Raw genomic sequence first — 144,179 nt, 5'->3', positions numbered from 1 at the left:
CAGAATCCCAAGTTACCTGTTTTGCCTATGCCCTCCTCCAACTTTGGGATCATCATGACCGGGAGCTGACTCTGCCCCTCAGCCCTTTGAAAAAGGTATTTTTCCTGCCGATTTTTTAAAAACGTCTAGCCCGCGACCCGTACGATGCAGAAAGTTGAGAGTGGTCTCAAAATGACCCCCATCCACGACTCTCTGTGCACAAGAATTTCCAGAACGATAGCTTAAACCCCCCCCCAGTTATCCCCGATTCTTTCCCTCAATGCAATCCTATGGGCGAAAAGCCGAAAACGCAGTTTGAGCCGCGCGGTTGACCCGATTTTCACAAAAATATAGCCCGCGACCCGTACGATGCAGAAAGTTGAGAGTGGTCTCAAAATGACCCCCATCCACGACTCTCTGTGCACAAGAATTTCCAGAACGATAGCTTAAACCCCCCCCCCAGTTATCCCCGATTCTTTCCCTCAATGCAATCCTATGGGCGAAAAGCCGAAAACGCAGTTTGAGCCGCGCGGTTGACCCGATTTTCACAAAAATATAGCCCGCGACCCAGACAACGCAGAAAGTTGAGAGTGGTCTCAAAATGACCCCCATCCACGACTCTCTGTGCACAAGAATTTCCAGAATGATAGCTTCAAAAACAACGTAGTTATGCGCGATTATTTGCCGCAATGCAATCCTATGGCGAAATGTTTTCAAGATGGCGACCGGAGCGCTCCGCCTGAACTCGGAGCTCCGAAAAATGGTCGCTTCTCTTCGCCTTGCTTCTAGGGGGTCCGCGGTCCGCTCCTACTCCGCCTCTGGGTAAGGCGGAGCAGGCCAATCCGCTACTGCTTCTACGCTCCTAATCGGAGTGGAGCACATCCCTATTTTTATCCCTTGCCTCAGGCGTATCAAGCGGTGGTGCTTGGCTTGAGCAGGGAGTAGCCTCGGCCGGGTCTGGTGTTCAGAGCCTGTGTTGCCCCATAAGAAGTGGTGGCAGCGTCGGGATCCGAAGTAGACTCTGTTCATTTATAGTGACAGAAGTCAAAAAGGATTTTATTTGTGAACAGGACAGAGGGTGGTTACTGTAAGCACCTCTGAGGTCCTTAGCTGTGAAAGTTACATATTACCTAAGTCAGAGGTTGCGCTGATACAATTCTCTGACAGGATATTTTTGTCTGTGGTGTGATACATATTATAAAATATGAAGTTTACCACTCCTGACCTCAATTGAAAACTCCCAGTACCATTTTATTTATTAAGGTTAAGTCTCTGTTTGATAGCCGTAGATATCTTAGCGTTGAAGAAAGCTGCCCTGTCAGACAGATGTAAACGTTTAAATTTGCCAACTGAAGGAAAGTCAGTTGATGAAATGAAATGGGCTCTTATAGAATATTACAGAGTTATTATTATTATTATTATTATTATTATTTATTTATTTATTTATATAGCACCATCAATGTACATGGTGCTGTACAGAGTAAAACAGTAAATAGCAAGACCCTGCAGCATAGGCTTACATTCTAATAAAATCATAGTAAAGCAGTAAGGAGGGGAAGAGAATGCAAACAGGCACTGGGTAGAGTAAACAGGCACAGGGTAGGGTAAACTAACAGTATAGAGTCCAAACAACATCAGGTATTAAAAGCTTTAGGAAAAAGAAAAGTTTTTAGCTGAGCTTTAAAAGCTGCGATTGAACTTGTGGATCTCAGATGTTCTGGAAGAGCGTTCCAGGCGTAAGGGGCAGCAGAAGAAAATGGACGAAGCCGAGCAAGGGAAGGAGAGACCCTTGAGCAGGTGAGAAACAGGGCATCCGAGGAGCGAAGAGCACGAGTGGGGCAATAGTGTGAGATGAGAGAGGAAAGACAGGAAGGAGCTAGACCGTGAAAAGCTTTGAAGGTCAACAGAAGAAGTTTATATTGGATTCTGAAGTGAATTGGAAGCCAATGAAGAGATTTGAGAAGTGGAGTAACATGATCAGAGCGGCGAGCCAAGAGTTCATGCTGCAGTTGAAACTGAGGTAAATCCTCTGAGGCAAGTGCCTGTAGAAATGTCTCCTCAATACTTGCAGCTAGAAAGGGAGAAATTAAAACAACAAAGAGAACTTGAATTAGAAAGAATAAAGTTGAAGAGAGCTGAGTTGGAACAACAAGAAAGATTAAGAGAAAAAGATCGTGAGGCAGAAATAAGATTAAGAGAAAAAGATCGTGAGCTAGAACTAGAACGAATTGCTTTAGAAAAGAGAAAATTTGAGCGGGAAGATCAGAGGAGAATTGAGGAAGGGGCTAGACCTCCCAAATTACCTCCTAAAGACTTTACCCCTTATGTTGAGGGGCAAGATCCCCAAATTTTCTTCAATACCTTTGAAAAGGCAGCCATGATGTGGGAAGTAAAGCCACAAGATTATATGAAGTTTATCCCTAACTTGATCAAGGGAGACCTGGCTGAAATTTATAACAGTTTTCCTGTAGGGGAAGCTTTAGATTTTGCCTCATTTAAAACAGCAGTTTATAAAAGATTTCGCTATGGGCCTGAATATTTCCAGAAAAAATTTAGAAGCCTTAATGCTGTGTCATCCAAATCTTTTGTGGAGTTGGGACACAAATTAGCAGATCATTTTGAGAAATGGATCACCTGCACTGAGGTGAAAACCAAACAAGATTTAGTTGATCTGATGATTAAAGATCAATTAATTTTTCAAATCCCTCAAGATATAAGATTGCTGGTGAGAGATAGAGACCCAAAAACTTATCAAGATGCAGCTTCCCTGACTGATCAATTTTCCTTAAACCAGGGCTATCTTACGACCAGCAAGTCTACTAAAGAAAATAATATTAAACCAGGGTATAAACCTAATGGGGGTAAAAAGGAAGCCGAGGTAAATAAAAATCAGTTGCCAACAGAAAAGGCAGGAAACACCACCAAACCTATGTTTGGAAAAACAGACCTCACATGCCGTCATTGTAGGTTGGTGGGGCATATTAGACCACAATGTCCCAGGCTGAGGGAAGAGAAAGAGAAAAGTACCTCAGTAAGGAGAGTGGATATAAATAAAGATGCTGAACATCCCCAAAGTTCCCAGTGTTACACATTAGTGTGGGGAGAAATGAAAGAATCAGATCAATCTTTGTGGGAAGATGTTTTAATAAATGGAAGAAAGCATAAAGCTATTCTAGATACTGGAGCTCGTTTATCTCTGATTAGAGCAGATCTTGTGATGAGTGAGGAGATTATTCCTCACAGAAAAATTAACATCAAACCTGTGACAGGGCCCATAATTAAAATTCCTGTAGCCGAGATGGAAGTTACATGGAGGGGAGTCACAGGGAAATGTATTTTAGGTGTTAATTCCTGTCAGGAAGAACCTCTAATCCTAGGTACTGATATCATGGGGTTAGAAGGTAGAAAAATGTTTATTATTTATTACACGCTCACAAGCAGCAGTGGAAGGCTTGTCAGAGAATTGTAGCGAATCTGGAGATGCTGAAGGCATGCCTCTGCTGTTGCCTAGCAACCCAGCTGAAGGAACTGCTGAGCCAAGAAACATCGTTGCAAAAACTGATACCACGTTTGCTTTACACATAGGAAATGATCCCAGCCTGGAGGTTTTAAGATCCAAAGCTGAGGCACAAGAAACCTCTTTTAGTGACACTCAGAAAGAACAGGTTTTCTGGGATTGGGGACTCCTATACCAAAACTGGTTGCCCAAGAAGAAACAAGGAAGTTGGGGGGCTGAAAAGCAGCTTGTGGTACCAAAACCATATAGGGACCAGCTGCTGAAATTAGCTCACGGCTCCTTTTTGGCAGGCTACATGGGGATAGGTAAAAACCAGAAAAGGTTGATGGCTAATTATTACTGGCCAAATATTTCTAGGGAAGTCACAGAGTTTTACAAGTCCTGTGAGAGTTACCAGAGGGTGGGGAAAAGTAGAGACAAGGTCAAGGCTCCCCTAAATCCCCTACCACTTACCAACCAACCCTTTTTAAAAATAAGACTGGACCTGGTAGGACCCTTCCCTAGACCTACACAGATAGGAAAAATGTTTCAAGTGACCATAATAGACTTTGCCACAAGGTTCCCGAATGCTGAAGCCCTTCAAAATGTTGATGCCTTGTCAGTAGCAAAAGCCCTATTAAAAATCTTTTGTTGCTGGCATTTCCTCCATAAAATTTTGAGGGATCAAGGCTCAGCTTTTCTCTGGGATATAATGAGATGTTTGTGGAGGTGTTGCGGTGTCAAACATATAACATCCACTGCTTTCCACCCCCAAACAAATGGGCAGATGATTAAGACCTATGTGGCAGACCATCCCTTTGACTGGGACCAAGAATTGCCCTACTTTCTCTTCGCTTTTAGGGAAATTCCCCAAGACTCCACTGGATTCTACCCCTTTGAACTAATGCTGGGGAGGAATGTATGTAGTCCCCTTAGTATTATGAAGGGAAGCTGGGAGGGAGAATTGGATAGAAGAGTACCAGAGGCAGTAAAAGAAAAGTTTGTTCTGACCTCAGACGCTTCGGAGGTCAGAATTGGAGCAAGGCTGATACAGACAGTGAACGATGTGAAACATCCTGTGGCCTACTCCAGCAGAAAGTTGACAGAGAGAGAAGCTGTTCTGCTGTCCAAGAGAAGTGTCTGGCCATCGTTTGGGCTGTGGACAGGGTCGAGCCGTGCATGTGGAGATGGTGGTTCATCTGGCAAGCGGGTCATCAGGTGCTGTTGTGGCTGTAACCCATGGAAAACCCCAACCAACTTTTGCAGCAGTGGTCGTGGCGGATCCGGAGCTTCAACGCGGAGATCCAGCATGTAGCAGGTCAAGAAAACATCAGCGCGGACGGACTGTCTCGCCAAGAATCGTCCAATTCACCAATAACGTGAGACATTGTGGACATTGTGATGCTCCAGGACTTTAAAATTGGAGCCAAACAGTGGACTAATAAAAATGTGGTTCTTTTAGTGTTTGATTTTCCAAAAGGTTTGTATGTGTAGATATATTGTTATTGCTATTAATTGTATACATAAATGTTTAGCCATTTTATTTCCCCAAACCCTATGTACAGGTCCTGGTATTAAACCAGCCCCATATTCTGGTGTTTTTTTTTTAAAAAAAGGGGGGAATATGTGGTGTTACACCCCACAAGTCAATTCCAAATGTATGTCTGCAGTTTGTAAGTCTGTGGTTTTTAGATTGCTGGCCTGAGTGGGCAGAGTTAGAATGTCTTGGGAGGGGGGAGGAGTGATATATAAGGGAAGGACGGAGGGGATTGTGAGTTCTTGTTCTTGTTCTTTTCAGGAAAGCTTTTCAGGGAGACTTGTTAGGTACTCTTAGAGTCTGTAGTGCTCTCTGTATTTATGGTACTTAAATAGTGGTAAATTTGAGGGTCAGTGTAGTGAGTGGTGTCTTTAGAGTGTGGTGTGCACGTAGTGGATGTATATTAATCAAAACTGAGAATAAAGAAAGTTCAAGAGTGATTGTGTGAGAAAAAGGAAAGCGCGTATGTGAATGAGTGACAGGATTGTATGAAAGGTTTCAAAAAGGTTTTTAAATGTTGTTATTTGAAACAAAGCTTGTGAACTTTTAAAAATAAATTTTGATTGTTTTGTTTTTAAACTACCACAAAAATCCCACGCGTCTGTTTGGCATTTATCATCTTAAGTTTACACATTTAACACCCACTCTGACAATCATTCACCTAAGCAGATCTAACTCACAGCGCATTATTATATATATTAAAATCCTTCTCCATTTTAACCCCTTTCTCCACATAGTTTGGAGGAAGGTGGTTTTTATCCCTTGCCTCAGGCGTATCAAGCGGTGGTGCTTGGCTGGAGCAGGGAGTAGCCTCGGCCGGGTCTGGTGTTCAGAGCCTGTGTCGTGGCAGTTCCCACTCCTCCAAACACTGCAATTGGAGGAGAGCACAGTCACGGACAGTGCTGTGGCAATTCCTAATTGGTTAGCCACACATGTCAGTAAGAAAGTGCTGCTGGGCTGGCTGGCTGCCATCATGAGTGAGGAAGACCCACTTTGCACACTCCTGCAGAGTATGTATGACTTAGCCTGGATCCAGCTCTTTGTAAACAACCCTGAGTACGCTGGGAGATGCTTGGGAGCCCTCTCCCGCCCCACGGCAGCCCCATTCTGCGCCACACGAGGCTCAAAAGTAAATCCCATTGATTTCCACTGCTAACATGACCTGCTGCCCCTTGGTCTGTCCTTGGAGGGGAGAGAAACAGAGAGAAGGCGGGGCTGGAAAATTTCCCCTCTTTCTGCACCCTTTTCCTAAGCACAGACCAAGGGGCAGCATGTGTTGTTAGCAGTGGAAATCAATGGGATTTACTTTTGAGTAAAGTAAAGCTCCTTACCCTGCCCTCCCTCTGTGGCTCCTCTTTAGGAAAAGGGGAAATCTTCCCAGCTCCCCTGCCTCCGTTGCTCTTTCCTGCCCCTTTTATCTCAGATCTAGGGGGGTGTCAGGCCCAACTCCCAGCCAAGGAGAGGGGAGGACGAGCAGCCACGAAGCAAGTGGGGTTAAACCGATCATGGCTCTTTCTTTTGGAGAAGTGGGAAAGAAAGCGAGCCGGTGAAGTGGTGGTGGTGTGCGTGTGTGCTTGCTTGCATCTTTAAGTTCATGAACCACAGATGTGCCGGTTCCCTTACTCAAAAGTAAATCCCACTGATTTCAACTGCTAACATCACATGCTGGCTTACCTTTGAGGAAACCCCATTGAACAAAGAGAGTCTTTCTTCTGAGTAAACACATATAGAACAATGCCCATACACATGCAGATCCTGAAAGGGGGGAGGGAGGTTTTCGGACAGCATGAATGGAGGGGGAATTGTCCAACTTACAACAACCAATAAGCTGTAGGGGGAGGGACAAAGGAGATCAATGGGCGAGGCCACAGTGAAAACAACAAGGTGTGAGTGACCCTCAGTGGGGTAAGGGCAATGCGCTACAGGAGAGGTGTAAGTTTGCAAGTTTTCATATGGTATATAAGCACTATATAAACGAAATAGAATAATTTGAGGGAGAACCACAATGAAAGGGTATGTGGGATGAAGGCTTGGGAGAGGCCTCCTCCTCCTCCTCCTTCTCCTCCTTGTACATGAATGGCCCTGCGCCAGCTCCACCTGGCCATCGGCTCAGGGGCAGAAGCCTCACTTGGCCTGCGGCAGTTCAACCCTGGGCAGCATCTCCAGGCGGGGCTGGGAAGGAAGGATTCCTGCCCTATACCCTGGGGAGCCACGTTGTTTTTGACCGCTCTCATTCACTTTGATGGCCGAGAAATTGCTTTGAGAAAGAGAGCCTCTCAAACGACTGACACAGTCAAAGAGTCCGAAGTGTGCAGGTGACTCACCTGTCTGTCTGTCTGTCTGTCTGTCTCGGATTCGCTGTCCTGATTCGCGTGGTGGAACTTTCAGATCTTGTGTGCAGGACAGGACAGGCTCTGGGGCATTTATACGTACACCCTGGGGAGTGGCGTGCACGTGTGCTGCGGTCATTGGATGTAACGACCTGGTGTTTCAGCATCAGCTGTTCTACAAGTGAGCCGTGAAGTACGAAGGGACGGTGAGTGGTGCAGAGAAAACATTGTGTAATGAACTCGAGGCCTGTGATGAACCCTTACGGACTTCCTGCTTTTCTAGGCCAAAAGCCCAGCATTCTAACCTTCCCATTGGCCATGCTAGCTGGGGTGAACGGAATGGCATCTGGAGGCCACCAGCTCGGGATGGCTACTCTGGGGAAACTCTCTTGTCCTGTGTGGTGTTGCGGGATCAGGAAACGGCTCGCTCATCTGCCCTGAATGGAGTGGTATGCCCCTTGGAGTGAGGGGTATTGTTTACATCCCCCTTCTTGCACCGTATGGGAAGGTTTGGTTGTGCAGTTGGGCATCTCATAATGTGCATCTCCTGACCCTACTTAGAATCATAGAATCATAGAATAGCAGAGTTGGAAGGGGCCTACAAGGCCATCGAGTCCAGCCCCCTGCTCAATGCAGGAATCCACCCTAAAGCATCCTTGACAGATGGTTGTCCAGCTGCCTCTTGAAGGCCTCTAGTGTGGGAGAGCCCACAACCTCCCTAGGGAACTGATTCCATTGTCGTACTGCTCTGTCAGGAAGTTTTTCCTGATGTCCAGCTGGAATCTGGCTTCCTTTAACTTGAGCCCGTTATTCCGTGTCCTGCACTCTGGGATGATCGAGAAGAGATACTGGCCCTCCTCTGTGTGACAACCTTTTGTTTTAAGTATTTGAAGAGTGCTCTCATGTCTCCCCTCAATCTTCTCTTCTCCAGGCTAAACATGCCCAGTTCTTTCAGCCTCTCTTCATAGGGCTTTGTTTCCAGACCTCTGATCATCCTGGTTGCCCTCCTCTGAACACGCTCCTGCTTTTCTGCGTCCTTCTTGAATGGTGGAGCCCAGAACTGGACGCAATACTCTAGATGAGGCCTAACCATGGCCGAATAGAGAGGAACCAGTACCTCACGTGATTTGGAAGCTATACTTCTATTAATGCAGCCCAAAATAGCATTTGCCTTTCTTGCAGCCATATCGCACTATTGGCTCATATTCAGCTTGCGATCTACAACAATTCCAAGATCCTTCTCGTTTGTAGTATTGCTGAGCCAAGTATCCCTCATCTTGTAACTGTGCATTTGGTTTCTATTTCCTAGATGTAGAACTTGGCATTTATCCCTATTAAATTTCATTCTGTTGTTTTCAGCCCAGCACTCCAGCCTATCAAGATCACTTTGAAGTTTGTTTCTGTCTTCCAGGGTATTAGCTATCCCACCCAATTTTGTGACATCTGCAAATTTGATCAGCGTTCCCTGCACCTCCTCGTCCAAATTATTACTAAAAATGTTGAAGAGCACTGGGCCCAGGACTGAGCCCTGAGGTACCCCACTCGTTGCCTCTCCCCAGTTTGAGAAGGTTCCATTGATATGTACTCTTTGAGTCTGATTCTGTAGCCAACTGTGAATCCACCTAATAGCTGTTCCATCTAGCCCACTTTTAGCTAGTTTGTTAATCAGAATATTAACATTGCAGGATACTTTATGCTCTTGGGGCTCTTCACCACTTCTTCATCACTCTTCACACATATCCTTGGCAGGATGACTATGACAGCATTGAGTTTCCTTGTTTTCATCTTCTCTCTCCATGCCTATTTATTTATTTACAATATTTATTTACCATTCCACATTCAAAATTTCGGAGCAGTGAACAAATAAAATAAGAATAAAAACACATTAAAAAGTACATTTTAAAAAGGAACAAGGTGCAAATAAAACCACAACTAGTCATTAGTGGATAAGGTGGCAGTTATGGGAATTCTGGGGGAAAGTGATCACGTCATACTTGAATTCCTGATTTTAAAGGAAGCAAAAGTTGACTGAAGCCGTACATATACTCTGGATTTTAGGAAAGCTGATTTTAATAAACTCAGAACTATGATAAGTAAGGTCCCATGGCAAGTGACCAATGAGAAAGGAGTCCAAGATGGGTGGGAGTATTTTAAGAAGGAAATTTTAAAGGCACAATTACAAACAATTCCAACAAGGAGAAAAGATAGAAGACAACAGAAGAAACCAATGTGGCTCCACAAAAAGCTTAGAGATGACCTGAAAACAAAAACAAAAAAGGATACATATAGGAAGTGGAAGGAAGGCCAGGCTACAAAAGAAGAGTACAGACAAGTGGCACAGAAGTGCCGAAATGGTGTCAGGAAGGCTAAAGCTGAGAATGAGCTGAGATTAGAAGCAATGCTAAAAGCAATAAAAAGGCTTTCTTCAGATACGTGAGTAGTAAAAGACAGAGGAAAGACATGGTGGTTCAACTGCTTAATGAGGATGGCAAATTGATAACAGATGACAAAGAAAAGGCTGACGTGCTCAATTCCTACTTTGGCTCAGTCTTCTCCCAAAAGCGGGTCTATGACCACCACCACCCTGAAAAAGTGAAGTACAAGTTGTGGGGGCAGGATTGCAGTTTGAGATTGATAAACAAATGGTCAAGGAACACCTAATTTCTTTGAATGAGTTCAAATCTCCAGGGCCCGATGAACTGCATCCAAGAGTAATGAAGGAGCTAGCAGAAGAACTCTCAGAACCGCTGTCTATTATCTTTGCAAAATCATGGAAGACGGGTGAGGTGCCGGACAACTGGAGGAGGGCTAATATTGTCCCTATCTTCAAAAAGGGCAAAAAGGAGGAACCTGGGAACTACAGACCAGTCAGTCTGACATCCATCCTTGGGAAATTTTTGGAGCAGATTATAAAGAAGTCAATCTGTAAGCACCTTGAAAACAATGCAGTGATTACTTGAAGCCAACATGGCTTTGTCAAGAACAAGTCCTTTCAGACAAATTTGATCTCATTTTTTGATCGGGTAACTTCCCTTGTGGACTGTGGGAATGCTGTGGACGTAATATACCTTGACTTCAGCAAAGCTTTTGACGAAGTGCCCCATGATATTCTGATTAACAAACTAGCTAAAAGTGGGCTATTTATTATTTATTATTATTTGGGAATAATAACAATAGCTCCAGCTATTGGGCGGTATAGAAATGCAATAAATAAATAAATAGCTTCCAAATGGCGCGAGGTACTGGTTCCTGTCTATTCGGCCCTGGTTAGGCCTCATCTAGAGTATTGCGTCCAGTTCTGGGCTCCACAATTCAAGAAGGACGCTGTCTGCATTCTTTACACCCAATGCTGAATCTCCTACAGTGCTTCTTTTTATAGGCATTTCTTAGAAGCTGCTTATGCTGGGCTGTTGCTGATTGGGTCCTGAGCCCAGGAGTCACATTAAAGTATTAGTTCTACACCAAAAAACCTCCCCCGTGAACATTAGTGGCATTTTGAGATGGTCCTCAGATAAATATTGTGTAACTGTGAATGATGCATTTCTCTGGGTTTAGGGGTTTGTTTCACTCATGACCCAGCGCAGATGTCGTTGCTTCCTGTCTGTTGCATGGGGCATTGCTCATTGTCTTGTTTTTGAGGATTCCTCATTTAGGCACATGTTGGTTGGCTCCATGTAACTCCACGTGTCAAGTGTGTCGCTGCTCCTCTTCTATCCTGAGGTGTCTGGACTCATTCCCCTCTTCCTTGGGCATCCTGTGCCAACCTGACTAGGGTGCCCTGGGCCTATGTGTCCATCAGTTTAGTCAAGTGTGGCTATCAAGAGCAATTACCTCTGACACAAGAGGATAGAAAGAGGCACTGTGCCCGTCCAGGCCCCAATCCATCCATTTCGACCAACTTACATTCACTCAAAATTGACCAGGATTCATAGTGTAGCGTTTGTTTTCCTGTTTTCTTGTGCGTCCTCACAACTTCCTCTCTCCTTCTCATCTCCAGCCCAGAAGGACGCAAGATGGCACTGCGCCCATCCTGGCCACGGTCCACCCACCTCAACCAGCCGAAGCTCACTGAAAATACATTTTCAGTAGACCAGGATTTATGGTGCAGGGTTTGCTTTCCTCTTTTAGTGTTGCATCCTCACAACTTCCTTTCCCCTACTGTATTTTTACCTTGATTTTAATAAACTCCTTTCATTGCAATATGGGGCTGGAGCACATTCCTATCTGCACTTAAGGGATGGTTGTCTCTTCCCACCCGCCCCTGCAACACCACTGCCTCCCCAGGCTGCTTATACCATTTGGGCTGTGTTGACCGAATGCGAAGTAGGGCCATAGGTGTGCGCAAAGGGTGTGCCAGGTGTGCCCAGGCACACCCTAACGTCTCAGGCAATAAACTCCAAGGTGAAGGGGCCATTGAGTAGGGGCCCAGAGGGGGATCCAGACACAGGGGGAACTGCCCTCCAGCTGCTTTCCACCTGCTCTACTGCCACCCCCAGCCCCCAACAGCATGCCATTGCTCTGGGCAGCAGGAGTGAAAAGGAATCGCTCTTCCAGAAGCCTCTCTGCTGGGAGCCACACTTCAAAGAGGCCAGGAGGGGTGTGTGTGTGGAGGCTAATGGCGCTTTGTCTGCCCAGTATCAATACAAAGCCCCACCAGGGCTGGAGCATGAGGAGCATCTCCTCATTCCCCCCCTCACCTTTTAAAAAAATGACTTGAGAGCAGACCCTACTGAAATGTGCTACAAGTAAGGCTCTGAGGAGGCAGAAGGAGCACAAGTTCCAGGCTGGTCAGCAGAGACTGGGCTTGGCTGGCTGCCCCCCCCCCACTGCCCCCCACCCCTGTGCCTGCTAGGGAGCCCCCCCTGTGCACAGCGCCTTTTCCAGGGGAGAGGAGGCGGTGAGCGGAGGGCATGGCAGTCTCCTACCCGGGATGCCCATATGGCACTGCCCCTCCCAAGTCCCTGCCCTCTACCTTGGGGGGTTGTGGAGGTGTTGAGGAGAGAAGTTCCCTGGTGAGGAATACTGAGGCGCAAACCAATCCGGTTCTCTCATGTGTGAATCATTTCCCCTTTAATTTCATGCGCCACCGAGTGGCTCAGATGAGCAAGGCCAGCGGCGCCACCGTGTGGCCGTCAAGGGAACGCCATCCCTGGTCTGGGTGAACGAATTTCACCCCGGTGAACTCCAACCCCAGGTCTGGGACAGCAGCAATGGGATTCCCTTGCTTCCTGAATTGGGAAGGGTGCCGCGTGTTGAAGTCAGGGCGGGCACGCGGATTGTGCTCCGAGGCTGGTTTTGCCCTAATCACAGGGCTCTTGCTATAAGCTTGGAAGATGGGGCATGGGGGATGGAGAGCAGCAGGCCCACACGATGGGAAACAGTATAATTTATACCCATAGATGCACAATTAGAAGTAATTACTAGGATTTATTTAAATTTCACAAGAAGCAAACCAACCAATTAATCTCTCACCCAAATACAATAAATTATTCCATTCATCTGCTGCACCCTGTCCCAAATCACCGCAGATCAGTAGATCCTCTTCAGTTGCAAGGAATTTCTGAGGATGTAAAAGCAGGCAAAACAGGAGGAGCGGGCTGGTAGTTTTTCACTGGGTCTCCCTTGCTCCCTTTCTCTCTATCGCACACCCAAAGAAGGCGCCGGTTGCATCAAAAAGGAGTTTCAAGACCGAATCCCAAAACCAGCCAAGGGAGAATCAATTTCCGCCCTCCAGAACTTAAGCGATTCCCCATCAGTTGATTATCCCATCATTATCTCCGTAAACTAAATTCAAAATGAAATAAAGAGGTGCACAATTCGAGGTCTTTCCCAAAATGCAGGTGGGTGGTCGCCATAGGTGGGCTGGAGGGTTGTGTGGCGAGGAGGAGGAGAGGGGAGAAGGAGAAAGACGAGGAAGGAGAACCCGAGGCTGGATGAAGGGAAGGCAGGAAGGCAGGGAGGAAGGACAGAGGAGAAAGCGAGAAGGGTGGAGCAAGGACTGGCCAGTGTGGAGGGGGTGGGGTCTGGGAAGAGGAAGAGGAGGTGGGGGAGGCGGGGAGGGGGGGGACGGAAGGAGGGATCGGTCCCTCCCTCCCTCTCTCTCCCCCTCCCCCTTCCCAAGCCCCAACACACCCACAGAGGGAGACGACAGAAGGCGCTATACATCAGCTCTCCAGGTGCCAGGATCCAGGGCAAGGAGGCACACAGAGAGACCCAAACCCACACCGGCAACCAGCATCTAGCACACACTTGGAGGACTTGGAGAAGGACTTCCTGCCCAGCTTGCTTATCCTTGGGGGGTCGGGCTGTGTGTGGCACATTTAAGTACATTTCTGTCTTGGGTCTGCCTGATCCCAGAGGGGGAAATAAGTGATGGCGGATTATTCCTGCTCTCTTGCACAGGTGCTGGGGTGGGGGTTGCATAATTGCCTTTAGCAGCATGGCTCCTCATTCCATGTGAACATGGCCAGGGTGGTGCTGCAACAGCCCATGGGTTATGCCACAGAGCCACCCTGGGTGGGTTTACATGATGCAACAAGGCGCGGTGCTCAGGGCCATTTTTCAAATCCCACCCACCCCTGCAGATGACCAGCACATGAGAGGGAGGGGAATGAACCCTTAGCTTATTTCCCTTCCACCATCATGGGTGTGTCTGTGTGTGTGCGTGTTGGAGAACCGTAGCGCACATGAGGCCAGGGTTCCCCCCCCCCTCTCTGAGATCCTCCTGGATTGACCATTAAGCTTAGAGAAAAGCTGCCATTGTAACCTGAGGTGTTTTTTTCTTGCATAGCATGTGGCGCCCTCTGGGTGAGACCTGACCTGACCAGAACATCGAAAACCAAGGAGACCCTGGGCCGGAGCCTTTGCACCTCCTCCTAGCACTGCTGCATAGTATTCGCAGCATTAGCAATAATTTGTAGGATGTTTTGGAGTCGGTGCAGAGTCACTGCTGTTGAGGTGTATGGAGTGGCCGCCAGCAGGTTCTTCTGGGGCGGCAACAAATCGGTCACGGAGTGTCCAGCAGCAGGGCACTGCAGCTGAGTGCGCAACAGATTCAAAAGGCTCCAGAGGTTCTCCAAATCATAGGGTATTTGATTAAGGGGCTCGTGCAGAGGCAGATTGGAGAGGATCACGTCAAAGGTGTCCAGAGTTTTGCCTATGGCCCCCAGGTACAACGTAGTCAGGCTGTCAGGGATGAAGTCTAACCCAGCAATCCTCGTGTTCACTGCAGGGAACTGCATTGGGAAGAGAGAAGGTGTGAGGCGGTTAAGGCATGACCAGAAGGCAGGTACATCATAGAATCACAGAATAGTAGAGTTGGAAGGGGCCTAGAAGGCCGTCGAGTCCAACCCCCTGCTTGCCATGAGAGAGAGACAGAAGAAGGGACAGATGGACGAAGCGTGGCTAAGGTGTGAAGCTCAGAATAAAAGGGTGATGGGCTATTTCTTGCCATTCGCAGTCTTGTGTCCTGCCCCCGCCCCCACCCCAGTGACCAGGTGTGGTGCTCGACTCAGTGGCACATGCCTTGGAAACAGGTATCATAGAGTGTCAGCCTCAGTCCCAGACTGGATCTGTACTAGTGGCTTCTATTGGCATTGAAGTGCACTGATAACAGTTGAGGCACATTACACATCCCATCTATAGATTTCTGGTGCAATTCCCTGCTTTCCCCCCTTTTATTTATGAACATTTCTTGGCCACATTTCAGAGCAGAAGCTATTACAAGGCAGCTTGGTTACGGGGCATGGCTTCGTGTGCAGCTATCTTGAGAACGTCCTTCCCCCTTTCTGTAGGTAGAAGCATGTGGTGCTGGGGTCAGTTTGGGTGTTCAGAATGCCGACAGGCTGCAAGTGATGCCGGCTCATTGCCAAGGCTCCAGGGCAGACCCTGACGCATATGCAGGGAAGCAGCCCCCAGTAGGAGCTAGTTCCACAGAGGCTGAGAGTGAGACCAGGAGAAAGTCTGGCCAGGTGACAGCCCCGGTCCATGCGCGTGCGCACACAACCGTGGCCCGCCCCAGTGCTTACGTGCTGCTGTGCGATCCTGGTCATCATGGTTTTTGCGATACTTTTAATGTCAGCTCTGATCTGTCCAATAGTCACAGGTGCAGCCTGGCAGCAGGCGAGGGTCAGCCAGAGGCAGAGGAGCTGAAACAAGGAGGCATTGGGGTAGCAGCGCATCTTCTCCTTTGGCCCTGTGTAGGCAAAGAGGGAAGCCAATGAGTGAGACTCCCATATTGGGGGTGAGGTCAGACAGGATGAAGCACTCAGATTCCCAAAGGGTTCGGCTTACCCTGAGGATGGGCTCCCAGGAGGAGGAAGGGCAATGCCCAGCGGGCCAGAACGGAGAGCAGGGGGGTCTTGCAGGTGACCGGTCCATCCTCCACCAGAATGGGCCAGCTTTGCCCATAGGTGTGTGCAAGGGGTGTGCCAGGTGTGCTGAGGCACACCCTAATGTTTCAAGCAATGAGTGCCAAATTAAGGGGGGCATTGAGTAGGGATCCAGAGGGGGATCCAGACACAGCGAGAATGGTCATCTGGTTGCTCAGCTGTTGCTGCCCCCAACAGAATGCCGTTGCTCCTGGCAGCAGCAGTATTCGATAAATGGTCGCATTTAAAAAACAACAACCCCTGTGCGCACACTAATGAAAGTGTTGCGCACGCCTGTGGCTTAGCCTGCTAGGGGCTACAACAACTCTTTGGGGCTGGATGAAACCAGGCGAACCCAATCAGGGGTTTTAGATGGAACGTATGGTTGTTTTTAGGGCTCCATGGAAGACCTCACGCTGAGTCCTCCTCCTCAGGTTAGAAAATAAATGCAACTCGTGCCTTTCACAAGTACAGTAAAGAGCTTCTGTGCCTTGTGCCGGATCACTTCCCTATCCGTTAAACTCATATCCTCGTTGGATTGGGAAGGACCTCAAAGGTCATCGAGCCCAGTGCCTGCCAATGCGGGAAATCAACCAGTCCAGCATCCCCAATTAGCAGTCGTCCAACCTCTACTGGACCAAGAAGAGGCCGGTCTGGGCTTCCTACATCCTGGAGCAACAAGGAGCCATCCGATGTAGGGAGTGGAAGGCACTGCATGGAATCGACGGAGGAGGACAGGGGAGGACCGGAGTCACATCCGCCCTGTGCCGTGAAGCTCTCCCTGGGTGGCTGTGGGAGAAAGAGACTCTCAGCCTCACCTACCTCGCAGGGTTCTTGCGAGGATAAAGTAGGGCAGGAAGAGCAGAGGATTTGAAGGAAGAGGAGGAGGAGGAGGCTGCAGATGTAAGGAATGCAGCAATGGACCCCTCTGGCCTAGATGCTACCAGTCCTCGTCCATTTCCTCCCTGTGAACACCCTACTTGGTGGAGCTGACCAAGATGTGCCCAGAAGAGGTGGACCTCATGTGCCTCATCCACCCAGAAGGGCTTTGGGCTTGGGGAAGGCAGGCAGGCAGGCAGGCAGGCAGGCACCACTGCTCCCAGTGCAGCGAGTCAAGGCCAGCCTGGGGGAAGCCAAGTAGCAGAACTCGCTTGGGCCTCCGAGCAGCTGAGCCCAAGAGGCGGATGAAGCAATGGCAGCATACTTGGTTCAGCAATACTACAAACGAGAAGAATCTTGGAATTGTTGTAGCTCACAAGCCGAATATGAGCCAACAGTGTGATGTGGCTGCAAAAAAAAAGCAACTGCTATTTGGGCTGCATTAATAGAAGTATAGCTTCCAAATCACGTGAAGTACTGATCCCCCTCTATTCAGCACTGGTTAGGCCTCATCTAGAGTACTGCATCCAATTCTGGGCACCACACCTCAAGAAGGATGCAGACAAGGTGGAGTGTGTTCAGAGGAGGGCAACCAGGATGATCAGGGGTCTGGAAACAAAGCCCTATGAGGAGAAAGAACTGGGCATGTTTAGCCTGGAGAAGAGAAGATGGAGGGGAGACATGAGAGCACTCTTCAAGGACTTGAAAGGTTGTCACACAGAGGAGCACCATGATCTCTTCTGCTCATGGTCGGACGGCCTGAAATTCTCCTCTAGATGGCAAGCTGTCCACAGCCAGAGGCAGCAAAACAGGCCCAAACCATCACTTTCCGGGGATGGGTCTTCTCCACCTCGAAAGTCAAGCCAGAGCTCTGTTGAGGCAATTTGCTGTCCCAATTTCAGAGGTTCGTCCCTTACTCTGCCCCGTTGGATTACCCACTGGAGAACTACCCATTTTCAGATAACCTCCCTAGTCAATGGAAGTTAATGAAATGCTTACATCTCCCTCATTTTTAAAGATAAAGAGATGGCACAGAGATAGCTCTTAAGGAGGGCTTTAGGCATGCCAAGTTTGAATCAAATCCATTCAAGCCTTGATTTTTAGGATTTTTAAAAATGTTTGTGGTTTTAAAATTATTATTTTTAAAAAAGAATGATGTCATTTTTAAAACTAAAGAAATGAAACTTGGCATGATTATAGCTCTTCAGGAGGGCTTTAGACATGCCAAGTTTGTAGCAGATCCATTCATGCCTTGGTGTTTTTTTTTAGGAATTTTTAAATTCCCCTCTCAATCCATTATCCCCCGTAAGCAAACAAACACATACACACACAAACACGTTAATCCAACCCTGCATATTTATGGAGGGAGCTTTTATCCTTTACTTTGCTGATGCAGATCTCCACTGCTGCTAGTGGAAGTTTCTACTCCAGCCTTCTCCAATTCTGCCCTCCAGATCTATTGGACAGAGCACCCCCCTCCCACACTGGAAGCCCAGTCAGCCAACAGGAGTAATAGTTTAACTGAACTAAAGGGCCTGCCTCTGTGCCTGCCTCAGGTGTAGAAGCTTTTTTACTCAGCCAGCCCAGCAGCACTTTCACACTGTGGAAATGTGGATGATTGACTTCTAAAAGTCTGAGCAGAAATGTGCTCCCTCTCACCACCACCCCACAGCCACAATCAGCAGCCCACTCCTGCTGATTGTTTGGAGGTTCCTGTGGCGTTACACCCTACAAGTCGATTCCAAATGTATGTCCTCAGTTTGTAAGTCTGTGGTTTGTACAATGTTGGCCTGAGTGGGCGGAGTTAGAATGTCTTGGGAGGGGGAGGAGTGATATATAAGGGAAGGACTGAGGGGATTGAGAAAGCTTTTCAGGGAGACTTGTTAGGTACTCTTAGAATCTGTAGTGCTCTCTGTGTTTAGGGTACTTAAGTTCTGGGAAATTTGAGGGTCAGTGTAGTGAGTGGTGTCTTTAGAGTGTGGTGTGCACGTAGTGGATGTATATTAATCAAAACTGAGAATAAAGAAAGTTCAAGAGTGATTGTATTTGAAAAAGGAAAGCGCGTATGTGAATGAGTGACAGGATTGTATGAAAGGTTTTTAAATGTTGTTATTTGAAACAAAGCTTGTGAACTTTTAAAAATAAATTTTGATTGTTTTGTTTTTAAACTACCACAAAAATCCCACGCGTCTGGTTGGCATTTATCATCTTAAGTTTACACATTTAACACCCACTCTGACAATCATTCACCTCGGCAGATCTAACTCACAGCGCATTATTATATATATTAAAATCCTTCTCCATTTTAACCCCTTTCTCCACATAGTTTGGAGGAAGGTGGTTTTTATCCCTTGCCTCAGGCGTATCAAGCGGTGGTGCTTGGCTGGAGCAGGGAGTAGCCTCGGCCGGGTCTGGTGTTCAGAGCCTGTGTCGTGGCAGTTCCCACTCCTCCAAACACTGCGATTGGAGGAGAGCACAGTCACGGACAGTGCTGTGGCAATTCCTAATTGGTTAGCCACACATGTCAGTAAGAAAGTGCTGCTGGGCTGGCTGGCTGCCATCATGAGTGAGGAAGACCCACTTTGCACACTCCTGCAGAGTATGTATGACTTAGCCTGGATCCAGCTCTTTGTAAACAACCCTGAGTACGCTGGGAGATGCTTGGGGGCCCTCTCCCGCCCCACGGCAGCCCCATTCTGATAAATGTTTAGACATCTGGGTTTGCTTTGAAGCCTGAAATCCAAATACGAAGTGAGTGAAACTGAAACGAGGCTGATCTTTGTCTGGGAGTTTTCACATTACCGGCCGGCAGAAGGCAAGAGAGCTTCAGCCCACATTCCCTCGCCTCAGAGGGATGCACCTCTCATGTTGCAGTGTTCTGCAGGTGTGGTGGGCTTTGTGTGCTCCACACTGAATTTCTGCAGAAACGAGGGGGGTACTTGGGGGGTTCTTCCCTTTGAGGTCTCAGCATCGCCCTTCAAGCCTCTGGGAGCTTCATCACACCAGCGTTATACTGTGCAATCACTGCAAATTGCGTGCAAAGGACTCTGAGGTTTTCCAGCTTATAATCTGCTTTTATTGTGATGTACTCCCATGCATCCTGCTTTAATTTCACTTCTTAGCCAAAAGAACTGAAATATTTTGGTGCGCAGATATAGTACGGTTCTTCCAGTCATGCGAAAGCACATCGCTCAAACTGCAACACGCACTTTCATCCCTCGTTTTGAATCTGGTGTTCTGTGGGTGTGTTGTCAAGGGGAGGAACTGCTCATGAAAGAAAGGGGTGTGTTTTATCTCCAGCTGGTGTTTTTAATTGCCAATTCAAATCCTTCCTCCTCCTGCTTCCTCCATTTTAACTCGTACATTTTCACTTCAAAAGAAATGTAGGAAATGCACCCTCCTTGCCAGCAGCGCCCTCATTTTTAAGGATAAAGAGATCCCAATTGGTGTAGTGGTAGGTCTTAAGGAGAGCTTTCAGCATGCAGAATTTGAACCAGTTTGGGTCATCTGTTGATTTTTAATGATTTTTTTTACATTTCCTCCCTCAAATCTATTGGCGCTTATAGTCTGTTAGTGCAGAGGAATGTAGGATCGCATTTCCATCCCTTTGAACATCCGAAACGGTGCATCTTCAATGGGATTTAAGGAAAAGGAAAGGAACCTCTCGTGCAAGCACTTGAGTCATTGCTGACTCCTAGAGCCTGCTTTCGCGGACGTTTTCTTGGCAGACTTTGTAGTGGGGTGGTTTGCCGTTGCCTTCCCCAGTTGCGGTTACCTTTCCCCCAGCTAGCTGGGTACTCATCTTACCGACCTCGGAAGGCTGGAAGGCTGAGTCGACCTGAGCCGGCTACCTGAGAACCAGCTTCCGCTGGGCTCGAACTCAGGCCGCGGGGAGAGTTTCAGCTGCAGTAACTGCCGCTTACCACTCTGCGCCACACGAGGCTCAAAAGTAAATCCCATTGATTTCCACTGCTAACATGACCTGCTGCCCCTTGGTCTGTCCTTGGAGGGGAGAGAAACAGAGAGAAGGCGGGGCTGGAAAATTTCCCCTCTTTCTGCACCCTTTTCCTAAGCACAGACCAAGGGGCAGCATGTGTTGTTAGCAGTGGAAATCAATGGGATTTACTTTTGAGTAAAGTAAAGCTCCTCACCCTGCCCTCCCTCTGTGGCTCCTCTTTAGGAAAAGGGGAAATCTTCCCAGCTCCCCTGCCTCCGTTGCTCTTTCCTGCCCCTTTTATCTCAGATCTAGGGGGGTGTCAGGCCCAACTCCCAGCCAAGGAGAGGGGAGGACGAGCAGCCACGAAGCAAGTGGGGTTAAACCGATCATGGCTCTTTCTTTTGGAGAAGTGGGAAAGAAAGCGAGCCGGTGAAGTGGTGGTGGTGTGCGTGTGTGCTTGCTTGCATCTTTAAGTTCATGAACCACAGATGTGCCGGTTCCCTTACTCAAAAGTAAATCCCACTGATTTCAACTGCTAACATCACATGCTGGCTTACCTTTGAGGAAACCCCATTGAACAAAGAGAGTCTTTCTTCTGAGTAAACACATATAGAACAATGCCCATACACATGCAGGTCCTGAAAGGGGGGAGGGAGGTTTTCGGACAGCATGAATGGAGGGGGAATTGTCCAACTTACAACAACCAATAAGCTGTAGGGGGAGGGACAAAGGAGATCAATGGGCGAGGCCACAGTGAAAACAACAAGGTGTGAGTGACCCTCAGTGGGGTAAGGGCAATGCGCTACAGGAGAGGTGTAAGTTTGCAAGTTTTCATATGGTATATAAGCACTATATAAACGAAATAGAATAATTTGAGGGAGAACCACAATGAAAGGGTATGTGGGATGAAGGCTTGGGAGAGGCCTCCTCCTCCTCCTTCTCCTCCTTGTACATGAATGGCCCTGCGCCAGCTCCACCTGGCCATCGGCTCAGGGGCAGAAGCCTCACTTGGCCTGCGGCAGTTCAACCCTGGGCAGCATCTCCAGGCGGGGCTGGGAAGGAAGGATTCCTGCCCTATACCCTGGGGAGCCATGGCTGCTGCCAGTCCGTGTGGACAATCCAGGGCTGGATGGGCCCAGGTGGGCTGACTCTGGACAGGTCAAGCTTTTCCTACACGTTGTTTTTGACCGCTCTCATTCACTTTGATGGCCGAGAAATTGCTTTGAGAAAGAGAGCCTCTCAAACGACTGACACAGTCAAAGAGTCCGAAGTGTGCAGGTGACTCACCTGTCTGTCTGTCTGTCTGTCTGTCTCGGATTCGCTGTCCTGATTCGCGTGGTGGAACTTTCAGATCTTGTGTGCAGGACAGGACAGGCTCTGGGGCATTTATACGTACACCCTGGGGAGTGGCGTGCACGTGTCCTGTGGTCATTGGATGTAACGACCTGGTGTTTCAGCATCAGCTGTTCTACAACTGAGCCGTGAAGTACGAAGGGACGGTGAGTGGTGCATAGAAAACATTGTGTAATGAACTCGAGGCCTGTGACGAACCCTTACGGACTTCCTGCTTTTCTAGGCCAAAAGCCCAGGATTCTAACCTTCCCATTGGCCATGCTAGCTGGGGTGAACGGAATGGCATCTGGAGGCCACCAGCTCGGGATGGCTACTCTGGGGAAACTCTCTTGTCCTGTGTGGTGTCGCGGGATCAGGAAACGGCTCGCTCATCTGCCCTGAATGGAGTGGTATGCCCCTTGGAGTGAGGGGTATTGTTTACATCCCCCTTCTTGCACCGTATGGGAAGGTTTGATTGTGCAGTTGGGCATCTCATAATGTGCATCCCCTGACCCTACTTAGAATCATAGAATCATAGAATAGCAGAGTTGGAAGGGACCTACAAGGCCATCGAGTCCAGCCCCCTGCTCAATGCAGGAATCCACCCTAAAGCATCCCTGACAGATGGTTGTCCAGCTGCCTCTTGAAGGCCTCTAGTGTGGGAGAGCCCACAAGCTCCCTAGGGAACTGATTCCATTGTCGTACTGCTCTAACAGTCAGGAAGTTTTTCCTGATGTCCAGCTGGAATCTGGCTTCCTTTAACTTGAGCCCGTTATTCCGTGTCCTGCACTCTGGGATGATCGAGAAGAGATACTGGCCCTCCTCTGTGTGACAACCTTTTGTTTTAAGTATTTGAAGAGTGCTCTCATGTCTCCCCTCAATCTTCTCTTCTCCAGGCTAAACATGCCCAGTTCTTTCAGCCTCTCTTCATAGGGCTTTGTTTCCAGACCTCTGAACATCCTGGTTGCCCTCCTCTGAACACGCTCCTGCTTGTCTGCGTCCTTCTTGAATGGTGGAGCCCAGAACTGGATGCAATACTCTAGATGAGGCCTAACCAGGGCCGAATAGAGAGGAACCAGGACCTCATGCGATTTGGAAGCTATACTTCTATTAATGCAGCCCAAAATAGCATTTGCCTTTCTTGCAGCCATATCGCACTATTGGCTCATATTCAGCTTGCGATCTACAACAATTCGAAGATCCTTCTCGTTTGTAGTATTGCTGAGCCAAGTATCCCTCATCTTGTAACTGTGCATTTGGTTTCTATTTCCTAAATGTAGAACTTGGCATTTATCCCTATTAAATTTCATTCTGTTGTTTTCAGCCCAGCACTCCAGCCTATCAAGATCACTTTGAAGTTTGTTTCTGTCTTCCAGGGTATTCGCTATCCCACCCAATTTTGTGTCATCTTCAAATTGGATCAGTGTTCCCTGCACCTCCTCATCCAAATTATTAATAAAACTGTTGAAGAGCACTGGGCCCAGGACTGAGCCCTGAGGTACCCCACTCGTTGCCTCTCCCCAGTTTGAGAAGGTTCCATTGATATGTACTCTTTGAGTCCGATTCTGTAGCCAACTGTGAATCCACCTAATAGCTGTTCCATCTAGCCCACTTTTAGCTAGTTTGTTAATCAGAATATTAACATTGCAGGATACTTTATGCTCTTGGGGCTCTTCACCACTTCTTCATCACTCTTCACACATATCCTTGGCAGGATGACTATGACAGCATTGAGTTTCCTTGTTTTCATCTTCTCTCTCCATGCCTATTTATTTATTTACAATATTTATTTACCATTCCACATTCAAAATTTCGGAGCAGTGAACAAATAAAATAAGAATAAAAACACATTAAAAAGTACATTTTAAAAAGGAACAAGGTGCAAATAAAACCACAACTAGTCATTAGTGGATAAGGTGGCAGTTATGGGAATTCTGGGGGAAAGTGATCACGTCATACTTGAATTCCTGATTTTAAAGGAAGCAAAAGTTGACTGAAGCCGTACATATACTCTGGATTTTAGGAAAGCTGATTTTAATAAACTCAGAACTATGATAAGTAAGGTCCCATGGCAAGTGACCAATGAGAAAAGGAGTCCAAGATGGGTGGGAGTATTTTAAGAAGGAAATTTTAAAGGCACAATTACAAACAATTCCAACAAGGAGAAAAGATAGAAGACAACAGAAGAAACCAATGTGGCTCCACAAAAAGCTTAGAGATGACCTGAAAACAAAAACAAAAAAGGATACATATAGGAAGTGGAAGGAAGGCCAGGCTACAAAAGAAGAGTACAGACAAGTGGCACAGAAGTGCCGAAATGGTGTCAGGAAGGCTAAAGCTGAGAATGAGCTGAGATTAGAAGCAATGCTAAAAGCAATAAAAAGGCTTTCTTCAGATACGTGAGTAGTAAAAGACAGAGGAAAGACATGGTGGTTCAACTGCTTAATGAGGATGGCAAATTGATAACAGATGACAAAGAAAAGGCTGACGTGCTCAATTCCTACTTTGGCTCAGTCTTCTCCCAAAAGCGGGTCTATGACCACCACCACCCTGAAAAAGTGAAGTACAAGTTGTGGGGGCAGGATTGCAGTTTGAGATTGATAAACAAATGGTCAAGGAACACCTAATTTCTTTGAATGAGTTCCAATCTCCAGGGCCCGATGAACTGCATCCAAGAGTAATGAAGGAGCTAGCAGAAGAACTCTCAGAACCGCTGTCTATTATCTTTGCAAAATCATGGAAGACGGGTGAGGTGCCGGACAACTGGAGGAGGGCTAATATTGTCCCTATCTTCAAAAAGGGCAAAAAGGAGGAACCTGGGAACTACAGACCAGTCAGTCTGACATCCATCCTTGGGAAATTTTTGGAGCAGATTATAAAGAAGTCAATCTGTAAGCACCTTGAAAACAATGCAGTGATTACTTGAAGCCAACATGGCTTTGTCAAGAACAAGTCCTTTCAGACAAATTTGATCTCATTTTTTGATCGGGTAACTTCCCTTGTGGACTGTGGGAATGCTGTGGACGTAATATACCTTGACTTCAGCAAAGCTTTTGACGAAGTGCCCCATGATATTCTGATTAACAAACTAGCTAAAAGTGGGCTATTTATTATTTATTATTATTTGGGAATAATAACAATAGCTCCAGCTATTGGGCGGTATAGAAATGCAATAAATAAATAAATAGCTTCCAAATGGCGCGAGGTACTGGTTCCTGTCTATTCGGCCCTGGTTAGGCCTCATCTAGAGTATTGCGTCCAGTTCTGGGCTCCACAATTCAAGAAGGACGCTGTCTGCATTCTTTACACCCAATGCTGAATCTCCTACAGTGCTTCTTTTTATAGGCATTTCTTAGAAGCTGCTTATGCTGGGCTGTTGCTGATTGGGTCCTGAGCCCAGGAGTCACATTAAAGTATTAGTTCTACACCAAAAAACCTCCCCCGTGAACATTAGTGGCATTTTGAGATGGTCCTCAGATAAATATTGTGTAACTGTGAATGATGCATTTCTCTGGGTTTAGGGGTTTGTTTCACTCATGCACCAGCGCAGATGTCGTTGCTTCCTGTCTGTTGCATGGGGCATTGCTCATTGTCTTGTTTTTGAGGATTCCTCGTTTAGGCACATGTTGGTTGGCTCCATGTAACTCCACGTGTCAAGTGTGTCGCTGCTCCTCTTCTATCCTGAGGTGTCTGGACTCATTCCCCTCTTCCTTGGGCATCCTGTGCCAACCTGACTAGGGTGCCCTGGGCCTATGTGTCCATCAGTTTAGTCAAGTGTGGCTATCAAGAGCAATTACCTCTGACACAAGAGGATAGAAAGAGGCACTGTGCCCGTCCAGGCCCCAATCCATCCATTTCGACCAACTTACATTCACTCAAAATTGACCAGGATTCATAGTGTAGCGTTTGTTTTCCTGTTTTCTTGTGCGTCCTCACAACTTCCTCTCTCCTTCTCATCTCCAGCCCAGAAGGACGCAAGATGGCACTGCGCCCATCCTGGCCACGGTCCACCCACCTCAACCAGCCGAAGCTCACTGAAAATACATTTTCAGTAGACCAGGATTTATGGTGCAGGGTTTGCTTTCCTCTTTTAGTGTTGCATCCTCACAACTTCCTTTCCCCTACTGTATTTTTACCTTGATTTTAATAAACTCCTTTCATTGCAATATGGGGCTGGAGCACATTCCTATCTGCACTTAAGGGATGGTTGTCTCTTCCCACCCGCCCCTGCAACACCACTGCCTCCCCAGGCTGCTTATACCATTTGGGCTGTGTTGACCGAATGCGAAGTAGGGCCATAGGTGTGCGCAAAGGGTGTGCCAGGTGTGCCCAGGCACACCCTAACGTCTCAGGCAATAAACTCCAAGGTGAAGGGGCCATTGAGTAGGGGCCCAGAGGGGGATCCAGACACAGGGGGAACTGCCCTCCAGCTGCTCTCCACCTGCTCTACTGCCACCCCCAGCCCCCAACAGCATGCCATTGCTCTGGGCAGCAGGAGTGAAAAGGAATCGCTCTTCCAGAAGCCTCTCTGCCGGGAGCCACACTTCAAAGAGGCCAGGAGGGGTGTGTGTGTGGAGGCTAATGGCGCTTTGTCTGCCCAGTATCAATACAAAGCCCCACCAGGGCTGGAGCATGAGGAGCATCTCCTCATTCCCCCCCTCACCTTTTAAAAAAATGACTTGAGAGCAGACCCTACTGAAATGTGCTACAAGTAAGGCTCTGAGGAGGCAGAAGGAGCACAAGTTCCAGGCTGGTCAGCAGAGACTGGGCTTGGCTGGCTGCCCCCCCCCCCACTGCCCCCCACCCCTGTGCCTGCTAGGGAGCCCCCCCTGTGCACAGCGCCTTTTCCAGGGGAGAGGAGGCGGTGAGCGGAGGGCATGGCAGTCTCCTACCCGGGATGCCCATATGGCACTGCCCCTCCCAAGTCCCTGCCCTCTGCCTTGGGGGCTTGTGGAGGTGTTGAGGAGAGAAGTTCCCTGGTGAGGAATACTGAGGCGCAAACCAATCCGGTTCTCTCATGTGTGAATCATTTCCCCTTTAATTTCATGCGCCACCGAGTGGCTCAGATGAGCAAGGCCAGCGGCGCCACCGTGTGGCCGTCAAGGGAACGCCATCCCTGGTCTGGGTGAACGAATTTCACCCCGGTGAACTCCAACCCCAGGTCTGGGACAGCAGCAATGGGATTCCCTTGCTTCCTGAATTGGGAAGGGTGCCGCGTGTTGAAGTCAGGGCGGGCACGCGGATTGTGCTCCGAGGCTGGTTTTGCCCTAATCACAGGGCTCTTGCTATAAGCTTGGAAGATGGGGCATGGGGGATGGAGAGCAGCAGGCCCACACGATGGGAAACAGTATAATTTATACCCGTAGATGCACAATTAGAAGTAATTACTAGGATTTATTTAAATTTCACAAGAAGCAAACCAACCAATTAATCTCTCACCCAAATACAATAAATTATTCCATTCATCTGCTGCACCCTGTCCCAAATCACCGCAGATCAGTAGATCCTCTTCAGTTGCAAGGAATTTCTGAGGATGTAAAAGCAGGCAAAACAGGAGGAGCGGGCTGGTAGTTTTTCACTGGGTCTCCCTTGCTCCCTTTCTCTCTATCGCACACCCAAAGAAGGCGCCGGTTGCATCAAAAAGGAGTTTCAAGACCGAATCCCAAAACCAGCCAAGGGAGAATCAATTTCCGCCCTCCAGAACTTAAGCGATTCCCCATCAGTTGATTATCCCATCATTATCTCCGTAAACTAAATTCAAAATGAAATAAAGAGGTGCACAATTCGAGGTCTTTCCCAAAATGCAGGTGGGTGGTCGCCATAGGTGGGCTGGAGGGTTGTGTGGCGAGGAGGAGGAGAGGGGAGAAGGAGAAAGACGAGGAAGGAGAACCCGAGGCTGGATGAAGGGAAGGCAGGAAGGCAGGGAGGAAGGACAGAGGAGAAAGCGAGAAGGGTGGAGCAAGGACTGGCCAGTGTGGAGGGGGTGGGGTCTGGGAAGAGGAAGAGGAGGTGGGGGAGGCGGGGAGGGGGGGGACGGAAGGAGGGATGGGTCCTTCCCTCCCTCTCTCTCCCCCTCCCCCTTCCCAAGCCCCAACACACCCACAGAGGGAGACGACAGAAGGCGCTATACATCAGCTCTCCAGGTGCCAGGATCCAGGGCAAGGAGGCACACAGAGAGACCCAAACCCACACCGGCAACCAGCATCTAGCACACACTTGGAGGACTTGGAGAAGGACTTCCTGCCCAGCTTGCTTATCCTTGGGGGGTCGGGCTGTGTGTGGCACATTTAAGTACATTTCTGTCTTGGGTCTGCCTGATCCCAGAGGGGGAAATAAGTGATGGCGGATTATTCCTGCTCTCTTGCACAGGTGCTGGGGTGGGGGTTGCATAATTGCCTTTAGCAGCATGGCTCCTCATTCCATGTGAACATGGCCAGGGTGGTGCTGCAACAGCCCATGGGTTATGCCACAGAGCCACCCTGGGTGGTTTTACATGATGCAACAAGGCGCGGTGCTCAGGGCCATTTTTCAAATCCCACCCACCCCTGCAGATGACCAGCACATGAGAGGGAGGGGAATGAAGCCACCCTTAGCTTATTTCCCTTCCACCATCATGGGTGTGTCTGTGTGTGTGCGTGTTGGAGAACCGTAGCCCACATGAGGCCAGGGTTCGCCCCCCCCTCTCTGAGATCCTCCTGGATTGACCATTAAGCTTAGAGAAAAGCTGCCATTGTAACCTGAGGTGTTTTTTTCTTGCATAGCATGTGGCGCCCTCTGGGTGAGACCTGACCTGACCAGAACATCGAAAACCAAGGAGACCCTGGGCCGGAGCCTTTGCACCTCCTCCTAGCACTGCTGCATAGTATTCGCAGCATTAGCAATAATTTGTAGGATGTTTTGGAGTCGGTGCAGAGTCACTGCTGTTGAGGTGTATGGAGTGGCCGCCAGCAGGTTCTTCTGGGGCGGCAACAAATCGGTCACGGAGTGTCCAGCAGCAGGGCACTGCAGCTGAGTGCGCAACAGATTCAAAAGGCTCCAGAGGTTCTCCAAATCATAGGGTATTTGATTAAGGGGCTCGTGCAGAGGCAGATTGGAGAGGATCACGTCAAAGGTGTCCAGAGTTTTGCCTATGGCCCCCAGGTACAACGTAGTCAGGCTGTCAGGGATGAAGTCTAACCCAGCAATCCTCGTGTTCACTGCAGGGAACTGCATTGGGAAGAGAGAAGGTGTGAGGCGGTTAAGGCATGACCAGAAGGCAGGTACATCATAGAATCACAGAATAGTAGAGTTGGAAGGGGCCTAGAAGGCCGTCGAGTCCAACCCCCTGCTTGCCATGAGAGAGAGACAGAAGAAGGGACAGATGGACGAAGCGTGGCTAAGGTGTGAAGCTCAGAATAAAAGGGTGATGGGCTATTTCTTGCCATTCGCAGTCTTGTGTCCTGCCCCCGCCCCCACCCCAGTGACCAGGTGTGGTGCTCGACTCAGTGGCACATGCCTTGGAAACAGGTATCATAGAGTGTCAGCCTCAGTCCCAGACTGGATCTGTACTAGTGGCTTCTATTGGCATTGAAGTGCACTGATAACAGTTGAGGCACATTACACATCCCATCTATAGATTTCTGGTGCAATTCCCTGCTTTCCCCCCTTTTATTTATGAACATTTCTTGGCCACATTTCAGAGCAGAAGCTATTACAAGGCAGCTTGGTTACGGGGCATGGCTTCGTGTGCAGCTATCTTGAGAACGTCCTTCCCCCTTTCTGTAGGTAGAAGCATGTGGTGCTGGGGTCAGTTTGGGTGTTCAGAATGCCGACAGGCTGCAAGTGATGCCGGCTCATTGCCAAGGCTCCAGGGCAGACCCTGACGCATATGCAGGGAAGCAGCCCCCAGTAGGAGCTAGTTCCACAGAGGCTGAGAGTGAGACCAGGAGAAAGTCTGGCCAGGTGACAGCCCCGGTCCATGCGCGTGCGCACACAACCGTGGCCCGCCCCAGTGCTTACGTGCTGCTGTGCGATCCTGGTCATCATGGTTTTTGCGATACTTTTAATGTCAGCTCTGATCTGTCCAATAGTCACAGGTGCAGCCTGGCAGCAGGCGAGGGTCAGCCAGAGGCAGAGGAGCTGAAACAAGGAGGCATTGGGGTAGCAGCGCATCTTCTCCTTTGGCCCTGTGTAGGCAAAGAGGGAAGCCAATGAGTGAGACTCCCATATTGGGGGTGAGGTCAGACAGGATGAAGCACTCAGATTCCCAAAGGGTTCGGCTTACCCTGAGGATGGGCTCCCAGGAGGAGGAAGGGCAATGCCCAGCGGGCCAGAACGGAGAGCAGGGGGGTCTTGCAGGTGACCGGTCCATCCTCCACCAGAATGGGCCAGCTTTGCCCATAGGTGTGTGCAAGGGGTGTGCCAGGTGTGCTGAGGCACACCCTAATGTTTCAAGCAATGAGTGCCAAATTAAGGGGGGCATTGAGTAGGGATCCAGAGGGGGATCCAGACACAGCGAGAATGGTCATCTGGTTGCTCAGCTGTTGCTGCCCCCAACAGAATGCCGTTGCTCCTGGCAGCAGCAGTATTCGATAAATGGTCGCATTTAAAAAACAACAACCCCTGTGCGCACACTAATGAAAGTGTTGCGCACGCCTGTGGCTTAGCCTGCTAGGGGCTACAACAACTCTTTGGGGCTGGATGAAACCAGGCGAACCCAATCAGGGGTTTTAGATGGAACGTATGGTTGTTTTTAGGGCTCCATGGAAGACCTCACGCTGAGTCCTCCTCCTCAGGTTAGAAAATAAATGCAACTCGTGCCTTTCACAAGTACAGTAAAGAGCTTCTGTGCCTTGTGCCGGATCACTTCCCTATCCGTTAAACTCATATCCTCGTTGGATTGGGAAGGACCTCAAAGGTCATCGAGCCCAGTGCCTGCCAATGCGGGAAATCAACCAGTCCAGCATCCCCAATTAGCAGTCGTCCAACCTCTACTGGACCAAGAAGAGGCCGGTCTGGGCTTCCTACATCCTGGAGCAACAAGGAGCCATCCGATGTAGGGAGTGGAAGGCACTGCATGGAATCGACGGAGGAGGACAGGGGAGGACCGGAGTCACATCCGCCCTGTGCCGTGAAGCTCTCCCTGGGTGGCTGTGGGAGAAAGAGACTCTCAGCCTCACCTACCTCGCAGGGTTCTTGCGAGGATAAAGTAGGGCAGGAAGAGCAGAGGATTTGAAGGAAGAGGAGGAGGAGGAGGCTGCAGATGTAAGGAATGCAGCAATGGACCCCTCTGGCCTAGATGCTACCAGTCCTCGTCCATTTCCTCCCTGTGAACACCCTACTTGGTGGAGCTGACCAAGATGTGCCCAGAAGAGGTGGACCTCATGTGCCTCATCCACCCAGAAGGGCTTTGGGCTTGGGGAAGGCAGGCAGGCAGGCAGGCAGGCAGGCACCACTGCTCCCAGTGCAGCGAGTCAAGGCCAGCCTGGGGGAAGCCAAGTAGCAGAACTCGCTTGGGCCTCCGAGCAGCTGAGCCCAAGAGGCGGATGAAGCAATGGCAGCATACTTGGTTCAGCAATACTACAAACGAGAAGAATCTTGGAATTGTTGTAGCTCACAAGCCGAATATGAGCCAACAGTGTGATGTGGCTGCAAAAAAAAAGCAACTGCTATTTGGGCTGCATTAATAGAAGTATAGCTTCCAAATCACGTGAAGTACTGATCCCCCTCTATTCAGCACTGGTTAGGCCTCATCTAGAGTACTGCATCCAATTCTGGGCACCACACCTCAAGAAGGATGCAGACAAGGTGGAGTGTGTTCAGAGGAGGGCAACCAGGATGATCAGGGGTCTGGAAACAAAGCCCTATGAGGAGAAAGAACTGGGCATGTTTAGCCTGGAGAAGAGAAGATGGAGGGGAGACATGAGAGCACTCTTCAAGGACTTGAAAGGTTGTCACACAGAGGAGCACCATGATCTCTTCTGCTCATGGTCGGACGGCCTGAAATTCTCCTCTAGATGGCAAGCTGTCCACAGCCAGAGGCAGCAAAACAGGCCCAAACCATCACTTTCCGGGGATGGGTCTTCTCCACCTCGAAAGTCAAGCCAGAGCTCTGTTGAGGCAATTTGCTGTCCCAATTTCAGAGGTTCGTCCCTTACTCTGCCCCGTTGGATTACCCACTGGAGAACTACCCATTTTCAGATAACCTCCCTAGTCAATGGAAGTTAATGAAATGCTTACATCTCCCTCATTTTTAAAGATAAAGAGATGGCACAGAGATAGCTCTTAAGGAGGGCTTTAGGCATGCCAAGTTTGAATCAAATCCATTCAAGCCTTGATTTTTAGGATTTTTAAAAATGTTTGTGGTTTTAAAATTATTATTTTTAAAAAAGAATGATGTCATTTTTAAAACTAAAGAAATGAAACTTGGCATGATTATAGCTCTTCAGGAGGGCTTTAGACATGCCAAGTTTGTAGCAGATCCATTCATGCCTTGGTGTTTTTTTTTAGGAATTTTTAAATTCCCCTCTCAATCCATTATCCCCCGTAAGCAAACAAACACATACACACACAAACACGTTAATCCAACCCTGCATATTTATGGAGGGAGCTTTTATCCTTTACTTTGCTGATGCAGATCTCCACTGCTGCTAGTGGAAGTTTCTACTCCAGCCTTCTCCAATTCTGCCCTCCAGATCTATTGGACAGAGCACCCCCCTCCCACACTGGAAGCCCAGTCAGCCAACAGGAGTAATAGTTTAACTGAACTAAAGGGCCTGCCTCTGTGCCTGCCTCAGGTGTAGAAGCTTTTTTACTCAGCCAGCCCAGCAGCACTTTCACACTGTGGAAATGTGGATGATTGACTTCTAAAAGTCTGAGCAGAAATGTGCTCCCTCTCACCACCACCCCACAGCCACAATCAGCAGCCCACTCCTGCTGATTGTTTGGAGGTTCCTGTGGCGTTACACCCTACAAGTCGATTCCAAATGTATGTCCTCAGTTTGTAAGTCTGTGGTTTGTACAATGTTGGCCTGAGTGGGCGGAGTTAGAATGTCTTGGGAGGGGGAGGAGTGATATATAAGGGAAGGACTGAGGGGATTGAGAAAGCTTTTCAGGGAGACTTGTTAGGTACTCTTAGAATCTGTAGTGCTCTCTGTGTTTAGGGTACTTAAGTTCTGGGAAATTTGAGGGTCAGTGTAGTGAGTGGTGTCTTTAGAGTGTGGTGTGCACGTAGTGGATGTATATTAATCAAAACTGAGAATAAAGAAAGTTCAAGAGTGATTGTATTTGAAAAAGGAAAGCGCGTATGTGAATGAGTGACAGGATTGTATGAAAGGTTTTTAAATGTTGTTATTTGAAACAAAGCTTGTGAACTTTTAAAAATAAATTTTGATTGTTTTGTTTTTAAACTACCACAAAAATCCCACGCGTCTGGTTGGCATTTATCATCTTAAGTTTACACATTTAACACCCACTCTGACAATCATTCACCTCGGCAGATCTAACTCACAGCGCATTATTATATATATTAAAATCCTTCTCCATTTTAACCCCTTTCTCCACATAGTTTGGAGGAAGGTGGTTTTTATCCCTTGCCTCAGGCGTATCAAGCGGTGGTGCTTGGCTGGAGCAGGGAGTAGCCTCGGCCGGGTCTGGTGTTCAGAGCCTGTGTCGTGGCAGTTCCCACTCCTCCAAACACTGCGATTGGAGGAGAGCACAGTCACGGACAGTGCTGTGGCAATTCCTAATTGGTTAGCCACACATGTCAGTAAGAAAGTGCTGCTGGGCTGGCTGGCTGCCATCATGAGTGAGGAAGACCCACTTTGCACACTCCTGCAGAGTATGTATGACTTAGCCTGGATCCAGCTCTTTGTAAACAACCCTGAGTACGCTGGGAGATGCTTGGGGGCCCTCTCCCGCCCCACGGCAGCCCCATTCTGATAAATGTTTAGACATCTGGGTTTGCTTTGAAGCCTGAAATCCAAATACGAAGTGAGTGAAACTGAAACGAGGCTGATCTTTGTCTGGGAGTTTTCACATTACCGGCCGGCAGAAGGCAAGAGAGCTTCAGCCCACATTCCCTCGCCTCAGAGGGATGCACCTCTCATGTTGCAGTGTTCTGCAGGTGTGGTGGGCTTTGTGTGCTCCACACTGAATTTCTGCAGAAACGAGGGGGGTACTTGGGGGGTTCTTCCCTTTGAGGTCTCAGCATCGCCCTTCAAGCCTCTGGGAGCTTCATCACACCAGCGTTATACTGTGCAATCACTGCAAATTGCGTGCAAAGGACTCTGAGGTTTTCCAGCTTATAATCTGCTTTTATTGTGATGTACTCCCATGCATCCTGCTTTAATTTCACTTCTTAGCCAAAAGAACTGAAATATTTTGGTGCGCAGATATAGTACGGTTCTTCCAGTCATGCGAAAGCACATCGCTCAAACTGCAACACGCACTTTCATCCCTCGTTTTGAATCTGGTGTTCTGTGGGTGTGTTGTCAAGGGGAGGAACTGCTCATGAAAGAAAGGGGTGTGTTTTATCTCCAGCTGGTGTTTTTAATTGCCAATTCAAATCCTTCCTCCTCCTGCTTCCTCCATTTTAACTCGTACATTTTCACTTCAAAAGAAATGTAGGAAATGCACCCTCCTTGCCAGCAGCGCCCTCATTTTTAAGGATAAAGAGATCCCAATTGGTGTAGTGGTAGGTCTTAAGGAGAGCTTTCAGCATGCAGAATTTGAACCAGTTTGGGTCATCTGTTGATTTTTAATGATTTTTTTTACATTTCCTCCCTCAAATCTATTGGCGCTTATAGTCTGTTAGTGCAGAGGAATGTAGGATCGCATTTCCATCCCTTTGAACATCCGAAACGGTGCATCTTCAATGGGATTTAAGGAAAAGGAAAGGAACCTCTCGTGCAAGCACTTGAGTCATTGCTGACTCCTAGAGCCTGCTTTCGCGGACGTTTTCTTGGCAGACTTTGTAGTGGGGTGGTTTGCCGTTGCCTTCCCCAGTTGCGGTTACCTTTCCCCCAGCTAGCTGGGTACTCATCTTACCGACCTCGGAAGGCTGGAAGGCTGAGTCGACCTGAGCCGGCTACCTGAGAACCAGCTTCCGCTGGGCTCGAACTCAGGCCGCGGGGAGAGTTTCAGCTGCAGTAACTGCCGCTTACCACTCTGCGCCACACGAGGCTCAAAAGTAAATCCCATTGATTTCCACTGCTAACATGACCTGCTGCCCCTTGGTCTGTCCTTGGAGGGGAGAGAAACAGAGAGAAGGCGGGGCTGGAAAATTTCCCCTCTTTCTGCACCCTTTTCCTAAGCACAGACCAAGGGGCAGCATGTGTTGTTAGCAGTGGAAATCAATGGGATTTACTTTTGAGTAAAGTAAAGCTCCTTACCCTGCCCTCCCTCTGTGGCTCCTCTTTAGGAAAAGGGGAAATCTTCCCAGCTCCCCTGCCTCCGTTGCTCTTTCCTGCCCCTTTTATCTCAGATCTAGGGGGGTGTCAGGCCCAACTCCCAGCCAAGGAGAGGGGAGGACGAGCAGCCACGAAGCAAGTGGGGTTAAACCGATCATGGCTCTTTCTTTTGGAGAAGTGGGAAAGAAAGCGAGCCGGTGAAGTGGTGGTGGTGTGCGTGTGTGCTTGCTTGCATCTTTAAGTTCATGAACCACAGATGTGCCGGTTCCCTTACTCAAAAGTAAATCCCACTGATTTCAACTGCTAACATCACATGCTGGCTTACCTTTGAGGAAACCCCATTGAACAAAGAGAGTCTTTCTTCTGAGTAAACACATATAGAACAATGCCCATACACATGCAGATCCTGAAAGGGGGGAGGGAGGTTTTCGGACAGCATGAATGGAGGGGGAATTGTCCAACTTACAACAACCAATAAGCTGTAGGGGGAGGGACAAAGGAGATCAATGGGCGAGGCCACAGTGAAAACAACAAGGTGTGAGTGACCCTCAGTGGGGTAAGGGCAATGCGCTACAGGAGAGGTGTAAGTTTGCAAGTTTTCATATGGTATATAAGCACTATATAAACGAAATAGAATAATTTGAGGGAGAACCACAATGAAAGGGTATGTGGGATGAAGGCTTGGGAGAGGCCTCCTCCTCCTCCTCCTTCTCCTCCTTGTACATGAATGGCCCTGCGCCAGCTCCACCTGGCCATCGGCTCAGGGGCAGAAGCCTCACTTGGCCTGCGGCAGTTCAACCCTGGGCAGCATCTCCAGGCGGGGCTGGGAAGGAAGGATTCCTGCCCTATACCCTGGGGAGCCATGGCTGCTGCCAGTCCGTGTGGACAATCCAGGGCTGGATGGGCCCAGGTGGGCTGACTCTGGACAGGTCAAGCTTTTCCTACACGTTGTTTTTGACCGCTCTCATTCACTTTGATGGCCGAGAAATTGCTTTGAGAAAGAGAGCCTCTCAAACGACTGACACAGTCAAAGAGTCCGAAGTGTGCAGGTGACTCACCTGTCTGTCTGTCTGTCTGTCTGTCTGTCTGTCTGTCTCGGATTCGCTGTCCTGATTCGCGTGGTGGAACTTTCAGATCTTGTGTGCAGGACAGGACAGGCTCTGGGGCATTTATACGTACACCCTGGGGAGTGGCGTGCACGTGTCCTGTGGTCATTGGATGTAACGACCTGGTGTTTCAGCATCAGCTGTTCTACAACTGAGCCGTGAAGTACGAAGGGACGGTGAGTGGTGCATAGAAAACATTGTGTAATGAACTCGAGGCCTGTGACGAACCCTTACGGACTTCCTGCTTTTCTAGGCCAAAAGCCCAGGATTCTAACCTTCCCATTGGCCATGCTAGCTGGGGTGAACGGAATGGCATCTGGAGGCCACCAGCTCGGGATGGCTACTCTGGGGAAACTCTCTTGTCCTGTGTGGTGTCGCGGGATCAGGAAACGGCTCGCTCATCTGCCCTGAATGGAGTGGTATGCCCCTTGGAGTGAGGGGTATTGTTTACATCCCCCTTCTTGCACCGTATGGGAAGGTTTGATTGTGCAGTTGGGCATCTCATAATGTGCATCCCCTGACCCTACTTAGAATCATAGAATCATAGAATAGCAGAGTTGGAAGGGACCTACAAGGCCATCGAGTCCAGCCCCCTGCTCAATGCAGGAATCCACCCTAAAGCATCCCTGACAGATGGTTGTCCAGCTGCCTCTTGAAGGCCTCTAGTGTGGGAGAGCCCACAAGCTCCCTAGGGAACTGATTCCATTGTCGTACTGCTCTAACAGTCAGGAAGTTTTTCCTGATGTCCAGCTGGAATCTGGCTTCCTTTAACTTGAGCCCGTTATTCCGTGTCCTGCACTCTGGGATGATCGAGAAGAGATACTGGCCCTCCTCTGTGTGACAACCTTTTGTTTTAAGTATTTGAAGAGTGCTCTCATGTCTCCCCTCAATCTTCTCTTCTCCAGGCTAAACATGCCCAGTTCTTTCAGCCTCTCTTCATAGGGCTTTGTTTCCAGACCTCTGAACATCCTGGTTGCCCTCCTCTGAACACGCTCCTGCTTGTCTGCGTCCTTCTTGAATGGTGGAGCCCAGAACTGGATGCAATACTCTAGATGAGGCCTAACCAGGGCCGAATAGAGAGGAACCAGGACCTCATGTGATTTGGAAGCTATACTTCTATTAATGCAGCCCAAAATAGCATTTGCCTTTCTTGCAGCCATATCGCACTATTGGCTCATATTCAGCTTGCGATCTACAACAATTCGAAGATCCTTCTCGTTTGTAGTATTGCTGAGCCAAGTATCCCTCATCTTGTAACTGTGCATTTGGTTTCTATTTCCTAAATGTAGAACTTGGCATTTATCCCTATTAAATTTCATTCTGTTGTTTTCAGCCCAGCACTCCAGCCTATCAAGATCACTTTGAAGTTTGTTTCTGTCTTCCAGGGTATTCGCTATCCCACCCAATTTTGTGTCATCTTCAAATTGGATCAGTGTTCCCTGCACCTCCTCATCCAAATTATTAATAAAACTGTTGAAGAGCACTGGGCCCAGGACTGAGCCCTGAGGTACCCCACTCGTTGCCTCTCCCCAGTTTGAGAAGGTTCCATTGATATGTACTCTTTGAGTCCGATTCTGTAGCCAACTGTGAATCCACCTAATAGCTGTTCCATCTAGCCCACTTTTAGCTAGTTTGTTAATCAGAATATTAACATTGCAGGATACTTTATGCTCTTGGGGCTCTTCACCACTTCTTCATCACTCTTCACACATATCCTTGGCAGGATGACTATGACAGCATTGAGTTTCCTTGTTTTCATCTTCTCTCTCCATGCCTATTTATTTATTTACAATATTTATTTACCATTCCACATTCAAAATTTCGGAGCAGTGAACAAATAAAATAAGAATAAAAACACATTAAAAAGTACATTTTAAAAAGGAACAAGGTGCAAATAAAACCACAACTAGTCATTAGTGGATAAGGTGGCAGTTATGGGAATTCTGGGGGAAAGTGATCACGTCATACTTGAATTCCTGATTTTAAAGGAAGCAAAAGTTGACTGAAGCCGTACATATACTCTGGATTTTAGGAAAGCTGATTTTAATAAACTCAGAACTATGATAAGTAAGGTCCCATGGCAAGTGACCAATGAGAAAAGGAGTCCAAGATGGGTGGGAGTATTTTAAGAAGGAAATTTTAAAGGCACAATTACAAACAATTCCAACAAGGAGAAAAGATAGAAGACAACAGAAGAAACCAATGTGGCTCCACAAAAAGCTTAGAGATGACCTGAAAACAAAAACAAAAAAGGATACATATAGGAAGTGGAAGGAAGGCCAGGCTACAAAAGAAGAGTACAGACAAGTGGCACAGAAGTGCCGAAATGGTGTCAGGAAGGCTAAAGCTGAGAATGAGCTGAGATTAGAAGCAATGCTAAAAGCAATAAAAAGGCTTTCTTCAGATACGTGAGTAGTAAAAGACAGAGGAAAGACATGGTGGTTCAACTGCTTAATGAGGATGGCAAATTGATAACAGATGACAAAGAAAAGGCTGACGTGCTCAATTCCTACTTTGGCTCAGTCTTCTCCCAAAAGCGGGTCTATGACCACCACCACCCTGAAAAAGTGAAGTACAAGTTGTGGGGGCAGGATTGCAGTTTGAGATTGATAAACAAATGGTCAAGGAACACCTAATTTCTTTGAATGAGTTCCAATCTCCAGGGCCCGATGAACTGCATCCAAGAGTAATGAAGGAGCTAGCAGAAGAACTCTCAGAACCGCTGTCTATTATCTTTGCAAAATCATGGAAGACGGGTGAGGTGCCGGACAACTGGAGGAGGGCTAATATTGTCCCTATCTTCAAAAAGGGCAAAAAGGAGGAACCTGGGAACTACAGACCAGTCAGTCTGACATCCATCCTTGGGAAATTTTTGGAGCAGATTATAAAGAAGTCAATCTGTAAGCACCTTGAAAACAATGCAGTGATTACTTGAAGCCAACATGGCTTTGTCAAGAACAAGTCCTTTCAGACAAATTTGATCTCATTTTTTGATCGGGTAACTTCCCTTGTGGACTGTGGGAATGCTGTGGACGTAATATACCTTGACTTCAGCAAAGCTTTTGACGAAGTGCCCCATGATATTCTGATTAACAAACTAGCTAAAAGTGGGCTATTTATTATTTATTATTATTTGGGAATAATAACAATAGCTCCAGCTATTGGGCGGTATAGAAATGCAATAAATAAATAAATAGCTTCCAAATGGCGCGAGGTACTGGTTCCTGTCTATTCGGCCCTGGTTAGGCCTCATCTAGAGTATTGCGTCCAGTTCTGGGCTCCACAATTCAAGAAGGACGCTGTCTGCATTCTTTACACCCAATGCTGAATCTCCTACAGTGCTTCTTTTTATAGGCATTTCTTAGAAGCTGCTTATGCTGGGCTGTTGCTGATTGGGTCCTGAGCCCAGGAGTCACATTAAAGTATTAGTTCTACACCAAAAAACCTCCCCCGTGAACATTAGTGGCATTTTGAGATGGTCCTCAGATAAATATTGTGTAACTGTGAATGATGCATTTCTCTGGGTTTAGGGGTTTGTTTCACTCATGCACCAGCGCAGATGTCGTTGCTTCCTGTCTGTTGCATGGGGCATTGCTCATTGTCTTGTTTTTGAGGATTCCTCGTTTAGGCACATGTTGGTTGGCTCCATGTAACTCCACGTGTCAAGTGTGTCGCTGCTCCTCTTCTATCCTGAGGTGTCTGGACTCATTCCCCTCTTCCTTGGGCATCCTGTGCCAACCTGACTAGGGTGCCCTGGGCCTATGTGTCCATCAGTTTAGTCAAGTGTGGCTATCAAGAGCAATTACCTCTGACACAAGAGGATAGAAAGAGGCACTGTGCCCGTCCAGGCCCCAATCCATCCATTTCGACCAACTTACATTCACTCAAAATTGACCAGGATTCATAGTGTAGCGTTTGTTTTCCTGTTTTCTTGTGCGTCCTCACAACTTCCTCTCTCCTTCTCATCTCCAGCCCAGAAGGACGCAAGATGGCACTGCGCCCATCCTGGCCACGGTCCACCCACCTCAACCAGCCGAAGCTCACTGAAAATACATTTTCAGTAGACCAGGATTTATGGTGCAGGGTTTGCTTTCCTCTTTTAGTGTTGCATCCTCACAACTTCCTTTCCCCTACTGTATTTTTACCTTGATTTTAATAAACTCCTTTCATTGCAATATGGGGCTGGAGCACATTCCTATCTGCACTTAAGGGATGGTTGTCTCTTCCCACCCGCCCCTGCAACACCACTGCCTCCCCAGGCTGCTTATACCATTTGGGCTGTGTTGACCGAATGCGAAGTAGGGCCATAGGTGTGCGCAAAGGGTGTGCCAGGTGTGCCCAGGCACACCCTAACGTCTCAGGCAATAAACTCCAAGGTGAAGGGGCCATTGAGTAGGGGCCCAGAGGGGGATCCAGACACAGGGGGAACTGCCCTCCAGCTGCTCTCCACCTGCTCTACTGCCACCCCCAGCCCCCAACAGCATGCCATTGCTCTGGGCAGCAGGAGTGAAAAGGAATCGCTCTTCCAGAAGCCTCTCTGCCGGGAGCCACACTTCAAAGAGGCCAGGAGGGGTGTGTGTGTGGAGGCTAATGGCGCTTTGTCTGCCCAGTATCAATACAAAGCCCCACCAGGGCTGGAGCATGAGGAGCATCTCCTCATTCCCCCCCTCACCTTTTAAAAAAATGACTTGAGAGCAGACCCTACTGAAATGTGCTACAAGTAAGGCTCTGAGGAGGCAGAAGGAGCACAAGTTCCAGGCTGGTCAGCAGAGACTGGGCTTGGCTGGCTGCCCCCCCCCACTGCCCCCCACCCCTGTGCCTGCTAGGGAGCCCCCCCTGTGCACAGCGCCTTTTCCAGGGGAGAGGAGGCGGTGAGCGGAGGGCATGGCAGTCTCCTACCCGGGATGCCCATATGGCACTGCCCCTCCCAAGTCCCTGCCCTCTACCTTGGGGGGTTGTGGAGGTGTTGAGGAGAGAAGTTCCCTGGTGAGGAATACTGAGGCGCAAACCAATCCGGTTCTCTCATGTGTGAATCATTTCCCCTTTAATTTCATGCGCCACCGAGTGGCTCAGATGAGCAAGGCCAGCGGCGCCACCGTGTGGCCGTCAAGGGAACGCCATCCCTGGTCTGGGTGAACGAATTTCACCCCGGTGAACTCCAACCCCAGGTCTGGGACAGCAGCAATGGGATTCCCTTGCTTCCTGAATTGGGAAGGGTGCCGCGTGTTGAAGTCAGGGCGGGCACGCGGATTGTGCTCCGAGGCTGGTTTTGCCCTAATCACAGGGCTCTTGCTATAAGCTTGGAAGATGGGGCATGGGGGATGGAGAGCAGCAGGCCCACACGATGGGAAACAGTATAATTTATACCCGTAGATGCACAATTAGAAGTAATTACTAGGATTTATTTAAATTTCACAAGAAGCAAACCAACCAATTAATCTCTCACCCAAATACAATAAATTATTCCATTCATCTGCTGCACCCTGTCCCAAATCACCGCAGATCAGTAGATCCTCTTCAGTTGCAAGGAATTTCTGAGGATGTAAAAGCAGGCAAAACAGGAGGAGCGGGCTGGTAGTTTTTCACTGGGTCTCCCTTGCTCCCTTTCTCTCTATCGCACACCCAAAGAAGGCGCCGGTTGCATCAAAAAGGAGTTTCAAGACCGAATCCCAAAACCAGCCAAGGGAGAATCAATTTCCGCCCTCCAGAACTTAAGCGATTCCCCATCAGTTGATTATCCCATCATTATCTCCGTAAACTAAATTCAAAATGAAATAAAGAGGTGCACAATTCGAGGTCTTTCCCAAAATGCAGGTGGGTGGTCGCCATAGGTGGGCTGGAGGGTTGTGTGGCGAGGAGGAGGAGAGGGGAGAAGGAGAAAGACGAGGAAGGAGAACCCGAGGCTGGATGAAGGGAAGGCAGGAAGGCAGGGAGGAAGGACAGAGGAGAAAGCGAGAAGGGTGGAGCAAGGACTGGCCAGTGTGGAGGGGGTGGGGTCTGGGAAGAGGAAGAGGAGGTGGGGGAGGCGGGGAGGGGGGGGACGGAAGGAGGGATCGGTCCTTCCCTCCCTCTCTCTCCCCCTCCCCCTTCCCAAGCCCCAACACACCCACAGAGGGAGACGACAGAAGGCGCTATACATCAGCTCTCCAGGTGCCAGGATCCAGGGCAAGGAGGCACACAGAGAGACCCAAACCCACACCGGCAACCAGCATCTAGCACACACTTGGAGGACTTGGAGAAGGACTTCCTGCCCAGCTTGCTTATCCTTGGGGGGTCGGGCTGTGTGTGGCACATTTAAGTACATTTCTGTCTTGGGTCTGCCTGATCCCAGAGGGGGAAATAAGTGATGGCGGATTATTCCTGCTCTCTTGCACAGGTGCTGGGGTGGGGGTTGCATAATTGCCTTTAGCAGCATGGCTCCTCATTCCATGTGAACATGGCCAGGGTGGTGCTGCAACAGCCCATGGGTTATGCCACAGAGCCACCCTGGGTGGTTTTACATGATGCAACAAGGCGCGGTGCTCAGGGCCATTTTTCAAATCCCACCCACCCCTGCAGATGACCAGCACATGAGAGGGAGGGGAATGAAGCCACCCTTAGCTTATTTCCCTTCCACCATCATGGGTGTGTCTGTGTGTGTGCGTGTTGGAGAACCGTAGCCCACATGAGGCCAGGGTTCGCCCCCCCCTCTCTGAGATCCTCCTGGATTGACCATTAAGCTTAGAGAAAAGCTGCCATTGTAACCTGAGGTGTTTTTTTCTTGCATAGCATGTGGCGCCCTCTGGGTGAGACCTGACCTGACCAGAACATCGAAAACCAAGGAGACCCTGGGCCGGAGCCTTTGCACCTCCTCCTAGCACTGCTGCATAGTATTCGCAGCATTAGCAATAATTTGTAGGATGTTTTGGAGTCGGTGCAGAGTCACTGCTGTTGAGGTGTATGGAGTGGCCGCCAGCAGGTTCTTCTGGGGCGGCAACAAATCGGTCACGGAGTGTCCAGCAGCAGGGCACTGCAGCTGAGTGCGCAACAGATTCAAAAGGCTCCAGAGGTTCTCCAAATCATAGGGTATTTGATTAAGGGGCTCGTGCAGAGGCAGATTGGAGAGGATCACGTCAAAGGTGTCCAGAGTTTTGCCTATGGCCCCCAGGTACAACGTAGTCAGGCTGTCAGGGATGAAGTCTAACCCAGCAATCCTCGTGTTCACTGCAGGGAACTGCATTGGGAAGAGAGAAGGTGTGAGGCGGTTAAGGCATGACCAGAAGGCAGGTACATCATAGAATCACAGAATAGTAGAGTTGGAAGGGGCCTAGAAGGCCGTCGAGTCCAACCCCCTGCTTGCCATGAGAGAGAGACAGAAGAAGGGACAGATGGACGAAGCGTGGCTAAGGTGTGAAGCTCAGAATAAAAGGGTGATGGGCTATTTCTTGCCATTCGCAGTCTTGTGTCCTGCCCCCGCCCCCACCCCAGTGACCAGGTGTGGTGCTCGACTCAGTGGCACATGCCTTGGAAACAGGTATCATAGAGTGTCAGCCTCAGTCCCAGACTGGATCTGTACTAGTGGCTTCTATTGGCATTGAAGTGCACTGATAACAGTTGAGGCACATTACACATCCCATCTATAGATTTCTGGTGCAATTCCCTGCTTTCCCCCCTTTTATTTATGAACATTTCTTGGCCACATTTCAGAGCAGAAGCTATTACAAGGCAGCTTGGTTACGGGGCATGGCTTCGTGTGCAGCTATCTTGAGAACGTCCTTCCCCCTTTCTGTAGGTAGAAGCATGTGGTGCTGGGGTCAGTTTGGGTGTTCAGAATGCCGACAGGCTGCAAGTGATGCCGGCTCATTGCCAAGGCTCCAGGGCAGACCCTGACGCATATGCAGGGAAGCAGCCCCCAGTAGGAGCTAGTTCCACAGAGGCTGAGAGTGAGACCAGGAGAAAGTCTGGCCAGGTGACAGCCCCGGTCCATGCGCGTGCGCACACAACCGTGGCCCGCCCCAGTGCTTACGTGCTGCTGTGCGATCCTGGTCATCATGGTTTTTGCGATACTTTTAATGTCAGCTCTGATCTGTCCAATAGTCACAGGTGCAGCCTGGCAGCAGGCGAGGGTCAGCCAGAGGCAGAGGAGCTGAAACAAGGAGGCATTGGGGTAGCAGCGCATCTTCTCCTTTGGCCCTGTGTAGGCAAAGAGGGAAGCCAATGAGTGAGACTCCCATATTGGGGGTGAGGTCAGACAGGATGAAGCACTCAGATTCCCAAAGGGTTCGGCTTACCCTGAGGATGGGCTCCCAGGAGGAGGAAGGGCAATGCCCAGCGGGCCAGAACGGAGAGCAGGGGGGTCTTGCAGGTGACCGGTCCATCCTCCACCAGAATGGGCCAGCTTTGCCCATAGGTGTGTGCAAGGGGTGTGCCAGGTGTGCTGAGGCACACCCTAATGTTTCAAGCAATGAGTGCCAAATTAAGGGGGGCATTGAGTAGGGATCCAGAGGGGGATCCAGACACAGCGAGAATGGTCATCTGGTTGCTCAGCTGTTGCTGCCCCCAACAGAATGCCGTTGCTCCTGGCAGCAGCAGTATTCGATAAATGGTCGCATTTAAAAAACAACAACCCCTGTGCGCACACTAATGAAAGTGTTGCGCACGCCTGTGGCTTAGCCTGCTAGGGGCTACAACAACTCTTTGGGGCTGGATGAAACCAGGCGAACCCAATCAGGGGTTTTAGATGGAACGTATGGTTGTTTTTAGGGCTCCATGGAAGACCTCACGCTGAGTCCTCCTCCTCAGGTTAGAAAATAAATGCAACTCGTGCCTTTCACAAGTACAGTAAAGAGCTTCTGTGCCTTGTGCCGGATCACTTCCCTATCCGTTAAACTCATATCCTCGTTGGATTGGGAAGGACCTCAAAGGTCATCGAGCCCAGTGCCTGCCAATGCGGGAAATCAACCAGTCCAGCATCCCCAATTAGCAGTCGTCCAACCTCTACTGGACCAAGAAGAGGCCGGTCTGGGCTTCCTACATCCTGGAGCAACAAGGAGCCATCCGATGTAGGGAGTGGAAGGCACTGCATGGAATCGACGGAGGAGGACAGGGGAGGACCGGAGTCACATCCGCCCTGTGCCGTGAAGCTCTCCCTGGGTGGCTGTGGGAGAAAGAGACTCTCAGCCTCACCTACCTCGCAGGGTTCTTGCGAGGATAAAGTAGGGCAGGAAGAGCAGAGGATTTGAAGGAAGAGGAGGAGGAGGAGGCTGCAGATGTAAGGAATGCAGCAATGGACCCCTCTGGCCTAGATGCTACCAGTCCTCGTCCATTTCCTCCCTGTGAACACCCTACTTGGTGGAGCTGACCAAGATGTGCCCAGAAGAGGTGGACCTCATGTGCCTCATCCACCCAGAAGGGCTTTGGGCTTGGGGAAGGCAGGCAGGCAGGCAGGCAGGCAGGCACCACTGCTCCCAGTGCAGCGAGTCAAGGCCAGCCTGGGGGAAGCCAAGTAGCAGAACTCGCTTGGGCCTCCGAGCAGCTGAGCCCAAGAGGCGGATGAAGCAATGGCAGCATACTTGGTTCAGCAATACTACAAACGAGAAGAATCTTGGAATTGTTGTAGCTCACAAGCCGAATATGAGCCAACAGTGTGATGTGGCTGCAAAAAAAAAGCAACTGCTATTTGGGCTGCATTAATAGAAGTATAGCTTCCAAATCACGTGAAGTACTGATCCCCCTCTATTCAGCACTGGTTAGGCCTCATCTAGAGTACTGCATCCAATTCTGGGCACCACACCTCAAGAAGGATGCAGACAAGGTGGAGTGTGTTCAGAGGAGGGCAACCAGGATGATCAGGGGTCTGGAAACAAAGCCCTATGAGGAGAAAGAACTGGGCATGTTTAGCCTGGAGAAGAGAAGATGGAGGGGAGACATGAGAGCACTCTTCAAGGACTTGAAAGGTTGTCACACAGAGGAGCACCATGATCTCTTCTGCTCATGGTCGGACGGCCTGAAATTCTCCTCTAGATGGCAAGCTGTCCACAGCCAGAGGCAGCAAAACAGGCCCAAACCATCACTTTCCGGGGATGGGTCTTCTCCACCTCGAAAGTCAAGCCAGAGCTCTGTTGAGGCAATTTGCTGTCCCAATTTCAGAGGTTCGTCCCTTACTCTGCCCCGTTGGATTACCCACTGGAGAACTACCCATTTTCAGATAACCTCCCTAGTCAATGGAAGTTAATGAAATGCTTACATCTCCCTCATTTTTAAAGATAAAGAGATGGCACAGAGATAGCTCTTAAGGAGGGCTTTAGGCATGCCAAGTTTGAATCAAATCCATTCAAGCCTTGATTTTTAGGATTTTTAAAAATGTTTGTGGTTTTAAAATTATTATTTTTAAAAAAGAATGATGTCATTTTTAAAACTAAAGAAATGAAACTTGGCATGATTATAGCTCTTCAGGAGGGCTTTAGACATGCCAAGTTTGTAGCAGATCCATTCATGCCTTGGTGTTTTTTTTTAGGAATTTTTAAATTCCCCTCTCAATCCATTATCCCCCGTAAGCAAACAAACACATACACACACAAACACGTTAATCCAACCCTGCATATTTATGGAGGGAGCTTTTATCCTTTACTTTGCTGATGCAGATCTCCACTGCTGCTAGTGGAAGTTTCTACTCCAGCCTTCTCCAATTCTGCCCTCCAGATCTATTGGACAGAGCACCCCCCTCCCACACTGGAAGCCCAGTCAGCCAACAGGAGTAATAGTTTAACTGAACTAAAGGGCCTGCCTCTGTGCCTGCCTCAGGTGTAGAAGCTTTTTTACTCAGCCAGCCCAGCAGCACTTTCACACTGTGGAAATGTGGATGATTGACTTCTAAAAGTCTGAGCAGAAATGTGCTCCCTCTCACCACCACCCCACAGCCACAATCAGCAGCCCACTCCTGCTGATTGTTTGGAGGTTCCTGTGGCGTTACACCCTACAAGTCGATTCCAAATGTATGTCCTCAGTTTGTAAGTCTGTGGTTTGTACAATGTTGGCCTGAGTGGGCGGAGTTAGAATGTCTTGGGAGGGGGAGGAGTGATATATAAGGGAAGGACTGAGGGGATTGAGAAAGCTTTTCAGGGAGACTTGTTAGGTACTCTTAGAATCTGTAGTGCTCTCTGTGTTTAGGGTACTTAAGTTCTGGGAAATTTGAGGGTCAGTGTAGTGAGTGGTGTCTTTAGAGTGTGGTGTGCACGTAGTGGATGTATATTAATCAAAACTGAGAATAAAGAAAGTTCAAGAGTGATTGTATTTGAAAAAGGAAAGCGCGTATGTGAATGAGTGACAGGATTGTATGAAAGGTTTTTAAATGTTGTTATTTGAAACAAAGCTTGTGAACTTTTAAAAATAAATTTTGATTGTTTTGTTTTTAAACTACCACAAAAATCCCACGCGTCTGGTTGGCATTTATCATCTTAAGTTTACACATTTAACACCCACTCTGACAATCATTCACCTCGGCAGATCTAACTCACAGCGCATTATTATATATATTAAAATCCTTCTCCATTTTAACCCCTTTCTCCACATAGTTTGGAGGAAGGTGGTTTTTATCCCTTGCCTCAGGCGTATCAAGCGGTGGTGCTTGGCTGGAGCAGGGAGTAGCCTCGGCCGGGTCTGGTGTTCAGAGCCTGTGTCGTGGCAGTTCCCACTCCTCCAAACACTGCGATTGGAGGAGAGCACAGTCACGGACAGTGCTGTGGCAATTCCTAATTGGTTAGCCACACATGTCAGTAAGAAAGTGCTGCTGGGCTGGCTGGCTGCCATCATGAGTGAGGAAGACCCACTTTGCACACTCCTGCAGAGTATGTATGACTTAGCCTGGATCCAGCTCTTTGTAAACAACCCTGAGTACGCTGGGAGATGCTTGGGGGCCCTCTCCCGCCCCACGGCAGCCCCATTCTGATAAATGTTTAGACATCTGGGTTTGCTTTGAAGCCTGAAATCCAAATACGAAGTGAGTGAAACTGAAACGAGGCTGATCTTTGTCTGGGAGTTTTCACATTACCGGCCGGCAGAAGGCAAGAGAGCTTCAGCCCACATTCCCTCGCCTCAGAGGGATGCACCTCTCATGTTGCAGTGTTCTGCAGGTGTGGTGGGCTTTGTGTGCTCCACACTGAATTTCTGCAGAAACGAGGGGGGTACTTGGGGGGTTCTTCCCTTTGAGGTCTCAGCATCGCCCTTCAAGCCTCTGGGAGCTTCATCACACCAGCGTTATACTGTGCAATCACTGCAAATTGCGTGCAAAGGACTCTGAGGTTTTCCAGCTTATAATCTGCTTTTATTGTGATGTACTCCCATGCATCCTGCTTTAATTTCACTTCTTAGCCAAAAGAACTGAAATATTTTGGTGCGCAGATATAGTACGGTTCTTCCAGTCATGCGAAAGCACATCGCTCAAACTGCAACACGCACTTTCATCCCTCGTTTTGAATCTGGTGTTCTGTGGGTGTGTTGTCAAGGGGAGGAACTGCTCATGAAAGAAAGGGGTGTGTTTTATCTCCAGCTGGTGTTTTTAATTGCCAATTCAAATCCTTCCTCCTCCTGCTTCCTCCATTTTAACTCGTACATTTTCACTTCAAAAGAAATGTAGGAAATGCACCCTCCTTGCCAGCAGCGCCCTCATTTTTAAGGATAAAGAGATCCCAATTGGTGTAGTGGTAGGTCTTAAGGAGAGCTTTCAGCATGCAGAATTTGAACCAGTTTGGGTCATCTGTTGATTTTTAATGATTTTTTTTACATTTCCTCCCTCAAATCTATTGGCGCTTATAGTCTGTTAGTGCAGAGGAATGTAGGATCGCATTTCCATCCCTTTGAACATCCGAAACGGTGCATCTTCAATGGGATTTAAGGAAAAGGAAAGGAACCTCTCGTGCAAGCACTTGAGTCATTGCTGACTCCTAGAGCCTGCTTTCGCGGACGTTTTCTTGGCAGACTTTGTAGTGGGGTGGTTTGCCGTTGCCTTCCCCAGTTGCGGTTACCTTTCCCCCAGCTAGCTGGGTACTCATCTTACCGACCTCGGAAGGCTGGAAGGCTGAGTCGACCTGAGCCGGCTACCTGAGAACCAGCTTCCGCTGGGCTCGAACTCAGGCCGCGGGGAGAGTTTCAGCTGCAGTAACTGCCGCTTACCACTCTGCGCCACACGAGGCTCAAAAGTAAATCCCATTGATTTCCACTGCTAACATGACCTGCTGCCCCTTGGTCTGTCCTTGGAGGGGAGAGAAACAGAGAGAAGGCGGGGCTGGAAAATTTCCCCTCTTTCTGCACCCTTTTCCTAAGCACAGACCAAGGGGCAGCATGTGTTGTTAGCAGTGGAAATCAATGGGATTTACTTTTGAGTAAAGTAAAGCTCCTTACCCTGCCCTCCCTCTGTGGCTCCTCTTTAGGAAAAGGGGAAATCTTCCCAGCTCCCCTGCCTCCGTTGCTCTTTCCTGCCCCTTTTATCTCAGATCTAGGGGGGTGTCAGGCCCAACTCCCAGCCAAGGAGAGGGGAGGACGAGCAGCCACGAAGCAAGTGGGGTTAAACCGATCATGGCTCTTTCTTTTGGAGAAGTGGGAAAGAAAGCGAGCCGGTGAAGTGGTGGTGGTGTGCGTGTGTGCTTGCTTGCATCTTTAAGTTCATGAACCACAGATGTGCCGGTTCCCTTACTCAAAAGTAAATCCCACTGATTTCAACTGCTAACATCACATGCTGGCTTACCTTTGAGGAAACCCCATTGAACAAAGAGAGTCTTTCTTCTGAGTAAACACATATAGAACAATGCCCATACACATGCAGATCCTGAAAGGGGGGAGGGAGGTTTTCGGACAGCATGAATGGAGGGGGAATTGTCCAACTTACAACAACCAATAAGCTGTAGGGGGAGGGACAAAGGAGATCAATGGGCGAGGCCACAGTGAAAACAACAAGGTGTGAGTGACCCTCAGTGGGGTAAGGGCAATGCGCTACAGGAGAGGTGTAAGTTTGCAAGTTTTCATATGGTATATAAGCACTATATAAACGAAATAGAATAATTTGAGGGAGAACCACAATGAAAGGGTATGTGGGATGAAGGCTTGGGAGAGGCCTCCTCCTCCTCCTCCTTCTCCTCCTTGTACATGAATGGCCCTGCGCCAGCTCCACCTGGCCATCGGCTCAGGGGCAGAAGCCTCACTTGGCCTGCGGCAGTTCAACCCTGGGCAGCATCTCCAGGCGGGGCTGGGAAGGAAGGATTCCTGCCCTATACCCTGGGGAGCCATGGCTGCTGCCAGTCCGTGTGGACAATCCAGGGCTGGATGGGCCCAGGTGGGCTGACTCTGGACAGGTCAAGCTTTTCCTACACGTTGTTTTTGACCGCTCTCATTCACTTTGATGGCCGAGAAATTGCTTTGAGAAAGAGAGCCTCTCAAACGACTGACACAGTCAAAGAGTCCGAAGTGTGCAGGTGACTCACCTGTCTGTCTGTCTGTCTGTCTGTCTGTCTGTCTGTCTCGGATTCGCTGTCCTGATTCGCGTGGTGGAACTTTCAGATCTTGTGTGCAGGACAGGACAGGCTCTGGGGCATTTATACGTACACCCTGGGGAGTGGCGTGCACGTGTCCTGTGGTCATTGGATGTAACGACCTGGTGTTTCAGCATCAGCTGTTCTACAACTGAGCCGTGAAGTACGAAGGGACGGTGAGTGGTGCATAGAAAACATTGTGTAATGAACTCGAGGCCTGTGACGAACCCTTACGGACTTCCTGCTTTTCTAGGCCAAAAGCCCAGCATTCTAACCTTCCCATTGGCCATGCTAGCTGGGGTGAACGGAATGGCATCTGGAGGCCACCAGCTCGGGATGGCTACTCTGGGGAAACTCTCTTGTCCTGTGTGGTGTCGCGGGATCAGGAAACGGCTCGCTCATCTGCCCTGAATGGAGTGGTATGCCCCTTGGAGTGAGGGGTATTGTTTACATCCCCCTTCTTGCACCGTATGGGAAGGTTTGATTGTGCAGTTGGGCATCTCATAATGTGCATCCCCTGACCCTACTTAGAATCATAGAATCATAGAATAGCAGAGTTGGAAGGGACCTACAAGGCCATCGAGTCCAGCCCCCTGCTCAATGCAGGAATCCACCCTAAAGCATCCCTGACAGATGGTTGTCCAGCTGCCTCTTGAAGGCCTCTAGTGTGGGAGAGCCCACAAGCTCCCTAGGGAACTGATTCCATTGTCGTACTGCTCTAACAGTCAGGAAGTTTTTCCTGATGTCCAGCTGGAATCTGGCTTCCTTTAACTTGAGCCCGTTATTCCGTGTCCTGCACTCTGGGATGATCGAGAAGAGATACTGGCCCTCCTCTGTGTGACAACCTTTTGTTTTAAGTATTTGAAGAGTGCTCTCATGTCTCCCCTCAATCTTCTCTTCTCCAGGCTAAACATGCCCAGTTCTTTCAGCCTCTCTTCATAGGGCTTTGTTTCCAGACCTCTGAACATCCTGGTTGCCCTCCTCTGAACACGCTCCTGCTTGTCTGCGTCCTTCTTGAATGGTGGAGCCCAGAACTGGACGCAATACTCTAGATGAGGCCTAACCAGGGCCGAATAGAGAGGAACCAGGACCTCATGTGATTTGGAAGCTATACTTCTATTAATGCAGCCCAAAATAGCATTTGCCTTTCTTGCAGCCATATCGCACTATTGGCTCATATTCAGCTTGCGATCTACAACAATTCCAAGATCCTTCTCGTTTGTAGTATTGCTGAGCCAAGTATCCCTCATCTTGTAACTGTGCATTTGGTTTCTATTTCCTAAATGTAGAACTTGGCATTTATCCCTATTAAATTTCATTCTGTTGTTTTCAGCCCAGCACTCCAGCCTATCAAGATCACTTTGAAGTTTGTTTCTGTCTTCCAGGGTATTCGCTATCCCACCCAATTTTGTGTCATCTTCAAATTGGATCAGTGTTCCCTGCACCTCCTCATCCAAATTATTAATAAAACTGTTGAAGAGCACTGGGCCCAGGACTGAGCCCTGAGGTACCCCACTCGTTGCCTCTCCCCAGTTTGAGAAGGTTCCATTGATATGTACTCTTTGAGTCCGATTCTGTAGCCAACTGTGAATCCACCTAATAGCTGTTCCATCTAGCCCACTTTTAGCTAGTTTGTTAATCAGAATATTAACATTGCAGGATACTTTATGCTCTTGGGGCTCTTCACCACTTCTTCATCACTCTTCACACATATCCTTGGCAGGATGACTATGACAGCATTGAGTTTCCTTGTTTTCATCTTCTCTCTCCATGCCTATTTATTTATTTACAATATTTATTTACCATTCCACGTTCAAAATTTCGGAGCAGTGAACAAATAAAATAAGAATAAAAACACATTAAAAAGTACATTTTAAAAAGGAACAAGGTGCAAATAAAACCACAACTAGTCATTAGTGGATAAGGTGGCAGTTATGGGAATTCTGGGGGAAAGTGATCACGTCATACTTGAATTCCTGATTTTAAAGGAAGCAAAAGTTGACTGAAGCCGTACATATACTCTGGATTTTAGGAAAGCTGATTTTAATAAACTCAGAACTATGACAAGTAAGGTCCCATGGCAAGTGACCAATGAGAAAGGAGTCCAAGATGGGTGGGAGTATTTTAAGAAGGAAATTTTAAAGGCACAATTACAAACAATTCCAACAAGGAGAAAAGATAGAAGACAACAGAAGAAACCAATGTGGCTCCACAAAAAGCTTAGAGATGACCTGAAAACAAAAACAAAAAAGGATACATATAGGAAGTGGAAGGAAGGCCAGGCTACAAAAGAAGAGTACAGACAAGTGGCACAGAAGTGCCGAAATGGTGTCAGGAAGGCTAAAGCTGAGAATGAGCTGAGATTAGAAGCAATGCTAAAAGCAATAAAAAGGCTTTCTTCAGATACGTGAGTAGTAAAAGACAGAGGAAAGACATGGTGGTTCAACTGCTTAATGAGGATGGCAAATTGATAACAGATGACAAAGAAAAGGCTGACGTGCTCAATTCCTACTTTGGCTCAGTCTTCTCCCAAAAGCGGGTCTATGACCACCACCACCCTGAAAAAGTGAAGTACAAGTTGTGAGGGCAGGATTGCAGTTTGAGATTGATAAACAAATGGTCAAGGAACACCTAATTTCTTTGAATGAGTTCAAATCTCCAGGGCCCGATGAACTGCATCCAAGAGTAATGAAGGAGCTAGCAGAAGAACTCTCAGAACCGCTGTCTATTATCTTTGCAAAATCATGGAAGACGGGTGAGGTGCCGGACAACTGGAGGAGGGCTAATATTGTCCCTATCTTCAAAAAGGGCAAAAACGAGGAACCTGGGAACTACAGACCAGTCAGTCTGACATCCATCCTTGGGAAATTTTTGGAGCAGATTATAAAGAAGTCAATCTGTAAGCACCTTGAAAACAATGCAGTGATTACTTGAAGCCAACATGGCTTTGTCAAGAACAAGTCCTTTCAGACAAATTTGATCTCATTTTTTGATCGGGTAACTTCCCTTGTGGACTGTGGGAATGCTGTGGACGTAATATACCTTGACTTCAGCAAAGCTTTTGACGAAGTGCCCCATGATATTCTGATTAACAAACTAGCTAAAAGTGGGCTATTTATTATTTATTATTATTTGGGAATAATAACAATAGCTCCAGCTATTGGGCGGTATAGAAATGCAATATATAAATAAATAGCTTCCAAATGGCGCGAGGTACTGGTTCCTGTCTATTCGGCCCTGGTTAGGCCTCATCTAGAGTATTGCGTCCAGTTCTGGGCTCCACAATTCAAGAAGGACGCTGTCTGCATTCTTTACACCCAATGCTGAATCTCCTACAGTGCTTCTTTTTATAGGCATTTCTTAGAAGCTGCTTATGCTGGGCTGTTGCTGATTGGGTCCTGAGCCCAGGAGTCACATTAAAGTATTAGTTCTACACCAAAAAACCTCCCCCGTGAACATTAGTGGCATTTTGAGATGGTCCTCAGATAAATATTGTGTAACTGTGAATGATGCATTTCTCTGGGTTTAGGGGTTTGTTTCACTCATGCACCAGCGCAGATGTCGTTGCTTCCTGTCTGTTGCATGGGGCATTGCTCATTGTCTTGTTTTTGAGGATTCCTCGTTTAGGCACTTGTTGGTTGGCTCCATGTAACTCCGTGTGTCGCTGCTCCTCTTCTATCCTGAGGTGTCTGGACTCATTCCCCTCTTCCTTGGGCATCCTGTGCCAACCTGACTAGGGTGCCCTGGGCCTATGTGTCCATCAGTTTAGTCAAGTGTGGCTATCAAGAGCAATTACCTCTGACACAAGAGGATAGAAAGAGGCACTGTGCCCGTCCAGGCCCCAATCCATCCATTTCGACCAACTTACATTCACTCAAAATTGACCAGGATTCATAGTGTAGCGTTTGTTTTCCTGTTTTCTTGTGCGTCCTCACAACTTCCTCTCTCCTTCTCATCTCCAGCCCAGAAGGACGCAAGATGGCACTGCGCCCATCCAGGCCACGGTCCACCCACCTCAACCAGCCGAAGCTCACTGAAAATACATTTTCAGTAGACCAGGATTTATGGTGCAGGGTTTGCTTTCCTCTCTTAGTGTTGCATCCTCACAACTTCCTTTCCCCTACTGTATTTTTACCTTGATTTTAATAAACTCCTTTCATTGCAATATGGGGCTGGAGCACATTCCTATCTGCACTTAAGGGATGGTTGTCTCTTCCCACCCGCCCCTGCAACACCACTGCCTCCTCAGGCTGCTTATACCATTTGGGCTGTGTTGACCGAATGCGAAGTAGAGCCATAGGTGTGCGCAAAGGGTGTGCCAGGTGTGCCCAGGCACACCCTAACGTCTCAGGCAATAAACTCCAAGGTGAAGGGGCCATTGAGTAGGGGCCCAGAGGGGGATCCAGACACAGGGGAAACTGCCCTCCAGCTGCTCTCCACCTGCTCTACTGCCACCCCCAGCCCCCAACAGCATGCCATTGCTCTGGGCAGCAGGAGTGAAAAGGAATCGCTCTTCCAGAAGCCTCTCTGCCGGGAGCCACACTTCAAAGAGGCCAGGAGGGGTGTGTGTGAGGAGGCTAATGGCGCTTTGTCTGCCCAGTATCACTACAAAGCCCCACCAGGGCTGGAGCATGAGGAGCATCTCCTCATTCCCCTCCTCACCTTTTAAAAAAATGACTTGAGAGCAGACCCTACTGAAATGTGCTACAAGTAAGGCTCTGAGGAGGCAGAAGGAGCACAAGTTCCAGGCTGGTCAGCAGAGACTGGGCTTGGCTGGCTGCCCCCCCCCACTGCCCCCCACCCCTGTGCCTGCTAGGGAGCCCCCCCTGTGCACAGCGCCTTTTCCAGGGGAGAGGAGGCGGTGAGCGGAGGGCATGGCAGTCTCCTACCCGGGATGCCCATATGGCACTGCCCCTCCCAAGTCCCTGCCCTCTGCCTTGGGGGCTTGTGGAGGTGTTGAGGAGAGAAGTTCCCTGGTGAGGAGGACCGAGGCGCAAACCAATCCGGTTCTCTCATGTGTGAATCATTTCCCCTTTAATTTCATGCGCCACCGAGTGGCTCAGATGAGCAAGGCCAGCGGCGCCACCGTGTGGCCGTCAAGGGAACGCCATCCCTGGTCTGGGTGAACGAATTTCACCCCGGTGAACTCCAACCCCAGGTCTGGGACAGCAGCAATGGGATTCCCTTGCTTCCTGAATTGGGAAGGGTGCCGCGTGTTGAAGTCAGGGCGGGCACGCGGATTGTGCTCCGAGGCTGGTTTTGCCCTAATCACAGGGCTCTTGCTATAAGCTTGGAAGATGGGGCATGGGGGATGGAGAGCAGCAGGCCCACACGATGGGAAACAGTATAATTTATACCCATAGATGCACAATTAGAAGTAATTACTAGGATTTATTTAAATTTCACAAGAAGCAAACCAACCAATTAATCTCTCACCCAAATACAATAAATTATTCCATTCATCTGCTGCACCCTGTCCCAAATCACCCCAGATCAGTAGATCCTCTTCAGTTGCAAGGAATTTCTGAGGATGTAAAAGCAGGCAAAACAGGAGGAGCGGGCTGGTAGTTTTTCACTGGGTCTCCCTTGCTCCCTTTCTCTCTATCGCACACCCAAAGAAGGCGCCGGTTGCATCAAAAAGGAGTTTCAAGACCGAATCCCAAAACCAGCCAAGGGAGAATCAATTTCCGCCCTCCAAAACTGAAGCGATTCCCCATCAGTTGATTATCCCATCATTATCTCCGTAAACTAAATTCAAAATGAAATAAAGAGGTGCACAATTCGAGGTCTTTCCCAAAATGCAGGTGGGTGGTCGCCGTAGGTGGGCTGGAGGGTTGTGTGGCGAGGAGGAGGAGAGGGGAGAAGGAGGAAGACGAGGAAGGAGAACCCGAGGCTGGATGAAGGGAAGGCAGGAAGGCAGAGAGGAAGGTCAGAGGAGAAAGCGAGAAGGGTGGAGCAAGGACTGGCCAGTGTGGAGGGGGTGGGGTATGGAAAGAGGAAGAGGAGGTGGGGGAGGCGGGGAGGGGGGGACGGAAGGAGGGATGGGTCCTTCCCTCCCTCTCTCTCCCCCTCCCCCTCCCCAAGCCCCAACACACCCACAGAGGGAGACGACAGAAGGCGCTATACATCAGCTCTCCAGGTGCCAGGAGGATCCAGGGCAAGGAGGCACACAGAGAGACCCAAACCCACACCGGCAACCAGCATCTAGCACACACTTGGAGGACTTGGAGAAGGACTTCCTGCCCAGCTTGCTTATCCTTGGGGGGTCGGGCTGTGTGTGGCACATTTAAGTACATTTCTGTCTTGGGTCTGCCTGATCCCAGAGGGGGAAATAAGTGATGGCGGATTATTCCTGCTCTCCTGCACAGGTGCTGGGGTGGGGGTTGCATAATTGCCTTTAGCAGCATGGCTCCTCATTCCATGTGAACATGGCCAGGGTGGTGCTGCAACAGCCCATGGGTTATGCCACAGAGCCACCCTGGGTGGTTTTACATGATGCAACAAGGCGCGGTGCTCAGGGCCATTTTTCAAATCCCACCCACCCCTGCAGATGACCAGCACATGAGAGGGAGGGGAATGAAGCCACCCTTAGCTTATTTCCCTTCCACCATCATGGGTGTGTCTGTGTGTGTGCGTGTTGGAGAACCGTAGGGCACATGAGGCCAGGGTTCGCCCCCCCCTCTCTGAGATCCTCCTGGATTGACCATTAAGCTTAGAGAAAAGCTGCCATTATATCCTGAGGTGTTTTTTTCTTGCATAGCATGTGGCGCCCTCTGGGTGAGACCTGACCTGACCAGAACATCGAAAACCAAGGAGACCCTGGGCCGGAGCCTTTGCACCTCCTCCTAGCACTGCTGCATAGTATTCGCAGCATTAGCAATAATTTGTAGGATGTTTTGGAGTCGGTGCAGAGTCACTGCTGTTGAGATGTATGGAGTGGCCGCCAGCAGGTTCTTCTGGGGCTGCAACAAATCGGTCACGGAGTGTACAGCAGCAGGGCACTGGAGCCGAGTGCGCAACAGATTCAAAAGGCTCCAGAGGTTCTCCAAATCATTGCGTATTTGATTAAGGGGCTCGTGCGGAAGCAGATTGGAGAGGACCTGGTTGAAGGTCTCCAGAGTTTTGCCTATGGCCCGCAGGTTCAACACAGGCAGGTCGTCAGGGATGAACTCTAACCCAGTGATCCTCATGGTCACTACAGGGAACTGCATTGGGAAGAGAGAAGGTGTGAGGCAGTTAAGGCATGACCAGAAGGCAGGTACATCATAGAATCACAGAATAGCAGAAGCTATTACAAGGCAGCTTGGTTACGGGGCATGGCTTCGTGTGCAGCTATCTTGAGAACGTCCTTCCCCCTTTCTGTAGGTAGAAGCATGTGGTGCTGGGGTCAGTTTGGGTGTTCAGAATGCCGACAGGCTGCAAGTGATGCCGGCTCATTGCCAAGGCTCCAGGGCAGACCCTGACGCATATGCAGGGAAGCAGCCCCCAGTAGGAGCTAGTTCCACAGAGGCTGAGAGTGAGACCAGGAGAAAGTCTGGCCAAGTGACAGCCCTGTCCATGCATGTGTGCACACAACCATGGCCCGCCCCAGTGCTTACGTGCTGCCGAGCGATCCTGGTCATTGTGGTTCTTGCGAGACTTTTAATGTCTGCTCTGATCTGTCCAATAGTCACAGGTGCAGCCTGGCAGCAGGCGAGGGTCAGCCAGAGGCAGAGGAGCTGAAACAAGGAGGCATTGGGGTAGCAGCGCATCTTCTCCTTTGGCCCTGTGGAGGCAAAGAGGGAAGCCAATGAGTGAGACTCCCATATTGGGGGTGAGGTCAGACAGGATGAAGCACTCAGATTCCCAAAGGGTTCGGCTTACCCTGAGGATGGGCTCCCAGGAGGAGGAGGGGCAATGCCCAGCGGGCCAGAACGGAGAGCAGGGGGGTCTTGCAGGTGACCAGTCCATCCTCCACCAGAATGGGCCGACTTTGCCCATAGGTGTGCACAAGGGGTGTGCCAGGTGTGCTGAGGCACACCCTAATGTTTCAAGCAATGAGTGCCAAATTAAGGGGGGCATTGAGTAGGGATCCAGAGGGGGATCCAGACACAGCGAGAATGGTCATCTGGTTGCTCAGCTGTTGCTGCCCCCAACAGAATGCCGTTGCTCCTGGCAGCAGCAGTATTCAATAAATGGTCGCATTTTAAAAAAAACTACCCCTGTGCGCACACTAATGAAAGTGTTGCGCACGCCTGTGGCTTAGCCTGCTAGGGGCTACAACAACTCTTTGGGGCTGGATGAAACCAGGCTAACCCAATGAGGGGTTTTAGATGGAACGTATGGTTGTTTTTAGGGCTCCATGGAAGACCTCACGCTGAGTCCTCCTCCTCAGGTTAGAAAATAAATGCAACTCGTGCCTTTCACAAGTACAATAAAGAGCTTCTGTGCCTTGTGCTGGATCACTTCCCTATCCGTTAAACTCATAGCCTCGTTGGATTGGGAAGGACCTCAAAGGTCATCGAGCCCAGCGCCTGCGAATTCGGGAAATCAACCAGTCCAGCATCCCCAATTAGCAGTCGTCTACTGGACCAGGAGGAGGCAGGTCTGGGCTTCCTACATCCTGGAGCAACAAGGAGCCATCCCATGTAGGGAGTGGAAGGCACTGCATGGAATCGACGGAGGAGGACAGGGGAGGACCGGAGTCACATCCGCCCTGTGCCGTGAAGCTCTCCCTGGGTGGCTGTGGGAGAAAGAGACTCTCAGCCTCACCTACCTCACAGGGTTCTTGCGAGGATAAAGTAGGGCAGGAAGAGCACAGGATTTGAGGGAAGAGGAGGAGGAGGAGGCTGCAGATGTAAGGAATGCAGCAATGGACCCCTCTGGCCTAGATGCTACCAGCCCTCATCCATTTCCTCCCTGTGAACACCCTCCTTGGTGGAGCTGACCAAGATGTGCCCAGAAGAGGTGGACCTCATGTGCCTCATCCACCCAGAAGGGCTTTGGGCTTGGGGAAAACAGGCAGGCACCACTGCTCCCAGTGCAGCGAGTCAAGGCCAGCCTGGGGGAAGCCAAGTAGCAAAACTCGCTTGGGCCTCCGAGCAGCTGAGCCTGAGAGGCGGATGAAGCAGTGGCAGCAAGCGGAGAATCACAGGTCACACAGTTTGCTCTACGGAGCCTCAGTTTGGGTGTGCCAAAGTGGCTGTCCCAGTACGGGGTGGGTGGGGGTATTGCCTCACTTTCTTCCCTGGCACATCCATTTCCCAAACAAAAAGGTCGCTAAACTACAAAAGCTGCCTAATTTGGCCCCATCATTGGTATCCATCAATGCCCCAGATATCACTTTATTTAAATATTCCCTTACAAAAGAGCCTCCCAACCCTGTGACTTTTGAGGGCTTCTTTGCATTAACAGTTCTACACCTAGGAAAAAGAAACCAAATGCACAGTTACAAGATGGGGGATACTTGGTTCAGCAATACTACAAGCGAAAAGGATCTTGGAATTATTGTACATCACAAGCTGAATGGGAGCCAACAGTGCAATATGGCTGCAAAAAAAAAGCATCTGCTATTTTGGGCTGCATTTATAGAAGTATAGCTTCCAAATCACGTGAAGTACTGGTTCCTCTCTATTCGGCCCTGGTTAGGCCTCATCTAGAGTATTGTGTCCAGTTCTGGGCTCCACAATTCAAGAAGGACGCAGACAAGCTGGAGCGTGTTCAGAGGAGGGCAACCAGGAAGTTCAGGGGTCTGGAAACAAAGCCCTATGAGGGGAGACTGAAAGAACTGGGCATGTTTAGCCTGGAGAAGAGAAGATTAAGGGGAGACATGATAGCACTCTTCAAGGACTTGAAAGGTTGTCACACAGAGGAGCACCATGATCTCTTCTGCTCACGGTCGGACGGCCTGAAATTCTCCTCTAGATGGCAAGCTGTCCACAGCCAGAGGCAGCAAAACAGGCCCAAACCATCACTTTCCGGGGGTGGGTCTTCTCTGTAGTCCCCTTCTGGCTTCTAACTTCAAGGATACTGACGCAATGGACACAGGGGGTGCTTTCAGGTTTCAATTGTAGTTGCACCTCAAAAGTCATGCCAGAGCTCTGTTGAGGCAATTTGCTGTCCCAATTTCAGAGGTTCGTCCCTTACTCTGCCCCGTTGGATTACCCACTGGAGAACTACCCATTTTCAGATAACCTCCCTAGTCAATGGAAGTTAATGAAATGCTTACATCTCCCTCATTTTTAAAGATTAAGAGATGGCACAGACATAGCTCTTAAGGAGGGCTTTAGGCATGCCAAGTTTGAATCAAATCCATTCAAGCATTGATATTTAGGATTTTTAAAAATGTTTGTGGTTTTAAAATTATTATTTTTAAAAAAGAATGAAGTCATTTTTAAAACTAAATTAATAAAACTTGGCATGATTATAGCTCTTCAGGAGGGCTTTAGACATGCCAAGTTTGTAGCAGATCCATTCATGCCTTGGTTTTTTTTTAAGGAATTTTTAAATTCCCCTCTCAATCCATTATCCCCCGTAAGCAAACAAACACGTTAATCCAACCCTGCATATTTATGGAGGGAGCTTTTATCCTTTACTTTGCTGATGCAGATCTCCACTGCTGCTAGTGGAAGTTTCTACTCCAGCCTTCTCCAATTCTGCCCTCCAGATCTATTGGACAGAGCACCCCCCTCCCACACTGGAAGCCCAGTCAGCCAACAGGAGTAATAGTTTAACTGAACTAAAGGGCCTGCCTCTGTGCCTGCCTCAGGTGTCGAAGCTTTTTTACTCAGCCAGCCCAGCAGCACTTTCACACTGTGGAAATGTGGATGATTGACTTCTAAAAGTCTGAGCAGAAATGTGCTCCCTCTCACCACCACCCCACAGCCACAATCAGCAGCCCACTCCTGCTGATTGTTTGGAGGTTCCTGTGGCGTTACACCCTACAAGTCGATTCCAAATGTATGTCCGCAGTTTGTAAGTCTGTGGTTTGTAGAATGTTGGCCTGAGTGGGCGGAGTTAGAATGTCTTGGGAGGGGGAGGAGTGATATATAAGGGAAGGACTGAGGGGATTGAGAAAGCTTTTCAGGGAGACTTGTTAGGTACTCTTAGAATCTGTAGTGCTCTCTGTGTTTAGGGTACTTAAGTTCTGGGAAATCTGAGGGTCAGTGTAGTGAGTGGTGTCTTTAGAGTGTGGTGTGCACGTAGTGGATGTATATTAATCAAAACTGAGAATAAAGAAAGTTCAAGAGTGATTGTGTGAGAAAAAGGAAAGCGCGTATGTGAATGAGTGACAGGATTGTATGAAAGGTTTCAAAAAGGTTTTTAAATGTTGTTTGAAATGTTATTTGAAACAAAGCTTGTGAACTTTTAAAAATAAATTTTGATAGTTTTGTTTTTAAACTACCACAAAAATCCCACGTGTCTGTTTGGCATTTATCATCTTAAGTTTACACATTTAACACCCACTCTGACAATCATTCACCTCGGCAGATATAACTCACAGCACATTATTATATATATTAAAATCCTTCTCCATTTTAAACCCCTTTCTCCACATAGTTTGGAGGAAGGTGGTTTTTATCCCTTGCCTCAGGCGTATCAAGCGGTGGTGCTTGGCTTGAGCAGGGAGTAGCCTCGGCCGGGTCTGGTGTTCAGAGCCTGTGTTGCCCCATAAGAAGTGGTGGCAGCGTCGGGATCCGAAGTAGACTCTGTTCATTTATAGTGACAGAAGTCAAAAAGGATTTTATTTGTGAACAGGACAGAGGGTGGTTACTGTAAGCACCTCTGAGGTCCTTAGCTGTGAAAGTTACATATTACCTAAGTCAGAGGTTGCGCTGATACAATTCTCTGACAGGATATTTTTGTCTGTGGTGTGATACATATTATAAAATATGAAGTTTACCACTCCTGACCTCAATTGAAAACTCCCAGTACCATTTTATTTATTAAGGTTAAGTCTCTGTCTGATAGCCGTAGATATCTTAGCGTTGAAGAAAGCTGCCCTGTCAGACAGATGTAAACGTTTAAATTTGCCAACTGAAGGAAAGTCAGTTGATGAAATGAAATGGGCTCTTATAGAATATTACAGAGTTATTATTATTATTATTATTATTATTATTATTATTATTTATTTATTTATTTATATAGCACCATCAATGTACATGGTGCTGTACAGAGTAAAACAGTAAATAGCAAGACCCTGCAGCATAGGCTTACATTCTAATAAAATCATAGTAAAGCAGTAAGGAGGGGAAGAGAATGCAAACAGGCACTGGGTAGAGTAAACAGGCACAGGGTAGGGTAAACTAACAGTATAGAGTCCAAACAACATCAGGTATTAAAAGCTTTAGGAAAAAGAAAAGTTTTTAGCTGAGCTTTAAAAGCTGCGATTGAACTTGTGGATCTCTGATGTTCTGGAAGAGCGTTCCAGGCGTAAGGGGCAGCAGAAGAAAATGGACGAAGCCGAGCAAGGGAAGGAGAGACCCTTGAGCAGGTGAGAAACAGGGCATCCGAGGAGCGAAGAGCACGAGTGGGGCAATAGTGTGAGATGAGAGAGGAAAGACAGGAAGGAGCTAGACCGTGAAAAGCTTTGAAGGTCAACAGAAGAAGTTTATATTGGATTCTGAAGTGAATTGGAAGCCAATGAAGAGATTTGAGAAGTGGAGTAACATGATCAGAGCGGCGAGCCAAGAGTTCATGCTGCAGTTGAAACTGAGGTAAATCCTCTGAGGCAAGTGCCTGTAGAAATGTCTCCTCAATACTTGCAGCTAGAAAGGGAGAAATTAAAACAACAAAGAGAACTTGAATTAGAAAGAATAAAGTTGAAGAGAGCTGAGTTGGAACAACAAGAAAGATTAAGAGAAAAAGATCGTGAGGCAGAAATAAGATTAAGAGAAAAAGATTGTGAGCAAGAACTAGAACGAATTGCTTTAGAAAAGAGAAAATTTGAGCAGGAAGATCAGAGGAGAATTGAGGAAGGGGCTAGACCTCCCAAATTACCTCCTAAAGACTTTACCCCTTATGTTGAGGGGCAAGATCCCCAAATTTTCTTCAATACCTTTGAAAAGGCAGCCATGATGTGGGAAGTAAAGCCACAAGATTATATGAAGTTTATCCCTAACTTGATCAAGGGAGACCTGGCTGAAATTTATAACAGTTTTCCTGTAGGGGAAGCTTTAGATTTTGCCTCATTTAAAACAGCAGTTTATAAAAGATTTCGCTATGGGCCTGAATATTTCCAGAAAAAATTTAGAAGCCTTAATGCTGTGTCATCCAAATCTTTTGTGGAGTTGGGACACAAATTAGCAGATCATTTTGAGAAATGGATCACCTGCACTGAGGTGAAAACCAAACAAGATTTAGTTGATCTGATGATTAAAGATCAATTAATTTTTCAAATCCCTCAAGATATAAGATTGCTGGTGAGAGATAGAGACCCAAAAACTTATCAAGATGCAGCTTCCCTGACTGATCAATTTTCCTTAAACCAGGGCTATCTTACGACCAGCAAGTCTACTAAAGAAAATAATATTAAACCAGGGTATAAACCTAATGGGGGTAAAAAGGAAGCCGAGGTAAATAAAAATCAGTTGCCAACAGAAAAGGTAGGAAACACCACCAAACCTATGTTTGGAAAAACAGACCTCACATGCCGTCATTGTAGGTTGGTGGGGCATATTAGACCACAATATCCCAGGCTGAGGGAAGAGAAAGAGAAAAGTACCTCAGTAAGGAGAGTGGATATAAATAAAGATGCTGAACATCCCCAAAGTTCCCAGTGTTACACATTAGTGTGGGGAGAAATGAAAGAATCAGATCAATCTTTGTGGGAAGATGTTTTAATAAATGGAAGAAAGCATAAAGCTATTCTAGATACTGGAGCTCGTTTATCTCTGATTAGAGCAGATCTTGTGATGAGTGAGGAGATTATTCCTCACAGAAAAATTAACATCAAACCTGTGACAGGGCCCATAATTAAAATTCCTGTAGCCGAGATGGAAGTTACATGGAGGGGAGTCACAGGGAAATGTATTTTAGGTGTTAATTCCTGTCAGGAAGAACCTCTAATCCTAGGTACTGATATCATGGGGTTAGAAGGTAGAAAAATGTTTATTATTTATTACACGCTCACAAGCAGCAGTGGAAGGCTTGTCAGAGAATTGTAGCGAATCTGGAGATGCTGAAGGCATGCCTCTGCTGTTGCCTAGCAACCCAGCTGAAGGAACTGCTGAGCCAAGAAACATCGTTGCAAAAACTGATACCACGTTTGCTTTACACATAGGAAATGATCCCAGCCTGGAGGTTTTAAGATCCAAAGCTGAGGCACAAGAAACCTCTTTTAGTGACACTCAGAAAGAACAGGTTTTCTGGGATTGGGGACTCCTATACCAAAACTGGTTGCCCAAGAAGAAACAAGGAAGTTGGGGGGCTGAAAAGCAGCTTGTGGTACCAAAACCATATAGGGACCAGCTGCTGAAATTAGCTCACGGCTCCTTTTTGGCAGGCTACATGGGGATAGGTAAAAACCAGAAAAGGTTGATGGCTAATTATTACTGGCCAAATATTTCTAGGGAAGTCACAGAGTTTTACAAGTCCTGTGAGAGTTACCAGAGGGTGGGGAAAAGTAGAGACAAGGTCAAGGCTCCCCTAAATCCCCTACCACTTACCAACCAACCCTTTTTAAAAATAAGACTGGACCTGGTAGGACCCTTCCCTAGACCTACACAGATAGGAAAAATGTTTCAAGTGACCATAATAGACTTTGCCACAAGGTTCCCGAATGCTGAAGCCCTTCAAAATGTTGATGCCTTGTCAGTAGCAAAAGCCCTATTAAAAATCTTTTGTTGCTGGCATTTCCTCCATAAAATTTTGAGGGATCAAGGCTCAGCTTTTCTCTGGGATATAATGAGATGTTTGTGGAGGTGTTGCGGTGTCAAACATATAACATCCACTGCTTTCCACCCCCAAACAAATGGGCAGATGATTAAGACCTATGTGGCAGACCATCCCTTTGACTGGGACCAAGAATTGCCCTACTTTCTCTTCGCTTTTAGGGAAATTCCCCAAGACTCCACTGGATTCTACCCCTTTGAACTAATGCTGGGGAGGAATGTATGTAGTCCCCTTAGTATTATGAAGGGAAGCTGGGAGGGAGAATTGGATAGAAGAGTACCAGAGGCAGTAAAAGAAAAGTTTGTTCTGACCTCAGACGCTTCGGAGGTCAGAATTGGAGCAAGGCTGATACAGACAGTGAACGATGTGAAACATCCTGTGGCCTACTCCAGCAGAAAGTTGACAGAGAGAGAAGCTGTTCTGCTGTCCAAGAGAAGTGTCTGGCCATCGTTTGGGCTGTGGACAGGGTCGAGCCGTGCATGTGGAGATGGTGGTTCATCTGGCAAGCGGGTCATCAGGTGCTGTTGTGGCTGTAACCCATGGAAAACCCCAACCAACTTTTGCAGCAGTGGTCGTGGCGGATCCGGAGCTTCAACGCGGAGATCCAGCATGTAGTAGGTCAAGAAAACATCAGCGCGGACGGACTGTCTCGCCAAGAATCGTCCAATTCACCAATAACGTGAGACATTGTGGACATTGTGATGCTCCAGGACTTTAAAATTGGAGCCAAACAGTGGACTAATAAAAATGTGGTTCTTTTAGTGTTTGATTTTCCAAAAGGTTTGTATGTGTAGATATATTGTTATTGCTATTAATTGTATACATAAATGTTTAGCCATTTTATTTCCCCAAACCCTATGTACAGGTCCAGGTATTAAACCAGCCCCATACTCTGGTGTGTGTTTTTTTAAAAAAAGGGGGGAATATGTGGTGTTACACCCCACAAGTCAATTCCAAATGTATGTCTGCAGTTTGTAAGTCTGTGGTTTTTAGATTGCTGGCCTGAGTGGGCAGAGTTAGAATGTCTTGGGAGGGGGGAGGAGTGATATATAAGGGAAGGACGGAGGGGATTGTGAGTTCTTGTTCTTGTTCTTTTCAGGAAAGCTTTTCAGGGAGACTTGTTAGGTACTCTTAGAGTCTGTAGTGCTCTCTGTATTTATGGTACTTAAATAGTGGTAAATTTGAGGGTCAGTGTAGTGAGTGGTGTCTTTAGAGTGTGGTGTGCACGTAGTGGATGTATATTAATCAAAACTGAGAATAAAGAAAGTTCAAGAGTGATTGTGTGAGAAAAAGGAAAGCACGTATGTGAATGAGTGACAGGATTGTATGAAAGGTTTCAAAAAGGTTTTAAATGTTGTTATTTGAAACAAAGCTTGTGAACTTTTAAAAATAAATTTTGATTGTTTTGTTTTTAAACTACCACAAAAATCCCACGCGTCTGGTTGGCATTTATCATCTTAAGTTTACACATTTAACACCCACTCTGACAATCATTCACCTAAGCAGATCTAACTCACAGCGCATTATTATATATATTAAAATCCTTCTCCATTTTAAACCCCTTCCTCCACATAGTTTGGAGGAAGGTGGTTTTTATCCCTTGCCTCAGGCGTATCAAGCGGTGGTGCTTGGCTTGAGCAGGGAGTAGCCTCGGCCGGGTCTGGTGTTCAGAGCCTGTGTCGTGGCAGTTCCCACTCCTCCAAACACTGCGATTGGAGGAGAGCACAGTCACGGACAGTGCTGTGGCAATTCCTAATTGGTTAGCCACACATGTCAGTATGAAAGTGCTGCTGGGCTGGCTGGCTGCCATCATGAGTGAGGAAGACCCACTTTGCACACTCCTGCAGAGTATGTATGACTTAGCCTGGATCCAGCTCTTTGTAAACAACCCTGAGTACGCTGGGAGATGCTTGGGAGCCCTCTCCCGCCCCACGGCAGCCCCATTCTGATAAATGTTTAGACATCTGGGTTTGCTTTGAAGCCTGAAATCCAAATACGAAGTGAGTGAAACTGAAACGAGGCTGATCTTTGTCTGGGAGTTTTCACATTACCGGCCGGCAGAAGGCAAGAGAGCTTCAGCCCACATTCCCTCGCCTCAGAGGGATGCACCTCTCATGTTGCAGTGTTCTGCAGGTGTGGTGGGCTTTGTGTGCTCCACACTGAATTTCTGCAGAAACGAGGGGGGTACTTGGAGGGTTCTTCCCTTTGAGGTCTCAGCATCGCCCTTCAAGCCTCTGGGAGCTTCATCACACCAGCGTTATACTGTGCAATCACTGCAAATTGCGTGCAAAGGACTCTGAGGTTTTCCAGCTTATAATCTGCTTTTATTGTGATGTACTCCCATGCATCCTGCTTTAATTTCACTTCTTAGCCAAAAGAACTGAAATATTTTGGTGCGCAGATATAGTACGGTTCTTCCAGTCATGCGAAAGCACATCGCTCAAACTGCAACACGCACTTTCATCCCTCGTTTTGAATCTGGTGTTCTGTGGGTGTGTTGTCAAGGGGAGGAACTGCTCATGAAAGAAAGGGGTGTGTTTTATCTCCAGCTGGTGTTTTTAATTGCCAATTCAAATCCTTCCTCCTCCTGCTTCCTCCATTTTAACTCGTACATTTTCACTTCAAAAGAAATGTAGGAAATGCACCCTCCTTGCCAGCAGCGCCCTCATTTTTAAGGATAAAGAGATCCCAATTGGTGTAGTGGTAGGTCTTAAGGAGAGCTTTCAGCATGCAGAATTTGAACCAGTTTGGGTCATCTGTTGATTTTTAATGATTTTTTTTACATTTCCTCCCTCAAATCTATTGGCGCTTATAGTCTGTTAGTGCAGAGGAATGTAGGATCGCATTTCCATCCCTTTGAACATCCGAAACGGTGCATCTTCAATGGGATTTAAGGAAAAGGAAAGGAACCTCTCGTGCAAGCACTTGAGTCATTGCTGACTCCTAGAGCCTGCTTTCGCGGACGTTTTCTTGGCAGACTTTGTAGTGGGGTGGTTTGCCGTTGCCTTCCCCAGTTGCGGTTACCTTTCCCCCAGCTAGCTGGGTACTCATCTTACCGACCTCGGAAGGCTGGAAGGCTGAGTCGACCTGAGCCGGCTACCTGAGAACCAGCTTCCGCTGGGCTCGAACTCAGGCCGCGGGGAGAGTTTCAGCTGCAGTAACTGCCGCTTACCACTCTGCGCCACACGAGGCTCAAAAGTAAATCCCATTGATTTCCACTGCTAACATGACCTGCTGCCCCTTGGTCTGTCCTTGGAGGGGAGAGAAACAGAGAGAAGGCGGGGCTGGAAAATTTCCCCTCTTTCTGCACCCTTTTCCTAAGCACAGACCAAGGGGCAGCATGTGTTGTTAGCAGTGGAAATCAATGGGATTTACTTTTGAGTAAAGTATGGCTCCTCTTTAGGAAAAGGGGAAATCTTCCCAGCTCCCCTGCCTCCGTTGCTCTTTCCTGCCCCTTTTATCTCAGATCTAGGGGGGTGTCAGGCCCAACTCCCAGCCAAGGAGAGGGGAGGACGAGCAGCCACGAAGCAAGTGGGGTTAAACCGATCATGGCTCTTTCTTTTGGAGAAGTGGGAAAGAAAGCGAGCCGGTGAAGTGGTGGTGGTGTGCGTGTGTGCTTGCTTGCATCTTTAAGTTCATGAACCACAGATGTGCCGGTTCCCTTACTCAAAAGTAAATCCCACTGATTTCAACTGCTAACATCACATGCTGGCTTACCTTTGAGGAAACCCCATTGACCAAAGAGAGTCTTTCTTCTGAGTAAACACATATAGAACAATGCCCATACACATGCAGGTCCTGAAAGGGGGGAGGGAGGTTTTCGGACAGCATGAATGGAGGGGGAATTGTCCAACTTACAACAACCAATAAGCTGTAGGGGGAGGGACAAAGGAGATCAATGGGCGAGGCCACAGTGAAAACAACAAGGTGTGAGTGACCCTCAGTGGGGTAAGGGCAATGCGCTACAGGAGAGGTGTAAGTTTGCAAGTTTTCATATGGTATATAAGCACTATATAAACGAAATAGAATAATTTGAGGGAGAACCACAATGAAAGGGTATGTGGGATGAAGGCTTGGGAGAGGCCTCCTCCTCCTCCTCCTTCTCCTCCTTGTACATGAATGGCCCTGCGCCAGCTCCACCTGGCCATCGGCTCAGGGGCAGAAGCCTCACTTGGCCTGCGGCAGTTCAACCCTGGGCAGCATCTCCAGGCGGGGCTGGGAAGGAAGGATTCCTGCCCTATACCCTGGGGAGCCATGGCTGCTGCCAGTCCGTGTGGACAATCCAGGGCTGGATGGGCCCAGGTGGGCTGACTCTGGACAGGTCAAGCTTTTCCTACACGTTGTTTTTGACCGCTCTCATTCACTTTGATGGCCGAGAAATTGCTTTGAGAAAGAGAGCCTCTCAAACGACTGACACAGTCAAAGAGTCCGAAGTGTGCAGGTGACTCACCTGTCTGTCTGTCTGTCTGTCTGTCTCGGATTCGCTGTCCTGATTCGCGTGGTGGAACTTTCAGATCTTGTGTGCAGGACAGGACAGGCTCTGGGGCATTTATACGTACACCCTGGGGAGTGGCGTGCACGTGTGCTGCGGTCATTGGATGTAACGACCTGGTGTTTCAGCATCAGCTGTTCTACAAGTGAGCCGTGAAGTACGAAGGGACGGTGAGTGGTGCAGAGAAAACATTGTGTAATGAACTCGAGGCCTGTGATGAACCCTTACGGACTTCCTGCTTTTCTAGGCCAAAAGCCCAGCATTCTAACCTTCCCATTGGCCATGCTAGCTGGGGTGAACGGAATGGCATCTGGAGGCCACCAGCTCGGGATGGCTACTCTGGGGAAACTCTCTTGTCCTGTGTGGTGTTGCGGGATCAGGAAACGGCTCGCTCATCTGCCCTGAATGGAGTGGTATGCCCCTTGGAGTGAGGGGTATTGTTTACATCCCCCTTCTTGCACCGTATGGGAAGGTTTGGTTGTGCAGTTGGGCATCTCATAATGTGCATCTCCTGACCCTACTTAGAATCATAGAATCATAGAATAGCAGAGTTGGAAGGGGCCTACAAGGCCATCGAGTCCAGCCCCCTGCTCAATGCAGGAATCCACCCTAAAGCATCCTTGACAGATGGTTGTCCAGCTGCCTCTTGAAGGCCTCTAGTGTGGGAGAGCCCACAACCTCCCTAGGGAACTGATTCCATTGTCGTACTGCTCTGTCAGGAAGTTTTTCCTGATGTCCAGCTGGAATCTGGCTTCCTTTAACTTGAGCCCGTTATTCCGTGTCCTGCACTCTGGGATGATCGAGAAGAGATACTGGCCCTCCTCTGTGTGACAACCTTTTGTTTTAAGTATTTGAAGAGTGCTCTCATGTCTCCCCTCAATCTTCTCTTCTCCAGGCTAAACATGCCCAGTTCTTTCAGCCTCTCTTCATAGGGCTTTGTTTCCAGACCTCTGAACATCCTGGTTGCCCTCCTCTGAACACGCTCCTGCTTGTCTGCGTCCTTCTTGAATGGTGGAGCCCAGAACTGGACGCAATACTCTAGATGAGGCCTAACCAGGGCCGAATAGAGAGGAACCAGTACCTCACGTGATTTGGAAGCTATACTTCTATTAATGCAGCCCAAAATAGCATTTGCCTTTCTTGCAGCCATATCGCACTATTGGCTCATATTCAGCTTGCGATCTACAACAATTCCAAGATCCTTCTCGTTTGTAGTATTGCTGAGCCAAGTATCCCTCATCTTGTAACTGTGCATTTGGTTTCTATTTCCTAGATGTAGAACTTGGCATTTATCCCTATTAAATTTCATTCTGTTGTTTTCAGCCCAGCACTCCAGCCTATCAAGATCACTTTGAAGTTTGTTTCTGTCTTCCAGGGTATTAGCTATCCCACCCAATTTTGTGACATCTGCAAATTTGATCAGCGTTCCCTGCACCTCCTCGTCCAAATTATTACTAAAAATGTTGAAGAGCACTGGGCCCAGGACTGAGCCCTGAGGTACCCCACTCGTTGCCTCTCCCCAGTTTGAGAAGGTTCCATTGATATGTACTCTTTGAGTCCGATTCTGTAGCCAACTGTGAATCCACCTAATAGCTGTTCCATCTAGCCCACTTTTAGCTAGTTTGTTAATCAGAATATTAACATTGCAGGATACTTTATGCTCTTGGGGCTCTTCACCACTTCTTCATCACTCTTCACACATATCCTTGGCAGGATGACTATGACAGCATTGAGTTTCCTTGTTTTCATCTTCTCTCTCCATGCCTATTTATTTATTTACAATATTTATTTACCATTCCACATTCAAAATTTCGGAGCAGTGAACAAATAAAATAAGAATAAAAACACATTAAAAAGTACATTTTAAAAAGGAACAAGGTGCAAATAAAACCACAACTAGTCATTAGTGGATAAGGTGGCAGTTATGGGAATTCTGGGGGAAAGTGATCACGTCATACTTGAATTCCTGATTTTAAAGGAAGCAAAAGTTGACTGAAGCCGTACATATACTCTGGATTTTAGGAAAGCTGATTTTAATAAACTCAGAACTATGATAAGTAAGGTCCCATGGCAAGTGACCAATGAGAAAAGGAGTCCAAGATGGGTGGGAGTATTTTAAGAAGGAAATTTTAAAGGCACAATTACAAACAATTCCAACAAGGAGAAAAGACAGAAGACAACAGAAGAAACCAATGTGGCTCCACAAAAAGCTTAGAGATGACCTGAAAACAAAAACAAAAAAGGATACATATAGGAAGTGGAAGGAAGGCCAGGCTACAAAAGAAGAGTACAGACAAGTGGCACAGAAGTGCCGAAATGGTGTCAGGAAGGCTAAAGCTGAGAATGAGCTGAGATTAGAAGCAATGCTAAAAGCAATAAAAAGGCTTTCTTCAGATACGTGAGTAGTAAAAGACAGAGGAAAGACATGGTGGTTCAACTGCTTAATGAGGATGGCAAATTGATAACAGATGACAAAGAAAAGGCTGACGTGCTCAATTCCTACTTTGGCTCAGTCTTCTCCCAAAAGCGGGTCTATGACCACCACCACCCTGAAAAAGTGAAGTACAAGTTGTGGGGGCAGGATTGCAGTTTGAGATTGATAAACAAATGGTCAAGGAACACCTAATTTCTTTGAATGAGTTCAAATCTCCAGGGCCCGATGAACTGCATCCAAGAGTAATGAAGGAGCTAGCAGAAGAACTCTCAGAACCGCTGTCTATTATCTTTGCAAAATCATGGAAGACGGGTGAGGTGCCGGACAACTGGAGGAGGGCTAATATTGTCCCTATCTTCAAAAAGGGCAAAAAGGAGGAACCTGGGAACTACAGACCAGTCAGTCTGACATCCATCCTTGGGAAATTTTTGGAGCAGATTATAAAGAAGTCAATCTGTAAGCACCTTGAAAACAATGCAGTGATTACTTGAAGCCAACATGGCTTTGTCAAGAACAAGTCCTTTCAGACAAATTTGATCTCATTTTTTGATCGGGTAACTTCCCTTGTGGACTGTGGGAATGCTGTGGACGTAATATACCTTGACTTCAGCAAAGCTTTTGACGAAGTGCCCCATGATATTCTGATTAACAAACTAGCTAAAAGTGGGCTATTTATTATTTATTATTATTTGGGAATAATAACAATAGCTCCAGCTATTGGGCAGTATAGAAATGCAATAAATAAATAAATAGCTTCCAAATGGCGCGAGGTACTGGTTCCTGTCTATTCGGCCCTGGTTAGGCCTCATCTAGAGTATTGCGTCCAGTTCTGGGCTCCACAATTCAAGAAGGACGCTGTCTGCATTCTTTACACCCAATGCTGAATCTCCTACAGTGCTTCTTTTTATAGGCATTTCTTAGAAGCTGCTTATGCTGGGCTGTTGCTGATTGGGTCCTGAGCCCAGGAGTCACATTAAAGTATTAGTTCTACACCAAAAAACCTCCCCCGTGAACATTAGTGGCATTTTGAGATGGTCCTCAGATAAATATTGTGTAACTGTGAATGATGCATTTCTCTGGGTTTAGGGGTTTGTTTCACTCATGCACCAGCGCAGATGTCGTTGCTTCCTGTCTGTTGCATGGGGCATTGCTCATTGTCTTGTTTTTGAGGATTCCTCATTTAGGCACATGTTGGTTGGCTCCATGTAACTCCACGTGTCAAGTGTGTCGCTGCTCCTCTTCTATCCTGAGGTGTCTGGACTCATTCCCCTCTTCCTTGGGCATCCTGTGCCAACCTGACTAGGGTGCCCTGGGCCTATGTGTCCATCAGTTTAGTCAAGTGTGGCTATCAAGAGCAATTACCTCTGACACAAGAGGATAGAAAGAGGCACTGTGCCCGTCCAGGCCCCAATCCATCCATTTCGACCAACTTACATTCACTCAAAATTGACCAGGATTCATAGTGTAGCGTTTGTTTTCCTGTTTTCTTGTGCGTCCTCACAACTTCCTCTCTCCTTCTCATCTCCAGCCCAGAAGGACGCAAGATGGCACTGCGCCCATCCTGGCCACGGTCCACCCACCTCAACCAGCCGAAGCTCACTGAAAATACATTTTCAGTAGACCAGGATTTATGGTGCAGGGTTTGCTTTCCTCTTTTAGTGTTGCATCCTCACAACTTCCTTTCCCCTACTGTATTTTTACCTTGATTTTAATAAACTCCTTTCATTGCAATATGGGGCTGGAGCACATTCCTATCTGCACTTAAGGGATGGTTGTCTCTTCCCACCCGCCCCTGCAACACCACTGCCTCCCCAGGCTGCTTATACCATTTGGGCTGTGTTGACCGAATGCGAAGTAGGGCCATAGGTGTGCGCAAAGGGTGTGCCAGGTGTGCCCAGGCACACCCTAACGTCTCAGGCAATAAACTCCAAGGTGAAGGGGCCATTGAGTAGGGGCCCAGAGGGGGATCCAGACACAGGGGGAACTGCCCTCCAGCTGCTTTCCACCTGCTCTACTGCCACCCCCAGCCCCCAACAGCATGCCATTGCTCTGGGCAGCAGGAGTGAAAAGGAATCGCTCTTCCAGAAGCCTCTCTGCTGGGAGCCACACTTCAAAGAGGCCAGGAGGGGTGTGTGTGTGGAGGCTAATGGCGCTTTGTCTGCCCAGTATCAATACAAAGCCCCACCAGGGCTGGAGCATGAGGAGCATCTCCTCATTCCCCCCCCCTCACCTTTTAAAAAAATGACTTGAGAGCAGACCCTACTGAAATGTGCTACAAGTAAGGCTCTGAGGAGGCAGAAGGAGCACAAGTTCCAGGCTGGTCAGCAGAGACTGGGCTTGGCTGGCTGCCCCCCCCCACTGCCCCCCACCCCTGTGCCTGCTAGGGAGCCCCCCCTGTGCACAGCGCCTTTTCCAGGGGAGAGGAGGCGGTGAGCGGAGGGCATGGCAGTCTCCTACCCGGGATGCCCATATGGCACTGCCCCTCCCAAGTCCCTGCCCTCTGCCTTGGGGGCTTGTGGAGGTGTTGAGGAGAGAAGTTCCCTGGTGAGGAATACTGAGGCGCAAACCAATCCGGTTCTCTCATGTGTGAATCATTTCCCCTTTAATTTCATGCGCCACCGAGTGGCTCAGATGAGCAAGGCCAGCGGCGCCACCGTGTGGCCGTCAAGGGAACGCCATCCCTGGTCTGGGTGAACGAATTTCACCCCGGTGAACTCCAACCCCAGGTCTGGGACAGCAGCAATGGGATTCCCTTGCTTCCTGAATTGGGAAGGGTGCCGCGTGTTGAAGTCAGGGCGGGCACGCGGATTGTGCTCCGAGGCTGGTTTTGCCCTAATCACAGGGCTCTTGCTATAAGCTTGGAAGATGGGGCATGGGGGATGGAGAGCAGCAGGCCCACACGATGGGAAACAGTATAATTTATACCCATAGATGCACAATTAGAAGTAATTACTAGGATTTATTTAAATTTCACAAGAAGCAAACCAACCAATTAATCTCTCACCCAAATACAATAAATTATTCCATTCATCTGCTGCACCCTGTCCCAAATCACCCCAGATCAGTAGATCCTCTTCAGTTGCAAGGAATTTCTGAGGATGTAAAAGCAGGCAAAACAGGAGGAGCGGGCTGGTAGTTTTTCACTGGGTCTCCCTTGCTCCCTTTCTCTCTATCGCACACCCAAAGAAGGCGCCGGTTGCATCAAAAAGGAGTTTCAAGACCGAATCCCAAAACCAGCCAAGGGAGAATCAATTTCCGCCCTCCAGAACTTAAGCGATTCCCCATCAGTTGATTATCCCATCATTATCTCCGTAAACTAAATTCAAAATGAAATAAAGAGGTGCACAATTCGAGGTCTTTCCCAAAATGCAGGTGGGTGGTCGCCATAGGTGGGCTGGAGGGTTGTGTGGCGAGGAGGAGGAGAGGGGAGAAGGAGAAAGACGAGGAAGGAGAACCCGAGGCTGGATGAAGGGAAGGCAGGAAGGCAGGGAGGAAGGACAGAGGAGAAAGCGAGAAGGGTGGAGCAAGGACTGGCCAGTGTGGAGGGGGTGGGGTCTGGGAAGAGGAAGAGGAGGTGGGGGAGGCGGGGAGGGGGGGACGGAAGGAGGGATGGGTCCTTCCCTCCCTCTCTCTCCCCCTCCCCCTTCCCAAGCCCCAACACACCCAAGAAGGGAGACAACAGAAGGCGCTATACATCAGCTCTCCAGGTGCCAGGATCCAGGGCAAGGAGGCACACAGAGAGACCCAAACCCACACCGGCAACCAGCATCTAGCACACACTTGGAGGACTTGGAGAAGGACTTCCTGCCCAGCTTGCTTATCCTTGGGGGGTCGGGCTGTGTGTGGCACATTTAAGTACATTTCTGTCTTGGGTCTGCCTGATCCCAGAGGGGGAAATAAGTGATGGCGGATTATTCCTGCTCTCTTGCACAGGTGCTGGGGTGGGGGTTGCATAATTGCCTTTAGCAGCATGGCTCCTCATTCCATGTGAACATGGCCAGGGTGGTGCTGCAACAGCCCATGGGTTATGCCACAGAGCCACCCTGGGTGGGTTTACATGATGCAACAAGGCGCGGTGCTCAGGGCCATTTTTCAAATCCCACCCACCCCTGCAGATGACCAGCACATGAGAGGGAGGGGAATGAAGCCACCCTTAGCTTATTTCCCTTCCACCATCATGGGTGTGTCTGTGTGTGTGCGTGTTGGAGAACCGTAGCGCACATGAGGCCAGGGTTCCCCCCCACTCTGAGATCCTCCTGGATTGACCATTAAGCTTAGAGAAAAGCTGCCATTGTAACCTGAGGTGTTTTTTTTCTTGCATAGCATGTGGCGCCCTCTGGGTGAGACCTGACCTGACCAGAACATCGAAAACCAAGGAGACCCTGGGCCGGAGCCTTTGCACCTCCTCCTAGCACTGCTGCATAGTATTCGCAGCATTAGCAATAATTTGTAGGATGTTTTGGAGTCGGTGCAGAGTCACTGCTGTTGAGGTGTATGGAGTGGCCGCCAGCAGGTTCTTCTGGGGCGGCAACAAATCGGTCACGGAGTGTCCAGCAGCAGGGCACTGGAGCCGAGTGCGCAACAGATTCAAAAGGCTCCAGAGGTTCTCCAAATCATAGGGTATTTGATTAAGGGGCTCGTGCAGAGGCAGATTGGAGAGGATCACGTCAAAGGTGTCCAGAGTTTTGCCTATGGCCCCCAGGTACAACGTAGTCAGGCTGTCAGGGATGAAGTCTAACCCAGCAATCCTCGTGTTCACTGCAGGGAACTGCATTGGGAAGAGAGAAGGTGTGAGGCGGTTAAGGCATGACCAGAAGGCAGGTACATCATAGAATCACAGAATAGTAGAGTTGGAAGGGGCCTAGAAGGCCGTCGAGTCCAACCCCCTGCTTGCCATGAGAGAGAGACAGAAGAAGGGACAGATGGACGAAGCGTGGCTAAGGTGTGAAGCTCAGAATAAAAGGGTGATGGGCTATTTCTTGCCATTCGCAGTCTTGTGTCCTGCCCCCGCCCCCACCCCAGTGACCAGGTGTGGTGCTCGACTCAGTGGCACATGCCTTGGAAACAGGTATCATAGAGTGTCAGCCTCAGTCCCAGACTGGATCTGTACTAGTGGCTTCTATTGGCATTGAAGTGCACTGATAACAGTTGAGGCACATTACACATTCCATCTATAGATTTCTGGTGCAATTCCCTGCTTTCCCCCCTTTTATTTATGAACATTTCTTGGCCACGTTTCAGAGCAGAAGCTATTACAAGGCAGCTTGGTTACGGGGCATGGCTTCGTGTGCAGCTATCTTGAGAACGTCCTTCCCCCTTTCTGTAGGTAGAAGCATGTGGTGCTGGGGTCAGTTTGGGTGTTCAGAATGCCGACAGGCTGCAAGTGATGCCGGCTCATTGCCAAGGCTCCAGGGCAGACCCTGACGCATATGCAGGGAAGCAGCCCCCAGTAGGAGCTAGTTCCACAGAGGCTGAGAGTGAGACCAGGAGAAAGTCTGGCCAGGTGACAGCCCCGGTCCATGCGCGTGCGCACACAACCGTGGCCCGCTGCAGTGCTTACGTGCTGCTGTGCGATCCTGGTCATCATGGTTTTTGCGATACTTTTAATGTCAGCTCTGATCTGTCCAATAGTCACAGGTGCAGCCTGGCAGCAGGCGAGGGTCAGCCAGAGGCAGAGGAGCTGAAACAAGGAGGCATTGGGGTAGTAGCGCATCTTCTCCTTTGGCCCTGTGTAGGCAAAGAGGGAAGCCAATGAGTGAGACTCCCATGTTGGGGGTGAGGTCAGGCAGGATGAAGCACTCAGATTCCCAAAGGGTTCGGCTTACCCTGAGGATGGGCTCCCAGGAGGAGGAGGGGCAATGCCCAGCGGGCCAGCAGGAAGAACGGGGAGCAGGGAGGTCTTGCAGGTGACCAGTCCATCCTCCACCAGAATGGGCCGGCTTTGCCCATAGGTGTGCGCAAGGGGTGTGCCAGGTGTGCTGAGGCACACCCTAATGTTTCAAGCAATGAGTGCCAAATTAAGGGGGGCATTGAGTAGGGATCCAGAGGGGGATCCAGACATAGCGAGAATGGTCATCTGGTTGCTCAGCTGTTGCTGCCCCCAACAGAATGCCGTTGCTCCTGGCAGCAGCAGTATTCGATAAATGGTCGCATTTAAAAAACAACAACCCCTGTGCGCACACTAATGAAAGTGTTGCGCACGCCTGTGGCTTAGCCTGCTAGGGGCTACAACAACTCTTTGGGGCTGGATGAAACCAGGCTAACCCAATCAGGGGTTTTAGATGGAACGTATGGTTGTTTTTAGGGCTCCATGGAAGACCTCACGCTGAGTCCTCCTCCTCAGGTTAGAAAATAAATGCAACTCGTGCCTTTCACAAGTACAGTAAAGAGCTTCTGTGCCTTGTGCCGGATCACTTCCCTATCCGTTAAACTCATATCCTCGTTGGATTGGGAAGGACCTCAAAGGTCATCGAGCCCAGTGCCTGCCAATGCGGGAAATCAACCAGTCCAGCATCCCCAATTAGCAGTCGTCCAACCTCTACTGGACCAAGAAGAGGCCGGTCTGGGCTTCCTACATCCTGGAGCAACAAGGAGCCATCCGATGTAGGTAGTGGAAGGCACTGCATGGAATCGACGGAGGAGGACAGGGGAGGACCGGAGTCACATCCGCCCTGTGCCGTGAAGCTCTCCCTGGGTGGCTGTGGGAGAAAGAGACTCTCAGCCTCACCTACCTCGCAGGGTTCTTGCGAGGATAAAGTAGGGCAGGAAGAGCAGAGGATTTGAAGGAAGAGGAGGAGGAGGAGGCTGCAGATGTAAGGAATGCAGCAATGGACCCCTCTGGCCTAGATGCTACCAGTCCTCGTCCATTTCCTCCCTGTGAACACCCTACTTGGTGGAGCTGACCAAGATGTGCCCAGAAGAGGTGGACCTCATGTGCCTCATCCACCCAGAAGGGCTTTGGGCTTGGGGAAGGCAGGCAGGCAGGCAGGCAGGCAGGCACCACTGCTCCCAGTGCAGCGAGTCAAGGCCAGCCTGGGGGAAGCCAAGTAGCAGAACTCGCTTGGGCCTCCGAGCAGCTGAGCCCAAGAGGCGGATGAAGCAATGGCAGCATACTTGGTTCAGCAATACTACAAACGAGAAGAATCTTGGAATTGTTGTAGCTCACAAGCCGAATATGAGCCAACAGTGTGATGTGGCTGCAAAAAAACAACAACTGCTATTTGGGCTGCATTAATAGAAGTATAGCTTCCAAATCATGTGAAGTACTGATCCCCCTCTATTCAGCACTGGTTAGGCCTCATCTAGAGTACTGCATCCAATTCTGGGCACCACACCTCAAGAAGGATGCAGACAAGGTGGAGTGTGTTCAGAGGAGGGCAATCAGGATGATCAGGGGTCTGGAAACAAAGCCCTATGAGGAGAAAGAACTGGGCATGTTTAGCCTGGAGAAGAGAAGATGGAGGGGAGACATGAGAGCACTCTTCAAGGACTTGAAAGGTTGTCACACAGAGGAGCACCATGATCTCTTCTGCTCATGGTCGGACGGCCTGAAATTCTCCTCTAGATGGCAAGCTGTCCACAGCCAGAGGCAGCAAAACAGGCCCAAACCATAACTTTCCGGGGGTGGGTCTTCTCCACCTCGAAAGTCAAGCCAGAGCTCTGTTGAGGCAATTTGCTGTCCCAATTTCAGAGGTTCGTCCCTTACTCTGCCCCGTTGGATTACCCACTGGAGAACTACCCATTTTCAGATAACCTCCCTAGTCAATGGAAGTGAATGAAATGCTTACATCTCCCTCATTTTTAAAGATAAAGAGATGGCACAGAGATAGCTCTTAAGGAGGGCTTTAGGCATGCCAAGTTTGAATCAAATCCATTCAAGCCTTGATTTTTAGGATTTTTAAAAATGTTTGTGGTTTTAAAATTATTATTTTTAAAAAAGAATGATGTCATTTTTAAAACTAAAGAAATGAAACTTGGCATGATTATAGCTCTTCAGGAGGGCTTTAGACATGCCAAGTTTGTAGCAGATCCATTCATGCCTTGGTGTTTTTTTTTAGGAATTTTTAAATTCCCCTCTCAATCCATTATCCCCCGTAAGCAAACAAACACATACACACACAAACACGTTAATCCAACCCTGCATATTTATGGAGGGAGCTTTTATCCTTTACTTTGCTGATGCAGATCTCCACTGCTGCTAGTGGAAGTTTCTACTCCAGCCTTCTCCAATTCTGCCCTCCAGATCTATTGGACAGAGCACCCCCCTCCCACACTGGAAGCCCAGTCAGCCAACAGGAGTAATAGTTTAACTGAACTAAAGGGCCTGCCTCTGTGCCTGCCTCAGGTGTAGAAGCTTTTTTACTCAGCCAGCCCAGCAGCACTTTCACACTGTGGAAATGTGGATGATTGACTTCTAAAAGTCTGAGCAGAAATGTGCTCCCTCTCACCACCACCCCACAGCCACAATCAGCAGCCCACTCCTGCTGATTGTTTGGAGGTTCCTGTGGCGTTACACCCTACAAGTCGATTCCAAATGTATGTCCGCAGTTTGTAAGTCTGTGGTTTGTAGAATGTTGGCCTGAGTGGGCGGAGTTAGAATGTCTTGGGAGGGGGAGGAGTGATATATAAGGGAAGGACTGAGGGGATTGAGAAAGCTTTTCAGGGAGACTTGTTAGGTACTCTTAGAATCTGTAGTGCTCTCTGTGTTTAGGGTACTTAAGTTCTGGGAAATTTGAGGGTCAGTGTAGTGAGTGGTGTCTTTAGAGTGTGGTGTGCACGTAGTGGATGTATATTAATCAAAACTGAGAATAAAGAAAGTTCAAGAGTGATTGTATTTGAAAAAGGAAAGCGCGTATGTGAATGAGTGACAGGATTGTATGAAAGGTTTTTAAATGTTGTTATTTGAAACAAAGCTTGTGAACTTTTAAAAATAAATTTTGATTGTTTTGTTTTTAAACTACCACAAAAATCCCACGCGTCTGGTTGGCATTTATCATCTTAAGTTTACACATTTAACACCCACTCTGACAATCATTCACCTCGGCAGATCTAACTCACAGCGCATTATTATATATATTAAAATCCTTCTCCATTTTAACCCCTTTCTCCACATAGTTTGGAGGAAGGTGGTTTTTATCCCTTGCCTCAGGCGTATCAAGCGGTGGTGCTTGGCTTGAGCAGGGAGTAGCCTCGGCCGGGTCTGGTGTTCAGAGCCTGTGTCGTGGCAGTTCCCACTCCTCCAAACACTGCGATTGGAGGAGAGCACAGTCACGGACAGTGCTGTGGCAATTCCTAATTGGTTAGCCACACATGTCAGTATGAAAGTGCTGCTGGGCTGGCTGGCTGCCATCATGAGTGAGGAAGACCCACTTTGCACACTCCTGCAGAGTATGTATGACTTAGCCTGGATCCAGCTCTTTGTAAACAACCCTGAGTACGCTGGGAGATGCTTGGGAGCCCTCTCCCGCCCCACGGCAGCCCCATTCTGATAAATGTTTAGACATCTGGGTTTGCTTTGAAGCCTGAAATCCAAATACGAAGTGAGTGAAACTGAAACGAGGCTGATCTTTGTCTGGGAGTTTTCACATTACCGGCCGGCAGAAGGCAAGAGAGCTTCAGCCCACATTCCCTCGCCTCAGAGGGATGCACCTCTCATGTTGCAGTGTTCTGCAGGTGTGGTGGGCTTTGTGTGCTCCACACTGAATTTCTGCAGAAACGAGGGGGGTACTTGGAGGGTTCTTCCCTTTGAGGTCTCAGCATCGCCCTTCAAGCCTCTGGGAGCTTCATCACACCAGCGTTATACTGTGCAATCACTGCAAATTGCGTGCAAAGGACTCTGAGGTTTTCCAGCTTATAATCTGCTTTTATTGTGATGTACTCCCATGCATCCTGCTTTAATTTCACTTCTTAGCCAAAAGAACTGAAATATTTTGGTGCGCAGATATAGTACGGTTCTTCCAGTCATGCGAAAGCACATCGCTCAAACTGCAACACGCACTTTCATCCCTCGTTTTGAATCTGGTGTTCTGTGGGTGTGTTGTCAAGGGGAGGAACTGCTCATGAAAGAAAGGGGTGTGTTTTATCTCCAGCTGGTGTTTTTAATTGCCAATTCAAATCCTTCCTCCTCCTGCTTCCTCCATTTTAACTCGTACATTTTCACTTCAAAAGAAATGTAGGAAATGCACCCTCCTTGCCAGCAGCGCCCTCATTTTTAAGGATAAAGAGATCCCAATTGGTGTAGTGGTAGGTCTTAAGGAGAGCTTTCAGCATGCAGAATTTGAACCAGTTTGGGTCATCTGTTGATTTTTAATGATTTTTTTTACATTTCCTCCCTCAAATCTATTGGCGCTTATAGTCTGTTAGTGCAGAGGAATGTAGGATCGCATTTCCATCCCTTTGAACATCCGAAACGGTGCATCTTCAATGGGATTTAAGGAAAAGGAAAGGAACCTCTCGTGCAAGCACTTGAGTCATTGCTGACTCCTAGAGCCTGCTTTCGCGGACGTTTTCTTGGCAGACTTTGTAGTGGGGTGGTTTGCCGTTGCCTTCCCCAGTTGCGGTTACCTTTCCCCCAGCTAGCTGGGTACTCATCTTACCGACCTCGGAAGGCTGGAAGGCTGAGTCGACCTGAGCCGGCTACCTGAGAACCAGCTTCCGCTGGGCTCGAACTCAGGCCGCGGGGAGAGTTTCAGCTGCAGTAACTGCCGCTTACCACTCTGCGCCACACGAGGCTCAAAAGTAAATCCCATTGATTTCCACTGCTAACATGACCTGCTGCCCCTTGGTCTGTCCTTGGAGGGGAGAGAAACAGAGAGAAGGCGGGGCTGGAAAATTTCCCCTCTTTCTGCACCCTTTTCCTAAGCACAGACCAAGGGGCAGCATGTGTTGTTAGCAGTGGAAATCAATGGGATTTACTTTTGAGTAAAGTAAAGCTCCTCACCCTGCCCTCCCTCTGTGGCTCCTCTTTAGGAAAAGGGGAAATCTTCCCAGCTCCCCTGCCTCCGTTGCTCTTTCCTGCCCCTTTTATCTCAGATCTAGGGGGGTGTCAGGCCCAACTCCCAGCCAAGGAGAGGGGAGGACGAGCAGCCACGAAGCAAGTGGGGTTAAACCGATCATGGCTCTTTCTTTTGGAGAAGTGGGAAAGAAAGCGAGCCGGTGAAGTGGTGGTGGTGTGCGTGTGTGCTTGCTTGCATCTTTAAGTTCATGAACCACAGATGTGCCGGTTCCCTTACTCAAAAGTAAATCCCACTGATTTCAACTGCTAACATCACATGCTGGCTTACCTTTGAGGAAACCCCATTGAACAAAGAGAGTCTTTCTTCTGAGTAAACACATATAGAACAATGCCCAGACACATGCAGGTCCTGAAAGGGGGGAGGGAGGTTTTCGGACAGCATGAATGGAGGGGGAATTGTCCAACTTACAACAACCAATAAGCTGTAGGGGGAGGGACAAAGGAGATCAATGGGCGAGGCCACAGTGAAAACAACAAGGTGTGAGTGACCCTCAGTGGGGTAAGGGCAATGCGCTACAGGAGAGGTGTAAGTTTGCAAGTTTTCATATGGTATATAAGCACTATATAAACGAAATAGAATAATTTGAGGGAGAACCACAATGAAAGGGTATGTGGGATGAAGGCTTGGGAGAGGCCTCCTCCTCCTCCTTCTCCTCCTTGTACATGAATGGCCCTGCGCCAGCTCCACCTGGCCATCGGCTCAGGGGCAGAAGCCTCACTTGGCCTGCGGCAGTTCAACCCTGGGCAGCATCTCCAGGCGGGGCTGGGAAGGAAGGATTCCTGCCCTATACCCTGGGGAGCCATGGCTGCTGCCAGTCCGTGTGGACAATCCAGGGCTGGATGGGCCCAGGTGGGCTGACTCTGGACAGGTCAAGCTTTTCCTACACGTTGTTTTTGACCGCTCTCATTCACTTTGATGGCCGAGAAATTGCTTTGAGAAAGAGAGCCTCTCAAACGACTGACACAGTCAAAGAGTCCGAAGTGTGCAGGTGACTCACCTGTCTGTCTGTCTGTCTGTCTGTCTGTCTGTCTCGGATTCGCTGTCCTGATTCGCGTGGTGGAACTTTCAGATCTTGTGTGCAGGACAGGACAGGCTCTGGGGCATTTATACGTACACCCTGGGGAGTGGCGTGCACGTGTGCTGCGGTCATTGGATGTAACGACCTGGTGTTTCAGCATCAGCTGTTCTACAAGTGAGCCGTGAAGTACGAAGGGACGGTGAGTGGTGCAGAGAAAACATTGTGTAATGAACTCGAGGCCTGTGATGAACCCTTACGGACTTCCTGCTTTTCTAGGCCAAAAGCCCAGCATTCTAACCTTCCCATTGGCCATGCTAGCTGGGGTGAACGGAATGGCATCTGGAGGCCACCAGCTCGGGATGGCTACTCTGGGGAAACTCTCTTGTCCTGTGTGGTGTTGCGGGATCAGGAAACGGCTCGCTCATCTGCCCTGAATGGAGTGGTATGCCCCTTGGAGTGAGGGGTATTGTTTACATCCCCCTTCTTGCACCGTATGGGAAGGTTTGGTTGTGCAGTTGGGCATCTCATAATGTGCATCTCCTGACCCTACTTAGAATCATAGAATCATAGAATAGCAGAGTTGGAAGGGGCCTACAAGGCCATCGAGTCCAGCCCCCTGCTCAATGCAGGAATCCACCCTAAAGCATCCTTGACAGATGGTTGTCCAGTTGCCTCTTGAAGGCCTCTAGTGTGGGAGAGCCCACAACCTCCCTAGGGAACTGATTCCATTGTCGTACTGCTCTGTCAGGAAGTTTTTCCTGATGTCCAGCTGGAATCTGGTTTCCTTTAACTTGAGCCCGTTATTCCGTGTCCTGCACTCTGGGATGATCGAGAAGAGATACTGGCCCTCCTCTGTGTGACAACCTTTTGTTTTAAGTATTTGAAGAGTGCTCTCATGTCTCCCCTCAATCTTCTCTTCTCCAGGCTAAACATGCCCAGTTCTTTCAGCCTCTCTTCATAGGGCTTTGTTTCCAGACCTCTGATCATCCTGGTTGCCCTCCTCTGAACACGCTCCTGCTTTTCTGCGTCCTTCTTGAATGGTGGAGCCCAGAACTGGACGCAATACTCTAGATGAGGCCTAACCAGGGCCGAATAGAGAGGAACCAGTACCTCACGTGATTTGGAAGCTATACTTCTATTAATGCAGCCCAAAATAGCATTTGCCTTTCTTGCAGCCATATCGCACTATTGGCTCATATTCAGTTTGCGATCTACAACAATTCCAAGATCCTTCTCGTTTGTAGTATTGCTGAGCCAAGTATCCCTCATCTTGTAACTGTGCATTTGGTTTCTATTTCCTAGATGTAGAACTTGGCATTTATCCCTATTAAATTTCATTCTGTTGTTTTCAGCCCAGCACTCCAGCCTATCAAGATCACTTTGAAGTTTGTTTCTGTCTTCCAGGGTATTAGCTATCCCACCCAATTTTGTGACATCTGCAAATTTGATCAGCGTTCCCTGCACCTCCTCGTCCAAATTATTACTAAAAATGTTGAAGAGCACTGGGCCCAGGACTGAGCCCTGAGGTACCCCACTCGTTGCCTCTCCCCAGTTTGAGAAGGTTCCATTGATATGTACTCTTTGAGTCTGATTCTGTAGCCAACTGTGAATCCACCTAATAGCTGTTCCATCTAGCCCACTTTTAGCTAGTTTGTTAATCAGAATATTAACATTGCAGGATACTTTATGCTCTTGGGGCTCTTCACCACTTCTTCATCACTCTTCACACATATCCTTGGCAGGATGACTATGACAGCATTGAGTTTCCTTGTTTTCATCTTCTCTCTCCATGCCTATTTATTTATTTACAATATTTATTTACCATTCCACATTCAAAATTTCGGAGCAGTGAACAAATAAAATAAGAATAAAAACACATTAAAAAGTACATTTTAAAAAGGAACAAGGTGCAAATAAAACCACAACTAGTCATTAGTGGATAAGGTGGCAGTTATGGGAATTCTGGGGGAAAGTGATCACGTCATACTTGAATTCCTGATTTTAAAGGAAGCAAAAGTTGACTGAAGCCGTACATATACTCTGGATTTTAGGAAAGCTGATTTTAATAAACTATGATAAGTAAGGTCCCATGGCAAGTGACCAATGAGAAAGGAGTCCAAGATGGGTGGGAGTATTTTAAGAAGGAAATTTTAAAGGCACAATTACAAACAATTCCAACAAGGAGAAAAGATAGAAGACAACAGAAGAAACCAATGTGGCTCCACAAAAAGCTTAGAGATGACCTGAAAACAAAAACAAAAAAGGATACATATAGGAAGTGGAAGGAAGGCCAGGCTACAAAAGAAGAGTACAGACAAGTGGCACAGAAGTGCCGAAATGGTGTCAGGAAGGCTAAAGCTGAGAATGAGCTGAGATTAGAAGCAATGCTAAAAGCAATAAAAAGGCTTTCTTCAGATACGTGAGTAGTAAAAGACAGAGGAAAGACATGGTGGTTCAACTGCTTAATGAGGATGGCAAATTGATAACAGATGACAAAGAAAAGGCTGACGTGCTCAATTCCTACTTTGGCTCAGTCTTCTCCCAAAAGCGGGTCTATGACCACCACCACCCTGAAAAAGTGAAGTACAAGTTGTGGGGGCAGGATTGCAGTTTGAGATTGATAAACAAATGGTCAAGGAACACCTAATTTCTTTGAATGAGTTCAAATCTCCAGGGCCCGATGAACTGCATCCAAGAGTAATGAAGGAGCTAGCAGAAGAACTCTCAGAACCGCTGTCTATTATCTTTGCAAAATCATGGAAGACGGGTGAGGTGCCGGACAACTGGAGGAGGGCTAATATTGTCCCTATCTTCAAAAAGGGCAAAAAGGAGGAACCTGGGAACTACAGACCAGTCAGTCTGACATCCATCCTTGGGAAATTTTTGGAGCAGATTATAAAGAAGTCAATCTGTAAGCACCTTGAAAACAATGCAGTGATTACTTGAAGCCAACATGGCTTTGTCAAGAACAAGTCCTTTCAGACAAATTTGATCTCATTTTTTGATCGGGTAACTTCCCTTGTGGACTGTGGGAATGCTGTGGACGTAATATACCTTGACTTCAGCAAAGCTTTTGATGAAGTGCCCCATGATATTCTGATTAACAAACTAGCTAAAAGTGGGCTATTTATTATTTATTATTATTTGGGAATAATAACAATAGCTCCAGCTATTGGGCGGTATAGAAATGCAATAAATAAATAAATAGCTTCCAAATGGCGCGAGGTACTGGTTCCTGTCTATTCGGCCCTGGTTAGGCCTCATCTAGAGTATTGCGTCCAGTTCTGGGCTCCACAATTCAAGAAGGACGCTGTCTGCATTCTTTACACCCAATGCTGAATCTCCTACAGTGCTTCTTTTTATAGGCATTTCTTAGAAGCTGCTTATGCTGGGCTGTTGCTGATTGGGTCCTGAGCCCAGGAGTCACATTAAAGTATTAGTTCTACACCAAAAAACCTCCCCCGTGAACATTAGTGGCATTTTGAGATGGTCCTCAGATAAATATTGTGTAACTGTGAATGATGCATTTCTCTGGGTTTAGGGGTTTGTTTCACTCATGCACCAGCGCAGATGTCGTTGCTTCCTGTCTGTTGCATGGGGCATTGCTCATTGTCTTGTTTTTGAGGATTCCTCGTTTAGGCACATGTTGGTTGGCTCCATGTAACTCCACGTGTCAAGTGTGTCGCTGCTCCTCTTCTATCCTGAGGTGTCTGGACTCATTCCCCTCTTCCTTGGGCATCCTGTGCCAACCTGACTAGGGTGCCCTGGGCCTATGTGTCCATCAGTTTAGTCAAGTGTGGCTATCAAGAGCAATTACCTCTGACACAAGAGGATAGAAAGAGGCACTGTGCCCGTCCAGGCCCCAATCCATCCATTTCGACCAACTTACATTCACTCAAAATTGACCAGGATTCATAGTGTAGCGTTTGTTTTCCTGTTTTCTTGTGCGTCCTCACAACTTCCTCTCTCCTTCTCATCTCCAGCCCAGAAGGACGCAAGATGGCACTGCGCCCATCCTGGCCACGGTCCACCCACCTCAACCAGCCGAAGCTCACTGAAAATACATTTTCAGTAGACCAGGATTTATGGTGCAGGGTTTGCTTTCCTCTTTTAGTGTTGCATCCTCACAACTTCCTTTCCCCTACTGTATTTTTACCTTGATTTTAATAAACTCCTTTCATTGCAATATGGGGCTGGAGCACATTCCTATCTGCACTTAAGGGATGGTTGTCTCTTCCCACCCGCCCCTGCAACACCACTGCCTCCCCAGGCTGCTTATACCATTTGGGCTGTGTTGACCGAATGCGAAGTAGGGCCATAGGTGTGCGCAAAGGGTGTGCCAGGTGTGCCCAGGCACACCCTAACGTCTCAGGCAATAAACTCCAAGGTGAAGGGGCCATTGAGTAGGGGCCCAGAGGGGGATCCAGACACAGGGGGAACTGCCCTCCAGCTGCTCTCCACCTGCTCTACTGCCACCCCCAGCCCCCAACAGCATGCCATTGCTCTGGGCAGCAGGAGTGAAAAGGAATCGCTCTTCCAGAAGCCTCTCTGCCGGGAGCCACACTTCAAAGAGGCCAGGAGGGGTGTGTGTGTGGAGGCTAATGGCGCTTTGTCTGCCCAGTATCAATACAAAGCCCCACCAGGGCTGGAGCATGGGGAGCATCTCCTCATTCCCCCCCTCACCTTTTAAAAAAATGACTTGAGAGCAGACCCTACTGAAATGTGCTACAAGTAAGGCTCTGAGGAGGCAGAAGGAGCACAAGTTCCAGGCTGGTCAGCAGAGACTGGGCTTGGCTGGCTGCCCCCCCCCACTGCCCCCCACCCCTGTGCCTGCTAGGGAGCCCCCCCTGTGCACATCGCCTTTTCCAGGGGAGAGGAGGCGGTGAGCGGAGGGCATGGCAGTCTCCTACCCGGGATGCCCATATGGCACTGCCCCTCCCAAGTCCCTGCCCTCTGCCTTGGGGGCTTGTGGAGGTGTTGAGGAGAGAAGTTCCCTGGTGAGGAATACTGAGGCGCAAACCAATCCGGTTCTCTCATGTGTGAATCATTTCCCCTTTAATTTCATGCGCCACCGAGTGGCTCAGATGAGCAAGGCCAGCGGCGCCACCGTGTGGCCGTCAAGGGAACGCCATCCCTGGTCTGGGTGAACGAATTTCACCCCGGTGAACTCCAACCCCAGGTCTGGGACAGCAGCAATGGGATTCCCTTGCTTCCAGAATTGGGAAGGGTGCCGCGTGTTGAAGTCAGGGCGGGCACGCGGATTGTGCTCCGAGGCTGGTTTTGCCCTAATCACAGGGCTCTTGCTATAAGCTTGGAAGATGGGGCATGGGGGATGGAGAGCAGCAGGCCCACACGATGGGAAACAGTATAATTTATACCCATAGATGCACAATTAGAAGTAATTACTAGGATTTATTTAAATTTCACAAGAAGCAAACCAACCAATTAATCTCTCACCCAAATACAATAAATTATTCCATTCATCTGCACCCTGTCCCAAATCACCCCAGATCAGTAGATCCTCTTCAGTTGCAAGGAATTTCTGAGGATGTAAAAGCAGGCAAAACAGGAGGAGCGGGCTGGGAGTTTTTCACTGGGTCTCCCTTGCTCCCTTTCTCTCTATCGCACACCCAAAGAAGGCGCCGGTTGCATCAAAAAGGAGTTTCAAGACCGAATCCCAAAACCAGCCAAGGGAGAATCAATTTCCGCCCTCCAGAACTTAAGCGATTCCCCATCAGTTGATTATCCCATCATTATCTCCGTAAACTAAATTCAAAATGAAATAAAGAGGTGCACAATTCGAGGTCTTTCCCAAAATGCAGGTGGGTGGTCGCCATAGGTGGGCTGGAGGGTTGTGTGGCGAGGAGGAGGAGAGGGGAGAAGGAGGAAGACGAGGAAGGAGAACCCGAGGCTGGATGAAGGGAAGGCAGGAAGGCAGGGAGGAAGGACAGAGGAGAAAGCGAGAAGGGTGGAGCAAGGACTGGCCAGTGTGGAGGGGGTGGGGTCTGGGAAGAGGAAGAGGAGGTGGGGGAGGCGGGGAGGGGGGGACGGAAGGAGGGATGGGTCCTTCCCTCCCTCTCTCTCCCCCTCCCCCTTCCCAAGCCCCAACACACCCACAGAGGGAGACGACAGAAGGCGCTATACATCAGCTCTCCAGGTGCCAGGATCCAGGGCAAGGAGGCACACAGAGAGACCCAAACCCACACCGGCAACCAGCATCTAGCACACACTTGGAGGACTTGGAGAAGGACTTCCTGCCCAGCTTGCTTATCCTTGGGGGGTCGGGCTGTGTGTGGCACATTTAAGTACATTTCTGTCTTGGGTCTGCCTGATCCCAGAGGGGGAAATAAGTGATGGCGGATTATTCCTGCTCTCTTGCACAGGTGCTGGGGTGGGGGTTGCATAATTGCCTTTAGCAGCATGGCTCCTCATTCCATGTGAACATGGCCAGGGTGGTGCTGCAACAGCCCATGGGTTATGCCACAGAGCCACCCTGGGTGGGTTTACATGATGCAACAAGGCGCGGTGCTCAGGGCCATTTTTCAAATCCCACCCACCCCTGCAGATGACCAGCACATGAGAGGGAGGGGAATGAAGCCACCCTTAGCTTATTTCCCTTCCACCATCATGGGTGTGTCTGTGTGTGTGCGTGTTGGAGAACCGTAGCGCACATGAGGCCAGGGTTCCCCCCCACTCTGAGATCCTCCTGGATTGACCATTAAGCTTAGAGAAAAGCTGCCATTGTAACCTGAGGTGTTTTTTTCTTGCATAGCATGTGGCGCCCTCTGGGTGAGACCTGACCTGACCAGAACATCGAAAACCAAGGAGACCCTGGGCCGGAGCCTTTGCACCTCCTCCTAGCACTGCTGCATAGTATTCGCAGCATTAGCAATAATTTGTAGGATGTTTTGGAGTCGGTGCAGAGTCACTGCTGTTGAGGTGTATGGAGTGGCCGCCAGCAGGTTCTTCTGGGGCGGCAACAAATCGGTCACGGAGTGTCCAGCAGCAGGGCACTGCAGCTGAGTGCGCAACAGATTCAAAAGGCTCCAGAGGTTCTCCAAATCATAGGGTATTTGATTAAGGGGCTTGTGCAGAGGCAGATTGGAGAGGACCACGTCAAAGGTGTCCAGAGTTTTGCCTATGGCCCCCAGGTACAACGTAGTCAGGCTGTCAGGGATGAAGTCTAACCCAGCAATCCTCGTGTTCACTGCAGGGAACTGCATTGGGAAGAGAGAAGGTGACAGGTGGTTAAGACAGGACCAGAAGCCGGGTACTTCTTGCCCTGAGAGACAGGCAGAAGGAGGGACAGATGGATGAAGGGTGCCTCCGAATAACAGGGTAATGGGCTGTTTCTTGCCATTCGCAGTCTTGTGTCCTGCCCCACCCCAGTGACCAGGTGTTGTGCTCGACTCAGTGGCACGTGCCTTGGAAACAGGTATCATAGCCTACCAGCCAAAGACACCTGAGCCCTAGACTGGACTAGTGGCTCCTATTGGCATTGAAGTACACTGATAACAGTTGAGGCACATTACACATTCCATCTATAGATTTCTTGTGCAATTCCCTGCTTTGTATTTCTTTTTATTTATTTAAAACATTTCTTGGCCAATAATAATAATAATAATAATAATAATAATAATAATAACAACAACCCGCCTCTCCCTCCAGTCCAGATCGAGGCAGGGGACAACATGGAATACAAAATTTTTATAAAATACATAAAACTGTTTTCACTGCACAAGGCAGCTTGGTTACGGGGTCACGGCTTGGTGTGCAGCTGTTTTGAGAATCCCACCCACCCCTTCTGTAGGTGGAAGCTTTTGGTGCTGCTGGGATCAGTTTGGGTGTTCAACACTGGACAAGCAGAGTTGGAAGGGACCTACAAGGCCATCGAGTCCAACCCCCTGCTCAATGCAGGAACCCACCCTAAAGCATCCCTGACAGATGGTTGTCCAGCTGCCTCTTGAAGGCCTCTAGTGTGGGAGAGCCCACAACCTCCCCAGGTAACTGATTCCATTGTCGTACTGCTCTAACAGTCAGGAAGTTTTTCCTGATGTCCAGCTGGAATCTGGCTTCCTTTAACTTGAGCCTGTTATTCCGTGTCCTGCACTCCGGGAGGATCGAGAAAAGATCCTGGCCCTCCTCTGTGTGACAACCTTTTAAGTATTTGAAGAGTGCTATCATGTCTCCCCACAATCTTCTCTTCTCCAGGGTAAACATGCCCAGTTCTTTCAGTCTCTCTTCATAGGGCTTTGTTTCCAGACCCGTGATCATCCTGGTTGCCCTCCTCTGGACACGCTCCAGCTTGTCTGCGTCCTTCTTGAAGTGTGGTGCCCAGAACTGGACGCAGTACTCTAGATAAGGCCTAACCAGGGCTGAATAGAGAGAAACCAGGACCTCACGTGATTTGGAAGCTATACTTCTATTAATGCAGCCCAAAATAGCATTTTCTTTTCTTGCAGCCATATCGCACAGTTGGCTCATATTCAGCTTGCGATCTACAACAATTCCAAGATCCTTCTCATTTGTAGTATTGCTGAGCCAAGTATCCCCCATCTTGTAACTGTGCAGAGCTATCACAGAGCTATCACTGTGCCAATTTGGATCTCTTTATCTTTTAAAAATGAGGGTGCTGATGGCAAGGAGGGTGCATTTTCCTCATTTCTTTTAAGGTTAAAATGCCTACTCAGGGGTAAGAACATAGAGTTCAATGGGACCTCTTCTTTTTCTGTAGATTAATTGATTAATCACTAAAACTCCCTTTTATTGAAAAGGAGAGAGGGAAAGGGGAGCGGAGAGGAGAGAAGCTACGCAGCTCGCTGGAGAAAAGGCACGATGCCCTTCCCTTTTCTCAGCAATACAGCCCCCTTGAAAACACGCCCACAGAACATCAGATTGAAAATGATGGATGAAAATACACATTGAAGTTTGAGCGGTGTACTTTCGCATTACCGGAAGAACCGGACTTTCACGCGCCAAAATACGTCTCTAAGAGGGGAAGAACCACAATCACAGCAGGACATGGGCAGCAGCATCTGAGTCCTTTGCATACAACTCAGCACAACAGCAGACTATAACGCTGGAGCTTTCTGACTATCATGTTCCTTTTATTTATTTCCCCATTAATTTTAATCCAGATGCTCTCTATGGGGCTCCCAGGCTCATCCTCCTGTATTTCTGTGCAGGGATAAGTATTTTTAACATCTAGTGCAACTCCGCCTCCCTTTCTATTTCTTCTGTTCTTTTTGAATAAATCATACCCTTCAATTGCTGTATTCCACTCATGGGAGTCAACCCACCAAGTTTCAGTTATACCTATCAAGTCGTATTTGCCTTCACATATTAAGAGTTCGTTTGTTCTGTTTGTTTCCCATGCTCTGGGCATTAGTATATAGACATTGAAGACCATGTGCTTTGTAGGGCCTTGCTAGACATACCTTTAAATCCCGGCATGTGGAGGGGCCAGCCCGCGCTAGAAGTATTATTTTGTAGCACAGCCTCCCTCAAGCTGAGGTCTGCAACTCCCAAATTCCCAGCCAGCATGGCGTTGGGAGTGATGGGACGTGGAGTCCAAGACATCTGCAGTCCACCAGGCCGGGGAGGAATGCCACTTGTCATTGCTATTAGATAGATTACACGAGCAGATTGTGTGATTCTCACCTTGAATGCAGTGTGCAGTGTGGGGTGGCTTTATCTCTTCCTTCTCCAACTGCATTCTGTCCATAACTCAAACCCCCAGCACGACTTGGAGCCTCAGGAAAAAGTTCCCATTGGTGCCCAGGGCCGGGCCTTTTTGTCTCAATATTCCAGACCAATGATAACAAACCCTGGCCGAATACCTGAAAAGCAGCTGGGAAAGCAGATGTGACGGCCCAGGGTGGACCAGGGCTCTAGGTTGGAAGGCAGCCCAGGGCAAGGTGCCACCCCACATGGGTGCCCCCCCCCCCCTCAGGGATACCTGGCAGAGGTGGGAAGGCAGCACAGCAGCACTCTCAAGCCACTCGGAGCCTTCCCACAAGGCCAGCGAGTGCCTGTCATAGTATCGCTCCAAGGCATTGTGGGGAATTTAAACACCTGGGGGTGGGGAATGCTAGGGTAGACTCCAACACTAGAGGCCCTTGCTGGGTGCTGGGGTCTGAGCAGTTGCCCTCGGGTGGCAAATTATACACACATTGCCACCTGTTCAAATTACACAAACTGAGCACATTTGCACCCAACTGCAGATGAAGGCAGGTAGCAGCCCTGCCCCCCCCCTCCAAGCAGGCATGGCCAAAACATCCTCTTCAGCTCATGAGATTTGGGCTGCGTTTACAGCTTGACTGGAGAGCCAGGGAAGGCTACCCTGGCTGGGATCTCTCTCTTTCTCTCTCGCACACAGTGCTCCCAGGCACGTGGTGTTGATTCAGGCTTCATGCTTCCCCGTAACATGCCTGCTATGAGCCAGAAGCTTGGAATGCCTGCACTGTCGCTTGGCATTAGCTCGCTCGTGCTAGTTGCTTAGCCAGGCATCCTAATTGCTCATTTGGAGACGGACGGGCTTACGGTAACAGAGCCCCCGCGGCACACGCGTGCCTTCCCCCCACCTCCCTCAAAGGACACAGGTGGGCCCGGCATGGCGGAGTGCAGCTGCAAGGCTGATTTGCCCAGGCAGGTGCAGGTGAGGTGCGCCAGCACCCGGAGTCAGAACATTTCCCACCAGCCGCCACTCTTTTCATGGCCACCTGCGCTGCCTGAAAGCCGCCACGGGCGCAACAGAGCCCCGGATGAAGAAGCCTTTGCTGGGACCAACCTGGGAAGCCGAAGAGCAGGGGATGTGTCTCCAGAGCAGGCCTCCCCTCTTTCTCTCCGAGGGAACTGCTGCCGTTCCTGGGCGAGCCACACCACAGTCGGATAAGGTCTCCGTCTGTCTAGGATAGTCTTCCTGAACACAATGCCCTGCAGGGGAGTTGGACTAAAACTCCTATCATCTGGCCAACTGGCTTGGATGATGGGAATTGCAGCCCAGCTCATCTGCAGGCCCCCTGGTTCAAAAAGGCTAGTCTGAATGAGTCACAAAATCACTCTCTTGCAGGAGAGCCCAGATGGCTGCCCCATGGCCGCCACCTCCCTGCTCCCTAGAAGCCTCATTGGCAGAGGCCTGCTTCACTGTATTCGCAAAGGTTCCCAAGGAGATCTGGCCAGGATCTCTTCTCGATCCTCCCAGAGTGCAGGACACGGAATAACGGGCTCAAGTTAAAGGAAGCCAGATTCCAGCTGGACATCAGGAAAAACTTCCTGACTGTTAGAGCAGTGCGACAATGGAATCAGTTACCTAGGGAGGTGGTGGGCTCTCCCACACTAGAGGCTTTCAAGAGGCAGCTGGACAGCCATCTGTCAGGGATGTTTTAGGGTGGATTCCTGCATTGAGCAGGGGGTTGGACTCGATGGCCTTGTAGGCCCCTTCCAACTCTGCTATTCTACGATTCTAAGACAGACCCATCCCTTCCCTGGGCAGCTTCTTCCATTGCTCAGGGGCTGCCTATATGCTTTGAAAGCCCAGTGGCTGCGCAGTGCTGCGTCAGTTATACAATGCAGCAACCACCTCATGGGCTTTCCTGAGAAGCTGCGAATTAAAAAAGCCGGGGACTTACCCCAACGTTTTCACTGGAGCAAGGTGAGTACAGTGCATCCGATGTCTAACCTCACTCCGACACTGGGTCGGTGGCGTTCCTGGGCGAATGGCAACCCCTGTTTTGCTGCCGTCTGCACGGGCAGAGGGCAGGAGGTGGGCCCGGTGAGCTGAAGGGCTGCCAGTAAGCCCGCACCCTTCCTCTGCATCGGGATTAGCCACTGCCACCTTGCAGCAAAGAAAGTGCGGGGTTTCCTTAAACGCAACGGCAACCCAGTGCCGTCAAGGCAGGGGCGCAGTGGGAAAGTTGCAGAGGCAGGCAGGCAGGCAGGCAGGCAGCCTGGGGGCGGTGGAGGGGGCGGTGGGCTAGAGGTCAAGGAGCCAAGCGCTTGCCCTGAAGCTTCACTTCCATGGCAGATCCCTGGCAGATCCCTGGCAGACCCCTGCCAAAAATGGAGACTCCGCCACCTCCCTCAGCAGCTTCTGTGGTGGACCCGGCTGCGCTTTTAGACAGCAGGCATCTCCAATCATTTCATGTACATTTTAAGCTGCAGCCTCCCTTGGCAGTTTGGAAGTTTCATTTTCCTCTTTTGCTGGGGGGACGACTCACCCTTTTCTTTCTGTTGAAGACATCACACACACACACACTGCCCAGTTCCCTCTCCAACCCAGCCCAGCCTTTAGCGTGTTCAGAGGAGGGCAACCAGGATGATCAGGGGTCTGGAAACAAAGCCCTAGGAGGAGAGACTGAAAGAACTGGGCATGTTGAGCCTGGAGAAGAGAAGATGGAGGGGAGACACGTGAGCACTCTTCAAATACTTAAAAGGTTGTCACACAGAGGAGGGCCAGGATCTCTTCTCGATCCTCCCAGAGTGCAGGACACGGAATAACGGGCTCAAGTTACAGGAAGCCAGATTCCGGCTGGACATCAGGAAAAACTTCCTGACTGTTAGAGCAGTATGACAATGGGTTGTCACATTTGCTTTTCGCTCTTTGTTTGGAACTGCTGGCTAATATATGTCAACACCGAAGTATTGTCGGATGCAGAAGAGGGGGGAAGAGTTTGGGGATGGACTCAATGGCCTTATAGGCCCCTTCCAGCTCTACTATTCTATGATTCTATGATTCTATGAAATATTTATGCAGATGACATGATAATTTTGTTAGGTGACCCACACCAGTCAGCTTCTAATTTAAAGAAAGAACTTGAAGAATTTAGACAAGTGGCAGGTTTAAAAGTTAATTACGAAAAATCTACCCTCATGTCATATAATGTTCTTCCTAACCATCAGTACCATATTAGCCACTTTTTGGGATCACCACTTTGCAGGACCTCTTTTAGATAGCCGGGAATATATATTCCTAGGAAAACTAACAAACTATTTAAAATAAACTACGGCCCCCTTATTAAAAATATGACCATTGATTTGAAGAAGTGGAATAAATTGAATTTGTCAATTTTAGGGAGAATCGCAGCTATACAAATGTCTTTAATTCCAAGGTTTTTATTCTTATTCCAGGTTCTTCCCATTCTCCTTTAATCAAACATACTGAAGTCTTGGCAAAATCAAATTAACACATTTTTTCAAGCAAAAGTGCCCAACCTGGCTTTAAAATTACATTATAAAAAACCAGGCAATGGAGGCTGGGGTCTTCCAAGTCTTGCATTATATTGTGAAGTCTTCCAGATATGGCAGCTTCATTTTATAATTATGAAGGCGAATAAAAACTGGATATTCTTGGAAGAAGAAATGTTGAATAAAGGCCCTCAATGGGCATTACCTTTTCAATTTATAAAAACAAAGGATATAAACAATATTTAAAACCTATACACCAAGACTATTTTTACAATTTGGAAAAAGTGGCAGCCTAAGCTGTCCCCAGTGCGGTCTCCCCTTACCCCAATACAAGCATATCCGCGTAAGTTAAACACAACTATTGTTACTAAAGTTTCTGAGTGGGAAAAGAAGAGATATTTTCGACTGAAAGATTTCTATGCCCAGGATAACCCCTAAACAATAGAACAACTTAAGAGTTGATATAGGAGAATTAGGCCTGGGATGGTTACAAGAAGTTCAATTATCCCATTTCCTTAGGGATACTAACACAAAGATACACAAACTCAGAACTTTAACAGCATTTGAACGAGTTTTGTTATTGGTAGGGGGAGGAGGGAAGTGAATAGTATCTTTAGTATAAGCTTTATTAATAGATGCCCAGATGGACACAATGGAGGGATTGAGGAAAGTGTGGGAAGGAGATTTCGAAGGAGGATTAGAGGAAGCTAAATGGAACTAATTATGGAAAAACAGACCATTTAGATCAATATCAGTTTCTATTTGAGAAACTTCTTTAAAAATATTGCATAGATGGTATCGAACACCAGTACAATTAGCACACATCACTAGTCCTCTCTGTTGGAGAGGCTGCAAGATAAAAGGCACGTATTTTCATTTATGGTGGTCTTGTCCATATATACAGGGATTCTGGAGGTCAGTACATAGAGAATGAATGGTTATTACTAGAGAAACAATTGTATATGATCCAGAATTATTTTTACTATCAATGTACAAAGGATTGAAATGTAAAGATTTAATAATATTCCTGTTGTTGGCTGCTCGTCAGACATTCACGCAGCAGTGGAAAAAATTGGACAATTTGAATTTATCTGCATGGTATCATGATATATGGTCTGTGGCAATATCAGAAAAAATAACTTCTGACTTGCTTCAAATTCAAGGAACGTCAGAATCAACATCGTTCAAAGCCATATGGGGGAGATTCGTTCACGATGCATCACAACCGAATGTACAGCAATGTCTGCCTGTTTCAGCTCTGAATATATGGTCATTGTAACAACAAATGAAGGAATACAGAACATTCATGATTTAGGGGTTTTTGTTTGTTGGTTTGTTTCTCTTTTTCTTTTCTTTTCCTTTTTGTCTCCTTTTTTTCTTTTTAACTTTTCTTTTTCTACTTCGATTAAGCCTCTTTTCCCTAGAAGTTGTATCAATCAACTTAAAAAAAATATATTTGTATATATACATATTCATACAACTGTTGGTTTGATATTAATTGTTAGGGGATTGTTTGTATTCATTCCTTTTTTGTATCACTTTAAATAAAATGTAATAAAAAATCAAAAATCATCACCTCATGAAAAAAAAAAAAAAGCAGTAGGACAATGGAACCAAAGTTCTAGGGTGGTTATGGGCTCTCCCACACTAGAAGCCTTCAAGAGGCAGCTGGACAGGCGTCTGCAAGGAATGCTTTGAAGGTGGATTCCTGCATTGAGCAGGGGGGTGGTTGGGTAAGGGCTGGGTCACGTCTATTAACCAATGGAAAACCAAGGCCAAGAGTGATACACAGAGGAGGGCCAGGATCTCTTCTTGATCCTCCCAGAGTGCAGGACACGGAATAATGGGCTGAAGATACAGGAAGCCAGATTCCGGCTGGACATCAGGAAAAACTTCCTGACAGTTAGAACAGTATGACAATGGAACCAATGACCTACACTAGAGGCCTTCAAGAGGCAGCTGGACAGGCGTCTGCAAGGAATGCTTTGAAGGTGGATTCCTGCATTGAGCAGGGGGGTGGTTGGGTAAGGGCTGGGTCACGTCTATTAACCAATGGAAAACCAAGGCCAAGAGTGATACACAGAGGAGGGCCAGGATCTCTTCTTGATCCTCCCAGAGTGCAGGACACGGAATAATGGGCTGAAGATACAGGAAGCCAGATTCCGGCTGGACATCAGGAAAAACTTCCTGACAGTTAGAACAGTATGACAATGGAACCAATGACCTACACTAGAGGCCTTCAAGAGGCAGCTGGACAGGCGTCTGCAAGGGATGCTTTGAAGGTGGATTCCTGCATTGAGCGGGGGGGGGGTTTGGACTTGATGGCCTTATAGGCCCCTTCCAACTCTACTAATCTATGATTCTGTGATTAGCTGCCCTCCCTCAAACTGGGCAGTATTTCAATCATTTTCTAGAGAGGAAATGCACAGCTCAGCTGTAGATCTGCTGCCCTGGAAGCCAATCCCACTGTGTGCCTAGGACTGCAGCCAAAGTCAACTAGAGGAATGTGCAAAGAGCTCTTAGCCACCTTTTCATTTCAAACATGGCATGTATGAGGATGACCAGCTTTCAAGTATGGCTTTAAGGGCCAAGGAACTCTCTGCTTCCTGGCAAATTCCTGATCAAGGGAGTCACAATGGACCCGACTCTCACATCAGCAGCAGAGAATACGGCAATGTGGCTCATACATTTTGGAGGATGGGATATTCTCCTAGCACATGAGTGTCCTGTTGCCTGGGCTCGCTGTGGGCTCAGACTGAATTTGCCTTCAGCACACAATGTTGCCCTCCACTGATGGGCTTGAAAAGAAGATGTATATTCTTCATACAGCACATAGTTAAGCTATGGAATGAGCTACCTCAAGCCATAGTGATGGCCAACAATTTGGATGGCTTTAAAAGGGCAGAAAGAGGAGGGACGCTATCAATGGTGATTAGTTCCTGATGCCTCTTGGCTGCCTCCAGTATCAGAGGCAGTAAGGCCATGCACACCAATCGCTGGGGACACATGGGTGGGAGGATGCTTTGGATGTTAGGTCCTGCTTGTGCATTTCCCTTTGACAGCTGGTCGACCACTATAAGTTAAACCAGTCTTCCTCAACCTGGGGCGCTCCAGATGTGTTGGACTGCACCTCCCAGAATGCCCCAGCCAGCTGGCTGGGGCATTCTAGGAGGTGCAGTCCAACACATCTGGAGCGCTCCAGGTTGAGGAAGGCTGAGTTAAAAGAACGCTGGATTGAATAGATCTTCTCCTTTGATTTGATTAGCTTGTTTCTCAAACTTGAACGGGTGTTTCTGAGATTCACCAGATCAAGAGAAAACATAACGGCTTTAAAGGGCAGTGATAGATTTACAAATCTTTACCAAGCTTGTTTGGCTTCAAGAATTAATGTATGGGTAGTGGGCCATGAAACTATTCTCAGGCCAAACAACACAATGTGGTACAACAAAACATACTTTTATTGCTCAAACAGAATTAGAAAATAACAAAACTATGCAATGATAAAATAAGCAAAACACATGACTATATACAATGTTATTAGGACAATTAAAAGCATAATGGAAATCGTGGTTAGCATGTTCTTTAGTAAAATTAAAGTTCTATTCCTCTCAATCAACAAAGCAGTTATCATTCAGATCTTACAGATACAAATCTGGCAACCACGGTTTGAAGAGCTTCAGTGATCATGTTCGGTAGGCATCTCGTTCTCCCAGGATCTCTCTGGATAGGGGATGGGGCCAGCATCCGCCTGTGGCTGTGAGGGCAACAGACTCCCTTCAGTCTGGTCTTCATGGACCCAGCTGGACACACCTGGCGCACAGGTGAACCTGCCTCCGAGCGATCGCAACGACTCGGGCGTGGGCGCACCCTGGGAAAGCACACTTTCTACAGCCTCCAGAAAGTGCACAATTCCCCTGGGCATGCTTATAGCGGCTGCCATGAGCACACCCATGGGATAATAGTGCATGTTCTAGAGGCTCCAGAAAGCACACTACCAACTCCTCGCTCCCTCCGCACTGCTCCAATCAGAGCTTTGAAGGCCCTCTTCACTCAAGGTAGCCCTGCCTTGAGAGGGTCTTTAAGGCCCTGATTGGAGCAGTGGGGGGCAAGGAAGTACATGTTCCAGAGCTTCCAGAAATACACAGACAATTAGGAATCGCAGGCCTGTGAAAATACGCTGCACACATGCCATTCATATTGAGTGACAGACTGTCGGTGTGATCCGGCATGGTTCATGTTCTTATGGGCTCAGAGCAGGTAAGAGCCTGTCTTGAGGGGAGACATGATAGCACTCTTCAAATACTTAAAAGGTTGTCACACAGAGGAGGGCCAGGATCTCTTTTCGATCCTCCCAGAGTGCAGGACACGGAATAACGGGCTCAAGTTATTCTTACTGTCACTGCAGAGGCCACCAGTGAGGGAGGAAGCAGCAGCCAGGCACCTCTCCACCGGGCCTGGGTCCAGCTCCAGCTGAGAGCCCCCTCCCTCCTGCTACCAACTGTCACTGCAGAGGCCACCAGTGAGGGAGGAAGCAGCAGCCAGGCATCTCTCCACCGTGCCTGGGTCCAGCTCCAGCTGAGAGCCCCCTCCCTCCTGCTGTCTCCTGTAACTGCTGAACTTTCCAACTAAGATTGTAGTGCCTGAATTTGCTTTCCTTTTCCCTCTCTTCCTCCTCCCTCCCAATCCCCTTTCCTTTTGTGTCATGTCTTTTAGATTGTAAGCCTGTGGGCAGGGACTGTCAAGAAATACTTTTGTAAGCCGCCATGAGAGCCTTTTTTGGCTGAATGGCGGCATAAAAATACTTAAATAAATAAATAAATAAATAAGTTAAAGGAAGCCAGATTCTAGCTGGACATCAGGAAAAATTTCCTGACTGTTAGAGCAGTACGACAATGGAACCAGTTACCTAGGGAGGTGGTGGGCTCTCCCACACTAGAGGCCTTCAAGAGGCAGCTGGACAAGCATCTGTCAGGGATGCTTTAGGGTGGATTCCTGCATTGAGCAGGGGGTTGGACTCGATGGCCTTGTAGGCTCCTTCCAACTCTGCTATTCTATGATTCTATGATTCAATGATTCATTAAAGGCAAGAGCACCCCTTTTGGAGGACCCCTTCAGCAGTCACGTCTGGCGTGCTTCTTGGTCATCTGCTTATGCATGTAGCAGAAACATGTGTGAGCTGCTGAAGAGGACTCCTAGAACTCAGCTGTGACAGCGGCCAGAACTACACCAAGCCGGATAGAAAGCTTTGAAAACAGGTTGAAAGTGGTATACAGCATGTGTCCTGGGCCCCAACTGTTGTCAATGCTGTTATAAACCATTTTAAAGCAGTAGTGTAGATCCTGCCAGCATCTCCAAGGCTCCAACTGCAATAGCTTTAGCTGCAGCGGTTTCCGGTACGTGTCTGTTGCACCGCTGGCACTAGCTGGCCACTGATGGCGATAAAGGAACATGGAGCCATTGCTCGGTAGGATTGGGGAACTAAAGAAGGGGCTCAAAGGGGCGAGAGGGTAAGGGAACAATGTGGACGTGGGCCTAAGGAATGGTCATCGTCGGTCCTGCTGCCTGCCTGCCCACCTGCCTGCCTCTCTTCCTGGCTGCTGTCCTCTTCCGCATAGGGCCTGGGCTCTCTGAGTTCTTTCCTGGTTCCCATTACAGCTAAGCTGGATGGGATGAGATGTTCTCCATGGAATGCTTCACATGAACAGACGTCCGTTCTTTTATCTGCACACAATGGCCCATCTCAAGCTCCGTTTGTACCTCTGATAAGATTCAAGAATTAAAAGCTCCAAAGACTTACAAGCTACAGAGTGAGCTCATTAAAAGTACAGAAAGGCTATATTTCTTGAGATGAGCCCTTGTACGAACACACCCAAAGTGGGGGGGAGGCAATCTGCATGGAACTGAGACGCCCGGCCACAAAACTTCTCAGAGGGGGGGTGGGCAGCTGGAGGCAAAAAGTCTGAGAACTGGGAATGGATAATGCTGAAAGGAAAAAGTAAACATTGAGAAGGAGAAGAAGACCCAGAAAATGTACTAAAAACAGAAAGGCACCTGCCCCCATGACCCTACAATCTAAAAAAGTCAGCGGGGGAAATGAGGTTGCTGAGGTAGGGCCAGCCCAAGTCTTTTTGCCGCCTGAAGCAGAACAGCAGCTGCCACCCAACGCCCTGGCCCAAGCCAAGGTGCCAAGGACTCAAGCCAGTCATAAGAACATCAGAAGAGCCCTGATGCTGGATCAGACCCAGGGTCCATCTAGTCCAGCACTCTGTTCACACAGTGGCCCACTAGCCATCAGCCAGCGACCAACAAGGCAGGACATGAGTGCAAGAGCACTCTCTCACCCATGTTCCCCAGCAACTGGAGCACACAGGCTTACTGCCTCGAATCCTGAAGATAGCACACAACCATCAGGGCTAGCCTTCGCCTCCAGGAATTTATCCAACCCCCTTTTGAAGCCATCCAGATTGGTGGCCATCACTACATCTTGTGGTAGTGAGTTCCATAGTTTAACTATGCGCTGTGTGAAGAAGTACTTCCTTTTGTTGTATAAAGGTGCTGCAATCAACCTCAAGCTCCTAAATTTGTCCATTTCCCTAAATATGAGCCCCAGGAAGTGTCTGTTCCATTGTTTATATCATGAACATCATATGGTCCCTCCATTCCAGCTCCATTCAGCTTTAGGTAAATGTCAGGTAGGCACATTCCAAACCGCAATTAGCTTTGTTGACAGCTCAGGTCAGTTTCAGGTAACACTGACCAGTAAAATCCATCTGAATCACTACAGCTGTTTTCCTGGATACACCACCTTATTAGGAAACGGCTACGTGCAAGAATATGGGTATGCACCTCAAAGGATACCTGGGAACTGGTAAACAACGCATGTGGTAATGGCGGTGGCCAGGTATTTTTCGGCTGCAGTTCTCCTTCTGACCACTGTATGTATGTGACAGCTCATGCCTTGGTGACGTGACAGATAATGTGGACCAATGAGATGTGGGTTAATGACGTGTAACACCTGGATGTATAGATGCTATTGTTTTGCTCCGGTGCAGTGTGACCCTGATTTAGCAGCAATAGCATCAGGCGGTCACCTTATTCTCGAGAATTAAATTTGTTAGCCCAACTCTTCACCTGTGATCTTTCTCAAGTGTACCAAAATTGGACTCTGTTGCACTTGGAATTTTGCATATTTATGCAACACTTTTATTTGTCCTGGATCGCCCACCAATCAGCTTCATGGGAAGCTTTTAGGATGCTTTTTAGGAAGTTTCAATAATGTATACTAAGTTTTTAATCAGTATTTTATGTATTTTATACTTCCTGTTGTTCCCTGCCTCAATCAGGATGGAGAGGCAGGTAAGAAATAAATGATGATGATGATGATGATGATGATGATGATGATGATGACGATGGGATGACTCCATTGGGTTCTAGTATTTTGAGAGAGGGAGAAAAATGTCTCCCTGTCCACATTCTCTACAACCTCTATCTTGTCTCCCCTCATCTTCCTTTTTTCCAAGCTAAACAATCCCAGTTGATGTAACCAGAGACAAAACAACAACAACAACAACAACAACAACAACAACAGCTCCACAAGGGCCTCCCCCTCCGGCAGTAAAAATACAATAGCAGTAGACTAGTTTGTTGCCCTTTCACAACGCCCCATATCTCCTGCCTGAAGCAGCTGCCTTCCTCTGCCTAATGATAGGGCTGGCCCTGAGAGGAAGAGGCACGGTGGGGGGTGGGGGTGGGGAGATGAATGTGGCTAAATGCAAGCATGCATGAAGAAATAAATAAATAATAAAACGCCTCCCTTGCACTCTCCAAGAGGCAAAGGCCAGCAATCCTGGGGCCTGAGAGAAAGAATCCCATCACAGAAGAGCATCCTTCTCAAACTGGGGAGAGGCAACGAGTGGGGTGCCGCAGGGCTCAGTCCTGGGCCCAGGGCTCTTCAACATTTTTATTAATGATTTGGACGAGGAGGTGCAGGGAACGCTGAACAGATTTGCAGATGAGACAAAATTGGGTGGGATAGCTAATACCCCGGAAGACAGAAACAAACTTCAAAGTGATCTTGATAGACTGGAGTGCTGGGCTGAAAACAACAGAATGAAATTTAATAGGGATAAATGCCAAGTTCTACATTTAGGGAATAGAAACCAAATGCACAGTTACAAGATGGGGGACACTTGGCTCAGCAATACTACAAAGGAGAAAGATCTTGGAATTGTTGTAGATCGCAAGCTGAATATGAGCCAACAGTACAATATGGCTGCAAGAAAGGCAAATGCTATTTTGGGCTGCATTAATAGAAGTCTAGCTTCCAAATCATGTGAGGTCCTGGTTCCTCTCTATTCGGCCCTGGTTAGGCCTCATCTAGAGTATTGTGTCCAGAATTGTGGGCTCCACAATTCAAGAAGGATGCAGACAAGCTGGAGCGTGTTCAGAAGAGGGCAACCAGGATGATCAGAGGTCTAGAAACAAAGCCCTATGAAGAGAGACTGAAAGAACTGGGCATGTTTAGCCTGGAGAAGAGAAGATTGAGGGGAGACATGATAGCACTCTTCAAATACTTAAAAGGTTGTCACACAGAGGAGGGCCAGGATCTCTTCTCGATCCTCCCAGAGTGCAGGACACGGAATAACGGGCTCAAGTTAAAGGAAGCCAGATTCCAGCTGGACATCAGGAAAAACTTCCTGACTGTTAGAGCAGTGCGACGGTGGAATCAGTTCCCTAGGGAGGTTGTGGGCTCTCCCACACTAGAGGCCTTCAAGAGGCAGCTGGACAACCATCTGTCAGGGATGCTTTAGGGTGGCTTCCTGCATTGAGCAGGGGGTTGGACTCGATGGCCTTGTAGGCCCCTTCCAACTCTGCGATTCTTTGATTCTATGATTCTATGATCCATGAAGAGCAGGTGTGTCTGCGTGACTCATGCACCTGCATTTCACACTTCCAGCGCAATGTGCAGAGGGGAGCGCATGCTGTCCCCAACTACACACACAAGGTCCTCTTTTGGAAGCGCTCTCGTGCTCCGCTTATCCTCCACAATGCTGTGGTCTGTAGAAGCGAGAAGGGGAAAGGGCCTGTGCACGCAGCTCTGCGGGCAGCTGGCGCTTTCCTTGGGCCATGTGAAAGGTGGCAAAGGGCAGGAGTATCCCGTGGGTCGTGGCAGTTTCCTTCCCTGGTTTCCTTCCTTCCTCAATATGCTCAGCTAGACTATTCTTCCTCGTTCTTGCGCGGCACGATTGGAGCCGTGAGCTCCGGAACGAATGGGGTGTCATTTCAGCTATTACATCTGTAACATGGCAGAGGATGAACTTCCGTGTGATGGATCTGCGTGTCAGTCCAGTATTAGGTACAAACAAGCACTACTCTTTGTGTAGCCCCTTCTGTGCTGCAATTTGATAATTAACAGGTCGTTATCCTGCCATTTGAAAATGGCTGTGCGATAGAGCTTGAAGGAGGCCCTTGGCAGGAGGGGCTACTTATGATGATTGTGGGGAAGAGAGTCATGAAGTGGAGGCTCCTGCTCACTCCACGGTGGTGGTGGGGTTTGGGGAGGGGAGCAGTATCGGCAAGATTCACCGAGATGCCATTTATGAGGTGACCTAAGGTGACCATATTTGGGAAACCAAAAAAGAGGACACCTAGTGTGCGTGTGGGGAAGCAGCTTTCTGAGTCCTGCAGAAAGTACGTTATTCCCCCGCCACCTTAAAGAACCCGATTGGAGTGGAGGAGGGGAAAGGATTTCATTCTGCACCACCACCATCCACTCCAGTTGGGGCCTTTTCTATAATGTCCACGAATGACCCACTTTCCCATTTAAGACCTCAATTGGAGCTTGGGGTGGGGGAATGATGTGCCTCAAGAAAGCATGTCACTCCCTCCTGCCATGCTAATGGCAGCCTTAAAGGGGAAGGTGTGTCATTCCAGGACATTATTAAAAATTATAGAAAATCCCCCCTGACACCATGGAAAGAACAAAAACCAGGACAAATCCGGGGAAATCCTGACAGTTGGTCACCCTAGGTGACCTAATATACGTGGGGAAAGGGAGAGCCCAGAGAGGCACTTCTTCTTCATAGGCCTCAGCCACCCCCAAGTCCTGAGCCCTGCAGTGAGAGTCTTCCAGTCCCATCTGGTGTCCTCCTGGGCAAGGGAGGGGCAAAACGCCATGGGTACTGCCAGGCCCAAGGCCCTGATGGAACTAACTTCACGAGTTGTTGCCCAGGTGCAGCGGAATACCTGGGGCATCCTCATACTCCTGCAGCAACTCCAGAAGCTCTCACCGAAGGGGGTGAGGAAGGAGGCCCTCTTCTGCTGGGGGCCCTCCGGCTGGGCAAAGAGCTCCCCAGAGTGGCTCTTTGCATTGTGGTCCTTTACAGTGTCAAGTGAGCAGGGGGTTGGACTTGATGGCCTTATATGCCTCTTCCAACTCTACTATTCCATGATTCTGTGATTCTAAGACCTTCTTATTCTCCCAGGCACGTTAGTTTTTTAAAATCTGTAGCTGCATTTTCAATTTTTGCACTGACACTAAGTTTTATTTTGGTTTTTTATTTTTATTTTATACCATAGTTTTAAACTTTTATATTATATTTTATCACATTATATTTTATGGTTTTAATTGTTGTGAGCTGCCAGAGAGCTTTGGCTATTGGGTGGTAATAAATAAAACTCTGGAGAGTGCTATAGGGCAGCCCTGCTCCCCACACTGGGACCCTTCAGATGCGCTGGACAACAGCTCTCAGAATGCTGCCGGGGGATGCTGGGAGTTGTAGTGCAGCACACCCAGAGGGCTCCAGTGTGGGGAAGGCTACTGTGTGTGTGTGGGGGCTCAGTGGCCACCTTTTCACCTGGGATATTATAGGCTGTGGGGGACAACAGAGCATCAAGGCACGGGCGCTGTACCGGGGGCATCCAGTCAAATAACTCCCGTTAAGAATGAATTAAGGAAATGGGAATAAGCAGTTATGGGTAACGCAGCACAGCATGTTGATTCAATTAATCCAATTGACAAAATAAATTATCAGCTGTGATTCATCACTCAGGAATAATTTGCCATTTTCCACTGCAAAGTTGTCTCTTAGGAGAAATAGCACACGGCTATTTTCTATAATTGACAAAAATTGTTCATGATAAATGTTTCACTTACTCCTGAAATCTGAGCAATCCATAAATATTATAAAAAAGAGTGGCAGCCTCAAGGCAGGGCAGGACGGAGAAGTGGCAACACTCAGCAAGGCACAACCACGTCACCTGCACCAACGGGTATTCTTCTTCACAGCAACGCGCCGAGCACCGCTTTCAGCTTTCCCCCGCTTTTCTCTGAACTCATCTTTGGTCCGTCAGCGACACAATGAGCTGAAAACAGTGGACTGTGGCCCCCCCAAACCAGGGGCTTTCACCAGTCACACTGCACTCCAATTGGGCCTTCTATTAGGGGGTTTGGATGAGCTCCACCAGTTGACATGAACATCACCGCCCAGGTATGAGGGTCTTGCCCTGCCCGCCTCCCTTTCCCCTGCTTCGTGGGAGGCCGTGCACGGTCAGGCATCCAGAAGAAGGAGCCGAGCCTTTTGTCAGGAAAGTTCAGTACATCGTCAGCCCACCAACAAGTCTGCTGGCCATTTGCTCTCTCACACTAAAAATGATACTGACAGCAGCACCTTGGGGAAAAGGGAATAGAGCGAGATCCCGAAGCACCGCTAATTCACTAGTGCTCTACGGCAATTGAAGGCAGAAAGGAGCAGTGGAGAATGGAGGTGCAGCAGATATACCCACGGCCCCAAACCAAGCGCAGCAGCAGAATGGGAAGGAGGAGGAGAGGGGAGAAGACCAGGATCCCGAAGCACCAATAATTCACTAGTGCGCTACTGTGATTTACTATAGTTTACTATAGATTTTGATTAAGTGCAATAGCAATTTAGCAAATTAGTGATTTTTTTTTACCAGTTTTGGAAAAATGAGCTGCTAAATGGAGATAAAGTGGTAGGCAGAAACCCAGGAGAGGGGGAATAGCTCCTTCAGGGGAAGCCACGTGCTGTCTGTGCTATACACCACTGTGAAATGGCAGGGTGGAGGGGAGGAGGGCACCACCCTTTGACCAAGCTCCCAGGCAGTGGAAGGACTCAACCCTGGGCACACCTACTGTGCCAAATTTAATTCAGTGGAATGGGGCACACAGCAGCTGAACCACATGGGAGCTGAATTAAGGGGGAGGGGGAACTGACTAAAAGCACTCTATAAAAACGCGGCTTTCCCAGAGAGAGAATCTGTGGGGTGGCTGAGGACTGGCCATGATGCCACGTGCTGCAAATGACCTCAAAATGCTCCCAATCCACAGCAAATTGTCTCTGGACGTGGCCAGAGCTCTGCCGCAGAATCCTAGGTGTGGGGGCCATGTTTGGCTCTCCTGGGGTCACAGTCTGGCCCTCAAGGCTCCCCAGACAGCCACACACTATCCCCTGACCGTGCCTTCTTTCCCAGCCTGGTGCTTCCCCAAGTTTTGTGCAGTTTTCCCCCTATTCTAAAAGCATGAAAAGCATCTCTTAAGGCTTAATTACTGGTAGTAAGATAGGGTGACCATATGAAAAGGAGGACTGGGCTCCTGTATCTTTAGCAGTTGCATAGAAAAGAGAATTTTAGCACATGTCATTTGTATGCATGCAGCACCTGGTGAAATTCCCTCTTCATCACAACAGTTAAAGCTGCCCTCTTGACCAGATACAAAAGAGGAGGGCCAGGATCTCTTCTCAATCATCCCAGAGTGCAGGACACAGACTAATGGGCTCAAGTTACAGGAGTCCAGGTTCCGGCTGGACATCAGGAAAAACGTCCTGACTGTTAGAGCAGTACAACAATGGAACCCATGACCTAGGGAGGTGGTGGGCTCTCCCACACTAGAGGCCTTCAAGAGGCAGCTGGACAGATTTTTTATTTATTTATTTATTTATTTATTTATTTATTACATTTTTATACCGCCCAATAGCCGAAGCTCTCTGGGCGGTTCACAAAAATTAAAACCACAGTAAAACACCCAACAGGTTAAAACACAATTATGAAATACAATATAAAAAGCGCAACCAGGATAAAACCACACAGCAAAGTTGATATAAGATTAAAATACAGAGTTAAAACAGTAAAATTTAAATTTAAGTTAAAATTAAGTGTTAAAATACTGAGTGAATAAAAAGGTCTTCAGCTGGCGACGAAAGCAGTACAGTGTAGGCGCCAGGCGGACCTCTCTGGGGAGCTCGTTCCACAACCGGGGTGCCACAGCGGAGAAAGCCCTCCTCCTAGTAGCCACCTGCCTCACTTCCTTTGGCAGGGGCTCACGGAGAAGGGCCCCTGTAGATGATCTTAAGGTCCGGGTAGGTACATATGGGAGGAGGCGTTCCTTCAGATAACCTGGCCCCAAACCGTTTAGGGCTTTAAATGTCAATACCAGCACTTTGAATTGGGCCCGGACCTGGACTGGCAGCCAATGAAGTTGTAAAAGGACTGGCTATTTGTAAAAGGACTGGCTATTGTAAAAGCCAGTCCTTTTGTAAAAGATCTTTAAGGTGGATTCCTGCATTGAGCAGGGGGTTGGACTCGATGGCCTTAGAACCCCTTCCAGCTGTACTATTCTAGGATTATCTGAACCCTGTCCTCCTTTTCATTTGGCCACCCTAAGTAAGAGCTTTAAGCTATAATGCGCCAGCATTTTTCTATTTTAGCCCCACCCTTTTGCGCATAGTTAAACTGTGGAATTCGCTACCGCAAGATGCTGTGATGCCCCCCAGTTAGACGGTTTTAGGAGGGGGTTAAACAAATTCATGGGGAAAGAGAAGGCTGTCAAGACCTAGTAGTCGTGATGGCTATCAGCTACCTCCAGTTGCAGGGGGAGATGTAAGCATGCCCTTGCAGTCCTGTCTCGCTTGGTCGCTTCCCTTTGGGGCAGCTGGGTTTTTGTTTTGTTTTTTAAACTTTTATACCGCCCAATAGCCGGAGCTCTCTGGGCGGTTGGCTGCTGTGGGGCTAGAATGATGTACTGGAAGGGCCTTTGGTCTGATCCATCCAGCGTGTTCTCCGACATTCCTTCAAGGCAATTCCCCCCTCTGACCATTGGGTGTCACTCTTATTCCATCCCTGTTGGCTGGCCTGGATGATGATCAGCAAGCAGAGGGAGGCGATTAGAGCCTCCTTTTTAACCCGAGAGGCTGATAACTGGCCGATGGTTGTGGTGCTGTGCAGGCGCCTGAAAGAAGCTGTGATGGCATCACTGCTTCCCATGTGAGTGAGGCAGGTTGAGAGTCAGTGGCAGAAGAAGGTGAGGATGATGCCAGAGTTCTTCATTCTTCATCTGCTGGGAATACATCCCATCAAAAGAGGGAACAAATTATTATTATTATTATTATTATTATTATTATTATTATTATTATTATATTTGTTACCCGCCTCTCCATCTGGATCAAAGCAGGGTACAACACAAAAAAAACCCATAAAATACATATAACTAATTAAAACATTTAAAACTAATATATTATTAAAAGCAGCACACCATTAAAAAAGGCATCTTAAAATTCCGCTGGGTAGGCCTGCCGGAAGAGATCAGTCTTTATGGATTTCTTAAATTCTGGAAGACTGTTCAGTTGACCAATCTCTGCCGGCAAGCCATTCCACAAATGGGGAGCGGCAGAAGAAAAGGTCCTCTGGGTAATAGTTGTCAGCCTTGTTATTGTTGGCTGGAGTAAATTCTTCCCAGAGGACCTGAGTGTGCGGGGCGGATTGTACGGGAGAAGGCGATCCCAGAGGTAACCTGGACCCAAACCATGTAGGGCTTTAAAGGTGATAACCAACACTTTATACGTTGCCCGGAAACTAATTGGCAGCCAGTGAAGAGATTTTAGGATTGGTGTGATGTGGTCCCCCCTAGGTGTACCGGTGACCAGCCTGGCTGCCGTATTTTGCACTAGTTGAAGTTTTCAGACTAGGCACAAAGGTAGCCTGTGTAGAGCACATTGCAGAAGTCGAACCTCAAAGTTATCAGCGCATGCACGACCACCTTTAGGTCTTCCAATTCTAGGAAGGGGCGCAGCTGGCGTATCAGCCGAAACCATCCATGTTGCTTAGTCAAACCCCTGGAGATAAAACCGGATCCATTCCCGGCCTCCACTTTGCCCCCCTCCTATGGCGGTTGCCCTGGGAAGGCACCTGGTTTAAAGGAGCCATCATACTGGGCCAGAGATAGGTGGCCCAACCACAAAGAGGCTAACGTGTTGAGCCTGGTAGTGGCTTTTGCAGGCTGGAGTCCACAGCACCAGATGCGTGAAGCATCATTCAGCCCCTGCCACGGGGCGGGAAGACTCCGGCCTGCCATCCTGGGGAGACGCTGCTGCCCGTCAGCTACACCGTCTGACTGGTGGTCTGAGGCCCCTTCCTGTGGCTGCCTATGATGGTCCTCAACAGAGAGGCTGAAAGGCACCCAGAATGCATTCTGGATGTTCCCATATGATGTTCAGAATCCCCACCCTGGTTATTCATTCAATATATTTATCTCCACTGCCTTTTTTTTCTCTTTTTTTTTACAGAAGTCCTCCTCACAGTGGCTGGCAATATTTTTAAAATACAACAGATACAGCAGAAGAATGTGCTTTTAAAAAAAAGGCAAAGCCAGCTTCTGTGAGCAGGAGCCAGGGCCTGACGTTGCCTCCCGCCACAGGGCAACTGATGTCACCCATGTGGCCCATGTGGGTTGGACGCCGTCCAGCTGGGGCAGGCCCTGAAGCCTCCTTTCTCGCTCTTCCTTCCTTCCTTCCCACAGAGCAGTTGATGTCACTTAGCCGTGTTTTTTTGGGGGGGGAGGGCAGTAATTACATTCTCATTCATGCTATATTTTTGAAGCGGGAGGTTGAGCCTGAGAGGAAGGTAAGGAGAGCCATGCCATCCACCCACGGGGGCCAGCCAGCTGCTTCTGGGAAGCCCACCAGGAGGACTATAGAATCATAGAATCATAGAACGGCAGAGTTGGAAGGGGCCTACAAGGCCATCGAGTCCAACCCCCTGCTCAATGCAGGAATTCACCTCAAAGTATCCCTGACAAGAGGGCTGTCCAGCTGCTTGAAGGCCTCTAGTGTGGGAAAGCCCACCACCTCCCTTGGTCATGGATTCCATTGTCGTACTGCTCATTGTCGTACGGTCAGGAAGTTTTTCCTGGGGTCTAGCCAGACTAGCCCTCTCCTGATCCTCTTCCCCAGCAAGTGTTCTGCAAGGCACACTGCCTTGAGACTGATCCCTCTGGCCTTTGCTGCCTGTCCCAGCTGGGTCCCAGTCACTGGCCTGCCATAGACCATCTTGCTTGCCTCTGCCCCTTTGGGCTTCTCCAGGGCTCGTCTTGCCCTTGCACTTCTTCCTCTGACCGCAATAGCCTGACACACACGGGCCTGATTCATCAAAGGGCGTTCCTAGCAGCCACAATTATTTTAATATTATTTTCCCACCTTTGGAGCAGGACAAGTGGAACCCACAAGTTTAATTAGCATGCAGAGCATTGGGCCAGAACATTAATTCATTTTATTTAAAGCCTGATTTTCAGCCAAGGTTGACTCTAATATTTAAAAGCCACACTACGTCGTTGGGTGGGGGTGGGGCGTCTCCTCCTGCCCCCTGAGAGGGGGTGATGCAGCCCAGGCTCTTCACTTCAGGAGGAGCTGCAGGCGACTGCTGGACCGGCTGATGGAAAAGATGCCAGAGCTCACGGAAGCCGTTCTAACTTGCTCCACTGAACACGATTTGTTCCTGAGCGCGCGTCCTTAGTGCCCTCTCTGAGGCAAAAAGCCATGTGGCTCTTGACAGACTGCTAGCAGATCACGGCTTGAGCTCATTTTATGAGATCCCAGCTCTGTATGTCAGCACAAGGCTCCTTTGCCAAAACCGCAGAACTGTGGGGGAGGAGGAGGAGGAGGGGAGGAGGAGGAGGGGGACGGCCTTTATAATTGAAATTGCTTCCCATCCCTGTGTCGGCACTTCCCTCTCACATCTCAGTCGCTTGTCACGGTGCCTCTTCTTTCTTTGAGGCGGCATCTGGGATTTCATTTCCCTAAATGCCACGGTGGCAAGATTGATCGAAGCAGCCGGATGTGGCAAATGGGTCTCTAATGGGATAATCAAATCGTGGAGACCAAAGATTGCTCCTTGGTTTAGCCCACAAATATCCCCTGTTAGCTCCGAGAGAGAATTGATGTTCCTCCCAGCTTCACACCTGCAGTTCGTTCATCCTGGTACAAGTCCCAGGAAGGGCCAACGAGGAGCCCTGAGGGAGGGGAAGCAGAAATCTCCCTGGCGATGCCTGCAGGCCTCTGCCTGCCTTAGATGGCGACACGCAGGTGGTGCGAGAGGCACATCCTGACCATGTGTCATGACGAAAGCCAGACCTTTTAATCGGAATAAAGCGTCGTGCTATCCTTTCTCCCCTTCGAAGCCTGCTCAGGCTTCCTCTGCACCAGGGGCACGTCTACCTGGTCTCTAGCTCACCTGCTCCCTGTAAGGGGGAGAAATGTGCACCTGATTCTGTCTGACTATTATTTCTAGTCCGCCTGTAATGGTGGAACCCTCTCAAGGTGCCTCTCCTAAATCCTGCCCCACCTGGGGTAGCCATGCAAACATGGAATAGGCATGGGCAGCACCACTGCTTATGTAGGTCCAGACCCCTGGGAGGCCCCAGCCAAAGGAAGAACCTGCACAGGGCGGTAACCTGACTCCAAAGCCTTTTGATATGAGCCATTGCGCAGCTATGAGTCAGGAATGCTATTTTAATTAACATCCAAATGAGCTGAAGAGATTGCTAAACTGGCAGAGAGGAGCTTCATCCGTGTGCTGTGCCTGCGGTGGGGTGGAGGTGGGGGTGGGGTGGGGTGGGGTGGGGAGTGGGAGATCTAGCAAGCTCAGCTTGGTTGTTGGATTCTTGACCTCCCTGGAAAGCCAGAATGATGCATCAGCCAGGAAACAGGGTCACGTTAGAGAGGCTTTTTCTAAAGTGGGAGGAAGGGATGTTAGCTTGACGAGGGAGCGTCTTAAAGTCACATTAAACCTTGGCATAATAATTCCAAACCTCCCTGGACAAATCTGCACGCAGATCTGAAGTGGCTGCTGCTGCTGCTGCTGCTGTCTAAACGCCTCCTCTTTCCCGGCAACTCCTTAAGCGGGCTCCTCCTCTGCTGGGTCAGCCATGGCTCCAAGCAAGTGCAGAGCAAGGAGGGGGAGCAGCAGGCACTGGCTTGCCTCCTGGTCGTTCGCGGTCATCCCTGTGTGTGGGGAGGGAGAGGCCCCCAGCTGGCAAGAGCTTGCTGCATCCCCCACCAGGCATGGCAGGGGCAGCCATCCATTGGCCTGAGGAAATGGCCTCCACTGGAGCTTTGTTCTCGCACCCAGATGGAGCTGCGCCTCTCCCTCTCCCTCTCCTCCTCCGTGGTCACGTTGCCCTGGCCGGGCCCAGGCGGCAGCCTCCAGCCTCCAGCCTCATTCTCACGCTCGGCTTCTCGGAGGCTCCCTCCACCCATGTGGAAGGCTCCCCGCCTGCCCTGCGGCCTTTGGCTCCTCGTTCCAAAGCAGCTGATTTGCAGCTTTGCCGTGAAAGATCCAAGAGGCCTTTGGGGAAGGCAGCCAGAAGACCGAAGGGGACGGACGCCCTCCCCACCCCGCACTCCCCTATGCTGCAGTGCTCGGATGCTCCAAGGAGGCATCACACATGATTTGGTGATGCTGTGCAGGCTGCTGGCAGAAGCTCAGGCACCAGGGCACGGCCGCTGTGCCAAGGCCAGGCGCCCAGGCCGCTTTGCTGGCCTGTTGGGGGAGAGACCAGCCAGCCATCTGCTTCTTGGCTGGAGGGGGAGCAGGGCTTGGCTCTCCCGGGCAGGCTTCTCTCTCATCTCCTTGGCACACAGATTGGAGCCATCTGGGAGAGGCCTGCCAACGTCCTTCCCTGGCTGCAGCGAGCAGGTGTGCACATGGTGCTGTGAGCCCTGGTGGGATCCCTCCACATGGTTGCCAGGCACGGCAGGACATGCAGCATCACGGCACAGAACCGGGAACGGAGTAAGGCGCCAGTGGTGTGTGGCAGGAGGAACGGTCAACGCAAGAGCACAAGAGGGTGGCCGGCAGCTCGTCTCGGTGGCTGTGCCGTCCCTTGGCGACTCCCTTCCCAGGCAGGCTCATGGAGGCCACTCTCTGTTGACCTTCTGTCAGCAAGCAAAGGCCTTCTTCTGGCCTGAACCGGCCCTTCTTTGGCCTGCAGAGGGGAGTTGTCTTCCTGCTGTTCATTGGGTGCTCTTTTAAATTTGCTCTGATGATTTTATTTTTCTGCACTGCCTTTTCTTTCTTGTTATTTCAAATTATGGTTTTACTTGGATTTTAATATTTGCTTTTGATATGATATATTTTAATCATTTTTAAGGGGGGGAGGAGTTGGGGCCTTGAGTGAAGCCCGCAAGGGCCGCATCTGGCTCTGTACCAGGCATCGCGACTTCACTACTCTCCAGTCAGCCTCAGGCCCATCTGCACCTGCAGCCCTTTGGGGAGGGGGCCGTCACAGAGTTTTCCTCTTCTGGGATCGTCCCTCAGTGGCCACACGCCAGCGAGTTGTCCTTGAAGTAAAGAGCGACGTTTCGGGGTGACTTTTTTAAAAGAAAAAAAGAGGAGACAATTGTGCAGGCACAATCCTGCACAAAAGTGAGATCTTTTAAAAAAAACCACCACACACAACAAACTCAGCACTGGAAGACGCCAAGCGCCATCCCAAAGATGGTGAAAATGCTCACCCCCCAATGCCCACGGACTCCCCCCCCCGCACAGCCCTGTGCCTGCTTCTGAGCCTCGCTACTCGTGGGGAAGAGGGAGGACCCTGGGAGGGAGAGCCCACGGAGCTCGGGATGGTCCTGAGATGGCAGGAAACAATGGAGGGAAAAGCAGTCCCAGCTATCCCGGGAGAACTGAGTGCTCATCAGCTGTTCACATCTGGATGCACAGAGACGACCTCTTGACCACCCTAGGATAAATGGCCCTCATCTCTTCTGCTATCTTGATTCGCACTCAGATTCTCTCTCTGCGTGTTTCTCGCTGTGGTGTTTAACTTGGCTTCCTCTGTGGGCCGTTCTAAAGCCCCTGTGTGGGGTCGTCAGGCACCAATCTGAGAGAGAGGAATGTTGCTTAGTCAAACCCCTGGAGATAAAACTGGATCCATTCCCGGCCTCCACTTTGCCCCCCTCCTATGGCAGTTGCCCTGGGAAGGCACCCGGTTTAAAGGAGCCATCATACTGGGCCAGAGATAGGTGGCCCAACCACAAAGAGGCTAACGTGTTGAGCCTGGTAGTGGCTTTTGCAGGCTGGAGTCCACAGCACCAGATGCGTGAAGCATCATTCAGCCCCTGCCACGGGGCGGGAAGACTCCGGCATGCCATCCTGGGGAGACGCTGCTGCCCACCAGCTACACCGTCTGACCTGGTGGTCTGAGGCCCCTTCCTGTGGCTGCCTATGATGGTCCTCGACAGAGAGGCTGAAAGGCACCCAGAATGCATTCTGGATGTTCCCATATGATGTTCAGAATCCCCACCTTGGTCATTCATTCATTTCTTAATATATTTATATAACCTGCCTTTTTTTCTTTTCTTTTTTTACAGAAGTCCTCCTCACAGTGGCTGGCAATATTTTTAAAATACAACAGATACAGCAGAAGAATGTGCTTTTAAAAAAAGGCAAAGCCAGCTTCTGTGAGCAGGAGCCAGGGCCTGACGTTGCCTCCCGCCACAGGGCAACTGATGTCACGTGGCCCATGTGGGTTGGATGCCGTCCAGCTGGGGCAGGCCCTGAAGCCTCCTTTCTCGCTCTTCCTTCCTTCCCACAGAGCAGTTGATGTCACTTAGCCGTGTTTTTTGGGGGGGGCAGTAATTACATTCTCATTCATGCTATATTTTTGAAGCGGGAGGTTGAGCCTGAGAGGAAGGTAAGGAGAGCCATGCCATCCACCCACGGGGGCCAGCCAGCTGCTTCTGGGAAGCCCACCAGGTTGTGGGCTCTCCCACACTAGAGGCCTTCAAGAGGCAGCTGGACAACCATCTGTCAGGGATGCTTTAGTGTGGATTCCTGCATTGAGCAGGGGGTTGGACTCGATGGCCCTGTAGGTCCCTTCCAACTCTGCTATTCTATGATTCTATGATTCTATGATTATCCCTTACCCTTTCCCTGTTCCCAAAACCTTAGTGTTCTGGGGAAGCTTGCAGGTGGGACCTAGATTGAGCCACCTTCTGGCCCAGGATGGGTCATCCCACCCTCCCTGTGGTTTTGTCAGAAGTGCAAGTGACTTGGATGGTTTGCAGTGTCCCAGTTTGTGCTCATGACAAATGATGCGGATGAGCTGGTAAGCAGAGGCAGCGTGACACAATCCGGCCAGAAGAAAGGAACCCATCCCTGGCGGCAGGGCAGGGGCCTACCATTAGGAAGAGTGAAGCGGCCGCCTCAGGCAGCAGCCGCCAGGAGGCAGCAGCAAGGTGTTAGAGGAGAACGTCGAGTGCCCTGTGACCAGCCAGCCCTTCACCCTCTCACCTAGCCTGCTGCCCTCAAGGGCAGGGCAGGGCAGGGCAGGGCACTGCCCCATCCACAGTATGGAAAGAGGAGTCAACTGCCAGCCCTGTCGGCTCTTGTCCATGGAATGGGAAGGGTGCCATCTTGTTCTTTGCAACAGGCAGCAAAATGTCTTGGGGTGTTTGGCCACTGGGCAAATGTATATGACATCTGCTGTTAGCGGCATCGGTTCTTTCCTGTCTTCAGAATCAAGTAGCGTTGCTATGGTGAAGGTGCTGCTCCCTGCTAGCCCCCACCCCCAGCCATTCCCCCTTGGAGTTAATGACCTGGCTCTCATCATCAACAAACAGCAACAACCCCCCACCACCACTACCACCCCCCCACCTTGAACAAGCCATGGTGGCTTGTTGAGAGCTGTGATGCATGCTGGCGCGAGCCAGGCACAATTCGCATAATCACCACCCAACCACAGCTTATTGTTTCATCCGAACCCGGCTGGCTGACCTGTTGGAGGGTTAAGTAGTCCCCAAATAATCCTACATCAGCCCTTGTGTTATTTGAGGTTTGTTTAACCCCCCCCCCCCCGCCCCAACAAGCCATGGACAACACAATACGCCGTGGCTGGGAAGTGATTATGCAAATTGTGTCCAGCAGGCACTGGCACACGCAGCAGCTCACCACAAGAATGCATCAGAGGATGTAGCAGCCTGGAGCCTTTCTCATGAAATCAGGCGTGTACACGTGAGGTCTAATATCATCTCTGGCTCAAAGCCCACCTAGAATCACTGGAGAGTTATGAGAGAGATTGTGTGTGTGTGTGTGTGTGAAGTGGGTTTTTCCTTGCAGTCCCTAGAGCAGCTGTTGCTCTGTTTGATATAGAAAAACCACGTAATTTCAGGCTCGTGATCCTTGTGGACTTTAGGACCCACTCCCCCCCCCACACACACTTTGAGGCATGAAATAGTCGATGTCAGGAACTCCAGGACCAGAACTTGCTTGCTAAGCAGCTCAGAGGCGCTGCAAATGCCATGCTCGTACAGGCCTGGGGGTCTCCAACAGAGAACATGCGTGGCTTGCCAGAGGTCCTTTTGGAGGAAGTCTGGCCCTCTGCTGTCGGCTCCCCTTGGGCTCCCGTGGCATGGATAGCAATGCTGTATGAACAGGCTGGTGGTAGCCCATGCCCAGAGATATGCCTGGGAGCCAACTGGCTAGCTGGCACTTCACTGTGAAGGGGATGAGGCTGGCTGTGATATCCCCTAATGCTCTCTCCTCAGGCGTATTGAAGACCACACTTGAAATACTGTGTTCAGTTCTGGTCACTGAACCTCAAAAAGACTATTGCAGTCTTGGAAAAGTGCAGAAAAGGACAAGCAAATGATCGAGGAGCTGAAACAACCCCCTTATGAAAAGTTACAATGAAGGCAAGTAAGGGGAGATATGGTCAAGGGGCCCAGAATCACGCCTGGCGCGGAGAATGTGGACCGGGGAGAGGGGGCATTTTTCTTACTCTCGGTCTCAAAATACTAGAGCTCAGGGCCATCCTGTGAAGCTGGCTGGTGGGAGATTCAGGTCACATAAAAGGAAGCCCCTCTTCACACAATGCAAAGTTAAACAAGCAATGAGAGAAAAATCTGCCAGGGACTCAGGTGAATCTGACCTGTGGATTCTGCACTGAGGCACTTGTGATTTTATGTAGTTTAGGTTCTCCACAAATCCCACACAACGACTGGCCAGATATCTAGCCCAAACACTAACGGCTAACTGAAACCTCTTAGCCATCATCATCATCATCATCATCATCCTAATAATAGTAATGATACTAATACCAGGAGAGATATTGGGGGAGGGGCTTTTCCCATATTACGTTGCAACAAATCACAGTTGACATGTATACCTGTGTCAATCACAGGTCTTCAAACACCTGTCAGCATTCTGTGACCTTTGAGCTGGGCCCTAATAAAAGCAAAGTGATATGGATTCCGGAGATGTCCTTTTCTTTGAAACAGGGGGAGGAGGGGGCCACTTACTCTGAACCCATCAAGAACCCCCCCCCGCACCCCCCCGCACCCCCCGAGGTCCAGCTGAAGTCGGTTTGTGCCAACGGGCACCCTGCAGGTGTTCCATGCTCCTCCTCCCAGGATTGCTGCTGAGCATGGAGGCTGATGGGAGCTGTGAAAAGGCAAAACAAGACACGGCACATGTGGGCAGGTCAGAGCCTTTATTGGGCAGCAGCCGGGATGGAGGAGGTCCAGAAAGGGACAGACGCAACTGTTGGGTTGCCAACCTGAGACTCCAGCAGGGCTCCTGCACCTTGGATGGTGGTTCTGCAAACTGCAAGGTAGCAGGTTCACGGAGCTTCTGTGGTAGGAACACCTTCGCCTGTTGTATAACTGTCTGTCATGGAGCTTCTGAGGATGCAGGAGCAAGTAGATTAATACCTCTGTGGAGGAACTGCCAGGAACATTCTGGTCACTGCTGCTGGTCGTGGGGCAGCTCTTCCCCCTGGCCTGCACACAGGTGTGGGATAGATTGTACCTGTGGAAGAGCGGCCTGTGGAAAACAAGAGAGGGGAGAGAGATAAAGAAGCAATAGCCAGCATCTGGAAAACATTGCCGCTCTCGTAGGCTTTCAAGGTGTCGCTGGAATAGGACTATGAGAAACAGTTTGACTGCTGACAGAGACAGAATGAACACGACCTGCGGTCTTGTACAAAATATCTATAAGGTTCCAAATTTATAATTACTTTAAAAAGTAATTCATTTCATTGTACAGCTCCTGACTAAGGATCTCCAGATCTGAAACATTGAGCGTTGTACAAGTTTGGTTTAAAGTTTTTTGAACATTTTTTATACTTTGTATGAGAAAAATAAAGGAACCTCTTTTGACATTTCATAGCCCCAGAACTAGTCGCCTCTTTTTCTCATAGCCTTTTCATGGTGCTTTTTCCCTCTTTTCCCACAACCGTCACTGGGATAGGAGCCTTTCAGCGTTTGTGGAGGAAGAAACTGAGGTCGAGCAGGAGAGGAAAGCGTTTCTGAGAGCATGAATCCTCTTGTGCAGGAGCCAGGGCGGCCCCCCTCTCGGGTGTGGGCAGGCAAGGGGCAGCAGGGTGACCAGCAGCAGGCCCTGCAGTTGCCCCTGCGTGCGGGCTGGGGGGCGCTGGGGGCTGCCCAACTGCTGGCTGGGCACAGGTGTTCACAAGGCTCCCCGTTGAGCACAGCCGCCTGGCACCCGGAGCGCGCCTTGGGCAAACGTCACTCCGGGCCGAGAGGCGCTTCGGACACTGGGCTTTCCTGGCTCTGGACCCACAGAAGCTCCTTGAAGGAACTCTGCCTGTCAGGCAACTGCAAGGCCAGGGCTCCTTGTCCAGAGACCTCCCCCCACCCCGTGCCCCTAGGTCCTTCTGGGCAGCAGGGGGGGCAGACGCCTCCCCCGGCCGTGGGCCCTCACGAGGAGGGTGCCAGAGCCCCGCCCCCACCCCTTCCGTGGCTCTCTCTACACTGTGCCAGGCTCCTGGGCTGAGTGTGGCGAGAGTTGCCAGTGAACCACTGCACTCTTCACCAGCCGGCCTCCCTGAGCCCCCATCAAAGGCACTCGTGCCCACAGAGGATACATGAATAAACCAAATGTGAAGTTTCTAGGCCAAGCCGTTTGTCAAAGATTACCTTCTGCACAAAAAACGCCACAGCTCTTTCTGAAGGGGGAGGAACCCCTTGGCTCTCCTTCAGCTCGCCTGTCTCTGAAACGCCAGATCCAATTGCTCTCGGCTTCCCAGAGGCAAACGGCAGCTCAGGAAGGAGCCCCAGGAATGGAGCCGGGGCAAAGGCCTCTGCGGAGGGGACAGTGACCTTGGGGGGGGGGGCAGTCGCAGGGGTGAGGGGAACACACGGGGGCCGCGACCTGAATCCGGAGTTCAAGAGCCTGGTGGGAGAACCGGTCAATGCAAGAGGGAGCGACAGGGAGAGGGCCTTGTGTCCAGGGCCACTTGCATTCAGGAAGTCTGGACACTAAGGGGCCGTGGAGTAACCAATTTACAATGGAGGCCAAGGAGCTGTTTTTTTGCCAAGAGTCGAGCATCAGGGCTTGAGAGGCTCAGTGGAGAGGTGTGTGCATTTGAGTTCAGGGTCTGATGGATAACAATTCCCACCCTCCCACCAATGCTCACCCCTGGTTTGTTTTTCGTTTTGTTCTTAAATCAGATTAGCTAGAGGAGATTTCTGTACAGTTTGGCCCACTTGCTTGAGTTATCAGCAGCCATGACTCAGCAGCCCCCTTTGCTGCACCGCACCTGCTCTTTGCCTGCTGCAGCCTGAACAGTGCCGGTTCACCTGTGGAGAAGGGTTGGCTTGTGATGAGCGTTTGGGCAGGGAGGGAGGGATGAGATTACCACAATATCTGTTGGGAGACAAATTCTGCCAAAAGTGGCCCTTCCAAGAAATTCCTGACGTGTGGCTGATAGCTTTCTCCTACAGAAAGTGGAGGAAGGAACTAGAGGATTGGCAATCCTTGATTTGATATTGAGCAATAGGGATGACTTAGTGGATAAAGTGGCAGTTATGGGAACTCTGGAGGAAAGTGACCACGTCATACTTGAATTCTCGATTTTAAAGGCACCAAAAGCTGAGTGTAGCCATACACGTACTCTGGATTTTAGGAAAGCTGATTTTAATAAACTCCAACAACGAAAAAAGATAGAGGACAACAGGAAAAGATAGAGGATAACAGAAGAAACCAATGTGGCTCCAGAAAAGGCTTAGAGATGACCTGAAAACAAAAAAGGACACATATAGGAAGTGTTAGGAAGGCCAGGCTACAAAAGAAGAGGACAGACAGGTGGCACAGAAGTGCCGGAATGGCATCAGGAAGGCTGAAGCGGAGAATCAGCTGAGATTAATGAGGGATGCTAAAAGCAATAAAAAGGCTTTCTTCAGATACATGAATAGTAAAAGACAGAGGAAAGAAATGGTGGTTCAGCTCCTTAATGAGGTTGGCAAATTGATAGCAGATGGCAATGAAAAAGCCACAGTGCTCAATTCCTACTTTGGCTCAGTCTTCTCCCAAAAGCAGGTGTATGACTCCCCTAGAAAAAGTGAAGTACATCTGAAGGGGCAGGATTTTAGAGTTCTTTGAGAATTTCAATAAACACAAGAACAAGGGTGATTCAGCTGACATAGTTTACTTGAACTTCCAAAAGGTTTTTCATAAAGTCCCTCACCAAAGACCCCTGAGCAAACTCAGCAGTCATGGAATAAGAGGAGAGGTCTTCTTATGGATCAGTAACTGGTTAAAGAACAGAAAACAAAGAGCAGTAATAAATGGTACATTCTCCCAATGGAGGGAAGCAGTGCGGTCCCACAGGGATCTATATTGGGACCAATGCATTTCAAGTTGTTCATAAATGATCTGGAATTAGGAGTAAACGGTGAAGTGGTCAGCTTTGCCAATGAAACCAAATTATTTAGGATGGTGAATCGATCAGAGAGCTTCAGCTATTGGACAGTATAGAAATGCAATAATCAAATAAATAAATAAATAAATAAATGGGATTGCAAGGAACTCAAAAGTATCTCTCCGAACTGGGATAATGGGTTTCCAAAGGGCAAATACATTTCAGTGTAAGCATGTGTAAAGTCATGCACTTTGGGGCAACGAATCCCAACTTCAAGTATAATCTGATGGAATCTGAGCTAGAAATGACCGACTAAGAAAGAGATCTTGGGGTTGTGGTTGACAACTCAATGAAAATGTTGAGCCAGTGTATGGCTGCTGTGAAAGAGGCAAATTTCATGTTAGGCATGATTAGGAAAGGAATTGAAAATAAAACTGCCAAGATCATACTCCCCTTATAAAAATGTCTGGTGTGACCACACTTAGCATACTGTGTACAGTTCTGCTCACCACACCTAAAAAAAGAGAAGATACTCTAGAACTGGAAAAAGGGCAGAAAAGAGCAACTAAAATGATCAAGGGGGTGGAGCAGCTCCTCTATGAGGAAAAGTTACATCTGATCTGGGGTGAGTAAGGGGAGACCTGATAGAGTTGTACAAAATTATGCACGGTGTGGAGAATTTGGATAGGGAGACATTTTTCTCCATCTCTCATAATACTAGAAGCCAGTGGGGTCATCCCATGAAGCTGATTGCTGGGAGATTCAGGACAGAGAAAAGGATCTTAATGTGGATTCCTGCATTGAGCAGGGGGTTGGACTCGATGGCCTTATAGGCCCCTTCCAACTCTGCTATTCTATGATTCTATGACTACTAAAAAGAATGATTGGAAAAATTCATGTAGAAGGCTATCAATGTCTATTAGTCCTGATAGCTATATTATTATTGTTGTTGTTGTTGTTGTTGTTGTTGTTGTTGTTGTTGTTGTTGTCGTCGTCCCACCTTTTGCCCAATACTGGACCTCCGTATATGCTAACTCCAGTATCAGAGGCAATATGCCTATTTACCCAGTTGGTGGGCAACATGGGTGGGAGGGTGCTGTTGCGCTCACGTACTACTTGGGGGGGGGTCTCCCATGGACAGCTGGTTGGCCACTGCGTGCACAGAATGCTGGGCTAGTTGAGCCCTTGGTCTGATTCAGCATCAGGGCTCTGCTGATGTTCTTAGGGAGTTAGATCCTGAGGATGGGTCTGTACACTGGCATCAAGACCTCTCTCTCTCTCTGCTCAAACCAACCCCAAACATTGCAGCCCATCAGACCTTGGACTCAATCAGACTCAGCCCTCGGGGGTCTCTTACCTGTGGAGCCCCTCACATGCAAGACTTTGCAAAACCCTGCTCCTGACAGACAACTGCTTACTCTGTGGCCACTGGGTCATAATGTCATACGTTTTTATGTTGAGGGGAGTTTAGGGATTCCCATCTAACCCCGAGTCCAGTGGTCACAGAAGGATCTCAGCTGCCTGCTCCCGGTGACCCCCCACTTGGATTGCAGTTGGATCTGGGATGCTCGCAAGCTGGATAACCAAGCCTATGGCCAGTCGCTGAGGCAGCTACCGCTTCATCCGACTTCCGTGCACCGCCAGCCAGTCCGGCCCTCATGCCAACCCCTTTCTGACAAGGGAGAAGTGGGTGTGATCCATCAAAGAGTCCCCCATGCTCAGGTCATGCTCATAGAAATGCAAGAGACCATATGTCTCACCTACCTCTGAGTCTCACGGTCCCTCTTGTTTCATGTGATGACTTGATCCCTCGCAAATACTTTTTGGGGTAAGGGCTTCCTGACTACTGATTAGAGGAACAGCAAGCCCAGACCGCAAAAAGATCCAAGAGAGAAAGAGGCCACAAGCAGCAGCAACTGAACTCTCCCTAAATCCATCCTGCGAACAGGTGGAGGAGGAACACCCTGGAAAAAAATGGAAAGGGGGGGATGTGATCCATTGCTAAGAAAGTGCAAAGTCTCCCTCTCATGGCTCAGAATGCTCCAGGCCTCCTCTTGGCCACTTGTCCCAGGCACCCAGCTGAAGATGGGGCAGCTGCCAGTGCAAGCAGGCCCTTCACCTTTCCCTTGGCTGCCGAGTGGTTTCGTTTCATGCTTCCTCTCCCACCACAACTTCATTCCATCCAAAATAGAACTGGGTGAGATGCCCACTGCCCTTAATGAGGCAGTGGCACAGCCACTCCTAAAGAACCATGCCCAGAATCCACGGGTCCACTGCCTTGTTGCTGACACAGAGGAAAGTGCTTGAGAGTCATGGCGACCCATCTGCAGGCAGGCTTGGAGGACACTGATTATCTAGACCCATTCCAATTTGGGTTCAGGCCTGGCTATGGAACTGGTCACCTGATGGATGACCTTTATCAGGGGAAGGGCAGGGGGAATGGGCGCTATTTACTGCTCCGTGATCTTTCAACAACCTTTGACACCTTCCACCATGGTATCCTCATTGTCCAGCTCTATGGGTGGGTGTCAGAGGCACTGTACTTCTGTTGTGTGACTTATACCCATGGGAACAAGTTCGAAGACGATCATTGGGTGACTGTGTGTTTGCCCCCTGGCTCTTGCACTGTGGGGTACCACAGGGTACAGTCTTGAACCCAGTGCTATTTAACATATATATGAAATTACTGGAGGCAATCATTAGGAGATTTGGAGCAGTATCGTCATTATACTAATAACACCTATTTCTCTGTAAAAACTGGATTAGCTGCAGCCATGCAAGACCTGAGCTGCTGCCTGACACAATGGTTGGCTGGATATTTTAAAATACAAGTATTTTATCTGCATTTCACGGCTTGGAAATGCAATCAGGAGACGTGTTTCAGCTGCCCTTGACTGGGCCTGCCTCCCTCCCTCCCTCCCTTATCTCGCTCTCGCTCTCCTGGAATGCGCCCCACCTCAGCCTCCCAAGGAGTGTGTTTCTCTTCGCAGCCATGGTCTCTGCTCTCTTGATGTGAGAGGGCCACTTTATATGAGGAGAGACTGAACTGGGCATGATAGGGAGACTGAAGGGAGACATGATAGCACTCTTCAAGGACTTGAAAGGTTGTCACACAGAGGAGGGCCAGGATCTCTTCTTGATCCTCCCAGAGTGCAGGACACGGAATAACGGGCTCAAGTTAAAGGAAGCCAGATTCCAGCTGGACATCAGGAATAATCTCCTGACTGTTAGAGCAGTACGACCATGGAACCCATGACCTAGGGAGGTGGTGGGCTCTCCCACACTAGAGGCATTGAAGAGGCAGCTAGACAGCCATCTGTCCAGGATGCTTTAGGGTGGATTCCTGCATTGAGCAGGGGGTTGGACTTGATGGCCTCATAGGACCCTTCCAGCTCTACTATTCTATGATTCTATGATTCTAAGTAGTAGAGAAATGTTTTATAATGAATGAATGACTAACATCCTCACTCCTCTGCTGTCTGGCAGATGCAGAATCTCCCAATGCAAGAGCAGTTTGTGCATCTCCTTGACTGGGTGAGTGACTGTCTGAGCATGGTTGGCCCCAGAAGGTGGTGCTTGAGGATATTGCTCAGCCCTGTGGATTCTCCAACATGTGGTTCTGCAGGGGTTGGCTTTGTGCCTCATGCTGTTTAACATATACATGAAATCGCTGAGCGGGTGGGGGGGCATCCGGGATTTGGGAGTGCGTTACCGTCAGTATGCTGGTGACAACACATGGCGCTGTTCATACTTTTCATCCTCATCGGAAGAGGCTGCGGTTGTGTTAAATCAGTATTTGGCTCTGACAAATAATAATAATAATAATAATAATAATAATAATAATAATAATAATAATAATAATAATAATTTACCTGCCTCTCCCTCTTGATCAAGGCAGGGAACATTTAATACAAAAATACCATATAAATCAAAAGCATAAAACTGATTAAAATCATATCATCCCCTGCCCCTGCCAAAAACATTTTGTAAACCGCCCAGAGAGCTTCGGCTATGGGGTGGTGTATAAATGCAATAAATAAATAAATATAAAACTGATACAATATAATAAGCGGACATCTTAAAATTCATCTGGGTAGGCCTGCTGGAAGAGACTAGTCTTTGTAGTTGCCTTAAACTCAGAGAGGGTATTAAGATGACAAATCTCCTCCGGCAGGCCATTCCACAGTCTGGGAGCAGCAGAAGAGAAGGTCCTCTGGGTAACAGTTGTCAGTCTAGCTTTGGCTGACTGAAGGAAATTCTCCCCAGAGGACCTGAGTGTGCAGGGTGGATTATACGGGGGAAGGCGATCCCGCAGGTAATCTGGACCCAAACCATGTCGGGCTTTAAAGGTGATAACTAACACTTTATACTTCACCCAGAAACCAATTGGCAGCCAGTGGAGTGATTTTAATGTTGGTGTAATATAGTCCCCCATAGGCATGCCGGTGGCCAACCTGGCTGCCCTATTTTGAACTAGTTGAAGTTTCCAAACTAGGTACAAAAGTAGCCCTATGTAGAGCGCATTGCAGAAGTCGAGCCTTGACTGGACTGGATGAAAGGAAGCTGAATCTGTACAAGACTGATGCTGCTATCAGTCTTCTTAGGCCAGCGAGCATTAAAAGAATCCCCAAATTGTTGCTTCACCTTCAGTAACGAAGGAAAAAATACACGCAAAAAGAAGGATGTCCAGCTCGGACTAACTTGTTAAGTTGGAGGGGCTGGTATTGCCCTACATGTCCCAGACATGCCATGTTGAGAGGCCTTGGAATGAAAGCAGACTCCTTGGGGAGGGGCCATGGCACAATGGTAGAGCAGCTGTTTTGCCTGCAGAAGGTTCCAGGTTCGATTTCCCCAGCATCTCCAGTTAAGGCTGGGAAAAAGCCTGCCTGAAAACCCAGGAGAGTTGCTGTCAGGCGATGTGGACAATACTGGTCTAGATGGACCAGTATAGCACAGCTTCCTCCGTTCCTATGACTCCAAAGCATAGAAGCAGAAGTGGTTCGTATTATTCATGCCCTATTTGGGGAGCTCTGGGACCTTTGGTTTGGCTCATCATCAGCATGACTGTCTGTTCCTTGTTGGAAGGGAGAGCAGAGATTTCGCCTGGCCCAGGCCTCTGAGGGAAAGACAGTGGTTACTATGGTGACCAGACAATGGACCAATATCGACACGGTACAAAGTTGAATGCTTCCCATGACTGTGCCCAGAGTTCACCCTGACAAGACACTAGGATCATGTCCATTGCCCCAATGCTAAAGGAAGCTGTTCCTCTGCAGTTAAAGAAAGTAGAGTAACAAACTATTTCCCCACCCATGCCAGCCAGCCTCCAACAGTTATGAGAGGGGTGTGCACGGACCCCCCGCTCCGCTTCACTTGCAGATCCGCGATTTTCGGAGTGGGCCGCTTCGCCCCGCCCCCGCTCCGCCCACTTCCGCTCTGCTCCGCTCGGAGCTCCGGATCCGGATCGGAGCTCCGTTTTTTCCCCCCATAGGGTTGCATTGAAAGCTAAAAAAGTAAACAACTTTTTTTCTGTTCAAGTTAGAAACCTCACGTTCAGCACCATGACACCTCATGGGGGTATACACACGCACGCCAAGTTTCAAGGCAATCCCATCATCCCCTGATTTTTGGGGAATTTTTGAAAATCGGGCACCCCATTCAGACCCCTTTCCATAGCTCCGTCAATTTGCACGTTAGAAACCTCAAACTCAGCACCATGATAGCTCATCCATGTGTCCACATGGACGCCAAGTTTCAAGGCAATCCCATCATCCCCTGATTTTTGGGGAATTTTTGAAAATCGGGCACCCCATTCACACCCCTTTCCATAGCTCCGTCAATTTGCACGTTAGAAACCTCAAACTCGCCACCATGAAAGCTTATCCAGGGATACATATGCACGCCGAGACTCAAAGCAGTCCCATCATCCCCTGATTTTTGGGGAATTTATGAAAATCCAACACCCATTCACACCCCTTTCCAATAGCTCTGTCAATTTGCACGTTAAAAAAAACCCTCAAACTCACCACCATGACAGCTTATCCAGGGATACATACGCCGCATGCCGAGACTCAAGGCAGTCCCATCATCCCCTGTTTTTTGGCGGGGCTTAAACCTGCAGACCTCTCAATGGGGCCATTTCAAAGGAAATCCCAACATGCCATGAATTGGGGAGTAGAGATCAACCTATATGAATCTTCTTCCACACTTGAAAAATGGATTTGGAACTTGAGCACAGGAAGGACTTCTCCCCTGAGTCAAAGCCAGACACACACAACATCCCTGCAAGGCGGGCAGGGGAGGAGAGAGGGAAGGCAGGCAGGCAGGCAGCAGACATTTCTGGGGGCATAAGGAAGTGAGCCAAGGATAATCCAGTAATGCATACAAAATGGAATAAATAAATAAATAAATAAATAAATAAACGAAGGAGGGGTGGAATTAAAAGCAGCAGTGTTGCTGAATAAACAACAAGAAGAACTTTAAAAAAAAAGGCTATATCTGTCTTTTACCAGTAATAGGGGGCCGTGCCCGGGGGAGAGGGAAGCAGCTGCCAGTTCAGCTCAAGAAAGCCATTGCTTCACCAACAGCTCTGAGAAGAACTTGAGAAGTAAACGCTCACTTCAACTCATAATAGGCATCGCTCCACCACTAAGAAGTAAACGCTCACTTCGACTCATGATAGGCATTGCTCCACCGTTTTACTCTCTTTGGAAGGCTCTGATGGCCTTCCAGTACAGGAGAGAGTGGGGGCACGTCCACGATGAGATGCCCTAGGGGAGCTCATCCCCTTGCACCACATCTTTTCAGTTGTTCCCCAAAGTTAGGGTGGGTAGCAGTGCTCTCTTATTATTGGCTTAGTATATGATTTCAGGTTGTGTTTGTGCATTTGGTGGGGCTACTGTGTTAAAAAACACTGGGAAAAGTCCGTTCAGATTAAGAAAGAGAAGTTTCCCAGAATCCCAAGTTACCCGTTTTGCCTATGCCCTCCTCTAACTTTGGGATCTTGTGATCATGACCGGGAGCTGACTCTGCCCCTCAGCCCTTTGAAAAAGGTATTTTTCCCGCCGATTTTTAAAAAAATTCTAGCGCGCGACCCGCACCACGCAGAGAGCTGAGAGTAGTCTCAAAATGACCCCCATCCACGACTCTCTGTGCACAAGAATTTTCAGAACGATAGCTTAAAAATCAACCCAGTAATCCCCGATTCTTTCCCGCAATGCAATCCTATGGGCGAAAAGCCGAAAACCGCCGTTTGAGCCGCGCTGTCCCTGTTTGTTAACCCGATTTTTAAAAAAATATAGCACGCGACCCGCATGACGCAGAGAGGTGAGAGTAGTCTCAAAATGACCCCCATCCACGACTCTCTGTGCACAAGAATTTCCAGAACGATAACTTCAAAAACAACCTAGTTATCCGCGATTATTTCCCGCAATGCAATCCTATGGCGAAATGTTTTCAAGATGGCGACCGGAGCGCTCCGCCTGAACTAGGAGCTCCGAAAAATGGTCGCTTCTCTTCGCCTTGCTTCTAGGGGTCCGCGGCCCGCTTCTACTCCGCCTCTGGGTAAGGCGGAGCAGGCCAATCCGCTACTGCTTCTATGCTCCTAATCGGAGCGGAGCACATGCCTAGTTCAACAAATCACAGAGCAGGAAGAGTTTTGGGGGTGTTGAGAAACAGAGAGGAGTTCCTATTCTTCTTCTTCAGCGGACTCCATCCTAGCTCCAGCTCTTTCTTTTTCATATACATGAGAACAGGGGGGTTTTAAAGCAAATTTTCCAACTGCACAAATGCCCTCCCCCACCCCGCCCCAGCCAAACACATTATTTCTCTTTCACAACCAGACAGGTGATTACCCACACTAGCAGCACTTTAAACTTAAAGGCAGATTGACAGGGCCATACGGATACCCAAGGAGGACGACAGACCAAAAGAAGGACACCACTGTTTGTCACCTACAGCCCCCAATTGAAACCACTGTAACGGATCCTCAGTGAACTCCAACTCATCATCAGCACAGTCGCTTCTCTCTCACAGGCCCTGGGAGGCAGAACAGTCCTGGCCTCCAGACCACCTCCCAACCTGAAGCAGATGCTAACCAGCAACAGTACACAGGACAGAGACACAGGCAGAGGGACCAGACAATGCAATAGACATAGACCCAAGGGCCAACTCTGCCCCCACATCTATTCAGGCAACACTGTCACAGGACCCAACAACACCAGTCACACTATCAAGGGCTCTTTCAGCTGCATCATCATCATATAATTTGTGTTACATGCCATCCCTGACTTTGTCTATTGTTAAGTTCTTAATAAACACATACATGTAACACATGTCTTACTTTTTTCACCACTTTTTCCAACAGCACATTATCAGATCTCCAACTGCACATTTTTTCCCAACTACACATTTTTCCCCAACTGCACATTTTTTCCCAACTGCACATTTTTTCCAACTGCACATTTTGTGTGCAACTGCACACTAAAATAAAAAACCTGCATAAGGGTGTGTTCTTCACGTCACAGATGTGCTGAATCTTAACTCTCTTCTCTGGAACAGAGAGAGAGGAAAGGGGATGTTTCTTTTAGATTGAATTGTGTGTGTGTTTTTACTCACAATAATTTTGGGCCATATCAGTGCCTCTCCTGGACATCAACGGCCAGGGAGTTCCACAGGGGAGGAGCCAATGCCCGGAAGGCACTGCTCTGATTGGACACCTCCCTCATCAGACCTTGTTATGGCTTTGCACAAAGTCAGCTGCTTCCTGGGCTTGATTTTTGGATATGTGGACAACTTTGAATAAAGCTGCCTTTCATTTCTGGCTTCTTTTATTTCATTTCCTTTTATGTTATTTCCTGGGGAGGCTCCTAGCCCTCCTTAAATTAACGTTCTATTTGGATTCCATTGGATCTCCTACCTTGGATCCTGGGACTTGGAATAGGCAACTATAAGTCCTTCTTCATCTGTCTTTGGGCTAACTGCTACAGCGTGCAGCATGGCAATATAGCAAGCTTTCACCAGGGAGGTGGTAGAAGACTGGAAGCAAATGCAGAATTTTAAAAAGGGCTAACTGTAGGTAATTTTGAATTTTGCCAGCTGCATGTAAGAGCCACTTCACCTTCTGCTGCAATCCAGGTCATTCCACATCTTATTTTTCAGTTAATCTTTGCATTATATTTTGTCCAAAATTTATATATAATGCGCCTGTATATACCTCTGGTTTCTTGTGTATTGTGCTTTCGTTGCACAAATCTGATTCCTTGTTTATCTGCTGTAAATCTGCCTCTGGTCATATCTGTTTCCACCCTCTCACCAACTGAACCAAAGAAACAACCTCATTTTCCGTTAGACTTGTAAAGCTTTTTAAAGAAATTATCAAAGCCTCATCTGGAATACAGACAAGGCAAACAAATCCACCTGGGTCTTCTGTGGTGTAAGCTCACCCTAAGAAGCACTCTCCTCTAAGCTGCCTCTTCCCAACTTTGATGAATCTGACTGAATTCTGTGCTGCTGCTGCCATAAAGAACTCTGCCCTAACCTGCATAAACATATTTAATATGGCCACATGTGGCATCCATGAAAGACAACTCAGTGGCACCTCTGTACATCCAAAATGCATCACTTTGTAAACAGCGTTCAGTCGGGCATATTTGCAAATTCCTTAATGGTTCACGCTCATGTCCATTCTAAATAGTTTTTGTGTTATTTCTTTCTGCTGAGATGACTGAGGAGCTCAAAATATTGCCAATACTCCCACAGATGCACACCTCCAGGCATGCAGAAGGACAACTATCATCTCCCCAAACATATCTGGCCTTTTGAAACAAGGGGAACACATAGTCATGATTAAGAACTGGGCATGGCCATTTTTGCCCTGTGGCTGGCAGCAAAGCTGGTCCAATCCTGCCAGGAGGCAGATGAGCCTGGGCGAACGCATCTCCTCAGGATGCATGTGACTTTGGGGCTGGTGTCACTTACTGGAAAGCAGCCTGAGGCCAAACTTTCCTGCAACAGCTGCTTACCCATCAGGAAGTCTAGGTTGGAAATACATTCCCTTACATCTTTCCTTTCCACATCCAGGTGTTGTTGTTGAACATGGCATGGGGATGTCAGAGCAATTCCCCGATCCGGTAGGGAGGAAAGACGAAACTCCAGGCAGGTGCAGGTACAAAGGCTTTTATTCAGACTACACGTGTAGGACCATAGAACAGTAGAGTTGGAAGGGACCCATGCGGCCATCAAGTCCAACCCCCTGCTCAGTGCAGGAATCCACCCTAAGTCTACCTGACAGATGGTTGTCCAGCTGCCTCTTGAAGGCCTCTAGTGTGGGAGAGCCAGGCAGCCTCCAGCAGGCAAGCTGAAGGACAGACTCTCCAGCCATGACCCACACAGAGCAAACTTTCATACATCCAGAGTTGCTCTGGAGAAATCATACTTTCCCCCCTCCGTCCCACCATCACTTTTTCCATAAACGAAACTATTCTACATAAAACAATGATCAATATTTTGGCACCAATGACCGGTACAAACGTTACTTTTTGTTCCTGATAAGTGCTCCAAGGGCAGCTGGAAAGTCCCGGAGCCTGCTCTCAAAACTGGTAAAATTGCCCCATCAGGGGTCCTGAGGTATTTTGGAAAAGGAAGGATGTGATCATCCTGTCCAAGAGATATGCAGGGCTCTCAAATGCAAGGTTCTCAGATATGAACTTCTGGAAAGAGTGATGAGTGACCGGGAGGGGCTAGGAGCCAGTGTGTGGGCGAAAAGTTCATGACGGCCTTGAATCGCCTCTAGTCTGGCTTTTCACAATTTATTAATTCAGCAAAGGTGGGGGCAAAGTGCTAAAGAAAGATTTCTGGGGTGCTTGTGTGCTTTTCACCTGAGACAGGAACAATGGGACTTTTTTCAGATTTCCCTGTCAGGGACACGTCCCAGTGGTTGGGAGAGGCTGCGTCAGGGCTTTAGGCTGCACGGCAGGGCGCAGGGCAAACTGCAGGCCCCCAGTGTTGGGGTGGGGTGGGGGTATGATGGTGCCTTGTTGCCATGATAGCCTGATGTGCGCTGCACACACAGCGTGGCCTGCATGGAAGAAGCAGCTGTAGCTGCTGGAAATGCTGGAAGGAGCGCACCAGATTTCAGAATATTTCAGAGTTACTAACACAAATTCTGAAGTGAGGGCTGTTTCTTGGTTTCCAAATGAAACATTTGGAACCATAAAATCAAGATTTGGAAAGCGCCGCCTTATGCATGGCTCCCCCCACTCCGTAAGCAAAATCTTTCTAAGAAGAAACTTACTTGGGGGTGGGGGCAGCAACTTCCTGCCACCCATCATATTATCTAATAAATAGGTTACTGCTCAGATACAAAGCACTTTTATCTTGCAAAGGACTTCATACATCATAGATGGGGCATAAGGGAAAGAGAATTACGTAAGAATAAGAGTACATGAGCAGGGGGTTGGACTCGATGGCCTTGTAGGCCCCTTCCAACTCTGCTATTCTATGATTCTATGAAAATGCCCCCTCCTGGCACAGACCAAAGGCCTCTCTAGTCCAGCACCCTTTCCCCACAGCTAAATGCCTCAGTGAGAAGCCCACAGCAGGGCATGAAGGAAATGCTGCTGTGCCCCCACAACTGGTGTACGTGGGCACACTGCCCCTGATCCTGGAGGTAGCCCAGAGCCATCAGGACCAGTAGCCGCTGATAGCCTGATCCTTCATGAATGTGCCCAATCCCCTTTGGAAGCCACCTATGGTGGCAGCTATCACGACAGCCTGCTGTCATAAGTTCTGCTGTCCAGTTTTGCTATACAAGTTTTTTTTTTAAAAAAAAAAGACTTGTGTTTTCCTTTCTTGGTAAGAGTCAAGTTCATGTATGTTTCAAGCTGGGCAATGAAAATTCTAGAGACATCTGTGGGCAAAATGGGAATAAACCCAAGCTTGCACTGGATGTCTGATCCCAGCTGCCTCGTATTTTGCTAGGCGGGGCAGAAGTACATTCTACTTTTCCCTCCAGCGGTCCTTGAACTAGCAGATTCTCCCCTGGTAAAAGTGCTTTTAATTCTGCTAATCACAGTTTGCTCCCAACTACAGAAGGAAATGTGAGAAGCTTTGCATCTTTTCCCTATCTGTTATTGCAGAAATGCCAACTCAAGTGCCGTAATCACAAGTCTTGCAATGTTAGTAGTTTTGCAAAGCCTGACATTGCAAAGCTCCGCAAAAAGCAAGGCTCCCTGCTTTCATTTTTTAAAAGCAATTTTCTAGACTTCATGGCTGCAGAGAAAACTTTGAAAATATCTCCTTTCTCTTCTCAAGCTGCAGAAAGCCAAACAGAAATTAAAAGAGCTTTTCATTTGAATTTTGATGGTTTAAAAAAACCCAACATGAGCTTAAGATTTTAGGTGTCTCACGACTGTAAACACCTGGGGTTAAATATGCCAATTCTACTGCTAACCCAACCTATAGAAAGTAGGAGACCAGGAGCTACTGCCTGAGAGATCAAGGCCAGACCTACACCTTGTGTCAAATCAATACAGATGTGTGGACTAGAAAGCAGAAAATAACAGAATGAGGTTCGTCAGACAAGCGTTTTATCGCATGCTCGCTACTGATCACTTACGGATGTGCGTGTGTCCTTTAGCGGATGACGTCCGCCTCCTGCTCCTTCTGCTCATTTTTCAGTTGCAAAATAGACTCCTTTTAATCCAACTTTTTAATATAAAAAACAATAACCACAGAATGTGCCGCAATCTCCTGCTCTGTGCAGGAAAAGAGGCACGATAAAAACGGCCCATGAATGGGTCACATGGTCTTTGTTTACTTCCTCTTTCCACTCAGGGCAGAAGTAATTAATGACAAAACAGGGGCGGAGAAGCGATGGAAAGGAAACACTATTTCCCCCCGTGTTATGACACTCTATGAAAGTGGTATATGAAAGGTGCCCTGTGCCACACCAGTTTTCATAGAATCATAGAATCATAGAACAGCAGAGTTGGAAGGGGCCTACAAGATCATCGACTTCAACCCCCTGCTCAATGCAGGAATCCACCCTAAAGCATCCCTGACAGATGGTTGTCCAGCTGCCTCTTGAAGGCCTCTAGTGTGGGAGAGCCCATGACCTCCCTAGGTAACTGATTCCATTGTCGTACTTCTCTAACAGTCAGGAAGTTTTTCCTGATGTCCAGCTGGAATCTGGCTTCCTTTATCTTGAACCCGTTATTCCGTGTCCTGCACTCTGGGAGGATCAAGAAGAGATCCTGGCCCTCCTCTGTGTGACAACCTTTTAAGTATTTGAAGAGTGCTCTCATGTCTCCCCTCCATCTTCTCTTCTCCAGGCGAAACATGCCCAGTTCTTTCAGTCTCTCTTCATAGGGCTTTGTTTCCAGACCCCTGATCATCCTGGTTGCCCTCCTCTGAACACGCTCCAGCTTGTCTGCGTCCTTCTTGAATTGTGGAGCAGTTCACTTCAGTACTGCTATGAAGCAGTAGTGTACATCTAGGGTCTTAGCACTATGATTACAGGGATTCTGATATCATAAGAACATAAGAAGAGCCCTGATGCTGGATCAGACCGAAGGTCCATCTAGTCCATCACTCTGTTCACACAGTGGCCAACCAGCCATCGGCCAGGGATAAACAAGCAGGACATGGTGCAAAAGCACCCTCCCACCCATGTTCCCCAGCAACTGGTGCACATAGGCTTACTGCCTCAAATACTGATGATAGCACACAACCATCAGGGCTAGTAACCATTGATGGCCTTTGCCTCCAGGAATTTATTCCACCCCCTTTTGAAGCTATCATTAATTTCATCACTGTAGGCTTCAAAATGGAACGAGACTCATCTCAATTAGTTACCCTCACGATGACACAAGATGATGTAAATGCACATGATTCTCTTTATTGCCCCACCCCCTTCCCATGCGTGGTCGTATGTATGTAAAAGCTTTTGAGCTTAGATCTTAATAAGAAGGCTGCTTCAGGATCTTTTCCACACCGCGAAGTGCATCCTCGAAAACAGCCCCTGCTTCTAATGTAGTGTTCTTTTCCCATGTACAATACTCAGGGTTGGCATCAGAGGTTGGCATGGCTGGGCACCTGCTGGGGACCACAGCCCTGCCAGGGCCCCACTGACAACCCTCAGAGCCACCTGGCCCTGCTGCGAGTCCTGTCCATTGCTGCCACTGCTTGTTCCGCTTCTCCCCTTTCCAAGCATGCAAGCTGGGACCAGAGTGAGGCCCTCCTTCATTTTTCCTGTGTTCTCCCTTTGGGCAGTTGTACAAACTAGGGCTGTGCACAGACCTCCCCCCCACCGATCAGATCCGGATCCCGATCCACAACTTCTGGATTGGGTCCGCTCTGCCCTGTGTTGATCCGCCTATGGTCCACTCCGCTCCGCTGCAGAGCTCCGGATCCGAATTGGAGCTCCGCGGCAGTGGTGGCAGGTAAGGCCCCCCCACCCCCTCAAAACTTACCTGCCTCCATCGTGGTCCAGCAGCAGCTTCAAGTGAGGCTGAGGACTCAAACAGGAAGAGCGCGGCCTGGTCTTCCGGTTTGAATCCTCGGCCTCAGTTGAAACCGCTGCCGGACCGCAATGGAGCCAGGTAAGCCAAACTCCTCCCTGCCCCCCTCCCCTCTGCCACTGTCACTGCACAGACTACGGCACCAGCGGTGGCGCCAGGTAAGGCCCCCCTCCCTCCTTACCTGGCTCCATCGCAGTCCAGCGGCGGCTTCACCTGAGGCTGAGGCTCAAAGCGGAAGGGCAGGCCGCGCTTGTGGCCTGCTCTTCCAGTTTGAGCCTCAGCCTCAGGTGAAGCTGCCACCAGACTGCGATGGACGCAGGTAAGACCCCTTGCCCCCTTACCTGGCTGTGCCGCCATCACTGCACGGACTGCAGCGGCACCAGGTAAACCCCCCTCCCTCCACACTTACCTTTTTTTTGGAGCTCCGGATCGAGGCGAAGGATTCGCTTTGTCTCAATCCACTTCGTCTCAATCCGCAGCTCCCCCGACCCAATCAGTCTCCACCTTTGGCGGAGGCGAATCAGGCCACTCCGCTATTGCTTCTATGAACTGAACCGAAGCAGAGCACAGCCCTAGTACAAACTAAGTTCAAACAATGGGAGAATGGAAAGTGAATTGGTTGCGAAGACTAGGGCCACAGCTAGACCTAAGGTTTATCCTGGGATCATCCAGGGTTCGCCCCTGCCTGAGCACTGGATCCCCTGTGTGTCACCTAGATGAACAGGTTTGACCCCTGGACGATCCAGGGATAAACCTTAGGTCTAGCTATGGCCTAGGTGAACCTATTCAGGTAGGGGGGTTCCATGGAGGACATCTTGCCCAAGGGTGCTCCAAAACCTGGAGCAGGCACTATTCAGGATGGCCAGATGGGAGACAAGCATGAATGCACTACTAGTCAAGAGCATAAGAGCTTAGCAATGTCCGCCCAGCCCATCCAGCGTGAAGGTAGGCTGGATGTAGCTTCTGCCAGCCAGGTTCCTCTCAGGAGTGGTTATCAACCAGCTCACACCTGTTTCTCTCCTCCTTCTTTGGGGTCCAGATTCAAATGTGAGCAAAAGTGTTCCACCCTAGCAAGTGGGATAGGATACAAATCCCCTTGGCTTGGAGAGGCACTAGCCATCAATTACCATTAATCAAGATCTTTTTGTCTTGATTAATGTCTAATGCCAGAGAGAGTGCGTCATGAATGGGGAGCATTTTCCATCACCAAAGGGTAGTATATTCACAGGGCAATCAGTCTTCAGTTTCTTTTGAACAAATGGTTTGTAACAACTGACATAGCAAGTGAATGTTTTGCAAATTAATCCTCAGGAACCACTTAACAGCCAGGGTACTTTCCTTCCTAATATGCCCCCTCAGGGTTGTGCCTTCCACCCATCAGCGTTTGTTGAACATCAAATTATCTCTGGCTCGAGGCCTCTGGTCCTTCATTTGTTATTCAGTGGTTCTGCTTGGGGTGTCATAATGAAAGGAAAGAAATAAGTTGCTAAAATACTACATACAGAAGTTAGGGAACACTGACATGAACAAGTCCCAATGAATAAAGAAACAAAAGAAAATGAAACTTCAGTCTTTAATACCCTGCATGCATTAAAATGCCCGAATTCCGTTCCTAAATTCAAACAGCATTTCGTTTTGAGTTCCACTGAACTATTAATTAAGGCTTAAATGAGTATTTGAAGTGAACATAATATTCAGCACAGTTAACAAATTTAGTAAGTGCCCATTTGAATTAAAAATTCAGTTCTGATTGGTAGATTTCATAAATGAAATCCAGTGGGATGTATTTGGCTCTTTTTTTACTCAGCCATTTGCTAGTCTCATTCATATATATATATATATATATATATATATATATATATATATATTACTTAATGTATGAACTGATTGCTCAGTGCTCTGGTTGTTTGATATTTTCTTACTTTGTTGTATTTCCCCCCTCTCTTTTTAAGATTGGTATTTTGCTGTTGATCTCCCCAGTTAATTAATCGGTAATTAGTGTTGGTAGTAATGAAGTAATCAAAGTCAAATTCCTACTCAATTAAACCAAACAGAACTACACAAAGTTGAGTTCTTTTGTTCTCTTCTGCTCTCCTTTGAAGAGAGGAGAACTGAAAAATGGATTAGGGCTTATTTATTTATTTATTTATTATTAATTACATTTCTATACCGCCCAATAGCCGGAGCTCTCTGGGCAGCTCACAAAAATTAAAACCATTCAAAGTATAAAACAACCATATAAAACCATAATATAAAATACAATATAAAAGCTCAACCAGATAAAAACAGCAGCAATGCAAAATTACAAATTTAAAACACCAAGTTAAATGTTATAGACTGTTAAAATACTGAGAGAATAAAAAGGTCTTCACCTGGCATCTAAAAGCATATAATGTAGGTGCCAAGCGAACCTCCTTAGGGAGCTCATTCCACAGCCGGTGTGCCACAGCAGAGAAGGCCCTCCTCCTGGTAGCCACCTGCCTCGCTTCCTTTGTCAGGGGCTCGCGGAGAAGGACCCCTGAGGATGGCCTTAGGGTCCGGGCAGGTACATACGGGAGGAGGCGTTCCTTCAAATAGCCTGGCCCCAAACCGTTTAGTGCTTTAAATGTTAATACCAGCACTTTGAATCGGGCCTGGACCTGGACTGGCTTGTCTACACCAGGGTTAGGCTGATGTGCGAGGTGTGGAGCTCCACACGGAGCTCCTGCCCAAGTGGAGCTCCTCACAGCTCTCACCTATGATTTCTGTTTTCTCCTCTTGCAACATTCATACAGAGGAGCAGAGCGGAGAGGATTACAAAAAGATAAATAGCGCAGAGCGAATGAATGGACAGAAATGCTCCTAACTTTCACTCACAACACAACAAATTGGTTTCGGGCAATGAAATTAATTGGAAGGTGGCTCAGGACAGGCGAGGAGACGTTCTGCTTCATTCAATAATCCATGGGCAAGGAACTAATTGGCATGGGATGTGATAGCGAAGCCGCCTGAGACAGGCCCGTGGATGGAGTCCAAGGGCAACTCTGGTCTTCATCAGTTTCAAAGGAAAGGAAAAAGAAGACCGAAAAGGTTTCTGATACTCAGGGGCTCCCAAGGTTTGCAGGAAAAGGTTGGTTTTTAATGGTGAACTCCCTTCCCCACCCCTCCCCTCCCCTCCCCTCGTGTGGACTCGTGTGAACTCCTCTCATGTGAACTCCCCTCCCCTTGTGTGGTGCAGAGTGGTAAGCGGCAGTTTCTGCAGTTTCTGCAGCTGAAACTCTCCCCACGGCCTGAGTTCGATCCCAGCGGAAGCTGGTTCTCAGGCAGCTGGCTCAGTTCGACTCAGCCTTCCATCCTTCCGAGGTTGGTAAAATGAGTACCTAGATAGCGGGGGGGAAAGGTAACTGCGACTGGGGAACAAAGTCGCGCTACAAAGTCTGCCAAGAAAACCCTGCTACAAAGTCTGCCAAGAAAATGTCAGTGAAAGGAGGCGTCCCTCTAGGAGTCAGCAATGACTCAAGGGCTTTGCACGAGAGGTTCCTTTCCTTTCCCCCCCTCCCAAGAACCCGATTAGGACACGAACGTTGCTCTCCAGGAGGCTTACAACACTGGGGAGTGGCACAGGGGTGGGCAGGGGGTGGGGAATGGGGGGAATTGGCCCAGTTCCTAGCAACTTATGGCATTTATCCCCTAACCCTTATACCCCAACCCCCAAACACAGCCACACCCATCCCTGCAAGTCCTGGATGCTCTACACTGTTAAGCTAAGAAAGATGGAAAGAGGAGAGGGAGCGAGAGATGCATTTGGATCAGAGGGAAAAGGCTCCCTCCTAGCTGGGCTCCACTTCACGAAAGCTCATGCTGTAATAGAGGCAGCGGCCTTTAAGGTGTCGCACAAGACCCTTTGCCGCTTTCAGCTTTCCAAGGAGTCTCTCAGCTGTGAAGTCAGCTGAGCCCCCTAAGAGCCTGAGCTGCCCAACTGACCCCCAGCCACACCCACGAGCCTGAGTGGGGCGGGCGTGAGTCCCCCTGCCCTTGCCCCAGGGCAGGCAAGCTGGCTTTCGTGGCTACTTGGCTCCACGCTGGCCTGCAGCTGGAAACGTGGCTGCTGCTGTGGTGGCATTCTTCTGGAGTGTGGTAGTGGCTTCCGTGTTCTGAACTGGGCCAGAACAGTGGGGTGTCAATATGAATGTCAAAACGCTCTCATTGTCACAGGCTAGGGACAAGCTGATATCGCTCTGGTCTGCTTCTGTTGCCCGGAACGGACTCTGGGAGCGCCTGGGGAAAAGAGGTGGCGTTGATGTGGTTCAAGGCCGGGCAAAGAGCTCCCCGTTCAAGGGCTCTGATGGCCCTGGGGGGATGGGACCAAACCCTGAATTCTTTGGACTGAAGCACTGAGTGAGCTGAACTCTCTCACCCCACCCCCTCACCCCCAACACTGCCTCTTTCTGTCTTTGTTCAGACGTCCCACTTTGAAAGGTCTCCGCACAGTGCAGCCTGTCAGGAAACATTTTGTGGCTGGTCATGCTGCAGACTTCTCACAAGCTTGCAAGCACATTAGGCAGGGGTGGGGGAGCCCTGCTGCAGGACAGGAAGGGGGCAAAATGGCCCTCTCTCACAAAGCCTTTAATTTTTAAAAGGCATGCTCAGGAGTGTGGCGGCCGGCGGCTCACAGGCACATAGGAACCCAAGGGCATCCCTGAGGCTGCAATATCCGATGACAGCCAGGCAGTGCTGGAGGACGCATTTCAGGTGGTGCTTGAGCCAAGAGCCGGGCCCCGGCATCCCCTGTGCGACATCGCAAGGACCCCTGGCTGCAGCTCCTGGAACGCGCCCCGCAGTCCCATGGGGTGTGAAGTGCATTG

The sequence above is a fragment of the Elgaria multicarinata genome, chromosome 9, assembly GCF_023053635.1.
Source record: "Elgaria multicarinata webbii isolate HBS135686 ecotype San Diego chromosome 9, rElgMul1.1.pri, whole genome shotgun sequence".
In the NCBI taxonomy this organism is placed as follows: Eukaryota; Metazoa; Chordata; class Lepidosauria; order Squamata; family Anguidae; genus Elgaria; species Elgaria multicarinata.
The sequence above is the reverse complement of the archived record's forward strand: the minus strand, read 5'-3'. Positions refer to the sequence as shown.